Genomic DNA, 143,504 nt, shown 5'->3' on the forward strand with positions numbered 1-143,504 from the left:
TGTCGTCCCCTTCTCCTCCAGACTTCAATCTTTCCCAGCATCAGCATCTTTTCCAATGAGTCAGTTCTTCACATCAGGTGGCCAAAGCACTGGAGTTTCAGCTTCAGCATCAGTCCTTCCAATGAGTATTCAGGACTGATTTCCTTTAGGATTGACTGGTTGGATCTCCTCGCAGTCCAAGGGACTCTCGAGTCTTCTCCAGCACCACAGTTCAAAAGCATCAACTCTTCGGTGCTCAGCTTTCTTTACAGTCCAGCTCTCACATCCATACATGACTATTGGAAAAACCATAGCTTTGACTAGACAGACCTTTGTCGGCAAAGTAATGTCTCTGCTTTTTAATATGCTATCTAGGTTTATCATAGCTTTTATTCCAAGGAGCAAGCAGCGTCTTTTAATTTCATGGCTGCAGTTACCATCTGTAATGATTTTGGAGCCCAAGAAAATAAAGTCTGTCACTGCTTCCACTTTTTCCCCATCTACTTGCCTTGAAGTGATGGGACCAGATGCCATGATTTTAGTTTTTTGAAGGTTGAACTTTAAGCCAGTTTTTTCACTCTCCTCTTTCACATTCATCAAGAGGCTCTACAGTTCCTCTTCACTTTCTGCCATAAGGGTGGTGTCATCTGCCTATGTGAGGTTATTGATATTTCTCCCAGCAATCTTGACTCCAGCTTGTGCTTCATCCAGCCCAGCATTTCACATGATGTACTCTGAATATAAGTTAAATAAACAAGGTGACATTTACAGTCTGACGTACTCCTTTTCCGATCTGGAAACAGTCTGTTGTTCCGTGTCCGGTTCTAACTGTTGCTTCTTAACCTGCATACAGATTTCTCAGGAGGCAGGTAAGGCGGTCTGGTACTCCCATCTATTTAAGAATTTTCCAGTTTCCACGCAGTCAAAGGCTTTGGTATAGTCAATAAAGTAGTAGATTTTTTTCTTGAACTCCCTTGCTTTTTCTATAATACAATGGATGCTGGTAATTTGATCTCTGCCTTTTCTAAATCCAGCTTGAACATATGGAAGTTCTTGGTTCAGGTACTGTTGAAGCCTAGTTTGGAGAATTTTGAGCATTACTTTGTTGGCATGTGAAATGAGTGCAATTGTGCAGTAGTTTGAACATTCATTGGCCTTTCTTTGGGACTGGAATGAAAACTGACCTTTTCCAGTCCTGTGCCCACTGCTGAATTTTCCAAATTTGCTGGCATATTGAGTGAAGCACTTTAACAGCAGGACCTGAAATAACTCAACTGGAATTCTATCACCTCCACTAGCGTTGTTCATCGTTGATGCCTCCTAAGGCTCACTTGACTTCACATTCCAGGATGTCTGGCTCTAGGTGAGTGATCACCTGGACCAGTGATCTGGTCGTTTTTGTATAGTTCTTCTGTGTATTCTTGCCACCTCTTCTTAATATCTTCTGCTTCTGTTAGGTCCATACCATTTCTGTCCTTTATTGTGCCCATCTTTGCATGAAATGTTCCCTTGGTACCTCTAACTTTCTTGAAGAGATCTCTAATTTTTCCCATTCTATTGTTTTTCTCTATTTCTTTGGATTGATCACTGAGGAAGGCTTTCTTCTCTCTCTCTCCTTGTTCTTTGGAACTCTGCATTCAGATGGGTATATCTTTTGTTTTCTCCTTTGCCTTTTGCTTCTCTTATTTTCTCGTATTTGTAAAGCCTCCTCAGACAACCATGTTGCCTTTTTGCATTTCTTTTTCTTGGGGATGGTCTTGATCACTGCCTGCTGTACAATGTCATGAACCTCTGTCCACAGTTCTTCAGGCACTCTATCAGATCTAATCCCTTGAATCTATTTGTCACTTCCACTGTATAATTGTAAGGGATTTGATTTAGGTCATACCTGAATGGTCTAATGGTTTTCTCCACTTTCTTCAATTTAAATCTGAATTTTGCAATAAGGAGTTCATAATCTGAGCCACAATCAGATCCCTGTCTTATTTTTGCTGACTGTATAGAGCTTCTCCATCTTCAGCTGCAAAGCATATAATCAATCTGATCACAGTATTGACCATATGATGAAATCCATGTGGAGAGTCGTCTCTTGTGTTGTTGGAAGAGGGTGTTTGCTATGACAAGTGCATCCTCTTGCAAAACTCTTAGCCTTTGCTCTGCTTCATTTTGTACTCCAAGGCCAAATTAGCCTGTTACTCCAGGTATCTCTTCCTACTTTTGCATTCCAGTCCCCTATAATGAACATTTTTTTTTTGGTGTTGGCTCTAGAAGGTCTTGTAGCTTATCACAGAACCATTCAACTTCAGCTTCATTAGTGGTTGGGGCAGACTTGGATTGCTGTGATTTTGAATGGTTTGCCTTGGAAATGGTTTGCCTTCTGTCGTTTTTGAGATTGCCTCCAACTACTGCATTTCAGCCTCTTTTGTTGACTAGGAGGGCTACTCCATTTCTTAAGGGATTCCTGCCCACAGTAGTAGATATAATGTCCATCTGAATTAAATTCGCCCATTCCAGTCCATTTTAGTTCACTGATTCCTAAAATGTCCATGTTTACTCTTGCCATCTCCTGTTTGACCACTTCCAATTTGCTTTGATTCGTGGACCTAACATTCCAGGTTCCTATGCACTATTTCTCTTTAAAGCATCGGAGTTTACTTCCATCATGTCACGTCCACAACAAGGTGGTGTTTTCACTTCGGCTCTGTCTCTTCATTCTTTCTGGAGTGATTCCTCCACCGAACTCCAGTAGCATATTGGGCACTTACTGAGCTGGGGAGTTCGTCTTTCAGTGTCATATCTTTTTGCCTTTTCATACCGTTCCTACGTTATCTCATGGAAAACAGTGTGGTATAGGATATTTTGCCCCTCAACATGTAGGCACATGGAAGTTTGTTAAAAATGTGCAATGTGAAAGTCCACTTCAGACCCTAATCTGCACTTTAGCTGTGCATTTAGGTGCAAGAGCTCAGGTGTGCAACATTCAGAACGAGTGCCAACACATCAGGATCTCCCAAAAAACTATCTCATATTTTTCAGTTGTTATTAAGTGCTTGTTTAAGATTATGTCTCTCGGTAAATTTACCCTTTTATAATTATAAAAACGGCCCTCTTGTGCCTGGTAACATTCCTCATTATGATGCTTGCTTTGTCTGATACTGTATCTATGTCAGTTTCTTATGCTTAGTGTTTGCATGGAATATCTTTCCCCATCTTTTAAACTTATCTGTGTTTACACACACACATATATTTGTTTGTTTTGGCTACACTACATGGCTTGCAGGGTCTTAGCTTCTTGATCAGGGACTGAACTGGGCCTCCAGCAGTGGTAGTGCAGAGTCCTAACCATTGGACCACCAGGGAATTCCTGTTTTAAACTGGGTTGAACATGTAGTTTTGTCTTGCTTTACTGATCCAGTCTTTTAACTGAAACATTAAGACTATTTACATTTAATGTAATTAACAGTAGGATGGGGGTCTAAATCTACCATTTTGCTATTTGTTATGTTTGACCACCTGTTCTTTGTTCTGGGGGTCCTGGAACAGACTAGATATTCTATAACAAATGCCTGTGGGTGAGGGAATTACTGGGCAGGGGGAAAGCACTCAATATCTCTTTCCTTTTTCTCATTGGTTGAATGGTTTTGGTGAAAGTCACAAAATGTGCTGATTCGTTCTACTAAAAATATGTTAACCTCCCCACACCTCCCATAGCTGTTACAAACTTTTCCCGCCATCTTCAGTGCCCTTGTATCGACTCTTCCCTTTCCCCAAGATGATAACCAATTTTACCTATTTAATGGATTGAGATCGTCTAACAAACTCTCTGCACTTTCTATCTTTTTCTGAGTTTCTAACCATTCTACCAGCACAACTAAACATATATTTCAACTGGCACTGATCTTTCATCAATTATTTAATTACTATATATATAATCTTAGACTTTTCCTTTACTTATATACAGGAACAAATTGCCTTTTAAAGCGTCCTTCCAACTGATCATTACACATTGCCACCCTTTTTCTTTCAAGTTTCCAATGAACCTTGCCTTCTCTGCTTATATTTCACTATTTCCCTTACTCTTTACCTGCAAATTTGGCTTTTGTCTTCATATTAAAACCAGTGAAAAGGCTTTCTAAACTCCAAATCCTAAGACTTCTTACTAATATAATTCCTCACTTTACCTGCTTACTGAAAAATTCTCGACTTGGCTTCTGAGACATTATATTCTCTGGCTTTCTAATCTGGTCTACACAGAAGAGTGAATTTAATTCTCATGTTGCAAAGACTTGACAGGTTATGCTTTAAAAACCTTTAGACTATCCACAGCCTTTGAAATAAACTCTGTAGCTTCAAGTTCAAGGAACTCCAATACCAACCTTCCTGGCCTTTATGCCATATACCATCTCTCCAAAACTTACTGTACTCCAGCCACAATGGCTTACTTGTTGACTGCAGCCATGAAATTAAGATACTTGCTCCTTGGAAGAAAAGCTATGACAAACCTAGACAGCATATTAAAAAGCAGAGACATCACTTTGTCAACAAAGGTCTGTCTAGTCAAAGCTATGGTGTTTCCAGTAGTCATGTATGGATGTGAGAATTGGACCATTAAGAAGGCTGAGCACCGAACAACAGATGCTTTTGAACTGTGGTGTTGAAGACTCTTGAGAGTCCCTTGGACTGCAAGATCAAGCCTGAATATTCACTGGAAGGACTGATGCTAAAGCTCCAATACTTTGGCCACCTGACGTGAAGAGCTGACTCAGTGGAAAAGACCCTGATGCTGGGAAAGATTGAGGGCAGGAGGAGAAGGGGACGACAGAGGATGAGATGGTTGGATGGCATCACCAACTCAACACGAGTTTGAACAAGCTCCAGGAGTTGGTGATGGACAGGGAAGCCTGGAGTACTGTAGTCCATGGGGTCGCAAAGAACAGACACGACTTAGCGACTTTCTAGCTCTGTTCCTAAGGAAAAATAACGGTGGAATGTATTACTAGGCAAAACTGCTAAAGGTAAAAATGACCTCTAATTGGTAATTTATGCCTCCACTGGTGGTAAGACACGGGTTTGTTTTTCTAAATGCGGTGATTCTTGTAACAGAGACACATCTCTTACAGCGACCTACAAGCATTGTCTATGGACAGTGGCTCCTGCTGTATACAAGGCTTCTAAGCCAAGGTAGTCCTTGCACTTACCTGTCTTGTCTCTTGCACCTGACCTACCACACGTCTGTATGTGCAGAGGCTAATTCTTAGATGGCTGTGTGAACTGCCGGGAGGGCTACTGCCTCCCGTGGAAGAGGAACACTTGATGATGCTGAGTCAGCAGGCTGTTTTCTGTCCTGTGTTTTCAAGTAAACTGGTGATATATGGGACCTACTCAGGTCTTATGAATCCAAATATTTCTATCTTTAAAGTTCCTTTGATAGTCACCAGAGATTCATTATCTAGTTATTTTGGGAGGGCCTCATATTCCCTTCAAGATCTTTGAGGTTAAGACCATGTCTTTTTCTTTTCAATTAATGTAGGTTGTGCTGTGCAGCATGTGGGATGATTCCAGGACTAGGGATCAAACCTGGGCCTCCACAGGAAAAACATCAAATCCTAACTACTCGGGTCACCAGGGAACTCCCAAGACTGTATGTCTTTTTCACCTAGCAAAGTGATCTGAGTCAATGTGAACCTATTTTTTTTCACTATTAATAAAGGAATAATTATGTCTTATCTCAAAGGGTTGCTATGATGATTAAATAAGATATATATAAAAATGTTTCCCAAGCAGTAAATGCTATGCCTAAATGGTGATCATACTAACACATATATAGTCCCTATTCTAAAAGTATCCCTATTAATGTAGTAATGTTTATTAAACACTTCACGTACTAACTCTGATTTTCATTCCAATCTTAAAAAATTAATAAAAACAATTTGATAAAGAAGTGGTCATACTGATATAAAACTGATTTCACACTAAGAAATGCCCTGCCCTCTTTCCTCCAACCCAAAGACTGGTCTACTTCTTGGACAGAAAGAAACAGTCTGCTCACCCTTGTTGAAAGTAAACAGCTTACCATCATTCTCACCCCGAACAACAGGAGTAAGATATGCAACCTATCCAAACATGCCATATACATACACATACGTGCTAAAAATACCCAAGGCACTTTAGTGAGTTGCTGGAAATATTTTAAGCCAGAGAAATACAAGTTGAGTGAGACTGTTAAAATATCCCCTTTCTAATCCTGGGAGATGTTAGATCAAACATTAAAAAAATAGAAGCAAGCAGCACCATCAAGAACTATTTTAGAAATTTCCAGGTGTATAAAATAAGGTGGATTACAGAATATCAGGATCTTTGTTAATTTTTCTGGTATGTTTCACCTTTAGGCAGCAGTATAAAACATCACTCTATAAGCAGAAATCAAACCTGTTCGACTTGTAGTCAGAGAAAGGCCACATGGTCAGTACTCTTAACTCTGTAAGAACATGGAACAGTGGCTGTAGCTCAACCAAACCACTGAAAAGTTTCATCACAGATTCCACCTTAACAATACAAAAAGCCTACTTCTGTTCCTCTTCTGTGTAATAATGGAAATGGTTAAATGTAGATTCCCCCATGTTTATTCAAGTCCTATTCTTCCTTAAGCTTTATAAAGTATAATTCAAAATACTGCTCACCTTTTTCCTCTCATCACCCAACATCTAGGACCTAGATATTTTCTTTCACATTCCTTAGAAAATCTTACTTCCTCTGGAAGTCCAACACTAAGAAACATTTTATCAGACTCAAGGGATCCCATTCCCTCCAGATGTGTTCTAGAGTATTTTTCAAAAAAAAAGAAATGAAGCCAAGATCGTATCTGTTAGAGAAATAAAACTATACTAGATAGGCCAACTGAAAAGTAGGACAATCTGACTTACTTTTGGATCTATTTTTCTGTGAGAACATTTTTTAAAATTGGCTGATTCACAGTGAAATATTAACTACAGCTACATATATAACTTCATTCTGCATAAAACAAGCATATAATGCCAGTCATGACGCCTCCAAAAAAACTGCCCATCCCACAGTGTGTAAAGTTATTGCTAGCCATTGGTAAAGTGTGATACTAGCAGAATCAGGGAACGTCCACATACTTTGACTGGGGATACGATGGGAATGCAGTGTATGTTCAAGTCACAGTGTGACCATAATCTTTACATTAAAAGCAAGACCATCCTGTACTCGTCTGCGGTCTTTCCCTTACCCTTGTACAGAAGCGGTAATCAGCATTCCACTGCTGAAGGCTATTGAAGGCATAAGGACCTTCCAGAAAAAGGTCATCACCAAGGCTAGGGAATTAACCTGGTTGCTGCTGTAGATAAACTATGTCACCAGAAAGTGTTTCATCATGTTTGCATCAACAGGAGGTGTTAACCTTGGAGATACAATTGAGATTCACTTACAAGAGGGAAAAACTAGGGAAAATGAGGTAAAAACTCTAGCTTCCTATAGCCACAGGAAAACATATTCAGCTTTCTTCAACCTCATCGTGTAGCAGGCTATTGGTTTAGAAACTGATAATGCTTTACAAGAATACCCAATTCAGATCAGAGACACAAGAAAAGGGGGAAAAAATCACTCAGGGGGAAAAATATAACTAAAGAACATTTATTTGTTTTTCACCAAGACTTTATCTTGAGGACGTAACTAAACTGTGCCTCCACTCCCCACCCCAATTTGAAGGAGGATTAGTACAGTGGATGTTATAAAGCAGGTATGAACAGTTTGAGGGACTGGAACCAACAGTAACTGACAAAAACCAACTTTCATCTAAATCATCATAAAAATGTTTAAGTAAAAAAAAAGGGGAGGGGCAAAGGGGTTTTCAGATTGAACAAGATCATCACATTTTATCTAATACATTCAATTCTGGCTAGGGTATACCAAAATGGAAACAGGATAACTATAATACAAAACTTCCACTACAGCACACTGCACACACCGGTGTTCCAAGCCCACCCCCGTTCCCCTAATGCTTCCAAACTCAACTATTTCCCAGCCTGTTGGGCCTGTCGACGAAGGAGCACATAGATCTTCTCTTTAATCCAATCTTTGTTATAAGGCTGGTATGTCTGGGTATCAGCTCGGTAACTGAGGAACAGAAGAATAATAAGCAAAGTTACAATGGTCAAATACCGTCACGTTTTTAAAACTGGAAATTGTTAACTGTTCTAGAATGGCACAGATGTGCACATGCTCATACATGAATACAATGAAAACCTAACTGTTGAATTTTATGCAATATGAAGTTTAGATCATCTGGTACAATCAATCTCACAGCAGAAAAAGAAACTGAGGTCTAGAGATCTTAAGTTAAATGCTCAGTGTGTTACACATCTACTTCTTGACAAAGTATGCCCAGAAACCATGTGTTCTTTCTCCTACATAGTTAACTATTCTTAAGGTGCCTTCAGGGATTAAAAAACTAACAAAAACTTTAGATTTACTATATTTACTTTGAATTAACTTTAAAACAAAAAAGACGTTTAAAAATATGTTGCTGACACAAAGATTTCTTCCCTGGAAAGCATTAACAGAAGGAAAATTTTATATACATCCAGTATTTCAGGATTTGCTTTTTAAGGAACAATGCTGCTAAGTCACTTCAGTCGTGTTCAACTCTGTGCGACCCCCATAGACGGTAGCCCACCAGGCTCCCCCGTCCCTGGGATTCTCCAGGCAAGAACACTGGAGTGGGCTGCCATTTCCTTCTCCAATGCATGAAAGTGAAAAGTGAAAGTGAAGTTGCTCAGTCGTGTCTGACTCTTAGTGACCCCATGGACTGCAGCCTACCAGGCTCCTCCGCCCATGGGATTTCCCAGGCAGGAGTACTGGAGTGGGGTGCCATTGCCTTCTCTGGAACAATGCTAGAGGCTGAGTAGAGTCTGGAGTATAAGGAGTGACATCAGCAATGAAACTTTAACAGGATTCCAGGGTTTTTGGAGTACAATGCATCACTTAATAGACAACTCACTCAAAGTATGTTTAGAGGACAACAGATAGAAATATTCTACTGACCTACAATTGAACAACTACAACCAGCTAAATTGCTGGTTAAGCAATAAATTCAGTTTTTAGAGTAAAAAAAACCTAAAGCTATAGTATAAAAAAAGATAGTAAGCAAGCAGAGACAGCAGACACAAAGTACATCACAGTGTTACAAGGCCATGAGCACTATCTTTTAGGTTCTCAGCAAAAAAAATTATATACATATAACTACAAATGACGGTAAATACCTCTAACTGTTAGAAGCAGGAGTGTTAATCACTCAGTCGTGTCTGACTCTTTGCAACCCCATGGACTGTAGCCCACCAAGCTCCTCTGTGCACTAGAGTGGGCAGCCATTTCCTTCTTTAGGGGATCAAACCTGAATCTCCAGCACTGCAGGCGGATTCTTTACCACCTGAGCCACCAGAGAAGCCTATAAAGAAGTTGCCAACTGCTAGGTGTTGCTCTGGGCACTCATCTGAATAAACTCCATCCTATTTACAACTCTGTGAGTAGATACAATTATCATCCCTTTTTAATAAAGGAGGAAACCAAGGCTCAAAACAGCCTGTAACTTATTTTTTTTTGGCGGGGCAGGGGGTGGGGGCTGGGTGGGGTGGGTACAGTTTATCCCCTCCCTCTCACCCACTCCTCCAGGTCCTCACTGAGCTACAATCCAATCTTTGAAGAGAAACAAACTCCAAAGAAAGAATGCTTTACACCATTATTAAAGTCTTCCCCTGAATGGTAAGGTCAGGATGGGGTTTAGTAAAATGCACAAGCTCTCTACTTTTACAGAACATTTTGGCTTTTTACTAACGTCCTTTTGTTACAGTGAGAAATAATCTAAAAAGTAAACTCACTGTAACTCTTCAGATTAAGAGTGACAGGAAAATACAATTACTACATGACTATTTTAATTTTACAGTCACTATCAAGTACCTCTTAAATCACATTCCCTGATCCCTTCACCCTCCTAGATTTCTCACCTCTTTTCACAACCTCCAACACTTCCCCCCTCACCCTTAATTCCAAATGGTGTCCTCCTTTCTATTTTCCTGAAGTAACTAAAGCAATCAGAAAACCTCCCCAAGCTTCTACCACATCCGCCTGCCTTCCCTGCTTTACTATTAATGGATTGTCTAAGATCCTATCTAAAGCCATCAATTTCTCCCTCTACTACATCGCATTAGCCTGCCAACATACCATTATTTTTCTCACCTTAAAAACAAAATTAAAGGGGGAAAAAAGTGTTTTTTTTCTCTAGCTATAACCCCATTTCCCTCCTCTCCTCTTGAGCCAAATTCTACAAAAAAGCTGTCTGTGTTGGCAGCCTATAATCCCTCTCTTCTTACTAACTCACTGGACTATATAAAGATTTTACTACTGTCCCTCTAGGGCTTCCTAGGTGGCTCAGATAGCAAAGAATCTGCCTGTAATGACAGAGACCTGGGTTCAATCCCTGGGTCAGAAAGATCCTCCGGAGAAGGGAATGACAACCCACTCCAGTACTCTTGCCTGGAGAATTCTACGTAGCCTGATGGGCTACAGCTCATGGGGTTGCAAAGAGCTGGACACTACTGAACGACTAATACTTTCACACTTACAGTTCACTCTACCAAAACTGCTCTGGAAATCATCAAAGACTTCCACAGGGCTATATAAAATTTCAATTCTCAGTCCTCATTCATTTGATCTACCAACAATATGAAGTATCAATACTTTTGAATGGGTTGGTCCACCAAATTCATCTCCCTCTACTCTCCTCAGCCTCCACTTATTCTGCTGCAGCTTCAAAGGCTTCATTTTAGACGGATTTATTCACTGTGCAATCCTCAGTGCCTTGGAACACACGTGGTACATAACCGGCCCTCAGTAAATGTTACATGAACACATATGTGTCTCTCTCTGTGTGCCAGGCAATAAACAGATCAACTATAAACATTGCAAACCAACACAATATGATATATATACAGCTCTACTGGCCTCAATAGGTTTTTGAGTTTTTATATCAAAATAATCATAACAAAATTATCATACATTATAAACACATTTCATTAAAGACCAGAACTGGATCACTGAAATACTCTGAGTGAGCAAAGTAAAATGACTATAACTGAGACACAATAACGAGGTGAAGAAAACTGCACTCGAAAATTCCAAGGAAATGCTTATTTTCACCCGGATCTTTTGTGAGACAGCAAGCCCAGGCTTGGTTCCAGTGCTGAAACAGGAAGTGCCTCAGAGTAGGACCTACATGATTTTCACCACTGAAAAATATTTTTTTCTTATAGCATAGTATCTGACACATAATAAATATGCCTGGTGACTGAAGCTCTCATTATAAGGTACTTCCATTTTCCTCTGTAAAATCTGCTGTACTTAACACTCGGCCTCTCCAACAATGCTGAGAAGATGAAGTGTTATAGATTCACGGGCTCCTTGGTAACAGTGGTGACGGGTAATTACTGATATAAATTATAATAAGCATGTTAGGAAAAAAATTTAATTTGACAAAACTCGGAGAATAGAAAAGGTAAGTGTCAAAAAAACAAACTCATTCTAACATACCAAAATACACATGATCAATATTAGGAGGAATTAAAATTAAATTCTATTTCAGTCCTACATATATTTTAAAAAATCATGAAAACAGAATAATCTAAGTTTTAACTTAAAGCTAACTGCTTTAGGATAAAGACTATAATTGGGGAAAAATACATAAAAGATTATTTAGTTTAAGGAACAAAGTTCTCGGTTCAAGGCGGAGGCACACTAACTGCATCAATTAGCAAAATTCATAAGGTTTTCTTGTGCCTTCAGCTTTATGTTGACAATGTATGAGCCACGTGTAGCAGAAATATTAATCACTACATCACAGGCAAAACACAAAGATCTTTGTCATGCAGAGTGCGCTCCTAACAGCACACATCACCTCAAACAAACAAGATAAAAACACAATTTAAGAGATATGGTGGCTAATACTTACACAAGGCAGCTGAGGTCTGCCAGGTCATCAATAAAATCAAACAACTGACTGATATCATATGTGATAGAGGGGCTGTTGGGATTCATTCTCTTCAGATGTTCTTCATACATTTTACAAACACCTAAGAGAGGGGAAAACCAAGATCTTACAATTGTATCAACTTTAGATATGAGTAGTGCTACATGCTTGTATCACAATACTTTGTCCTACCCTGTACATATAGGTCTTTGTGTACCTCTAAACTGATTTCATTGATTTCCTAATAAAAAGTAACAGCCAACCACAGAGTTATCAAAAGCTATCTTAATAAAGCTTGGTTCACTACACTGTGATCAGAAATATCACTTAGGAGTTCCTGAATAGAAAGGGTGAATGGAAAGGAAATAAAACCCAGGAAAATTAACTAATTGTGGCACTAACCCACAGCTACCATCATACTTAGTGGCAAAAGACAATGCTTTCCCAGTCAGACTAGAACACCGGCTCTTGTCACTTGAGTCATGTTCAACATCGCACTGGAGGCTCTAGTAAGGGTGATTTGGCAAGGAAAAGAAGTAACTGGCATTCACACTGGAATGGAAGAAGTGTACCTATCTCTAGAAATGCATACAGAATACCTTAAGGAAACTACAAAACACAAACTATTACAACTAATAAATCAGGGTGGTAAGACTGATTTGCATGATGTAAAATCATTATACAAAAACCAATTATATTTCTATACCCCAACAATAAAAACACTGAAAATGAAATGAACAACATCAGAAAAGAACAGAATTCTTGCAAATAAATTCAATAAAAGAGACATAAGACACTCTGAAAACTGTAAAATGTCACTGACAGTAAAGATTTAAATAAACAGAATGCTATCTCAGGTTCATGGACTGGGCGACTTAGTATTAAATACTCCCCCAAATGATCTAGATTCAACAATCCATGTCAAAACCTGAGGTACTTCTGCAGAAACTGACAAGCTGACCCTAAACTTAACACAGAAATTACAGGGGTCCAGGACAGCCACAACAATCTTGGAAAAGAACAAAGCTGGAAGAAAGACACACATTTCCTCATTCCAGAACTCATCACAAAACTACAAAACTGTAATCAAGACAGTGTGGTACTGCTTATTCATGAAGACAGGCACACAGACTAATGGAACAGAGACAGGAGTCCACAGATAAACCCTCACATTCATGGCCAACTGCTTTCCCAAAAGGATACCAAGACAAAATCAATAGAGAAAGAGTATTTTATCAACAAAGGGTGCTAGGACAACTGTGCATTCATACGCAAAAGAAGAAACCTGGACCGCTCTCATGCCATGTATAAACAGTCACTCACAATGGCCCAGAGACTTAAATCTAAGTCAAAATTATAAAACTCTTGGAAGAAAATGGAGGCACAAATCTTTGTGACTTTGGATAAGCTTCTTAGATAGGCTGGACTTCATCAAAATTTAAGCCTTTTGTACTTCAGAGGACACTGTCAATGAAAGTGAAAACATAAGCCACAGACTAGAAGAAAATCTTTGCAAAACACGTATCTGATAAAACAGGGGTCCCCAACCTCTGGGATCAAATGCCTGATGATTTGAGATGGAGCTGATTTAACAATAATAATAGAAATAAAGTGCACAATAAATGCAATGCCCTCAAATCATCTCAAAACCACACACACAACCACCCCCCCCCAAACCCCGCCAATCCCCTACAGTCCATGGAAAAACTGTCTTCCACAAAACTGGTTCCTGGTACCAAAATGGCTGGGGACCACTGAGATGAAACTATTATCAAAAATATACAAACAATTCCTAACACTCAACAACGGGAAAACAAACAACTCAATTAAAAAACAGGCAAAAGATGTGAACAGACACCTCAACAGAGAAATATACACAAGGAAAATATGCATTATGAAAAGATGCTCAACATCATGACATGAGGAAACTGCAAACTGAAATGAGGCATCATTATACACCTATTAGGATGGCAAAAAATCCAAAACACTGACGACACCAAATGCCACCACAGGAACTCTCATTCATTACTGCAGGGAATGCAAAGTGATACAGCCACATGTGAAGACAGCTTGTCTGTTTCTTACAAAGCTAAATACAGTCTTACCATATGATCTGACAATCACTCCTCAGTACTTACCGAAAGGAGTTGAAAGCTTAGGTCCACACAAAAACCTACACAGGAATGTGCAGAGCAGCTTATTCACTGACAAAACCCGTAAGCAACCAAGATATCCTTCAACAGGTGATGGATAACCAAACTGTGTTATACCCGTACAATGGAGTATTATTCAACAACAAAATGAAATGAGCTACCAGGCCATGAAAGACATGGCGACATCTTAAAAGCATACAACAGAGGATGAGATGGTTGGATGGCATCACCAACATGATGGACATGAGTTTGGGTAGGCTCCGGGAGTTGGTGATGGACAGGGAGGCCTGGTATGCTGCAGTCCATGGGGTCACAGAGAGTCAAACACGACAGAGCGACTGAAGTGAAGTGAAAGAGCTGATCTGAAAAGGCTGCATACTATAATTTCAACCATACAATATTCTGAAAAGATGAAACTATAAAGACATTAAAAAGATCAGTGGTTGCTGTTTAGGGGAAAGATGGGTGAGCAGGTGGAGCACAGCAGATTTTCAGGGTACTAAATGTTAGACACATGTCGTTGCACATGTCAAAATCCACACAATGCTCAAAGCAAAGAGTGAACATTAATGCAAACTAGAGTTTAGTTAATAATGTGTCAGCACTGATTCTACAATTCGAACAAATGTACCACACTAACACAGGGTGTAAATAATTGGGAAAACTGGGAGTGGCAACCCAGGGGCTATGGCAGAACCGTACTTTCTGATCAACTTTCCTGTAAACCCAAAACTACTCTAAAAGACTAAGTCTATTAATTTTAAAAAAGGGATGAGGGGAGGGAAAGCTCTGTATCCCAGACGAATATTAACTACTATAACAAAAAATAAGCAAGTAAGATAATTACTATTTGGCAACCACCATGTGAGAACTGATTCCAGTATTTCCATTTTAACTTTTAAAATGGAAAATAAACCACCATTTCTAATTTAAAAAGAAAAAAAGAGCTAGAAAGCCACAAAAAGGCATGGAAGAAGCTTAAACACATTGCTAAATGAAAGAAGCTGATCTGAAAAGAGCTACGTCAATGATTCTAATCTATGACATTCTGGAAAAAGCAAAACAATGGAGGTAGCAAAGAGACCAGTGGTTGCCAGGGGGCAGGGAGTGAGGTGAAGAGGGATGACTAGGGGAACACGGAGGATTTTTAGCGCAGTGAGAATATTCTCAACATTACAGTAAGATACTGTAATGGTGAATACATGACATTACACATTTGGCAACATCCACAGCACTGCACAGCACAAAAAATGAATCCCCAAAGAAACTATGGACTGCATTCTGCTTCATCAACTGTAACAAATGCACCATACCTCATATTCTTTTTGGGGGGGCGGGGAGGGGTGTGTGTGACATACAGGACCTTAGTTCCCTGACCAGGGGAACCTGAGCCCTCTGCATTGGAAGCAGTCTGAACCACTGGACTACCAGGGAAGGTGTCATTAATAGGGGAAACTGGGGATAGGGAGAAGTACATGGGAACCCTCTGTACTTTCTGTTCAATTTTCCTTTAAGCCTAAAACTGCTCTAGAAATTAAGTGTATTAAATTTTTAAGTTCAGTTCAGTCGCTTAGTCGTGTCCGACTCTTTGCGACCCCATGAATCGCAGCACGCCAGGCCTCCCTGTCCATCACCAACTCCCGGAGTTCACTCCTTCCCTAAAATCAGCAAAGGTTAGTAAAGAGTACTGCAGAATCAAAGGCCAAACATGATAATACAGACAAAGCAACAATCTAGAGTGTGTGCACGAAGTCTACCTTAATGGCAAGTAAGGCCATCAGCAGAGGAAGGGACTTGAGAAAAGGAAAGAACACAAGCGTTGCTCGTCTTTAAAGATGAGAATAGAATCGGAGGAGCCATGTCTGATTATGAGTAGCTTTTTGTCCCCTGGAGGTCTACCCATCATTGGTTTTAGAAGAGATTTCTAAGCCTAATCCAATTAGCTTCAGATAATCAACAATTCCAGGGACATGCCAGCAGCAAATTTTATATTCCTGTAACATCTTTACAGGAACAGGTGAAGAATGTGCAATTTGCTAGCAAGGGTGCAGGGTGTACACAAGTGGTTTACTGGATGTAATGATTTAGTGATGTAATGAAAGGACACAGGGTGAATCTGATTTGTGATGATCCAATCTAGGTACTCTCATCTAATGGTTTATTGAGGGTTAATACCTCCCTTCAGGGTGGTGCCAGCTTATCAAACATATAATAAATTATACTGATTTGGTTCCATTTGCCTTTATTCACTGAGTTAATTTTTTATTTCTTAACATTCTGATGGACATCTCAGCTTTTAATGTTTGTTTAGTAATTAGACTATTAGGTTGTGTAGGCACTATTAGGTTTCTCAAGCCTGTTTTAATAACTATTGAGTTTAACTAGACTATATAAGGGATACCTATAAAATATTTACCCAGCACAGTAACAAATTACAAATAAAGAATATTTACAAAACAAGCAGAGGCCTGGGAAAGTCACGATATACATGAGCTTGATTCTAAAAAGTAAATAGTGAATGTCAGGGTAAACAAACTCAAGACACCTGAGAGTCTCAGCACTTATCACTCTCACCCTGGGAGCAAGCGTGGACCAGCTGGTGTGGATGCAGCTAGCGTGGGGGCCAGGAGCCTCTACAGCCCATCCCACGTCCAGCCCCCAACCCCTCACCACCCCCAAAACAAAATCAATGACTTATACCCCTTGATTAGTATTTAAACTTACCTTCCATACACTCATTCACAGATTCATAGTCAGCGTAAGTTCTGCCTTCTGGCCTCTTGGTAGGCTGTACCAGCAAGATGGTGTGAGACTGCACAGGGAAAAGTGATATCAATATAAGTTTCTAACTCAGTATTTGAGAAATTCATAGTATGGGATAAAATCCCCATTACCACACAATTTTCGTTGGTTATTAAAACACTATTAATCAGAGTGCTCTTTCTGCAATATCAATGCCTCTGCCCAAGCGCAGCGGCAGAAGCTTGAGTCACAGCTTTTCCGTAAGGTCTTAGTCTCCCAGTCCTTAACAACTGCTCTCTCAAACTCACTGCCTGTTAAATTCTCAGCATAAACTACCTTGTACTGTTTTTCCTCTTTTGCACCTTTCTTCCCAGCCAGATTATAAACCTGCTTAGGTGTTCTATATCCATTGGGCACTCTAATCCCATTAGATTCCTAATGAAAACAGATATGGGTTGATGAACAGAGAAGAAAAGGAAAACACTATAATGATTACAAGCACTTTATTAATCTGTTTTTTCTAACTTTAGCATTACAGTGAAATCACATCTTAGCCAGAGATTAGACTCAAACATTAAAGGTGTAAGATAAACTGGCAGTCTAAAATTAGTATATACAGTTAATGTTACCCTAGAAAATCCATTTAATTATTCACCCAGTAGGTGACTCACCATAAGAGGCTGTGTTATACTAAAATATTGTATTTTTAAGCACTAGAGTCACAGAATAGCTAGAGGATGATGACACAGGAAATGTGAAGATCCCTAAAGAGCAGCAGATCCTTTCGTCTTCCATCTCGCCCTCATTGGGGAGCAAGCTTTTGTTCATGGGTCTATTTCAGGGCTTCTCAACTCTGGCACTATTGCATCAGAGGCTGGAAGATTCCTTGTTGCAGAGGCTGTCCTGTGCATTGAAGGACCGTGGTATTCCTAGCCTATTCCCAGTAAAAACTCCCATGCCCTCCTCCCAATGTGTGACAACTAAAAATATCTCCAGAACATTGGTCTGTTGAAAGTATAACCCCTTCTGTTTTTTTTTGCCAAGTGTGTAAGGTTCACTAAATTCAAATATGATGTAACCTCACTGTAAACCCAATGCTAAATCAAACTATTTATAATCTTCAGGAGATGGTGAAGGGCAGGGAAGCCTGGAGTCGCAAAGAGTTGGACATGACTGAGTGACTGAACAACAAATTCTTCTCTTCTGCTGTACTAGTTTTTAATAAAAAGCAAACAAACCTCTTAAGGACAGGAACCAAACGTTCTGAAATGATCAGACTTTTTAATGACCAACAAACCGCAACTGAAATAGCTATGTAGAGTTTCTGAATAAGCACTGCAACCGCCCAAATAGAACTTTGAACACAATGTGAGGAAGGGATTTCTCATACTCCTCCCTCTCCACCAAGAAGCAGTCATTCTGATTAAAAGTCTGCGAGGATCTGAGATAGACCTTGATGACAAGAGATGGAAAGTAATGCTCACCTATAAAGACCTGGACACAGCTGAGGCCTTTCTTAAACAGTGATCAAAAGTCAGAGAACACAGAATGTTAGATTACTGGTTATTTAAAAACCACCAATAGTTCCAACGGCTCATATGTTGAGAAGAAAGTAACTTTATAGAAACTATACTGACATTCCTGCAAAAGGACCTGTCCCACATACTAGCCAGACCAGTTGCTACTACATTAATTTTCTTCTTATTCTAATAAGAAATAAGGACCAATTCACTTGAAAGTAAAGATATGAAAATGGCTATACAGTATGCTGCTTTTTATATTTACCCTTAAAGTGAAACTGAACTAAGTTTACTATTCTTAATACTTACTGCCCAAAGACAAGGCTTAAAAATTAGGAACAAGGAATGGCTAAATTTACAAAACTGTCAACAAAATTATCAGATCTTTCCTTCTTCTGAACAGATTTGGTCCGGCATTCCTTAGGTTACTCTTTCTTAGGGGAATGAGCAGTAATAAATAAATAAGCAATAAAAATATAAGTACATACAGGAATATATATATATCTATTGATATTTGCCACAATAGAAAAATAACATTGTGAAACCTAAAAAAAAAGTTATGCAGAATTACCTTAATGATATCCTATTCTGTTTGCCAAGCAGTTATGATTCACTCTAATGAAGAGTTAATCTGTTAATCTGGTTTTAAAGTCTCACAAACATGAACCCTAAGAATAGTCAGTCATTCTACTGTTACAGAAATACTACAATACAATGCATCTCTCAAACTACCAAAAAGAAAAGGAAGAATAAAAGAAAAGAAATTGAACCAATATTTAAGACTTTTGAACCAGTATTCACTTTAAATACAAATTCCAATTTTCAATTCTACATGAAATGATAAAAAATTATCACTGATAACTGCTCAATGATAATGGGGTGTTCATAATAACTGCTGTCATATCCCCAGATTTTAATCTAAGCATTTAAAAATAATACCAAATAAAGGCAGAGAAAGAAGGAAACTCGGAAGTGAAATGACTTGCTCAAGGTCACACTGCTAGTTAAGACAGGAACTGGAAATCCAATCTCCTAATTCCCAGTCCTCCTTGGGAGACTATGTTGGGTCAAACACTAACCTATCTCAATCCAGAAAACTACGACCTGAAAAAATTCCTTGTTAACAACAGCTGCATGATCTGTTAATCTGCAGCAACCAGAAAACGAAAATTAAAGTGTGGAAGCAACCACGATGACTTGGAATCCTCGTGAGCATCTCCTTTTTTGCAGATTACAAAACAGACACACAAGCCCCAAAAACAACCCTTCACCCATTCCACCCAGATTCTAAGGAAAGTGGACCCTGAGGTGAATCTATCTTTTCAGCTTCCAGACCCAAGAAGACTATAAAGATAAGCACAAGATGGATGGCTGGAGGGGGAGGGGAACACCAAATCGGCCCCTAAAGGTCTTAGAAAAGAGGGAAAATGTATTTTTTCAAAAAAGGCAGAGCCCAGAAAAACAAAAGGGAATGTGGTCGGGAAAGCACGCTACAAAGCAAAGATGTTCCCTCCCGGTCCACACGGGGGATGCAGTACATTCACTCTGTCAGCTTCGGGACGGAATTGTCAAACATCCTTCGGCCATTGTTCCTATAGTAGGCTGGGGCGTTTGAAGGGAAAGAGCAGCACCCCCACGCCTGCCTCTACCAAGCAGCAAACGGAAGAAAAAGCAACCTCCGCAACGCACGCCTCGCCCGAGCCAGCAGGCGGGCGCGCAACCGCGGGGCGGACCTGGGACCCAGGGCCTAGCGCCAGGCCCAGTGTCTCCGCGGCGGGAAGGAGAAGAGTCGACCCACAAGCTGGAGGGCCGAGCAGCAGCACGCTCGCGCCGGATGGGGTGGGGAGATATATGGGCGGGGGTCGCCCCGGCGGGGGTTAGGGGTTCGGGGAGCCGGTTAGGCCTCTCTCACCATCGCGCCAAAGTCTCCCGCTGCAGCCGATGCCGACTCCGCCGCCGCCGCCGCACACGAGCTTGCCCGCAACGCCGCTAACAGCCAATCCCCGCGAGAGGAGCCGCCGGAAGTCGTCAGAGGCGCACCGCGAAAGAACCTTTCGGACCATAGAGGCTCACAGATTTCCGGCAGCTAGAGCAGAGAGTGACCCTGTTTCAGCCATCTTGGATAAGGGAAAGGAAGCACACAGGGAACGTATCGGAACTTGAAAAAAAAGCACTTTTTTCTAGACACGATTTTGGGTACTCGCGTTATTAGATTCGCGGCTAAAGTGATCACCGGTATAGACAGTGACACAAGCCATCTTTCAGTGGCCCCACTCAAAAATGGCGGCTGTATAAGAACCCTGGGGCATAGGTCGGTTGTAACCCCGGAAGTACCCTTCTAAAGGAGGGGGCTGTAAGGCAATCCGGAAGTGGATGTAATGAAGAGGTGCCACTTGGCGGCCATGGCAGCTGTAGTATCGGTGGCTCCGGGTCAAGGCCCGTCGGAGTGGAGTAACACGGGCAGCACTGGGTATAGGGTAGAGACAGCTTTGTATCAGCTTCACTGCTGAACCCCACGACCCGCCATTACCGGCCTGCAGGACGCCTTTCCTCACTCTAGACTCGGAGGAGAGTTTCCCGTGGTTGGTGGGCTGGTCCCGGAGCTGGGGGGGCGATCACCTGCGGGGTGCCCCAGGGAGATAAGGGAGCAGGGAGAACGAACTAGTTCACTGGGGTTTTCGTCCTTTTCTTGCTGCCATCGGGCACATTGCTTGTGGAGGAAATAGGCCCATTGTGCTGCCCGTATTCTGACGATTGAACCAATAGCTCCTTCGTATAGTTTCCCATTGACTTCTCATCTCTGTTAACCCATGGGAATCCAGTGACTGGTATATGAAAACTTACGGGCTGGGACCTAAGATTGCTGGAAGTTGTCTCTAGTATCAGCAAAAAGGGGGCTCTTTACAGATACGTTCAAGAGAAAAGTGCCTCGTGAACGCATCTGCCGGTGGGGAGGACGAAAGAACTGGAAAGTCCACCTGTTCCCTTGGAACAGTCACACGTGTTTAAGGACCTGAGCTCCCGAAAAGTTATAGACTAGTGGTATTGGATGAATAAAGAAGGCAGAATGGATGATTTCATCTCCATTAGCCTGCTGTCTCTGGCTATGTTGGTGGGCTGTTACGTGGCTGGAATCATTCCTTTGGCTGTTAATTTCTCGGAGGTAAGCGCTCAATTTTCTATTTTCTATCAGCTGTCAGGATGGCAGCTAGGAAGTAGTGACAATTGAAAGGGAAGCTGCTTCCCCATTTAATAGCAGAGCTAAAGGTTTTCTTAAGGATGACTTTTTTCAGAAGATGCAAAACATTTAATAATAGAAACAAACCTCTTATTTAGCACGAATTCTTAACGGAGAGGGGTAGGGGCGGGGAGTGGTGGATCCACTGAAGATCCTTGGATACTCTGAACTTCCTGAAATTGCATACCAAAATTTGCGACTCTACATTTTCCGGGAAAGACACCGTAATGTTATTTTGATACCAAGAAGTTTCAAAGAGTCACGGTTCTGGATTGCTGTCAAAATATACATGAAGAATATTGTTTGTTCATATGAGCTGAAGTCAGTATAATTTCTTTTGGAGAAAATCAGGCATAGCTTTTTGGGAAAAGGTGGTTTTGTTTTGTTTTGTTTTGTTTTTGGGCGGGATACCTGTAATTAGAATGAAGTAAGGAAACTAAATTGTTCTTAACTCAAACTTCCTTTTAAAGAAGAACATTGGATAGGTTTTTGAAGTTGTTTTCAAATCTATTTGCTTAGTAATGAATTTTTTTGTTAGTATGGTTTGACATTTTGTTTTAATTTCTTTGGTTCTTTATTATCACTTGAACGAACATTAACAGGGAAGAAATATAGATGAAAGCATTGTTCAGTGAAAGTGCAGATGGATTCTTTGGGCTGTTGTAAGGAGTTCACAGCTTGCACAGTGCTCAAAGATTAGGGGAGAAAAACTACTGCACTCAGGATTTCTTAATTATACCTTGATGTTCAACAGTAAGATAGTTTCACTGTCAGTCCTGAAAGTGCTTTCAAAGAAAAGGGAAGTGGAGAATGGTCTGAAGTAAAGGAAGGGTATAGACGAGCTGTGAGGTAGGCCTTGAGTTAACCTGAGGGAGGAGAAGGCATTGGTGGTAAAGAAAATAGCCTGTGGGTGAGAAAAAAGTTGGAACTAGGTGTTAGGAGTTTGAGAAATAAACCCCACGGTCAGATAGAAGGGGGACTTAAATTGCTACTGCTCTTTATCTGTTTCCTTTTTGTTTTTGGTTTTTTTAGCATCTAATGATAACTTTGAGCTACAATTTTTTGAGCATATACATTACCTAATTTCATTAAAAAAAAAAGGTACAGATAAGGAGACTGAGACTTAAATTATGTAACTTGGACAAGTTTATGAAATGTGTTAGAATCAGAGCTGATGTAGATTATTCTGGCTCAGAACAGTTCTTAGCCACCCAGTAGTCCATGTACCAAATCTAGCCTGCAGACGTGTTTATTTATTTGGCTGCACCAGGTCTTAGTTGTGGCATGCAGGGTCTTTAGCTGCAGTGTGTGGGATTTTTTTTTCTTTTTTTCAGTTGTGTTATGTGGGATCTAGTTCCCTGACCAGGGATCGAACCCGGGTCCCCTGCATTGGAAGCATGAAGCTTCAACCACAGGGCCACCAGAAAAGTCCCTGGATTTACTTTAGATTAGCAGAGTGTCGATTTTATTGTTACTGTTTTTTTGTCTTTATTCCTCAAAGTAACAGTTGGCTAGAGCTGAGTAGTGGTAGATTGTCATGGCCTTCTTGGCTGTGAAGCCTACTTCACTCGTTTGAGCTACCTGCCTGCCCAGTACTTTGTGAGTGTGCTGTCTGTCCTCTGACTAAATCATGAAAAAAAAAGTAAGAGTTTCAGTTGCTCAGTCGTGTCTGGCTCTTGGCAACCCCATGGACTGTAGCCCGCCAGACTCCCCTGTCCATCTAATTCTCCAGGCAAGAATACTGGAGTGGGTTGCCATTTCCTTCTCCAGGGGGTCTTCCTGATCCAGGGATTGAACCTGGGTTTCCAGTACTGCAGGAGGATTCTTTAACACTGAGTCACCGGGGACTGAGTCTTCTAATTACATTAGAATTGAGTTGACATTATTAGGGCTGACATTTGTGAAGTTTAAATTGGTTTGTATATTTAAAGCCTCAGTAGAGATAACATTTATGAAAAATTATAATTAATTCAAATAAAAGATTGATAAAACTTTTTATTTCTATAAAATTCCTAGACCTTATCCAGTTTCAGTATTTTCACAAACTGTCTTCAGTGATTTTTGCAATATGCTGCTGCTGCTGCTGCTAAGTCGCTTCAATCGTGTCCGACTCTGTGCGACCCCATAGACGGCAGCCCACCAGGCTCCCCCTTCCCTGGGGTTCTCCAGGCAAGAACACTGGAGTAGGTTGCCATTTCCTTCTCCAATGCATGAAAGTGAAAAGTAAAAGTGAAGTCGCTCAGTCATGTCTGACTCCTAGCGACCCCATGGACTGCAGCCTACCAGGCTCCTCCGTCCATGGGATTTTCCAGGCAAGAGTACTGGAGTGGGGTGCCATTGCCTTCTCCGTTGCAATATGCAGGTATATGCTATCCTCTTTTCTCACTGAAGGAAATGTGTCCATGAGTGGTGTAATTAACTAGGCCATTAATAGAGATAATTAGTATGATATGTCATTTATGGCTTTCTTAATTGATGGTCAGGTGGTCTTTTTCCAGCTATAGTTCTTGAAATGCTGTAACTCACCATTCATATCTGTTCATTATTACACCAGGACCAATGCATTTTAAGCTGTTAGGATAAAAAAATTAAAGTTACATATAACTTAGTCAAAGACATTTTAGAATTCAGCTGGTGATTTTTGTCTCCTAGGAATTAGCATTTTTTCCCAGATATTATACTATTATTATAAATCAATGTATCATGAAACTAGTAGATAATAAATCTGTAAAAAATGAACTTCATTTATGGAGACCAAGAAACAGAGTTTCTATCCTTAGAGAATAGCTCCCCAAATTCCTACATTGACTAAACAATTTTTCTTTTTAAGGAAGTGTAGCTTTTCTTTGGGACTGGAGTTATTATAAATAAAAGGACCAATAAATCTAATTTATCTTGTAGTTAACTTTCATTTATATGAGAAGATATGGTTTTTATTCATATTCTTTAACTACTACTTTGTCTTTCAGCACTTTTTTCTTCAGAATTTCTCAGAGCAGGAACAAAAGATCAATAAAGCCATTAATGATGGCAGGGTTAGTATTTAGGAATGAGATAAAGTCAAGTGGTCTGATATTACTGTAGCAGTGGTATTGGTCTGCCATATCTGACCATCACGAGGTATGTGTGGCAGTGATTTCTTAGTCACTTTCTCCAACATGCCTTGTCCCCAAACCAACTTTCTTGACTCATGGTTTTGTAACTTCCTTATGCCTAAATGGGGCTTCACAGATGGCGCTAATGGTAAAGAACCCACCTGCCAGTGCAGGAGACATAAAGAGACTCAGGTTTGGTCCCTGGGTTGGGAAGATCCCCTGGAGGAGGGCATGGCAACCCACTCCAGTAATCTTGCCTGGAGAATTCACAGACAGAGGAGCCTGGCAGGCCACAGTCCATAGGGTCACAAAGAGTTGGACACTACTGAAGTGTCTCAGCACACATGTATGCCTAACTGATTTCTAAAATAAAGGAACAAAATCTCTGATTCTCAAATGCATTTATATGGGACTGATAAGCAGCCGTGAAGAGATACCCCCATGTCCAAGGTAAGAGAAACCCAAGTAAGATGGTAGGTGTTGCAAGAGGGCATCAGAGGGCAGACACACTGAAACCATACTCACAGAAAACTAGTCAATCTAACCACACTAGGACCACAGCCTTGTCTAACTCAATGAAACCAAGCCATGCCTGCGGGACAACCCAAGACAGGCGGGTCATGGTGGAGAGGTCTGACAGAACATGGTCTACTGGAGAAGGGAATGGCAAGCCACTTCAGTATTCTTGCCTTGAGAACCCCATGAACAATATGAAAAGGCAATATGATAGGATACCAAAAGAGGAACTCCCCAGGTCATTAGGTGCCCAATATGCTACTGGAGGTCAGAGGAGAAATAACTACAGAAAGAACGAAGGGATGGAGCCAAAGCAAAAACAATACCCAGCTGTGGATGTGACTGGTGATAGAAGCAAGATCCGATGCTGTAAAGAGCAATATTGCATAGGAACCTGGAATGTCAGGTCCATGAATCAAGGCAAATTGGAAGTGGTCAAACAAGAGATGGCAAGGATGAACGTCAACATTCTAGCAATCAGCAAACTAAAATGGACTGGAATGGGTGAATTTAACTCAGATAACCATTATATCTACTACTGCGGGCAGGAATCCCTAGAAGAAATGGAGTAGCCATCATGGTCAACAAAAGAGTCCAAAATGCAGTACTTGGATGCACTCTCAAAAATGACAGAATGATCTCTGTTCGTCTCCAAGGAAAACCATTCAATATCACAGTTATCCAAGTCTATGCCCCAACCAGTAACGCTGAAGAAGCTGAAGTTGAACGGTTTTATGAAGACCTACAAGACCTTTTAGAACTAACACCCAAAAAAGATGTCCTTTTCATTATAGGGGACTGGAATGCAAAAGTAGGAAGTCAAGAAACACCTGGAGTAACAGGCAAATTTGGCCTTGGAATGCGGAATGAAGCAGGGCAAAGACTAATCGAGTTTTGCCAAGAAAATGCACTGGTCATAGCAAACACCCTCTTCCAACAACACAAGAGAAGACTCTACACATGGACATCACCAGATGGTCAACACCGAAATCAGATTGATTATATTCTTTGCAGCCAAAGATGGAGAAGCTCTATACAGTCAACAAAAACAAGACTGGGAGCTGACTGTGGCTCAGATCATGAACTCCTTATTACCAAAATTCAGACTTAAACTGAAGAAAGTAGGGAAAACCACTAGACCATTCAGGTATGACCTAAATCAAATCCCTTATGATTATACAGTGGAAGTAAGAAATAGATTTAAGGGCCTAGATCTGATAGATAGAGTGCTTGATGAACTATGGACGGAGGTTTGTGACATTGTGCAGGAGACAGGGATCAAGACCATCCCCAAGGAAAAGAAATGCAAAAAAGCAAAATGGCTGTCTGGGGAAGCCTTACAAATGGCTGTGAAGAGAAGAGAGGTGAAAAGCAAAGGAGAAAAGGAAAGATACAGGCATCTAAATGCAGAGTTCCAAAGAATAGCAAGAAGAGATAAGAGAGCCTTCTTCAGCGATCAATGCAAAGAAATAGAGGAAAACAACGGAATGGGAAAGACTAGAGATCTCTTCAAGAAAATTAGAGCTACCAAGGGAACATTTCATGCAAAGATGGGCTCGATAAAGCACAGAAATGGTATGGACCCAACAGAAGCAGAAGATATTAAGAAGAGGTGGCAAGAATACACGGAAGAACTGTACAAAAAAGATCTTCACGGCCCAGATAGTCATGGTGATGTGATCACTAATCTAGAACCAGACATCTTGGAATGTGAAGTCAAGTGGGCCTTAGAAAGCATCACTACAAACAAAGCTAGTGGAGGTGATGGAATTCCAGTTGAGCTCTTTCAAATCCTAAAAGATGATGCTGTGAAAGTGCTGCACTCAATATGCCAGCAAATTTGGAAGACTCAGCAGTGGCCACAGGACTGGAAAAGGTCAGTTTTCATTCCCATCCCAAAGAAAGGCCATTGCAAAGAATGCTCAAACTACCACACAGTTGCACTCATCTCACATGCTAGTAAAGTAATGCTCAAAATTCTCCAAGCCAGGCTTCAGCGATACATGAACCGTGAACTCCCTGACATTCAAGCTGGTTTTAGAAAAGGCAGAGGAACCAGAGATCAAATTGCCAACATCCGCTGGATCATGGAAAAAGCAAGAGAGTTCCAGAAAAACATCTATTTCTGCTTTATTGACTATGCCAAAGCCTTTGACTGTGTGGATCACAATAAAGTGTGGAAAACTCTCAAAGAGATGGGAATACCAGACCACCTAACCTGCCTCCTGAGAAATCTGTATGCAGGTCAGGAAGCGACAGTTAGAACTGGACATGGAACAACAGACTGGTTCCAAATAGGAAAAGGAGTCCGTCAAGGCTGTATATTGTCACCCTGCTTATTTAACTTATATGCAGAGTACATCATGAGAAATGCTGGACTGGAAGAAACACAAGCTGGAATCAAGATTGCTGGGAGAAATATCAATAACCTCAGATATGCAGATGACACCACCCTTATGGCAGAAAGTGAAGAGGAGCTAAAAAGCCTCTTGATGAAAGTGAAAGAGGTGAGCGAAAAAGTTGGCCTAAAGCTCAACATTCAGAAAACGATGATCATGGCATCTGGTCCCATCACTTCATGGGAAATAGATGGAGAAACAGTGGAAACGGTGTCAGACTTTATTTTTTTGGGCTCCAGAATCACTGCAGATGGTGACTGCAGCCATGAAATTAAAAGACGCTTACTCCTTGGAAGAAAAGTTATGAGCAACCTAGATAGCATATTCAAAAGCAGAGACATTACTTTGCCGACTAAAGCCCGTCTAGTCAAGGCTATGGTTTTTCCAGTAGTCATGTATGGATGTGAGTGTTGGACTGTGAAGAAAGCTGAGCACCGAAGAATTGATGGTTTTAAACTGTGGTGTTGGAGAAGACTCTTGAGAGTCCCTTGGACTGCAAGGAGATCCAACCAGTCCATTCTGAAGGAGATGAGCCCTGGGATTTCTTTGGAAGGAATGATGCTAAAGCTGAAACTCCAGTACTTTGGCCACCTCATGTGAAGAGTTGACTCATTGGAAAAAACTCTGATGCTGGGAGGGATTGGGGGAGGAGGAGAAGGGGATGACCGAGGATGAGATAGCTGGATGGCCTCACGGACTCAATGGACGTGAGTCTGAGTGAACTCCAGGAGATGGTGATGAACAGGGAGGCTTGGCGTGCTGCGATTCATGGGGTCGCAAAGAGTTGGACACCATTGAGCGACTGAACTGAACTGAATCAAGTTATTTTCTTCTCCAGCATATGAGCAGGAGGAAAATGAAACTTGTAAAAGCAGCTGAAACATGCTTTATACAAATGAGGTTTTGTTGGATAAAGGAATTGGACACACTAGTTTAGCAACTACATTGTGTTTTTAAGATTCAGATGTTGAGCAGTTTTCTTTGGCTCTAAGTGAAAATGCTATATAAGTAGGTTGAGCACCTGTAACTTAACTATTTGTTGTTGTTTAGTCGCTAAGTCGTGTCTGACTCTTTTTTGACTCCATGGACAGGAGTGGGTTACCTTCTCCAGGGGACCTTCCTGAACCAGGGATCAAACCTGCACCCTCTGCATTGCAGGCACATTATTTACTGCTGAGCCACCTGTGAAACATTATCTAGGATGACCGCAGCTCATCAGGTGCTCTGATGAGTGAAGTTCAGATGGCTAGAGTGAGATTTTAGATCAGTGATCTGAGGATTATCATTTACCTGAGCATGTCTCCTCTTTGTAACAGAGCTGGTAACAGAAAGCAAAGCATTTGCCCAGAGCTCTAGGGCAGCACTCCTCAAACTCTGTTGCTTGACCAGTTTTATCTTTAACTTCCATTCCTTTGCAGAGCAGTATACTTGTGAAAATAAAATGGAAAAAAAGGCATACAAAATACAAGCCCAGATGCAGTATCGTGAGATTTAATAGACATATAACTACTCCTATAGTTGTAATGATCATATTGCTATAAAATATTTCAAAGACTTCTCTCATGTTGTACTTGGTGGTGGTGGTTTTAGTTGCTTAGCCATGTCTGACCCTTTGTGACCCCGTGGACTGTAGCCCACTAGGCTTCTCTGCCTGTGGGGTTTCCCAGGCAAGAATACTGAAGTGGTTGCCATTTCCTTCCCCAGAGGATCTTTCTGACCCAAGCATTGAACCCGCAGGTCCTGCATTTCAGGCTGCCTCCTGCATTGGCAGGCGGATTTTTTTTACTACAGCCTATACTTGTTGCAGACCATTTTGGGTTATAATGCCACATTTTTTCATGTGTTAAACTAGTATAGATCCATAGATATCCAGAAGAAAGTAGTGTTACTCCTATCTCAATAAAGTTTTTAAGGTAATTAGTAATGCTGCTGCTGCTAAGTTGCTGCTAAATCACTTCAGTCTTGTCCGACTCTGTGTGACTCCATAGACGGCAGCCTCTTATTTCAAAAGGAACTGAGACCGTGTAGTTCAAAATCAGTGTTGCGCAAACTGTTTAACATCCAATTCTCTTCTGTTAAATGGCCTTGTAGGATTGTTGTGAGGATGTAAGGAAATAACATAAGCACAGGGCTTAACAATGTATCTAGAACATAAGAACTTTAGAAAACATTGAGGATTATTCTCAGTATTGATTGTGAAAACTTTCTAAAGATTTTCATTTTTATAACTTTGTTCTACCCGGGGATTAAACCCAGATCTCCTGCATTGTAGGCAGACGCTTTACTGTCTGAGCCACCAGGGAAGTCTTCTAAATTATAATTTTAAAACCTTTTCTTTTGGAATAGACTTCTAATAATGGGTAAACTCCTCCCTTCCCTACCCCAAATCATGAAACTTCTCTGCAATTTGGAATCCGAAAGGTCTTGCTTCGGGGTTGTCTTTCCAGGTCACCATGAATGTTTTTTTTTGGAGAGGCCAGGGCTTTTCCACTGGTCTCCCTGCTGTATAGTATTTTTCTCGGTATTTAACTTTTTATTCCTCTTTTTGTTAAACTTTTATGGTTCAAATTACTTTATGTTTTTTCATTTCTTAATTGAACCCTAATACAGCTAAGGTAATGGGTCATAGGGACTTCCCAGGTGACTCAGTGGTAGAGAATCAGCCTGCCTATGCAGGAGACGGAAGTTTGATGCATGGGTCAGGAAGATCCCCTGGGGGAGGAAATGACAACCCACTCCAGTATTCTTGCCTAGGAAGTCCCATGGACAGAGGAGCCTGATGGGCTACAGTCCATAGAGTTGCAGACACAGCTCAGTTGTGGAGACAACTGAGCACGCACACACAATGGGTCATAAAATCATATAACTACTGAGACTGAACAGTAAATCAGCCCTGGAGTGAGATAAAATGGTCACAATATGTGGTAGCTGACCTCCAGGGTCAGTGCCTAGGGGTCTCAGGGAGTCATGAGAACTGTGGTCAGCCGTGGCACAGAAGAGCAGGTGTCATTTAATGACACCAGCCCTGGCATTGCCAAATGTTCCTGCTTTTCAGAAGTGGAAAATATTGAATCTTCTAAATTTTATACTTTGGTTGCTATTACATTGCTGTGTGGGTCAAAAACACCTATGTTTATGAGCTGCCAGTCTCAAACTTCCGGGCTGGACTGCTGATTCCTAAGCTCTCTGTGAAGTAAAGAGCAAACTAGCAATAGAAGGGGAGGGACAGCAAGTAGAGGAAACAAGTCTCAGCATGACATCAAGTGGGAGACTGAAAAAATTTCAAATTGCTACAAAACTTCAAAGCACTGTTGTTTAGAACGACTTTGAAAAGGGGAAAACGTCTCTATCTGCATATTAAGGGCACTGTGCTGTCTAATCCCACAGTATAATAACAATAGCTGCAGTATCAACTTATGTGTTAAGTTCTGCTATGATTTTAACAGTGACCTTGAAAGGGAAGAGCCTCAAGCTTTATTAAGTTCAAAGCTACTATTTTTATACCCTCTAAATAAAAAATTTTTAAGCCTAGCTGTATAATTGAGTCTCTTTGTGGAAAATTTGTAAAACATGATAACGTGTGAAAGGAAAATATTATCCCACTAGAGAATCACTAGTAACATTGGTTAGTAACTAGTTAGTAACTAGTAACATTGCTTCTTTGCGTTCATTTTTTTTGCATGTTTGCATTTTTAATATGGTTGATTATGTAGTGTGTATGTGCGTGTGTGTGTATATACATATATATATATATTTGCATTCCCCCTTCTTTTACCTGGTATTCTTTTCATTAAAAACATGTTCTAGGCACTTTTGGCCTCATTTGGCCACACCTTGTGGCTTGGGAAAAACAGATTTTGAACCGGAGCCCCTGGGCAGTTAAAGAATGGAATCCTAACCACTACACAGCCAGAGAATTCCCTATAGGCACCTTTTCATGTCTTCATTGCATTCAGTTATTTTATATACAGAAATTCTTATTATACATTTGTTTTCAAGTTTTTGCCATGATAACGTTGGGTTTTTTTAAAATGATAATAGTGTTGAATGGATATTTTTGTGCGTAATGCTAAGACCACACTTCAGATTGTTTCCTCAGGGGTAGAATGACAGGATTAAACAGCATAAATATCCTCAAGAAGAGTCTCAGTCTATATTACCAGGTTTTCTTAATGTATTTTTTCCAACAAATGCAAATGACACTGTATTCTCACAAACACTGAGTACCATCATTTTTAATTTTTAAAACTTTGCTAATTTGATTCAAAATCACTGCAGATGGTGATTGCAACCATGAAGTTAAAAGACACTCCTTGGAAGGAAAGTTATGACCAACCTAGATAGCATATTCAAAAGCAGAGACATTACTTTGCCAACAAAGGTCCATCTAGTCAAGGCTATGGTTTTTCCAGTGGTCATGTATGGATGTGAGAGTTGGACTGTGAAGAAGGCTGAGCGCCAAAGAATTGATGCTTTTGAACTGTGGTGTTGGAGAAGACTCTTGAGAGTCCCTTGGACTGCAAGGAGATCGGTCCTGGGTGTTCTTTGGAAGGAATGATGCTGAAGCTGAAACTCCAGTACTTTGGCCACCTCATGCAAAGAGTTGACTCATTGGAAAAGACTGATGCTGGGAGGGATTGGGGGCAGGAGGAGAAGGGGATGACAGAGGATGAGATGGCTGGATGGCATCACTAACTAGATGGACGTGAGTTTGAGTGAACTCCGGGAGTTGGTGATGGACAGGGAGGCCTGGCATGCTGCAATTCATGGGGTCACAAAGAGTTGGACATGACTGAGCGACTGAACTGAACTGAATTTGATAGAGAAAAATTATTTTTTTCTCAGTTCAATCAAACTTCTTGTGTATTAATAATATTCGTTGTCAGTGTTTTCCCAGGTCTTTCCCATGCATCCGTGTGTTTTTGTTTTTGTCGTCACATTGAGCAGTCTTATGAGATTTCGTTTTATTTTTAGAAAGGACTCATACAAAAAGAAAAGCAACTTGTTTTCCGAGATTGAAGGAAGTAGCATCAATGGAGTATTGCTTGTTATTACCCCTGTGCAAATAAATTTAGGAAAGGGAAACCTGTATGCCACTGGCATAATGGTAACGCCGTAGCATTGTTCACTGGAACTTCCATCCAAGTATCTGGGTTTTGTATTGTGATTCTTATGGAGGAGGGGCTTAGAAGCATTTACGGCATGCTCCCAGTGAGGTTGGAGGTAAGTGCTAGTGACAGCTACTCTGTATTAAGTGTGCTAACATCATATGCCTACATGATAGTAGTAGTAGTGGCAATGCTGTCTTCCAGAGAAGGATATTGAACTTGCTTAGTGTCACAGAGCCACGGCTTAGAGGCAGGAAGCTTTTAGACATCTTGTCTCAGTTGTCAGGACTTGAAGAATCAAGTTCATATTTGAGTTTTCTTGATTATTGTTACTATTACTGTCACTTAGCAGCAGATCATGTAGTAGGTAAACTGACATCAGGAAGTGTCTCCTTGAAGCAGGTTTATTTGTAAGAATATGGAGAAAGCCTTTATTGCTTCAACAAGAGTTACTTTGTGCCCCATGATATTTCATCCCTTCAGTGCTTACAGCTTTGAAGGGGTCAGTCTTATAATAAGGGATGCATCTTTCATTTTTTAGGAAACTGCAGTTGATGTTTTTCAGTACAACTTGAGCATGTATAAGGGAGATTGAAATAAACAATCTTCAGTATTAAAAGCTTTTAAAATTATTGGCATGTATTTAGTTGAACCAAGCAATTTATTGACTGTTTTTGTGCGCCAGGAAAGAAAAACCATTTAACTACCTTGGTATCTGCCAAGAAAACTAAATTGACTTCAAAGTTGCACTACGCTGATAGCTCAATGGCACTGAGTACAAACTGCTGTTTTAATTAATACTTCCGGTCAGTCCTTTGGCTTAGCTACAGACGTGAAGTTGTAAAATGAGATAACACCAGACAAATGGCATTGCACAGTTCATGCCTCTCTTGAGTAAATATTTCACTTGTTCAACAGATATTATTGCTTTGGGAACTCTTTTCATCTTGAACCACATGTGAAATTTGTACTTCTTCATTTAAATATAGCTTTTCAGTGATTTTCCATAAGCAAAGGAGAGAACTTGTCAGCATTTTGACTTTGACATGTATGCTGTTCTGAGATTAAATAACAAGTTGTGAAGTTGTGTGAAAGAATACAGCTGTACAAATAACATGGAGCCACCTCTCAAGTATTTGAAATAAATTGAGTCTAAAATGATTTAGGTAGTTTAAAAAAAATTTTAAAGAAAAATTGAAACTATAACCCATGGCAGTTATGCTTATTTTTTTGACTATTAGATTTTTTGTTTCCTTCAGAAGTGTTCCCTCTATAATTAGGTGGCTGTGAGAAAGTTACTACACGTTTATCAAGCTGATCAGTTACGTACAATAAATAATCTTCATATCACTTTGCTGGAGATTGAAGCAGTGACTAAATAGTGATTGAAACAGTGCTGAAGATTGAAACAGGTTTTGAACTCCTTGGAAAAAAGAGATGTCATTTAAGGTATTTGCATTAATGAGACAAATGACTGCGTTGCCTCACATTTACTGTGGTGGAATCCTATTATGTCCTTATTTTATGTACTTTAATACCCCTTGAACCAAAGGATAAATTCTGAAATCAAATAACCACTGAAAATTCTAGATATGGTTACACTTTTAAGGGACATGTTAGGCCTATTTCCCAACACAAGTATTCTAAAGAGGTTCCAGAGCATTTATATATTTGTTGATATTAAGGGCCAGTTGAATGGCAGGTACCAAGTCCCGAGTGTCTTGTATGAATCTGGATATTTAATTCATTCTCTTTGTATATGTTTAGGGAAGAATCTATTATGTGTCAAGATCAGTTCAGTTCAGTTCAGTCACTCAGTCATGTCCGACTCTCTGTGACCCCATGAATCGCAGCACGCCAGGCCTCCCTGTCCATCACCATCTCCCGGAGTTCACTCAGACTCACATCCATCGAGTCCATGATGCCATCCAGCCATCTCATCCTCTGTCGTCCCCTTCTCCTCCTGCCCCCAATCTCTCCCAGCATCAGGGTCTTTTCCGATGAGTCAACTCTTCGCATGAGGTGGCCAAAGTACTGGAGCTTCAGCTTTAGCATCATTCCTTCCAAAGAAATCCCAGGGTTGACCTTCAGAATGGACTGGTTGGATCTCCTTGCAGTCCAAGGGACTCTCAAGAGTCTTCTCCAACACCACAGTTCAAAAGCATCAATTCTTCGGCGCTCAGCCTTCTTCACAGTCCAACTCTCACATCCATACATGACCACAGGAAAAACCATAGCCTTGAGTAGACAGACCTTAGTCGGCAAAGTAATGTCTCTGCTTTTGAATATACTATCTAGGTTGGTCGTAACTTTTCAAGATGCTAGTCTATAAACTAAGTATTCAACAGTAAATTAAAAACAGAAGTTTCTGCCTTCACAGAACTTAAAGTTTTGGTGTAAGGAGTTCCAAGAACAAACATAGGTTTGTCTAACTTAGTTAAGCATAGGAGGTTTAACTTCATTTGGTAAATAAATGTATGTACTCTAATTTCAAAGTAGACTGAAAACATAATACAGTAATTTTAGCTCACACTGCCTTTCCTTTGAGGAAATATTACAAAGTGAGATGATTTACTCAAGTTTACCTCAGAAATCTCTGTTTCCAAATTCTCAAATTCTTTTTTTTCTGACTCCTTAAAATGATATTGTAATACAGGTCTTGGGCTTCCCTGATGGCTCAGTGGTAAAGAATCTACATGCATTGGCTGACCTGAGTTTGGTCCCCAAGTCAGGGAGATTCCCTAGAGAAGGAAATGGCAACCCACTCCAGTATTCTTGCTTGGGAAATCCCATGGACAGAGAAGCATGGTGGGCTATAATCCATGGGGTCACAAAAGAGTCAGACACGACTTTGCAAAATCTAAACAATATCAAACACAGATCCCATTAGCCATAATCTGAATCAGATGTCCAGCAATAGCAGAATGGATAAACTGTGGTATTCTTATAGCTAATATTGGTAAAGTGTCTATGAGCGTTTTTATGCAAGTTTTGGGGGAGACATGTGCTTTCATTTCTCCTGGTAAATACCCAAAAGTGGAATTGCTGGCTTAACTCTATAAGAGACTACCCGTTTTCTGAAGTGAGTGTGTCATTTCATGCTCTGCCCAACAGCATGTGGGAGTTCCAGTTGGTTTGTATCCTTGCCATCATCATTTAGTGTTGTTGGTCTCTTTAATCTTAGCCATTCTAGTGGGTGTGAAGAAGTATCTCATTATAGTATAAGTTTGCATTTTAATGATGACTAATGATGTTGAACATCTTTTATCTTTTCATGGGCTTACTGGCCATTCATATATCTTTTGTGAAGTATCTGTTCAGTGTTTTACCTATGTTTAATTTTTAACTTTAATTTTGTTTCTTACTGAGTTGTAATCATTCTTTATATTTCAAATGCAAGTGCTTCGTCAGTGGCTTAGGTTGGGTTCCCCAGAATACAGACTCTAAGAAGATTTGCAGAAAGGTTTACAGGAAGTTTATTGGGTGGTGGTCTTGGGATAACCAAGTGTTAGTTGCTCAGTCATATCTGATTCTTTGTACCTCCATGGACTGTAGCCCATCAGACTCCTCTGTTCATGGAATTCTCCAGGCAAGAATACTGGAGTGGGTAGTCATTCCCTTCTCCAGAGGATCTTCCTGACCCAGGGATCAAACCTGGGTCTCCTGCATTGCAGGCTGCCACGTGAGCCACCAGGGAATAAAACCTATGAAAGAATGAGCAGGATTAAGCAGATGAAGAAGTTGAGCTGTAATTTGGTTGCAGTGGAGGCCTCAGATCACTCCACAGAAGGCACTGAAGCTTTATGGCCCTTCTGAGATATTCTGACTTGAGGCTTTGTACCTGCATCTGCATAGCAGCAAGTTGGGCTAGTCACTGGATATGGACTGCTTGAGGGGAGGGAATATAACTTTTAGGTTAGTTAGTTCCCTTTGGCCCAGGGGCAGTATCTCAAAGGGACTTAGCTGAAAGCCATCAGTAGGCAACATTGCCAGCACTTGGGGGAACAGGTGTCTCCAACCTGAAGGGGCCTGAGTGCATATTGTTACCATAACACCCACCACAAATATATGTATTTCCAGTACAGGTATATGTACTTTCTTCCAGTATGTAGCTTGCCTATTCATTTCTTAATGGATCAGCAAACATTTAAAATTCTGATGTTGAATTTTTTTCTCTTAAAATTGTTTTTTGTGTCCTTTGAGAAATCTTTGCCAACTCCAAGATTGCCAAGATTTTCTATATTTTTTTCTAACAGCCCTTGAGTTTTAGGTTTTATATTTAGGTGTATAATCCATCAGGAATTAATTTTCATGTATATGATGTGAGCTACCACCCAAGTAATTCTTGAAGGCAATTAGCTCTTTCTCTTTTAGGTACATCCCTTTCCTCTCTTCTCATCTTTCCTTAATTTGCAAAGCTGAGGCATCTTTCATTTCCATTTCCCAGAGTAGAGCATAGTCAAACGCTGAAAGGACAGTCTTCTTTCCTAGTAATTTATTCATTAGTTTGAATTGTGGAGTTCTGAAACTAAGGCTCTCAAATGAAATGATAGTCCGGTGCAGTTTTACCCTTATTTTTGTCCTTTCTTTGCAGTAAAACTTGACATTCATGATTGTTTTAAGCAAAGGTGACTTTTATGAATTGTTTAGAGAGAATGATGAAAAGACTAATTACTTGCCATGTCAGAGCTGTGTTTCCATCTTGTGTTCTCCATACTCTGACAGTTGGTCTCAAATGAATGCTGTGATTAGCAGTGCTTTGGTGAGTTTAGTAACTTGGAAAAGACAAACTCTTAGAATAGCTCAATATTAAACATTAAAATAGGAACACTAGCTATTTGATGTCCTTTTCCCAAAATGCTTCAACCACATTCTCCTGTTGCCTCCTATATCTTCATAGGATGTGTGGAAATATTATTTTAAAGAAGAAAAGTTGAGGTGCTGACTTGTTAACTAATTTGAACATGGAGTTAGTTCTGCCTCCCAAGCCAATGCCCCAACCATTGGAGCATTTTTATACAAGTTTTATAGTTGTATACCATTAGAACGCAACCACTGGATGCGTTCAGAACTCTCTCAGTTTGTAAGTCATTAATAGCCATCCAGAATGTGTGAAGGGCTGACCTGGCCTAGATGCTTAGGGGATTCCCCTCTTGCTATAGGGCAAGTATTAGCTGGTGCTGACATTGTAGCTATAGTTCCCCCATTTTCAATAGAGACACAATAGATATGGGTCCTTTCTTTCTTCCCAAACAAGGAGCAGGTAATATTTCTACTAGCTTTTCAACTAAGAACCTCCCTTAGAGGCAGTACTTGTGTGTGTATACTCCCACAGCTTCACAGTTGCAGCTTCAGTAGTATTTCAGAACTAATACAGCCATTGTTATTTTTGCTAACCTCATAAAAGAAACTAAAACAGAATAGGAAAGGCGAATACGTGATATGCTGTTAAAATTATTAAAAGTTTTTCATAAGCAACATAAATGCCCTCTTGTAGTTTTAAAGATTATTTTTCATCCTGCCAAGACTCTAAGAAGGGTACATTGCTGCTTCAGGAAATTTTGAAACATAATCCTTTATATCCTTTATGTCAAGATACAGTCTCCTAAGGAAATCTGAGTAAAAAGTAAAAACTGGTATTAGTGGATTAAAGCCGTAGATCATTTATGGCATTGATTCTAATGATGGTTTCATAGATGTGTACTTCCAAATACGTAAAGTGGTATACGTTAAATCTCTACAGCTCTAGTATGTCAATCTTAATCGAGCATTTTTTTTAAACTAGAGGACATTTTAGTATTAAACTAAATATGTTTTTTCATTGTATGCGTACTACATGTTCATTGCAGATAAATGAATGTTTTATAAATTATATATTACATATTATGTTAATAAACTATAAAGACAAAATTGTTAATGTTTTACACTTGTTCTGCTTATGTGTATACTTTTTCAAAAGAACTATGAGATTATCAATACATATTGTTTGCCAGCAGTTTTTTCCTCGTAGCAATATATCATGCCTTTTTAAAAAATTAATTAACTTTATTTGTTTTGGGTTCTGCTGGATCTTCGTTGCTGCACGGGCTTTTTCTTGTAGTGAGTGGGGGCTGCTGTTTGTTGTGGTACACGGGCTTCTCATTGCGTTGGCCACTAAAGCGTCTGCCTCCAATGTGGGAGACCTGGGTTCGATCCCTGGGTCGGGAAGATCCCCTGGAGAAGGAAATGGCAACCCACTCCAGTATTCTTGCCTCGAGAATCCCATGGACGGAGGAGCCTGGTGGGCTACAGTCCACAGGGTCGCAAAGAGTCAGACACGACTGAGTGACTTCACCTCACCGCACCTCAAGCATGCACGTTGCAATAGCTGCAGCTCACAGGCTGTAGAGTGTGGGCTCTGTAGTTGTGCCACACGGGCTAAGTTGCCCCATGGCATATGGGATCTTACCGGATCAGTGATGAAACCCATGTCCTCTGCATTGGCAAGTGGATTCTTAGCCACTGGACCACCAGGGAAGTCGTGTCATTATCTTCTGTATCCATGAGTAGACCTCTGTCATAATTTTTAATTGCTGAGCTACTAACATTTTCACTTTTCACTTGGTGCTCTGGTGAAGTATTTAAGTTTATTAGCTAATCTCCTTTCTTGGACATTTAGATTATTTTCAGGTTTGCATTCTTAATATGTACAGTGGCCATCTTTTCATAGTTTTTTCTTTCTTAGGAAAATTTCTAGACATGAAATTGCTGGATCAGAGAATTCACATTTTTGAGGCTTTAAATCTAAATTACCAAATTGGGGTCCAGATAGGTTGCAGCAGCTCCCAGTTCCTCCAGTTTAAGATGAGTATGCTAACTTCTCCCTATTGTGGGTAGTAGACAAGTTTTCCGACATCACTGCCAATCTGGTAACTTAAAAATGATATTTCCTTGTTCTAATTGGCATTATTATTCATGAAGCTTGGGCTTCCCCGATGGCTCAGCAGATGAAGAATCCACCTGCAACCCAGGCGAAGCAAGAGACAAGAGTGTGATCCCTGGGTCAGAAGACCCCCTGGAGGAGGGCATGGCAGCCCACTCCAGTATTCTTGCCTGGAGAATCCCGTGGACAGAGGCGTCTGGTGGGCCACAGTCCATGGGGGTGCAAAGAGCCAGACACGACTGAAGGGACCGAGCACACTTTGATGAAGCCGACCCTTTTTCATGTTTACTGGCCATGGTAGAGTTTGGCCTCCCAAATAAGCAGCTCACCGTCTTCATTGCAGATACTACCGAAACTTTTCCCCTGTTTAGTCATCAATCTTTTCAACAGCTTATGTTTTCTTTCCAGGAGCGACTAAAGCTGGTGACTGTTTTGGGTGCCGGCCTCCTCTGTGGAACTGCACTGGCGGTCATCGTGCCTGAAGGAGTGCACGCACTTTATGAAGATATTCTTGAGGGTGAGAGAGAGATGGGCCTTCTTTGAGCTATGTTATTGATGTGGAGGGCTGAAAAGAGAAGCTTGGTGATATTTTTTTTCTGAAAACAGTTCACACGTTTGCCATAGAATATATGCCAAAGCATATCTTTTGATGTCTTTGACAATAAACATGTCAGTAGCAGTTTGTGAATTGAATGCCTCAGTCCACGGAGATTTATTTGCAATAACACATGAATTGCAGGCTTTCTAAGAATGACAATCATTCTTTTTAATGCCTATGCAAAACTTCCAAGTTCCTACATGACAATGATTGTATTTTTAGTGTTCTTTAATTTAAAAATATATATAGATAGATAGATAGATAAACACATTTGGATTCAAGGACTCCTTTAAAAAAGTTTTTTAACCATTTTGTTTTTAAATTTTGTGCGTTTATTTATGGCTGTGCTGGGTCTTCATTGCTGTATTGACTTTCTCTACTTGCTGTGCACAGGCTTCTTACTGCGGGGGCTTCTCATTGCAGAGCATGGAGTCTAAGGCATGCAGGCTTCGGTAGCTACAGCACATGGGCTCGGTAGCTGCAACTGCCAGACTCTGGAGCACAGACTCAGTAGTTGTGATACACAGGCTTAGTTGCTCCAGGGCATGTGGGATCTTCCTAGACCAGGGAGGGAACCCATGTTTCCTGCATTGGTAGGCGGATTTGTTACCACTGAGCCACCAGGGAAGCGCCTCAAGGACTCTTTATAATGAACCTTGTAGGTAATGAGGACTTCTGTAGTGAAGGATAACTAAGAAACAGTGTCAGACTTTATTTTTTAGGGCTCCAAAATCACTGCAGATGGTGACTGCAGCCATGAAATTAAAAGACGCTTACTCCTTGGAAGAAAAGTTATGACCAACCTAGATAGCATATTAAAAACCAGAGACATTACTTTGCCGACTAAGGTCTGTCTACTCAAGGCTATGGTTTTTCCTGTGGTCATGTATGGATGTGAGAGGTGGACTGTGAAGAAGGCTGAGTGCCAAAGAATTGATGCTTTTGAACTGTGGTGTTGGAGAAGACTCTTGAGAGTCCCTTGGACTGCAAGGAGATCCAACCAATCCATTCTGAAGGAGATCAACCCTGGGATTTCTTTGGAAAGAATGATGCTAAAGCTGAAACTTCAATACTTTGGCCACCTCATGAGAAGAGTTGACTCATTGGAAAAGACTTTGATGCTAGGAGGGATTGGGGGCAGGAGGAGAAGGGGACGACAGAGGATGAGATGGCTGGATGGCATCACTGACTCGATGGACATGAGTCTGAGTGAACTCCGGGAGTTGGTGATGGACAGGGAAGCCTGGCGTGCTGCGATTCATGGGGTCGCAAAGAGTAGGACACAACTGAGAGACTGAACTGAACTGAACTGAAGAAATTAAAGAGACCTCTCCTGACCCTAATAACAAGCAGAGAACAGTACAGCTACAGAAGAGTAAATGCTGGGCGGTCAGCTTCGTTTATTCATCTGCTAAATGATTTGGTCCTTTATGTCAGCTGGGAGGCATACTTGATTCAGATTGGTGATTCAGCAAAATCAGATTCCCACCTGTCAGGAAATGTCCCACTTGACTGAAACCACAAATGTTATATTGGTGAGCTGACTCTTCAGATGCCAAGAGTCTGCTAGACTTTAAGAATAGAATAAAGAAGTCAGCGCCTTCCAAATTTCATACTGCTGCTGCTGCTGCTAAGTCACTTCAGTCGTGTCTGACCCTGTGCGACCCGATAAGACAGCAGCCCACCAGGCTCCCCCGTCCCTGGGATTCTCCAGGCAAGAACACTGGAGTGGGTTGCCATTTTCTTCTCCAGTGCATGAAAGTGAAAAATGAAAGTGAAAAGTGAAAGTGAAGTCGCTCAGTCGTGTCCGACTCTTCGCAACCCCATGGACTGCAGCCTACCAGGTTCCTCCATCCATGGGATTTTCCAAGCAAGAGTACTAGAGTGGGGTTCCATTGCCTTCTCCAAAATTTCTTACTAGTCACAACATAATAAATATTTTTTCAGATGTTAGTACAGGAAAAAAACTGTGTCCTATATTCAGAGGGATGATGCTCATATGCCTTGGGTATGAATATGGTCATAGTGGTAAAGTGGGGATCATGGGGGTTAGGGCAGAGTAGGTCAGAGGCTGAGGATTGGTCAGCCTTAGGAGGAAAAAATAACAAATTAGGAGCCTTAGAGCAGTGGTTTCCACTCTTTTTTGATCATATATTCTATTGAGAAAAAAAGATAATACATGTGCTATTGCACTGATATACTCTACATTATAAAAAACACTCCTTAAATAGAAAATTTTGGAAAATGAGATTTAAAGTAACAGTATATAGATCAGTATTTCCTTTCATGTTCTAGTGGATCATCTTGAATTTTCCTGGGTGTGCTCATTCCACTGTGGAAATTACTCTGCTGGTGTGCTAGAAAACATTCAGACTATGATTAAAAGACACTTAAAATTTGTTTTGCTTGGCTTTGTGCTAAGAATTATGGGTGGTAGTTGTTTGCTAAACTTGTCTGATAATAAAAGTTTCTTGAGGGAGGGGTGCATTTTAAAAGTACAGTTTTCTGATCCCCAACCTAGAATATTTAATCAAAATCTCCAGGGAAGATATTTGGGTATATCTAATTTTAACAAGTTGTCAAATGATTCTTATTAGACAAGTTTGGGAAACACTAGAGTAGGGGGAAAAAGTGCTTCAGCTTTAGGTTTTTATTGTTTTTTTTTTTCTGATAGTTTTATGGGATAATAATGTGTATACCATATTTCAGGTATAGTTTTAAAGTTAAATGTAGCTACTATGTGTTGGGTTGCTTTCCTTTATTTTCAGTTTTCCTTGTTTTGGCCCAAAATAACTTTGTGGATTCATTTGAAAGTAGATACATGTGCTTTAAAAAAATAAAAAAATAAATAAAAGAAAATAGATACATGTGCTTTATAAACCTATTTTTTGAAAAATAAGCATTCTGATCTCTTTAACCTTTTCATCACAGATTATTCTCCTGCCCCAAGCCAATCATTTAAAAATCTTTTAAGGGACTTCCCTAGTGGTCCAGTGGCCAAGATTCTGTTCTTTTACTGCAGAAGTTGTGGGTTTGATCCCTGGTCAGGGAACGAAGATCCCACATGCTGGTTGGCCTTCATAAAAAAAAAAAGAAATACTTTACAACTATTTTCACTTACATATTTTATATTCAAAAGGCAAAAAGATATGACAGTGAAAGATGAAGCCCTCAGGTTAGTAGGTGCCCAATATGCTATAGGAGATGAGTGGAGAAATAGCTCCAGGAGGAATAAAGAGGCTGAGCCAAAGCAGAAACGATGCCCAGTTGTGGATGTGGCTGGTGGTGAAAGTCAAGTCCAATGCTGTAAAGAACAATACTGCATAAGAACCTGAAATATTAGGTCCATGAATCAAGGTAAATTGGAAGTGATTAAACAGAAGGTGGCAAGGGTGAACATCAACATTTAGTAATCAGTGAACTAAAATGGACAAGAATGGGCAAATTTAATTCAGATGACCATATCAACTACTGTAGGCAAGAAGCCCTTAGAAGAAATGGAATAGGCCTCATAGTCAACAAAAAGAGTCCGAAATGCAGTTCAGTTCAGTTTAGTCGCTCAATCGTGTCCAACTCTTTGTGACCCCATGAACTGCAGCACGCCAGGCCTCCCTGTCCATCACCAACTCCCGGAGTTCACCCAAACTCATGTCCATCGAGTCGATGATGCCATCCAGCCATCTCATCCTCTGTTGTCCCCTTCTCCTCCTGCCCCAATCCCTCCCAGCATCAGGGTCTTTTCCAATGAGTTAACTCTTCACATGAGGTGGCCAAAGTATTGGAATTTCAGCCTCAGCATCAGTCCTTACAATGAACCTGCAGGACTGGTCTCCTTTAGGATGGACTGGTTGGATCTCCTTGCAGTCCAAGGGACTTGCAAGAATCTTCTCCAACACCACATTTCAAAAGCATCAATTCTTTGGCACTCAGCTTTCTTCACAGTCCAGCTCTCACATCCATACATGACCACTGGAAAAACCATAGCCTTGACTAGACAGATCTTTGTTGGCAAAGTAATGTCTCTGGTTTTTAATATGCTATCTAGGTTGGTCATAACTTTCCTTCCAAGGAGTGCCATCTGCAGTGGTTTTGGAGCCCCAAAATGTAAAGTCTGTTTCCACTGTTTCCCCATCTATTTGCCATGAAGTGATGGGACCAGATGCCATGATCTTTGTTTTCTGAATGTTGAGCTTTAGGCCAACTTTTTCACTCTCCCTTTCACTTTCATCAAGAGGCTCTTTAGTTCCTCTTCACTTTCTGCCATAAGGGTGGTGTCATCTACATATCTGAGGTTATTGATGTTTCTCCCAGCAATCTTGATTCCAGCTTGTGCTGCTTCCAGCCCAGAGTTTCTCATGATGTACTCTGCATATAAGTTAAATAAGCAGGGTAACAGTATACAGCCTTGACGGACTCCTTTTCCTATCTGGAACCAGTCTGTTCTATGTCCGGTTCTAACTGTTACCTCTTGACTTGCATACAGGTTTTTCTCAAGAGGCAAGTCAGGTGGTCTGGTATTCCCATCTCTTTGAGAATTTTCCACAGTTGATTGTGATCCACACAGTCAAAGGCTTTGGCATAGTCTGCTTTATGCAGAAATAGATGTTTTTCTGGAACTCTCTTGCTTTTTCGATGATCCAGTGGATGTTGGCAATTTGATGCAGTAATTGAGTACAATCTCAAAAATGGTAGAATGATCTCAGTTCGTTTCCAAGGCAAACCATTCAGTATCACAGTAATCCAAATCTATGTCCCAACCACTAATGATAAAGAAGCTGAAGCTGACCAGTTCTATGAAGACCTACAAAACTTTCTAGAACTAACACTAAAAAGATGTCCTTTTCGTCACAGGGGACTGGAATACAAAAGTAGGAAGTCAAGAGATACCTGGAGTAATAGACAAGTTTGGCCTTGGAGTACAAAACGAAGCGGGGCAAAGGTTAACAGAGTTTTGCCAAGAGAATGCACTGGTCATAGCAAAACACCCTCTTCCAACAACACAGGAGACAACTCTACACGTGGACATCACCAGATGGTCAAAATCGAAATCAGATTGATTATATTCTTTGCAGCCAAAGATGGAGAAGCTCTATATAGTCAGCAGAAACAAGGCCTGGAGCTGACTATGGCTCAGATTGTTAGCTTCTTACTGCAAAATTCAGACTTAAATTGAAGAATGTAGGGAAAACCACTAGGCCATTCAGGAATGACCTAAATCAAATCCCTTACAATTATACAATGGAAATGACAAATAGATTCAAGGGATTAGATCTGTTAGAGTGCCTGAAGAACTATGGACAGAGGTTCGTGACATTGTACAGGAGGCAGTGATCAAAACCATCCTCAAGAAAAAGAAAGGCAAAATGGTTATCTGAGGAGGCCTTACAAATAGCTGAGAAAAGAAGAGACGCAAAAGGCAAAGGAGAAAAGGAAAGATAAACCCACCTGAATGCAGAATTCCAAAGAACAGCATGGGAAGATAAGAAAGCCTTCATAAGTGAACAATGTAAAGACATAGAAGAAAACAACGTAATGGAAAAGACTAGACATCTATTCAAGAAAATTAGAGATACCAAGGAAACATGTCAGGCAAAGATGGGCACAATAAAGGACAGAAACGGTATGGACCTAACAGAAGCAGAAGATATTAAGAAGAAGTGTCAAGAACACACAGAAGAACTTTACTAAAAAGGTCTTAATAATCTAGATAACCACAATGGTGTGATCACTCAACTAGAGCCAGACATCCTGGAGTGTGAAGTCAAGTGGGCCTCAGGAAGCATTACTGCAAACAAAGCTAGTGGAGGTGATGGAATTCCAGCTGAGCTATTTCAAGTCCTAAAAGATGATGCCGTTAAAGTGCAGCACTCAGTATGCCGGCAAATTTGAAAAACTCAGCAGTTTCCAAATTGCTGGAGTGGATTGGAAAAGGTCAGTTTTTATCCCAGTCCCAAAGAAAGGCAATGCCAAAGAATGTTCAAACTACGTCAAAATTGTGTTCATTTCATGTGCTCGCAGGGTTATGCTCAAAATCCTTCAAGCTAGGCTTCAGAAGTACTTGAATTGAGAACTTCCAGATGTACAAGTTAGATTTATAAAAGGCAGAGGAACCAAAGATCAAATTGCCAGCATCTGTTGGACCATAGAAAAAGCAAGGGAGTTCCAGAAAAACATCTGCTTCATTGACTACACTAAAGCCTTTGACTGTGTGGATCATAACAAACTGTGGAGAATTCTTAAAGAGATGGAAATACCAGACCACCTTACCTGCCTCCTGAGAAATCTGTATGCAGGTCAAGAAGTAACAGTTAGAACCAGACATGGAACAACAGACTGGTTCCAAATTGGGAAAGGAGTACGTCAAAACTGTCTATTGTCACCCTGCTTATTTAACTTTTATACAGAGTACATCATGAGAAACGCTGGGCTGGAAGAAGCACAAGCTGGAATCAAGATTCCCAGGGGAAATATCAATAACCTCAGATATGCAGATGACAGTACCCTAATGGTAGAAATCGAAGAGGAACAAAAGAGCTTCTTGATGCAGGTGAAAGAGGAGAGTGAAAAAACTGGCTTAAAACTCAACATTCAAAAGACAAAGATTATGGCATTTGATCCCATCACTTCGCGGCAAATAGATAGGGAAAAATTGGAAACAGTGACAGACTTTATCTTCTTGGGCTCCAAAATCACTGCGGATGGTGACTGCAGCCATGAAATTAGAAGACGCTTCTTGGGAGGAAAGCTATGACCAACCTAGACAGCATATTAAAAAGGAGAGACATCACTTAACTGACAAAGGTCCACATAGTCAGAGCTATGGTTTTTCCAGTAGTCATCTATGGTTGTGAGAGTTGGACCATAAAGAAAGCTGAGAGCCAAAAAATTGATGCTTTCAAACTGTGGTGCTGGAGAAGACTCTTGAGAGTCCCTTGGACAGCAAGGAGATCAAACAAGTCAATAAAGGAAATCAACCCTGAATATTCGTTGGAAGGACTGATGCTGAAGCTGAAGCTCCAATATTTTGGCCACCTGATGTGGGGAACTGACCCACTGGAAAAGACCCCGATGCTGGGAAAGATTGAAGGCAGGAGGAGAAGGTGGCAACAGAGGATGCGATAGTTGGATGGCATCACCGACTCAATGGACATGAGTTTGAGCAAACTCTGAGAGGTAGTAAAGGACAGGGAAGCCTGGTGTGCTGCAGTCTATGGGGTTGCAAACAGCTGGACACGACTGAGCAACTGAACAACAGCAGCATTCACTCTTTTTGGCATGAATGACTACGTTTTGTCAAATGCATTAAGTCAAAATACAGAACAGTTCCATCGCCCTCAGCTCCTTTTGTACTCAAACTTTTCCTCTGCTCCCAGTCTTGAGCAACCTCTGATCTCCTCTGTGTCTATCGTTTTGTCTTTTCTCAATGTCATATATATGCAGCCTTGTAGTCTTTGGATCTGGCTTCTTTTAGTTGGCTTAATGCAGTTGAGAAGTCATCCTGTTGTTTGGTGTATCAGTGGTTTATACCTGCTCCAATATTCTTGCCTGGAGAAGTCCCTGGACAAAGGAGCCTGGTGGGCTACAGTCCATGGGGTCACAGAGTCGGACACGACTGAGTGGCTAATACCCACACCCCGTAATGTGTGAGAGTTCCAGTTGACTCCCTTCCAAACATTTTTGTTGTCTCTTTTGTTTTAGTTTTTTATTTTAATCACCCAAATAGATGGGTAGTGGTGTCTCTATGTGTATGTCTGTGTGTTTTGATTGATTTGACTATGTTGAGTCTTAGGTGTAGCATGAGGGATTTCCCATCTTTGTTGCAGCGTGTGGGATCTTGTTCCATCAAACCTTGGCCCCCTGCATTGGGGGTGTAGAGTCTCAGCCATTGGACCACCAGGGAAGTCCTTTCTGCTCTTCAGTTATTGTAGTTCAAACCAACTTTTCTGCAAACTTTGAGAAAGGAATTTGTGTACATGTAACTACATCCTATGGTTTAGTTCTTCTGTGGACCTTATAATTATGATAATTACTAGCAGGTATTTTTTCAGAGCTCAGTATACCATGTTAACTAAGTACTCTGACACTTTAATAAGCAGTATTAAGTACAAATTAATGTGAAAAGGAACTTCTCACATACTCTTCTACAATTATAGCTCTAAAATCACTGGACTTAGATGATTATCTGTGTTCATGTGAGGAAACAGTCTTTCTGTAGAAACAGAAGTTTTGGGAACATAGTTTATTGAGTACTGCAGTACTTGTTTACTATGGAGCTAATGTTTGAAACCACCAAAATTCTTTTAAAGTAGAGGGTTAAATCTGCTATTATATTAACATTTATCCTATCATCCATTAATAAAAATGGAGCTCTTTAAGGCTCTTATATATTATATATTAATTATATAATATAATTATATAATATATTTATATATAATATATAATATACTATGATTGTATAATATATTACTTTTATATATATTATTTACTTTCAGGACTCTGAAGTTGTTTTATTGTTCAGTACTGTATCTGACCAGATATTCACTCCAGATGTTTCACATGTTCATGTACATCTCCTGAATTAATTCCATTTAATGTACAACTATGTTCCTGAACATTTCAGTCAGTTTCAGTTCAGTCGCTCAGTCGTCCCCTTCTCCTCCTGCCCCCAGTCCCTCCTGAACATTTAGTGAGCACTTAACCACAATACCAGGTATTGTGTGAATATATCGCCTAATCATTCACAACAACCCTCTAAGGTGGATATTGCTTTATGGATGAGACTTTTGAGCCCCTGAGAGGTTAAATAATTTGCCCAGGCAACTCAGCCAGTAGGTTTCAGGACCAGGATTTGAACACAGGCTGTCTCACTCTGTCTGAAGTCTACACTTTTAATGACACTCTGCTATGTGGTGAACATTGTAAGGAATTTCATATCACCAAAACATTGTTTATCTGCTAAAGAAATGTAAGTTTCCTACCCTATAATGAGATTTTTTTTCCTTTCAGAAATAGTAGTATTTTAATTAAAAAAAAAAAGATTCATTAACATCCCTTTAAAACATTAGTTTGACTATAGTCAGTTTTCTCTTTTACATGATAAACAGATAGTAAGTAAGAGCTGCTCTACCCTATTGGGCTTCCCTGGTGGCTGAGACCATAGAGAATCTGCCTGCAGTGTGGGAGACCCAGATTCAGTCCCTGGGTCGGAAGAGCCCCTGGAGAAGGAAATGGCTACCCTCTCCAGTAGTCTTGCCTGAAGAATTCCATGGACAGAAGAACCTGGCAGGCTACAATTCTATGGGCTCACAAAGAGCCAGATGCCACTGAGCGACTAACACTTTGACTATTACTGAAAACACATCAAGTGTAAAGAACTGTCTGTCTTTGCCCAGGAAAAAAAAAAAGGAAGGTGTATAATAAAAATCTGTAAAGGTTATAAGATATAAGTAGAAGGTAGGAAATTTAAAACAATCAATAAAGGCCAAAAATATAAACATCAAAGCTGGGGTCACCCTTCCCCACAAAGAAACAGATTACCTGAAGGTTTGATTCTTAGAATGCTTTGTCCTTTGTAAATATTAATCTGAAGGAGTTCTAGTGAATGTCTTCAAAGGGTAAATTGATTCTATTATATTTATCAATAATTTAACATATGTGTCCATAACATAAGAAGGCTATATACCATACTGGTGGAGCTTATTGGAAGAGTTCCTGTATGAGTGTCTAGGGAGAGAATTAAGCCCATAATGATTTGCTGAACACTGTGTTAGTGGCATGAGAAATATATGACTGATGAGCAATATCCAATGATAATACTGGGTTTATATACTTTGCAGTGGGAAATGTGACATGGAACATGTATTCATTACCAACCAGTGCCCTGTGTGAAATAGACACAACAGTAAGAACCTGAAAGTTCTTTCAAGAATGAGTAACATATGTACACAAATTTTAATTAAATATCTGGGTGTTAAAATTTTGTATTTTATTTTCGTATAGTTGATTTACAATGGGTGTTCATTTCTACTGTATAGCAAAGTGACTCAGTTATACATATGTATATTATTTTTCATATTCTTTTCCATTATGGTTTATCACAGGATATCGACTATATAGTTCCGTGTGCTATGCAGTAGGCCCTTGTTGTTTCTCCATTCTATCATAGTTTGCATCTAATCATCCCAAACTCCCAATCCATCCCTCCCCAACCCCTCTGCCCCTTGGCAGTGAGAAGTCTTCTCTATGTGTGTGAGTCTGTTTCTGTTTCATAGATAAGTTCACTTGTGTCATATTTTAAATTCCACATGGAAGTGATGTCATGTGGCATTTGTCTTTCTCTTTCTGATTCACTTCACTTAGCATAGTCTCTGCCCCTAAGTTGCTTCAGTCGTGTCTGACTCTGTGCAACCCCATAGACGGCAGCCCACCAGGCTCCCCCGTCCCTGGGATTCTCCAGGCAAGAACACTGTAGTGGGCTGCCATTTCCTTCTCCTAGTATAGTCTCCAGGTCCATCCATCTTGCTGCAAATGGCATTATTTCACTCTCTTGTATGGCTGAGTAGTGTTCCGTTATATATATACACCACATCTTGTTTATCCAGTCATCTGTCAGTGGCCATTTATGTTGTTTCCATATCTTGGCTAGTGTAAATAGTAAATAGCTGGTTTTTGAGATCTCAGGTTTTGCTGGGTTGAGTTTCATGTCCTTCAGTATAAGAGGAAGGGTGGATGTGTTAATACTGAATATCCAGATCTCATTACTAAACTGTTAATGTGCTAACAAGTCATGGGATTATCACTTACTTTAAAAAGCTTTTTTGTTTTGTTTTGGCTAATGCTTGCAAATAAAACCAATAATGGCTACCATTTATTGTATATAATCCAGTAAATATTTTATGTTTTTATATATAAAATTAAATTCCACTTAATTATAAGTATTCAGATCTTGTATGGAAACCTTCAATCAACAGCACACTTACTTCAAGTTTTATATAAATATTATATATATATATATATATATATAAAATAATGTTCCTGACATTTATTTGCCATATATATATATAAAATAATGTTCCTGACATTTATTTGCCATATATATATATAAAATAATGTTCCTGACATTTATTTGCCACAGTTTTATTTATACATAAAATTAAATGTTAATTCTTTTAAAGTGCTAATATCAGGAAATTATATACTTATATTAGTGAATGCTCAAAAAATGTTAGAACTCTCTCTTTAATTTACCTCCAGAGTACGAGATGAAAATCATCAGTGGCAGGAGAGTTTTCCTTAAAAGCAGTTTAGGTTTGCAGAAATATAGTTTATTCAACGCGAATCTGTTTAATAACATAGCTGACCCATTTATTCAGTATTATTTTAGATCAGAAGCTGGTATATTAGGAAGTAGTTTTATTGTGACTCATAAACTTGACTCCGAAGGCTATGCCAAGAGTTCCAAAATGATTTAGATAAAGAAAGCATTGTTAGGATAAGATATAGGTTCTTATACTCACCTAAATTGAAAAATTCTGTACCTTATTATTAAGGGATGTGAACATTGGACCATAAAAAATGCTGAGTGCCGAAGAATTGATGCTTTTGAATTGTGGTACTGGAGAAGACTCTTGAGAGTCCCTTGGACTGCAAGGAGATCAAACCAGTCAGGCCTAAAGGAAATCAACCCTGAATATTCATTGGAAAGATTGATAACTAAAGCTGAAGCTCCAGTACTTTGGCCACCTGATGCGAAGAACTGACTTATTGGAAGAGACCCTGAGGATGGGAAAGACTGAAGACAAAAGAAGAGGGCGGCGGAAGATGAGGTAGTTAGATGGCATCACTGACTCAATGCACATGAACTTTAACAAACTCCAGGAGATAGTGAGGACAGGAAAGCCTGGCATGTTGCAGTCCAAGGGTTGCAAAGAGTCACACATGACTTAGCGCCTAAACAACAGTGAAGGGAAATAATGTTGGTCATCCTTTGAAAGTTGTGATTAGGCTTGACATTTAATTTCAGAGCTATGGATACCCCCAAAGTAATTGCCTTTGAAAATTATTATACAACTGTTCACAAATAATAGTATGACTAACACCCTCTCTGTTCAGTTCAGTTCAGTCGCTCAGTCGTGTCCGACTCTTTGTGACCCCACAAATTGCAGCACGCCAGGCCTCCCTGTCCATCACCAACTCCTGGAGTTCACTCACCCCGCATCCATCAAGTTGGTGATGCCATCCAGCCATCTCATCTTCTGTCTTCCCCTTCTCCTTCTGCCCCCAATCCCTCCCAGCATCAGAGTCTTTTCCAATGAGTCAACTCTTTGCATGAGGTGGCCAAAGTACTGGAGTTTCAGCTTCAGCATCATTCCTTCCAAAGAAATCCCAGGGTTGATCTCCTTCAGAATGGACTGGTTGGATCTCCTTGCAGTCCCAGGGACTCTCAGGAGTCTTCTCCAACACCACAGTTCAAAAGCATCAGTTCTTCGGCGCTCAGCTTTCTTCACAGTCCAACTCTCACATCCATACATGACTACTGGAAAAACCATAGCCTTGACTAGATGGACCTTTGTTGGCAAAGTAATGTCTCTGCTTTTGAATATGCTATCTAGGTTGGTCATAACTTTCCTTCTAAGGAGTAAGCGTCTTTTTAATTTCATGGCTGCAATCATCATCTGCAGTGATTTTGGAGCCCAAAAAAATAAAGCCTGACACTGTTTCTCCATCTATTTCCCATGAAATGATGGGACAGGATGCCATGATCTTAGTTTTCTGAATGTTGAGCTTTAAGCCAACTTTTCGCTCTCCTCTTTCACTTTCATCAAGAGGCTTTTAGCTCCTCTTCACTTGCTGCCCTAAGGGTGGTGTCATCTGCATATCTGAGGTTATTGATATTTCTCCCGGGAATCTTGATTCCAGCTTGTCCTTCTTCCAGCCCAGTGTTTCCCATGATGTACTCTACATATAAGTTAAATAAGCAGGGTGACAGTATACAGCCTTGACGTACTCCTTTCCCAATTTGGAACCAGTCTGTTGTCCCATGTCCAGTTCTAACTGTTGCTTCCTGACCTGCATACAGATTTCTCAAGAGGCAGGTCAGATGGTCTGGTATTCCCATCTCTTTCAGAATTTTCCACCCTTTAATGAGGTGTTAACCCACCTCTGTACTCAGCTCACTTTAGCATAACCTTTCACCTAATTTAACACATACATCTATTACCTATTAAGTCTGGATTTATAAAGAATCATGTACATAATTATCTTGAAAGTGGAAGTTTTTCAATCACGTCCAATTCTTTGCGACACCATGGACTGTATGTCACCCACCAGGCTTCTCTGTCCATGGAATTTTCTAGGCAAGAATACTGGAGTGGGTAGCCATTTCTTTCTTCAGAGGCAACCCAGGGATCACACCTGTGTCTCCTGCATTGCGGGCAGATTCTTTACCATCTGAGCCACCAGGGAAGCCATTCTAAAATATAAGACTAAAAGATTGTGTTTTATTTCAATTTTAAAAAATCTTTTTGCATTGGAAGGAATTAATTGCCTAACTTTCGAAATGAAATGTCAACTTAAAAAATTACAGGAGTGTAAGGCTATTTTTTTTTTGCCTTCAAAATCTATTTGTTGAGTATATACTCAATTTATGGCCTTATATTGATTGTTAGAGTTCATAGATCTACAATATAGCTTCTGCCTTCAAGAATTCACAGCCGATGGAAAATGAATAAATTAACAGTCAGTGACAGCAAGGGCTGGCAAACTTTTTCTAAAAGGGCCAAATAGTAAACATTTCAGGCTTTGTGGGCCATATGGTTTCTGTTGCAGTTACTCAGCTCTGCTGTCATAGCATGAAAGCAGCGATAGACAGTCTGTGAACAAATGAGCATGGCTGCATTCCAGTGCAAATTTTATTTACAAAACTAGGCATGAACCCTTGTCCTATAGCTTGCTGCTGTCTGAATTGTAGTATAGTGATACAAAACTTATGGTTGACACGCACCAGTCTGCTGGATATGCATGAGGAGAAGAGGACATGGAAAATGTCAAGGAGGAAGGAGCTTACAAGCTGAGTCTTGAGAGACAGGCTTTTACCCAGGAGAAGCAGCATGGAAGGCCCATGGATTCATGAACTGCAGACTAAACAAAGGCAGAGATGAGAGCTCATTTTGTTAAATATTTAGTGGGGAGCTTTTAAAAAGGTAATCATTCAAATCCTTTCCAATAGCATCTTTCTAAGTAGTATTGAAAATTGTAGGTACCAAAATTCTATGACTGACTTCACATGTGTAGTTTCTTTACATTTATAAATATGAAGAATTGGTTTTGTATATTAAAATGGAAGCATACCAAAAATTGCCTTGTCTTTAGAGAAAGTCAAGTGTTTTACTTCATTTATTTTTCATTCTCAAGGCCATGCTAATTATTTGACAGTGTATAGTTCATTGATTTTTCACAAACCAAACACCCTTATGTTACGATGAGGCCACAGTTTAATTGTCCAACACTACCAATCAAAATTCTTAAGACTGCTTCTCTCATAAACTTAATGATTTTTCATCTCTGAGCTTTCAGTCAGTTCTCTGGCTTAAAATCCTTATTGCTAACAATAATTTTGCTTGCGTGAAGAACAGCGTGGGCATACTCTGTGTGCCCACCTTTTCCTCCTAGACCGGTCTAGAGTTTGGTTCTCTTTAATTGATCACTGCAGTGTAGGCTTCTAATTGCCAGGAAATGCCTCTTATTCCAAAATCATCTATTTCTTCATCTGAAAGTCTCTCTTTACCTCCATCAGTGCTTCCAAACTGAATGTAGCAACTCAGTGGATCTTGGGGTAAATTTAGTAAGTTGGGCTTGTGACTTGGCATTTAAGAGGAGCATAAGGGAGGGACAAAGAGAAGGAAATTTTTTTGCGTTGTAACCATTGTAAAGTTGCAAAGAGTCATACAACAACAACATCAGATAAAATGCATAACACTGGGAACAAAACAAGGCTGTTTCCTCTCAACCACTGGTACTTAACATTGTACTTGAAGTCCTAGCCAGATGCTAGTTTGCAATAAGGCCAGAAACAAAAAGATAAGGCATAAAGATTGGCAAGAAGTAAGACTATCTATCTGCAGATGACATGATCACCTATGTAAAAATGGTTAAAAATTTTAAACCTCATAGTATCAAATGTTGACAATGGTATGGAGCAACTAGTACTTTCAGACATTGCTATTGGATATGTAAACTGGTACAACCACTTTGGAAAACAATTTGAGAGTTTTATGTTTTGTTATGTTTAGTCACTTCAGTCGTGTCCAACTCTTTGTAACTCTATGGACTGTAGCCCGCCAGGTTCCTTTGTCCGTGGAATTTTCAGGAAAGAATACTGGAATGGGCTGCCATTTCCTCCTCCAGGGGATCTTCCCGACTCAGGGATCAAACCCGTGTCTTTTATGTCTCCTGCATTGGCAGGCAGGCTCCTTACCACTAGCACCACCTGGGAAGCCCGTTTTCTTTTATAAATATACATATACCCAAAAGTTCTGATCCTAGGTATTTACTCAAGGGAAAGGAAAACTTGCATCCACAGAAAGATTTCTACCTGGACTTCTCTGGTGGTCCATTGGTTAAGCATCTACCTGCCAATGCAAGGGACATGGGTTTGATCCCTGGTCTGGGAAGATGCCACATGCCACAGGGCAACTAAGCCCGTATGCCATAGCTACCGAGCCCATGCCCTGGAGCCCATGCACCATAACTACTGAAGCCCAGGTACCTCGAGGCACAACAAGAGAAGCCCCTGCACCACAACCAGAGTAACTCCTGCTTGCTGCTGCTAGAGAAAGCCCACTTGCAGCAGTGAAGACCCAGCGCAGCCTAAAAATAATACAAATAATTTTTTTTAAAAAGAGAAAGACTTGTACCTGAATGCTCGTAGCGACTTTATAATGGACCAGTGTTGGAAATTACCTAAATGTCCATCAGTAGCTGAACGGGTAAATAAGTTGTGATATGTCCATACAATGGGACGTTATTCAGCAAAAACGAGGACCAAGTGACAGATACATGCAAAGCTTAGATAAATCTCAAAATATTCTGCTAATCAAAAGAATCCTTATGCAAAAGAATACATATTGCATGACTCCATTTATAGGAAATCCTAGAACAGGGAAAACTCAGAGGACAAGAAGCGCATTCAGCACTTGCTTGGGACCAGGACTAACATTGACTCCAAGGGAGCACAGGAGAACCGTTCTGGTATTTTTGAGTACTGTTCCAAAACTTGAACTTGGTCGTAGTTTAACTAGAGTTTTTACATTTGTGAATTATACCTCAATGAAGTGTGCTTTAAAAAAAAAAGATTGAGACATTTAAAAGCAAATAAATGAAAAAATAACGCAAACAATGAAATCACTATTTGGAAAAAAGTCTTAAGGCTAAAAAATTACTTTGGGAAGATGAAAAAGTTCTGGACATGGATAATGGTTGTAGAACAATGTGTGTACTTAAAGCCACAGAATCATATGATTAAAAATGTTTAAAATGATAAGTAAATTTTATGTAATGTATATTTTACATTTTTAAAAAGTTAAAAAAAGGAAAAAGCTATGTAAACAAAAAATCTTTAAAGAATTAGAAAAATGTATTTTTGTTATCTTAAGATGGTTTGTGCTTCTCAATAATTAAGGCAGGGTCTAAATTATTACAGCAGGCTTCTGTGATTTCTTTAGTCAAAGGTTAAATGCTTAATCTAATTATAAATGGTAAATATGTTTAGTATTTTGGCCTGTATTTATAAAACCAGCAAAGATAAGAATTCTTGAAGTATTCATGCTTTGAGTGTCAGATATTTGAGTATAAACTAGTAGTATTAATATTGCCTAGCCAGGTGTCATTTCCTGTAATTCAGAGTACTCCAACAACTGTATTTCTAGAACTGAATTTAGACTGAAGGAAATGTCTCATTTAAACTGCCCTGCCCTTTTGGTTTCTAATTGGTGATTGTCCCCTGATGTGTTTTAAAGCTAAAGCGTTTTATACTCAGTTTGCTCTTTATTTGCAATTTTTGTATCAACCTAAGTATAAAACTAGATGAATTATTTTCATTATTATTATTATTCATTTGCCTATTTTCATCAGAATAAATCTTTCTGTGGTTTCTGGTGAGACTGGTGTGAATCTCTAGACAGAAGGGGGGATTGGAAGATGATATCCCTTGGGAAAATGACTGCTTTCTTGCCTGGTGATTTGCTTCCACTTCCTAGGTTTTGAAAATAATAGGCAGTTAAAAACTCTGCCTGCCAAACGCAGAAGAGCTTTGGGAATTTTTTCATCATGAACTTTAAGGGAGTTTATGACTTGCTAGATTTCAATATAGGAAGTGAATGTCTTTGCAGAAAAATCTGTAGAGCTCAAAGTACAAAAGAACGGAAGCCTCTACATAAGATGCTTTAAGGGAGTAAACATGTTATCTCTTTATGGTTCATTCTGCTCTAGGGAAGCACCACCAAGCGAGTCAAACACAGAACGTGATTGCATCAGACAAAGCAGCAGTAGTACCAGTTGCCCATGAACATGAGCACAGCCATGACCACACGCAGCTGCATGCCTACATCGGTGTGTCCCTCGTACTGGGCTTTGTCTTCATGTTGTTGGTGGACCAGATTGGCAGCTCCCATGTGCATTCTACTGACGGTAAGTGGCCCCAAGGTTTTCTGAGCAGTGCAAAAACTTTGCATTTTAGGTGATCACAATTGATTGAATGATTCAGTATGTATCAGTGGCCATACTTAGTATTAAAACTCTTGTCTTAGGTTCTGGTGAATATGTTATTCATTTGAGGAAGCTAGTGGGTTGTGACATGTGGCACAAGAGAGTGTTTGTTGGGTTACTACCCTGGTTATCTTAAAGCTGTTTCATTTGGTGGAGGTCTAGGGCAGAAGTTCTTAACCCTTTTTGTGCCATGGAGCCTTTAAGCAGTCTAAAGCCTGTGGACCATTCATTGGGATAAATAGTTTTTAAATACATAAAGCATAGTACATAGGACTACAGAGAAAATAAATTTTATTGAAATATAGTTACTAAAACATTAAAAACAAGGTTGTGATATAGGATGTCTCTTTATCAATGTATTAAATAATGATATAATATCTTTAAATTATAAGCAAGTTAGAGTTAAATTGTTTAGGACATTAGTATAACAGCTATTGTTGAGTAGCTTGACTAAGAACATTAAATTCTGAGATGAGCTTTAAGAGGCAACAGATTGTCAAGTTGAACATTGTTGTCAAGTTGATTTGGGTTTTTGTTTTGATGGTTATCAGTGTAGAAAAGCCTGATTCACAAAGATACTTTATTACAGATACACTTAAACACATTTGTAGCTTGCTTTCCAGGGAAAGATAAACTTCTTTCAAGGACAACTAGAATTCTCTAAGACTTTTAAAATCAATTCCAGTCATAGTAACTTTTTTGTCTTGAGATCAATGAATTCATCTTTGGTTAAATCAACATCTTTGATATATGGTTTATATTAAATAAAAAAGGATTCTGAGCCATGATACACCTTTGATACCATTGTGATACAAATAAATTTGAAAGGGTTATAATAGACATGAGAATTTATAAATATTTCTTTTCAAATATATTGACAGAATTTTACAGATACAAACTACTAGAAAACATAAATATCTTGGTCCTCAGTGAGAGAGATCCCATGACTTCTGCTGTTTGATGGCTAAATGACTGTTAGGTACGGAGTTGCCTCAGTTACCCAGCTCCATCGCGTGAGCATTTATAGACAGGAAGACTGAATCAAGCAGTGTGGCAGTACTTCGCAGTCCGTGTCCACCTCTTTTGTGACCCCATGGACTGCAGCACACCAGGCTTCCCTGTCCATCCCCAACTCCTGGAGCTTGCTCAAACTATGTCCACTGATCAGTGATGCCATCCAAACATCTTATTCTCTGTCATCTCCTGCTCCTGCCTTCAATCTTTCCCAGCTTCTGGGACTTTTCCAGTGAGTCAGTTCTTCGCATCAGGTGGCCAAAGTATTGGAGCTTCAGCTTCAGCATCAGTCCTTCCAATGAATATTCAGGACTGATCTCTTTTAAAATTGACTGGTTTGAGCTCCTTGCAGTCCAAGGGACTCTCAAGAGTCTTCTCCAACACCACAGTTCAAAAGCATTAATTCTTCCACGCTCAGCCTTCTCTATAGTCCAACTCTCACATCCATACATTACTATGGGAAAAATTATAGCTTTGACTAGACAGACCTTTGTTGGCAAAGTAACGTCTCTGCTTTTTAATATGCTATTTAGGTTTGCCATAGAAGGATTCTGAGCCATGATACACCTTTTCTTCTAAGGAGCAAGCATCTTTTAATTTCACGGCTGCAGTCACCATCTGCAGTGATTTTGGAGCCCAAAAATAAAGTCTGTCATGGTTTCCACTGTTTCCCCATCTATTTGCCGTGAAGTGATGGGACCAGATGCCATGATCTTAGTTTTTTGAGTATTGAGTTTTAAGCCAGCTTTTTCACTCTCCTCTTTGACTTTCATCAAGAGACTTTTAGTTCCTCTTCACTTTCTGCCATAAGGGTCGTGTCATCTGCATTCTGTAAGCAGTACTTCTATAAGCCCTTAATTTAAAGTAGTGATGAGAGAAAGTGATAATAAGAAAGTATCTTAGGACGACTGTAAAATAATATAAAATTATCTGATTTCTGTTGGTAAAGGTAGTGCTAATATTACTTGTGGATTATTGTCTATATTTATGACAAAAGGAAATGCTAAGTTTCAGTTAAAGGTTAGTAAAAATAAAAATGAATTTTTTTTTCAATTTAAGGTCACAAACACCCCCTGCATTCTCCCTGTGTGGAAAAGCTGGCAAAAGACATGAACAAATAGTTTATGAAAAGATGTAAAAATAGTTTTTAAATACATGAAAGATGTCCCCTGCATTTAAAATAAGAAGAATGCAAATCGAAGTTCCACTGAGATGCCATTGCTCACCTGTCAGATAGTCACAAATTCAAAACCTTGACAACATATATTCTATTGGCAAAGCTGTGATGATATAGGCACTCTCATCTGTTGCTGTGGATGTTCGTAGTGGTACAGTCCCTGTGGAGGGGAGTTTACCCTTCAAGCCAGAAATCCCACTGCTAGGAGTCTGCTCTGATGATTCAGCTCCAGTGTGAAGACGCATAAGCACAATAGTTGATGCAGCCTTGCTTGCCATTGTAAAACCGCTTCAGTGTCCATCACGCAGACTGACGGAGTGAAGTGCTGCGTGTCTACGTAATTGAGTTCTCCGTAGCAATGAAATAAAATAAGGAATCCAATCTCTGTCAACCAAGAGGGAGAAATTTCCTGGAGATATTGTTAAGTGAGGGGGAAAAAAAATAAACTACCATCTGTCATATATTTGTGTAAGAAAGAAGGAGAAACAAGGAAACATGTATATATTTGCTTATCTTTACAAAAAAGAAACATAAGGATCAACTAGAAACCAAAGTTGATTACTTGTAGGAGTGAGGGCAGTTGTGGGATAGGGTAGAAGGGTTTTAAGAGAGGGCATGACACTTCCCTGGGCATGCCTTTTCAATACAGTTTAACTTTTGGAAATATGTTAATGTTTTCCATATTCAAAATATAAAATGAAGTCAACAAGGGTCAGAGAGCTAACTGAAACAGATGAACTATACATCAAATGAATAACACAATCACTGAAAGGGATTTAAAAGAAAGAAATTCAAGTAGCTCATGAATGTAGTTATTTGGCGCTATACCTTTAGTAGTGGGTAGAGTTGGGCAGGAAGTATAAACAATACTGAACTCTTTGTAGTAAGCTTTGTCTTTTCTAATGGTGTGGGAAAAAGTGTTCTGAAACTATTTCAGATATGTTACAGGGTTAAGGAAATGAGTAGATGTGCTGCTGTTGGTGAAACCAGAGTCCTCACTGAGGAAGAAGGGATATGCAAACAGGGAATGAGGGAAGGCAAGAAAGAACCCCTGCAGGGGTAGATTGGAACTGGAGCTATTGGAATCATGATTTTGGAAACGTGTGTGTGTATGTGTACATATATACATGTGTGTTTACATATACGTGGGTGTATGTCATAGCTGTGTGTGTAGAGAGGGCCTAGAAGTACAGACACCCCACTGGCAATGAGCATATCAGGGCTCTTCAAAGAAAGGACTGATTTTAGGATGAGGCAGGGTAAGTATAAAGTGAGCTTGAAATATCTAGTGCTCAAAATATATATGAATAAAAAAGATGGGATCGTCACAGGATATAGGAACCAGCTTGAAGGGGTTTCCATTGGCCGGATCTCGGACAGTTTGTCCACTGAGATGATGAAGAACAGCAATAAAGCATAAACCATTAAAAAAAAAGGAGGGGGGGGGAGTTAGTGCGCACATCCACACGAGAGAAAGATGAAAGAGGGGAGGGGCATTTGCTTCCAGCAGAACGCTAAAAATGGGAAACATGAAAGCAGTTGGACTTGGACATTTTTGCAACCTTTCTAGTAAAAATTGGCTCAGGCCAGAATCATCAATGAATGTTAGATCTAGGGGATATGTTTTGATTTGCTTATTAGTTGCAAAGGGGGAAAAAAGTAACTAAATGAAGAAATCAGACAATACCTTGATCAGATGATCAAGATTAATGTCACTGGTATTCTGCTTCAGTGTGTACAGAAAGTTCCTTTTAGATCAGCCTCCCTGCAGGTAACTATAAATTTTAGACAGAGTTTTGAAAACCTACTGTCTGAAGACACTAGAGAGTCACCTAAAGGAGGCAAATTCTGGAAGGGAGTCTACACTGGGAACTGATTTTTACAGCGTTTAGTTCCTGTTTCTGCTTTTAGCAGTCAGTGCCTGTGGGGTAGCCAACTGATAGAAGAGTCTTTCTGGCCTAAAGAGGACAGAGTTCAAGGTAACTACAGTCACTGCAAAGTGAGAGGAGAATCTTAGAAAGGAGACAGACAGAGAAAGTCAGCCCTAAATTCTGTGTATAAACTAGCCAAGTCTCTGGCTAAGCCCTGAACCATGCTTTCTTGGGCAGACTCCAGGCAGGTCTGCTAAAGATGAAAGAACTAAGCTGAGACTTAGGCAGCTGCCCAGAGACAGAATTTGCAGTTTGAGCCAAATCAAGTTACTTTAAAGCAAAGCAAAAAAGAAATCAACATTCTTTGGGGGAATGTAATAGAATCCATGGTATCCACAAGATAACGTTTACAGTGTCCAAGATGTAGTCCAGAATTCACACCACCAGTGAGCAGCAGGTGTACATCCTGTGCATCTGGATGTGATCGGCTGAGAAGCGGCACCTATGTAGTATTCCATCCAAGAATGCTTTTCTAAGGACACATCAGACAGATCCAAAAGTAAGGACCACTCTGTTAAAGAACAAGAAAGGTGCAGGGAGGGGAATGTACTCTTCAGATATACCAACGTCACAGAAGTCAAAGGCGGAGAAAATGTTTCAGATTAAAGGAGACTAAAGAGATAGTCATAGCTAAGTGTAACATGCAGTCTTAGACTGGATTCTTCCTGGAAAAGGAAATATGCTCTGAAAGTTATTCTTGGGCAATTGACAAAAGTAAAATATGCAAGAGAGTAGAAAAAAATCTCAATGGTATTTACTGAATTTGATAACTTTACTGTGATTATGTAAGAAGATATCCTTTCCCATCAGAAATACACACTGAAGGATCTAAGGATAGTTAACGAGTAGTATAAAGTGTAGTATACTCTTAAATGGTATATTCCAGGAAAGGAAATGTATGTGTGTAGTGTGGAGAGAGAACAAGAGAGCCTAAGTATAGATGATAAGGCAAGTATGGCAAATGTTGGACAGGGTGTTAAAGAAACTGGTTTAACTGGACTGGACAGTGAGAAATACGATGTATCAGTTGATGTAGAGCTCAAGAACCTCCTTAATAGAGCAGTTTGGATTGAATTTGAAAAGTAGCAGATTCTTAATGTGTTAGCTGACCCATCAAAAGAGTGATGAGTTAGGAAGATGATTCTGACAAGGACGTGTAAGATGAATTTGGTTCGGGAGAAATGGGAGTAAGAGGAGACATCCAGATCTACTGCTAGTTTAGGGGTTGGAGAAGGGGTTGTTTGGGTAGATGGAAATTTAGGTTAGGATGGTGGCAGTAAATGGACATAGGCAAATGTAACAGACGTTTTGATGTTGGAATAAAGATAAAGTTGCAGGAGGCTGAGGAGTGGGCAGGCGGAGGCAATGGCAATGAGACTGGTCTAGAGAGCAGTGGCCAGAGGCTGCAGAGCAGGCTCCTTGGAGAGGTGGAGCGGCAAGGGGTGTGAGGCAGCTAGGGTGACATCTTGCCCATCCAGGGAAGGCTGAGTCAAATGAAGAGTTCTCATCTGCCCGTCTCTTCAGGACAGGAGAAATTTCTAAGTGTTTGAAGCAAAAGGAAAAAGACAATAGTAAGGAAAGTAATAATAGTCTTCTTAAAACAGCTTTCAAAGAATTCTTCCACCTCCAGGTGAATGTTCTACTAGTTTCTGTTCCCGTTGCTCCATGGCTGACTTGCCTATTTTTTACTTCAGATCCGGAAACAGCAAGGCCCAGCAATTCCAAAATCACCACCACGCTGGGTCTGGTCGTCCATGCTGCAGGTAGGTTCAGATTGCAGTGGGACCCCTTTCTTTTCTGTCACACAGGTACCATCCACAGGAACCTTCTGGAGAAGGGGCTGTTTAAGGAAGTCCTCCGACAGAAGCATGAACCCCAGTGTACTCAGTGTCAGGGGGTTGTAAGCTAAGAATGGTTTTTATGTTTCTAATCAGATGAAAAAATAATTCATGGCACATGAAAATTACATGATGTTCAAATCTCCGTGTCCATGAGTGAAGCTGTATTGGAATACAGCCATGGCCACCTGTTTACGTATAATCTGTGGCTACTTTCACACAACAGTGGTAGAGCTGAGTAGTTGCAAGAGACCAAATGGCTCACAAAGGCTAAACTATTTCCTGTCTGGCCCTTTAAGAGAAGTTTGGTGACCTTTTCCCTAGGACCTCATCTTGAACACTTCTGTACTGAATAGCCTTGCTGCCTGTTATCTACCCAGAATGCCAGTTGAGGCAGGGGTGGGCTGTAGGGCGTCAGAAGTCTCAGCAGTGCTGACTGGGAGCACCTTTGAATCATAACCACAACCAGTCCCAGTTGTAGGGGTCTGTAAGTGACAAAAGCACGTGAAAGGTGACACCCTGTTATCTGGACTTAATGCATGCTTTTCTAACAAAAAATTCATCCATTCAGCCAGTGTTCACTCATTACGTATAAATCATCTATGCTGTCGTGGTATCGCTGCTTTTTCACCTGCAAGATGCAGAGATGCCTCCTTTGAAATTTCTTGCTTTTTCTATTATTGCAGTTTAACTGATTAGTCAGTAGATTTTTGAATGTCATACTTTTTCAACAGTAGCAACAATAACTGGCATATTAAATATCAGATAGCACCTGTGCTAAGCTCCTCACATGTTACCTCATGAAAACCTTAGAAATATGTACTTTATTGAACCCATTTTAGAAATGAGAAAGCTAAGGTTCAGAAAGCTTAAGTAACCTTCTCAGAGCCTGGTCCAGTTCTATCTAACTCTGAAGCCCACACACCCACCACACTATTATAGTTGTTATTTATAGTGTTTTATGTTTCATTTTTTCCAAATTTAGCTGACGGTGTTGCTTTGGGAGCAGCAGCTTCTACTTCACAAACTAGTGTCCAGTTAATTGTGTTTGTGGCAATAATGCTACATAAGGTAAGCAGAACTTTGGTGTAGATTTGTTGTGGGCTGAACCTGTAATTAAAACTTCTCTTTGGTCTTTGTGTTTTTCTGGAATGCAAAGGTTTTTGTAGTTAGTTTCTTAACTGCTGTTCACCTTAGAGAATTTAATAAATCTGTTTAAAACTGGATTTTTTGCTACCATTTTATTAAACTTGTAAGTTGAAGGGATTTTATTTTTTATGGTGTATACACAAACTGTTAAGTCCTCTACAGATTTCTGTATTTCATGGTAATTTTTGTTCATAAATATTTTTCCTTTCTTGTACTTAACTATTTCACATAGACTCACACACACACAAATGGGACGTTTTCTAGCTTAGAACATTAATTCCTAAAAGGCAGAGCTCAGACTTAGTGTTTGTTATACTTGGTTTTCTTGTATGATAATAATTTAGTCAAATGACAGGTACTTCATCATGTAGAAGCAATCCAAATTTCTAGACTAATAAGGGATAGTTTTTCTTTTCCAGGCACCAGCTGCTTTTGGGTTGGTTTCCTTCTTAATGCATGCGGGCCTCGAGCGGAATCGAATCAGAAAGCACTTACTCGTCTTTGCACTGGCAGCACCAGTTATGTCCATGGTGACATACTTAGGACTGAGTAAGGTAAGTCTGACTCAAGCTTATCTGGACAAGTACCTAACTCCTTGTGACCCACCAAAACGTATGGTCTCTTATGTTGAAGTTTTCAATTAAATTACTGCCTCAAGCTAAAAAGAAAATTCAACTCAAAAGCCTGTGCTGTACAAAGTGTACATCTTAATTCCAAGTCAATCCTCTTCATAAATTTAGAACATTTTCTTATCCATTTAATTAAAAAAACTTCTTTCCCATCAGTTCCAAAAATATTTGCACAAATACATGATCTTTAAAATAATCCAATTTAAAGCTCATCAGACATGCTAGTTATATTTAACTGGTACATAATAAGTCACAACAGTATGGATTTAATGTTTCAGTGAGCATAGGAAGTGTGGGTAACGAGTTTGCAGCAGCTTTAAGAGCAGTAGGGAATGAGCAGAGATCTCTATATTCAGCTAAGACTCAGGTTCTTCCACTCCCGGCTCTCTTATCACTGCATATTAAGTACCCAGGTCTTTGTCATCACACTGGTCGTGCCTCCAGTCCTGAAGTGCATGTGTCATTCGCCACATGAGACCCCAGGCGTTCTGCTCTGTTGCTCCAGTTAGGCCTTCCTGCGCCTTATTATTCTGTCCACAGGGCTGCAGTTCTTAACAACAACCCTTCCCGTTTTTCTTAAATATCAGTTGGCAGGCGACAGAGGAAAATCTTAGAACCAAACCAACTTAGGGCTTTACCCCACACTCTCTGAAGATCACTGATTCTTCTGAGTGTTATTCAGTTCGTATTGATATAGAAAAGCTTGCAGTGAAAGGAACATGAGAAATGAAATGGTTAAAGAGTGGTTAAGTTCCTGTCAGTCAAGGCTGATCTGGATCGCTAACACCTCATTGTTCACCTGAAGAGCTTTATCTTCTTTTAGTCAGTGAGTAATAATGCATAGTTCCCTTTTAAATATTATCCTGTTTATCACTTCACTGATCAATGTAAGTTTCTAGAAGTTTTGACAAAAAAATGTGATAATTTTGGAGGCACGGAGTTACAGGTTACATTTATGGCACGTTCTTAAATTTTCAGTTACTTGTCTTAGTCTGTAGGGCCACATTTTTAATTTAAAAAAAAAGATGGAAATTAGTTGTGTAAAGATTAGCTTTTGAGATGTTTCTAGGCTCTGTGCGGGCAGGTACTGCATCTCAGTTATCACTGTATCTCAGGCCCTGGCCTAGAGCCTGGTGCATATGGGAGGTCTGTTCATATTAGTAGAACAAATGAATGTATCAAATTTGATATCTGCGTTAATGCTGTTGATTCCATCTTAATAATCTTGAAGTTTGTTTGTAAAAGTAATCCCAAGTGGCTCAGTACGTTAAGAATCCGCCTGATATCAAGGTTCCCCACTTCCCAAATCACACCAGTTATGAATATCGGGTGCTTTCTTTATTATTTTTCTTCCTGACTCTGCATGTTACTTGACTTAATTTTCTTCTCTCTCTCTCTTACTTCACAGAGCAGTAAAGAAGCCCTTTCAGAGGTCAATGCCACTGGGGTGGCCATGCTTTTCTCTGCCGGGACCTTTCTTTACGTTGCCACAGTACATGTCCTCCCTGAGGTGGGCGGAATGGGGCACAGCCACAAACCCGACCCCACTGGAGGGAGAGGCCTTAGCCGCCTGGAGGTGGCAGCCCTGGTTCTGGGTTGCCTCATCCCCCTCGTTCTGTCAATAGGACATCAGCATTAACTGGTGAGGGTCCAGCCTCGGTCCACGGCCGTTCGCCATTCAGTGAGAACAGCCGGCACGTGACAGACACTCACTTCCTCAGTCTCTCGTCTCGCCTCGCCCATCTCCACCTGTATTGCTAAAGAGTCCAGAGGGAGGTGAGATGAAAACCTGGAGTGACGGAAAGCTTTTCAAGTAGAAACAACACACCTCGAAGGATACAGACATTCCGTTGTGTTGTCTTTTCAAGGGCCCTTGGCATTTTGAGTTTCGATGTTTCCCTTAACCCTATTCTCAGGGAAGATGGAATTTAGTTTTAAGGAAAAGTGGAGAACTTCCTACTCATAATGAAATAATTATGAAAGTACAGTATTCTGTAATTAAGCTAAATCTCTTAGTTTAGAGGCTCTGCCACTTTATCCATTGATTTTTTAACATGGTTCTCACCGTGTAAGACTGGTGCTTTAGCATCTATGCCACTTGCCTTGAATGAAGGTCATGATGCCCACTGTGTTAGATGCTAAAGATAAGTAGTTCATCTGGGGCTAGAGTCAAGAAAATGATGGCAAGACACATTGAAAACTGACTTTACACTTGAGAGATCTGGAGAAGCGGGGACATCTGGGGAGACTGAAACACCCCCTTCAGCACGTGCCTCTCCCCAGAGAGCCTGCCTTCCATCAGATGGGGGAGCAGAGGTGGAATAGCTTTTAAAGAGGTGACGTGTTTTATAAACCATTTTTTTTTTCAAGTCCTCCTGTTTGTAGTAGAGGAGCCAAGTTCTAATAGGTTCAGACCAACCTAGGCTTCCCTTCTGACTGTTCTAAGAACAGTCAGATCCCAAAGTATCTTTGGAAATTAAGGGGTGTTAAATTTTAAGTGAATTTGGACAGTTACCGACATCTTTGTAGTAACCTTTTTAGAAGAAAGATCACCAAAACCTACTTGTCCTTTTTTTGTCTCTTAAATATTTATCTTGGTAGACCAGCAGTCCCTGTGGCAAAATACTCAGTGCCCTTTTGGGACTGCCAGGTCAGTATCACGTAAGCACCTGTAGCAGGGAAGAAAGTCAAGATGTATCACAAATGGGAGGTGTTTGCCTGTTGATTTAAAGCTTATTAAAATCATGTCTTTTGTCTCTTCATCTTTTCCGTATTTTATTCCTAACTTTTCCTTCCAGCCCTTCCTCCCTACAATTTGCTGCTTACTGCTGGTGGTGATGCCAATATTTGTGTGAGTTAAGTTCTCATCAGGACAGCCTCTCCTTGGAACTGTGATGATAAAGATAATATTGTCTCTGTCCTCTGTTCTTTTCAATGAAGTTACCTTTGTGTCAATTGCAGCTTTGTTAAGCCCTTTAAATGTCAACTTCCTCGTATGTGAGATGATACAATCACTGATACTCTGGTAATTTAAACAATTGAGATATTAAAAATAGTAAGCAGACTAGGATAATTTGTCCATATTTGCCAAAAATCCCTGTAAACCTTGTGTTATCAAATAAGTGTATAATATTATATTGTTAATTTATTTTGATTTTCTGTACCATTTCAAAACACATTTCATAAAGTGGGAACCAAGACTATTTTTGTCAGGGCATTGGATTTAGGAGTTTGTGAAACATTTTATATAATGCATAAACCAGCATGCCCAGGATTTCTGTATTTCCTTCTTAGATTTGTCACTGGGTCAGAAGCTGTGGAAAGAGAACTTGTGAGCCCTCTGCTGGCTAGACCAAAGTAGCATAAACAGGATCTGGTTTTGGATAGTGGCTGGGAACCCTTGTGAACAGCATAAAAACCAACAGAAGGTGCAGCAGGAAAGTCTAGGTGACTTTCCTGCTAACAGCTGGGACTTCAGAGAGTCATGGGGTTTCACCTAGTCCTTCAAAAAGACATGGTTGCCTTGATTCTCCCTGGAAATGTACTTCATTAAATAAATAGCTCATTTTAGTGTCTGGTCTGGTTTTGAATAGTGGCACTTTTCTATCATATTGTTGTGCAATGATCAGAAATTTGTTCTGCTGGCCAAAGCCTCTTTCTGCAGTGCCTTGCCATGACACTTAAAAGTTGGGCTAGAATATCTTGACGGGTAGGGCCTTGAACTCTGGCAAGGGCAGAACCATCTAACCTCCAAATTGGCCTTCCCCTCTGGACTCCACATTAATAAGCAAACCTTTCAAGGCCTATCAGCTCTCAAGAGCTATGGGCTGTCCAAGATTTTAAAACTGCTACCCCAGGAACCACTCATTTCCCTCCTGGTCAGCAGGCAGAAATAGCCATACTAATCTTACAGGGCTCAAACGCATCTCTAGGCAGCAGGGTACTGAGCGGCGTGGCAGGGCCTCCTTCTTGGGGGGGGGGGGGGGGTGGGGGGCGTGGAGAGAACCTAACTGATGTGGGCAGTGTCCCAGGAGAGGCCACACTGATGGTCACTTACTGGCACATTTCAGCTCCATTTTCCTCTTGTTTAAAACTGCCTCCTTAGATGTGGATGCCTTAATGCTCTCACACGTTTGGAAACCTTGGCAATACTTCAGTCGCTGCTGTGATTACAGATGGAAATATTGGCTACCGAAGAGATGCAATTGATGATGAAAAGCATTTTCCTTCCTTCCTCATAACCAAAGTTAATCTTAATTACAATTTGACTCCCTTTCCTCGATACAGATAGACTTTCTTCAGATGTCGAGGACTCTCTTAAATGGCAAATTAAGGTGAAAATTATACTCATCCATTCCCTTCATTTGTTCGCCAGTGAATTGCTTTTGTCAGTTGCCATAGCCCCAAAGCAGCCATCTTCCAGGTCTGATGGCTTTCCTGTGCGAGCTATTGCCAGATTTCAGTTCTTCAGGCGAATTCTGCCCTGGAGTGCAGAGTGTCGAAACACCACCACAGAGGCTCTGTGTTCTCCCTTTCCCTCTTCACCTTTTTATTTCCTTGTTCAAAACAGCCAAGTCTGTTCCTATATTTTGAATCATTGGAAAAATGGGAGAGGTGGCTGTTTTGAGTGGTGAGTTCTTTGTAGAAAAAAGAAAATGTAATGGTGTTTTTTACTGCTTTTACGTGTCACTGCCTGGTTTTCCCTCTTTTTCAAGGATTAGAACTAGGAGGACATGCCAGCCCCTCAGATACATGGTAGCCAGGTACTGAACAGGGGAACTGTGAGTGTGTCAGTAGCACAAGCCCCCAAAGCATGCTCCTGCCTTTGGGGCCCCGGAGCCCCGTGGGAGGCTGAGAATGACCAGATTCAGCCAGAACTGCTGTAGGGCAAGGCGAGGACCCTCTAATAGTGTTCCACAGGGGTACCCTCCTTGTGTTACAGAATCGTTTGCTCAACACAGAATGGTCCACATTACCTTTCAAAGAGCACTGTTTGAGATGCTATGAAATTAAAACCAGTCATGTAGCTCCTTTGTACCTGAGACATCTAGATTCACCTGAGAAGACCTGAGGGAAATGTAAAGACTTGCATGAAAGGGCTAGACAACCATTAGGAATTTTCTAGATATGCTCAGCCTAACACAAGGAGGTTGACTTTGATCTGTTTTCTCATAGCGTCTTCTACTAAGTGGGAAATCCCATGGGACAACACTTCAGTTCCCCTGGTTTGGTAGCCTAAACAGTGATTTTCAATGTCCCCTTTTTCTGGATCCTTTGTAAACATGAAATCATTCCACAGATGGCTGCCTTATAATTTTTGTCTCTTTCCACTTTAATTGTGAATGGTTAAAAAAAAAATGTTTTTGCTGTTTTCTGATTTGTTTTATGATATTAAATTTTTATTAGTGCATACCATATGTGAGTGGTTCATTATTGATCCTCTCAACAGTTTTTCCATTGGATGACCAGACTGGACCCACATTCGAACATCAGAAAAGGTAATGAAATGGCTTGAGGGGCAGTGGAAAGATGTATCTGTATGAACCTCCTTTAGGGAAGGAGAGAAAGAAAGGCGGAAGGGAGATAAAGGACTCAGTATACCATCTGCCCCAGAGATTCACTGACAATTTTTTTCCCTTTGCCTTTGCTGTCACCAAATATTATTTATGAAGGTACCTATCTAATCCCAGAAAAGAGATGCAGGCCAGTAGATCCCAATCACATGGATGCATTTCAAAGGGCACAGTTACTAATCTGAGTATGTAGACACTATGAACAGTGGACCCTGGAAACAGATTTAAATGGAAGTGAAAATTATAAATTTGATAAATACTTTCTCCCTCTGTAGTACTGAAGCTCAGGTTTTAACATATACTGATAAGAGCCATATATAGCCATATGTCAGTTGAATGTATCACTTGTCTGCTTATTCATTAGATTTCATTATTACTAATCCACTGTGTGCTGACTTTCTATGTGTATCACAGATGCTACAACTGGTTACAAAGGTTGTACCCAGAGTGTTAGCATGTTTCCAGAAAACCTCTCCTCATGAATAAGAAAATAGGCCACAAGGACGTAATGCTCATGATTCCTGCCATCTCTCACGAAGTCATCCCTCCTTTGCCTTAAGCAGTGGGTTGTGAAATCTTCAAAAGCCAGCTTCAAAAGCCCTTTTATCCTGTCATCCTGAGATCAAAATGTATGTATCTATGTACCTGTATATGAATACAGATTATATATACACAGGTTTAGTCAAAATAGCCAACAGTCATTATTCTGTTTAATTTCTAATTCTTAACCAGCTAACGCGGTGTCATGCAGTCTAGTTTGTTGGATGTAGGAAATAAACCAGCTTTGTGTCCCCGTTTGCCCCGCGTCAATGCCCCTCCTCCAGATCTTGTTCTAGCGTCGTCTTTAGTTAGGCCAGGGCTTCCCTGATAGCTCAGTTGGTAAAGAATCCACCTGCAATGCAGGAGTCCCCGATTCAATTCCTGGGTCGGGAAAATGCACTGGAGAAGGGAAAGATTACCCACTCCAGTATTCTGATCTGGAGAATTCCATGGATGTGACCACTGTATTTAAAGTTGTAATCTGCTCATCAGTGATAAGAACCACTGGGGTAAGAAGCTGATCACCTTTTAATCTGCTTTGTAATATATGTCCCCTTTACTTTGTCCCTCTTCTCTGCTAAAATATAAGCTCCAGGAGGCTAGGTTCTCAAAAAAAACATGTTGTTAAATGAATCAGCCTGTTCTGAGGGGCCACTGCCTTCCTTGTCTGTGCTCTCCCCTCCTTTCCTCCACTAGCTGCTGCCCTGACTCCCGGCAGGACCTGCTGCCGGCCTTGCTATTGCTCTGCCTTTGTCTCACACTGAGGTGAGGGCTGTCAGGGCAGGAGACTGAGCAGACAGGTGCGAAACTGACCCAGTTCAGGTTATGAATCCAGTGCTAACATTAGTAAGGTGCTGTGTGACTAATTTAGGAATGGGAAAACCTGGATCCCATTTCTGGCTTAGCTACTGATTGCTATTGCAGTGATAGCTACCGCCCAGTTTCTATAAATTTTGGATGAGTGAAACCATTTGTCCCAGTCTGGTTGCCTTACTTATAAAGGGATCCTGACAAATTCTGGAGCTGTCAGAGGAGAGAGCACAGGGAAGGGATGCGAAGCCGGGGCCCTGGAGACAGGGTGGAAGGCACTGGAATGCTCTTGAGGGCGGAATTTGACAGCCATCACCAGATACCTTCAGGGGCTGTCAAGTGCGGGAGGGTATAGTTACCATACTGTCCCTAGGGTGGAACCAGAAGTGGAGCCCTGCCTCTCCACCAACCCACTCTTCACCCAGCAGGGTTAACAGCCCTTCCTACGGACCAGGCAATTCCCAGAGCTGTACAGAAGGGAATAAGGGTCTGTTCCAGTCCTTAGTGAGCTTGTTGTTCAGTGCGGGGTTCAAATAAAACAACTGGCAATGAAGCTAATTATTATTATTGGGAGCCAGGAAGGCATAGAGAACACGTGGGGGCAAGAAACCCCGGGTGGGCTTCGGGGAGAGCGTCAGAGGGAGATGACGGCTGCCCTGAGCCAAAAGGCTGGGCAGGACGACCTCGAAAAGGTGGGATAGGGAAGACCCACGTGGGCAGAGGCCCCGGGGCACAGGAAGAGGGACCCTGCCTCAGAGGTGCCACGGCTGGAGGGAGGAGGGGGGAGGCGAGAGCTGGTGTGCTGGCTCCCTACGTGGCTCCAAAGCTTCCAGATTGAAAATCCTACAGATAACCGAGCCCAGCCAAGGTCCTTGTAATTCCTGCCTCCGCTGCCGCCAGGGCCCCTCCCAGGTGCAGTCCTGGCTGCCCTTGCTCTGAGCCCCTGTCACATGATGCCTCGAGCAGGTGGGGGTCCGCAGTGTCCCGATCTCTATGCTCTAGTGGCTCCCCTGGCACCTCAAGGTGGGGCTTGGTGACTCCTTGCCTCCCCCATTCCTGGCTAGGGCCCAAGCACTCCCCTCATTAAACCTCTGAACATGGGTGTCAGTTTTATTCAGAGGACCTGACCCACCTGGGAGGGGTGCCCAATCTTCCTTCCACCCCCCAGCTCTCCCTCCCCAACTCTCGTTTACCTAAGAGACCTGGCCTGGAAGTGCCCCACCCACCATCTTCCTCTGCTACCACCATCTCCCCAAAGCCTCCACCCTCCACCTCTTTCCTCCATGCCTCCAGCCCCGCGTGAATTGGGTCTTCCCTGGGGCTGAGGGTGCGGTGGTGGTGGAAATGTGAGAATTCATAGAACCCGCCTTACATTCTCCTCTTCTCTCTCTGCCTTCACCTTTGTTCTTACTTTGAGAAACCAGAAAAGAATATGTTACTGGATCTAAAAGAAATAGTCCAAGGATAACGTGATGCTGAATTGGAAGGGCTCCTTTCTATATATAAAGCCACGAGCTTTGCAAAGTAACTTTCCCAAGATCTTTTCATGGAGTAAGGACAGAGCCACTACTGGTACCCAAGCCTCTAAGCACCTGGTCCCATGGATTGTTAACCCTGTTCCAGAGGAGAAAGCAGCACCCTAGCTCTCCCTCGGACTTTCTGGGAGAGCGTGTGAGACTGTGACAGTGAATGGCTGTGGGCTTATCGGCCAGACTGAGTCCATCTCTCATCCCCTAGTGAAGTATTGTCTTTGCTCTTAGAAGCTAAATGTGTACATTTGAACCCACACATCACACACAGGGGAAGTCCTTTTTACCTCTGGTGTTTTTCTGAGCAGTTGTGCTGTCCACGGTGATGCCCTTGGATGCTGAGAACCTGTGTCAGTGCTGTGACAAGGCTGGCAGGTTAGGAGGTCCTTGGCCACCCCCAAAATACATCACACTGACAACCTCAGGTGTGAGCAGTTGTTGGGTAGAGATGGCAGAAGCCTACTTGACCAGAGGGTGACCTTGCTAATGAGAACTGAACTATAATGCAAGGGACTTCCTGTCTCAAGACATCTAGAATGGGGGCTTGCCTGGGGACGGGGCAGTGGGTCTGTGCCCACACGTGCTCTCCCCACCCCCTTCGTCTTTCAGCTGTAGGCGTTGATCTTACACTTGGTTTTCCGGGATCAGGAAATGTCTCACCATCTTCCTCTGCTACCACCGCCTCCCGAAAGCCTCCAGCCTCCACTTCTTGTCTCCTCCGCCCCTCCAGCCCCTCCCTCTTGGGTTCCCCTGCGGGCAGTCAAGCCCTGCCACTAGGATAAGAGTCTGAGGCCTATGCTGGTCATGAGAAATTAGTCAAAATGGAATACAGTTCTATAAAAAGAAGTACTTTTATCCCCAGAAGGGATGCCATCAGAAACAACTTCACAAAAGAAGAGTCATTTGAGCTGAATCTTGAAGTAGAATTTGCAGAAGATACAAAAAGTGTTCCAGACTAAGAGAATTCCAGGCAAGTAAAAAGAAGGTATGAAAGAGCGTGGTAGCTCCTTGAAATATTAGAATCAGTGCAACCAAAGCAGAGAAGGTGTGATAAGGTGACGGGGTTAAGCCTTGACAATAAGTCAGGACCAGACTGAGGAGCGTGTTAAGTCAAAGGTTAGAAATGGGGAACTGGGGCTGAAGGAATGGAGATCCAGTCAAGGATTTTAAACACAAAGCTCACATGAAACTTTGAGTCTTGAGAAGATCCCATGAGTGATGGTGGCGAGCCAGGATTCCTTGGGGGACCCTGCTGTAGGTGGGGAGTCATTTGAAAAGGCTACTACATAGTCCAAGTGGAAGATGACTGACTACACAGTGCAAGTTGAGAAGCCCAGAGAAGTCCAGGGCTTGTCCTTGGTTCACACACCTAATGGCAGAACCTGGAATTAACCCTTCCTAACGCCAAAAGCCATTGACAAGTCTGCCATCCATCTAAAGACTGCTTTCACGCCTCCCCACAGATTCTGTTTTATAGATGAGGGACAGCGGAGGGCCTGAGAAGTCAGTCTCCTTTCAGTTGGCAAATTGAAACAAGAATCTGAAGCACCAGAACAGGGGCCAAGTAAAGAAGAATCTGTTCAGCAAGCATTTGCTGAGCACCTACTGCATGCCCTGGACCCTGCTTCCAGGAGCTCACAGTCTGGAAGGGAAAAGAAAAACTCCCAACAAGGCAGACAGACAGGTGCTAGGATGGAAGGATGGGCAAACGTTCACTGCAACCAAGAGGAGAGTGCAATTTCAGCTGATTAGTGCCGTACCCTGTGGAAACCAGGACAGGAGCCTGAATGATGGAATTAGGACTGGAGGAGGAAAAGACGTCTATGGAAGAGATTCAGTACTACAGCAGGGACTGGCCTGGAGCCCAGATCTTCCTGTTTCTTCTGGTTCCTGGCCCTCTAAGGACACTTGTGCTGGGCCCAGGCATCAGACTGACACGGGAGTCGGGAGAGCTCAGGGAACCTGAGGAGGAGTGTCCCTGGGTCCTTCGCTCAGCACCAGCCTGGCCGCCTGCCTGAGGGTGGGGCCAGGGCCTGGGAGGGCTAGGGGCTGCGGAGATGGCACTATGGGAAGAGCCACTTTTGCCCAGGTTGCTGGGAGCTTTGGAGGCCCAATCAGGCTGTGACAGTCCAGGGAGACCCTCGTCACTGTTTCCTGCCTGAGAAGGTCTTCCTGCCCAAGAAGGTCTTCCTGCCCATCTCTGGCCAGAGTGGGTTAAGAAAGCCTCTGTGTCCGACTCACTCTGGCTGAAGCATAAGATCAGAGAGCCGGATCCCTGCTGGCACTCACACATTTAACTACCGTGGGCTGGGCATATACAACAGGCATGCTAATACCTGCTTCATGGAAGAATGGTGACTACCACGTGAACCTGCAGACTATAGGTAAAAGCAACATCATGAAAATGTCTGTTCGTTTTCAGTAAAGGAATCCACAAAATGAAAATAATCTATGGAATGGGAGAAAATATTCACCAACCATTTATCTGATAAGAGGTTACCATCCAAAATATGTAAGTAACTCAACCAACTTAAGAGCAAAGGAGCAACCTGATGAAAAAATGGGCAAGGGACCTGAGTAGACATATTTCCAAGGAACAAATACAAATGGCCAACAGGTACATGAAAAGGTGTTCAGCATTACTAATCAGCAGGGAAATGCAAATCAAAACCACAATGAGATAGCATCTCACACCTATGAGGATAGCTATTCTCATTAAGACAAGAGATAAATACTGGTGAGGTTGTGGAGAAAAGGGAACCCTTGTGCACTGTTGGTGGAAATGTAAATCGCTACAGCTACTATGGAAACACTATGAGGGTTCCTCAAACAATTAAAAATAGAACTACCATATGATCCAGAAACCCCACGTCTGGTATCTATATCCAAAGAGAATGAAATCAGTGTGTTAAAGGGCTATCTGCATTCTCATGTTCTTTGCAGCATTATCCACAATAGCCAACCGTGGAAACAACTGAAAGGGTCCGCTGATGGTTGAATGGAAAAAGAACATTTCATATGCACACACACACACACATTGGAATATTATTTCACCAGAAAATCTGTCATTGCAACAAATGTGGGTCAACCTGGAGGACATTATACTAAGTGAAATAAACCAGACACAGAAAGAGAAATGCTGTATGTTTCATTTATCTGTGGAGTTGAAAACATCTATTTCTGCTTCTTTACGCTAAAGCCTTTGACTGTGTAGAGCACAACAAACTATGGAAACTTCTTGAAGAGATGGGAATACCAGAGCACCTAACCTGCCTCCTGAGGAACCTGTATGCAGGTCAAGAAGCAACAGTTAGAACCAGACATGGAACAATAGACTGGTTCAAAATTGGGAAAGGAGTACGTCAAGGCTGTATATCATCACCCTGCTTATTTAACTTATATGCAGAGTCAGTTCAGTTCAGTCACTCAGTCGTGTCCAACTCTTTGGGACCCGATGAACCTCAGCATGCCAGGCCTCTCTGTCCATCACCAACTCCCAGACTCCACCCAAATCCATGTGCATCGAGTCGGTGATGCCGATGAGATCCAACCATCTCATCCTCTGTTGTACCCTTCTCCTTCTGCCCTCAATCTTTCCCAGCATCAGGGTCTTTTCCAGTGAGTCAGCTCTTCACACCAGGTGGTCAAAGTATTGGAGTTTCAGCTTCAGCATCAGTCCCTCCAATGAACACCCAGGACTGATCTCCTTTAGGATGGACTGATTGGAACTCCTTACAGTCCAAGGGACGCTCAAGAGTCTTCTCCAACACCACAGTTCAAAAGCATCAATTCTTTGGTGCTCAGCCTTCTTCGCAGTCCAACTCTCACATCCATACATGACCACTGGAAAACCATAGCCTTGACTAGATGGACCTTTGTTGGCAAAGTAATCTCTCTGGTTTTTAATATGCTGTATAGGTTGGTCATAACTTTCCTTCCAAGGAGTAAGCGTCTTTTAATTTCATGGCTGCAGTCACCATCTGCAGTGATTTTGGAGCCCCAAAAAATAAAGTCTGACACTGTTTCCACTGTTCTCCCATCTATTTCCCATGAAGTGATGGGACCAGATGCCATGATCTTAGTTTTCTGAATGTTGAGCTTTACCAACTTTTTCCCTCTCCTCTTTCACTTTCATCAAGAGGCTCTTTAGCTTCTTCACTTTTTGCCATAAGGGTGGTGTCATTTGCATATCTGAGGTTATTGATATTTCTCCTGGCAATCTTGATTCCAGCTTGTGTTGCATCCAGCCCAGCATTTCTAATGATGTACTCTGCATAGAAGTTAAATAAGCAGGGTGACAATATACAGCCTTGACGTACCCCTTTTCCTATTTGGAACCAGTCTTTTGTTCCATGTCCAGTTCTAACTGTTGCTTCCTGACCTGCATACAGATTTCTCAAGAGGCAGGTCAGGTGGTCTGGGATTCCCATCTCTTTCAGAATTTTCCACAGTTGATTGTGATCCACACAGTCAAAGGCTTTGGCATAGTCAATAAAGCAGAAATAGATGTTTTTCTGGAACTCTCTTGCTTTTTCCATGATCCAGCGGATATTGGCAATTTGATCTCTGGTTCCTCTGCCTTTTCTAAAACCAGCTTGAACATCAGGAAGTTCATGGTTCACGTATTGCTGAAGCCTGGCTTGGAGAATTTTGAGCATTACTTTACCAGCGTGTGAGATGAGTGCAATTGTGCAGTAGTTTGAGCATTCTTTTGCATTTCCTTTCTTTGGGATTAGAATGAAAACTGACCTTTTTCCAGTCCTGTGGCCACTGCTGAGTTTTCCAAATTTGCTGGCATATTGAGTGCAGCACTTTCACAGCATCATCTTTCAGGATTTGAAACAGCTCAACTGGAATTCCATCACCTCCGCTAGCTTTGTTCGTTGTGATGCTTCCTAAGGTCCACTTGACTTCACATTCCGGGATATCTGGCTCTAGGTGAATGATCACACCATCGTGATTATCCGGGTCGTGAAGATCTTTTTTGTACAGTTCTTCTGTGTATTCTTGCCACCTCTTCTTAATATCTTTTGCTTCTGTTAGGTCCATACTATTTCTGTCCTTTATTGAGCCCATCTTTGCATGAAATGTTCCCTTGGTATCTCTAATTTTCTTGAAGAGATCTCTAGTCTTTCCCATTCTATTGTTTTCCTTTATTTCTTTGCATTGATCACTGAGGAAGGCTTTCTTATCTCTCCTTGCTATTCTTTGGAATTCTGCATTCAAATGGGTGTATCTTTCCTTTTCTCCTTTGCTTTTTCCTTCCCTTCTTTTCTCAGCTATTTGTAAGGCCTCCTCAGACAGCCATTTTGCTTTTTTGCATCTCTTTTTCTTGGGGATGGTCTTGATTCCTGTCTCCTGTACAATGTTACGAACCTCCATCCATAGTTCATCAGGCACTCTGTCTATCAGATCTAGTCTCTTAAATCTATTTCTCACTTCCACTATAGTCATAAGGGATTTGATTTAGGTCATACCTGAATGGTCTAGTGGTTTTCTCCATTTTCTTCAATTTCAGTCTGAATTTGGTAATAAGGAGTTTATGATCTGAGCCACAGTCAGCTCCCAGTCTTGTTTTTGCTGACTGTATAGAGCTTCTCCATCTTTGGCTGCAAAGAATATAATCAGTCTGATTTCGGTGTCAACCTTCTGGTGATGTCCATGTGTAGAGTCGTCTCTTGTGTTGTTGGATGAGGGTGTTTGCTATGACCAGTTCATTCTCTTGGCAGAACCCTATCAGCCTTTGCCATGCTTCATTCTGTAATCCAAGGCCAAAATTGCCTGTTACTCCAGGTGTTTCTTGACTTCCTACTTTTGCGTTCCAGTCCCCTATAATGAAAAGGACATCTTTTTTGGATGTTAGTTCTAGAAGGTCTTGTAGGTCTTCATAGAACTGTTCAACTTCAGCTTCTTCAGTGTTACTGGTTGGGCATAGACTTAGATTACCGTGATACTGAATGGTTTGCCTTGGAAATGAACAGAGATCATTCTGTCATTTTTGAGATTGCATCCAAATACTGTATTTCGGACTCTTTTGTTGACTATGATGGCTACTCCATTTCTTTTAAGGGATTCCTGCCCACTGTAGTAGGTATAATTGTCATCTGAGTTAAATTCACCCATTCCAGTCCATCTTAGTTCACTGATTCTTAGAATGTTGACGTTCACTCTTGTCATCTCCTGTTTGACCACTTCCAGTTTGCCTTGATTCATGGACCTAACATTCCAGGTTCCTATGCAATATTGCTTTTTACAGCATTAAACCCTGCTTCCACCACCAGTCACATCCACAACTGGGTATTGTTTTTGCTCTGGCTCCATCCCTTCATTCTTTCTGGAGTTATTTCTCCACTGATCTGCAGTAGCATATTGGGCACCTACTGACCTGGGGAGTTCATCTTTCAGTGTCCTATCTTTTTGCCTTTTCATACTGTTCATGGAGTTCTCAAGGCAAGAATACTGAAGTGGTTTGCCATTCCCTTCTCCAGTGGACCACATTCTGTCAGACCTCTCCACTGTGACCCAGCCATCTTGGGTGGCCCCACATGGCATGGCTTAGTTTCATTGAGTTAGACAAGGCCGTGGTCCGTGTGATCAGACTGGCTAGTTGTCTGTGTGTAGTTTCACTCTGTCTGCCCTCTGATCCCCTCTCTCAGTGCCTACCATCTTACTTGGGTTTCTCTTACCTTGGACGTTGGGTCTCTCTTCACAGCTTCTCCAGCAAAGCGCAGCCACTGCTCCTTACCTTGGAAGTGGGGGTAGCTCCCCTCGGCCACCACCCCTGCCCTCAGGCATGGGGTAGCTCCGCTCATGCACAGAGTATATCATGCAAAATGCTGGGCTGGATGAAGCACAGGTGGAATCAAGATTTCCAGAAATATCAATAATCTCAGATATGCAGATGACACCACCCTAATGTCAGAAAGCGAAGAGGAACTAAAGGGCCTTTTGATGAAGGTGAAAGAGGAGAGTGAAAAAACTGACTTAAAACAACATGAAAAAACTAAGATCATGGCATCTGGTCCCATCACTTAATGCAAATAGATAGGGAAACAATGGAAACAGTGACAGACTTTATTTTCTTGGGCTCCAAAATTACTGTAAATGGTGACTGCAGCCATGAAATTAAAAGACACTTGCCCCTTGAAAGAAAAGCTATGAAAAACCTAGATAGTGTATTAAAAACCAGAGATATTACTTTGCCGACAAAGACCTGTCTAGTCAAAGCTATAGTTTTTCCAGTAGTCATGTATGGATGTGAGAGCTGGACCATAAACAAGAAGGCTGAGTTCCAAAGAAACGACGCTTTCAAACTGTGGTGCCGGAGAAGACTCTTGAGAGTCCCTTGGACTGCGAGGAGATCCAACCAGTCCATCCTAAAGGAGATCAAGCCTGAATATTCACTGGAATGACTGATGCTAAAGCTGAAGCTCCAATAATTTGGTCACCTAATGTGAAGAGCCAACTCATTGGAAAAAACCCTGATGCCGAGAAAGACTGAGGGTAGGGGGAAAAGGGGGCAACAGAAGATGAGAAGGTTGGATGTCATCACTGACTCAATGGACATGAGTTTGAGCAAACTGGGAGGTAGTGAAGAACAGGGAAACCTGGTGTGCTGTAGTCCATAGGGTTGCGAAGAGTCAGACACAACTGAAGCGACTTAGAACACACGTATTAAAGGTATACAATTTTCATTTGTAAATCATATCTCAGGAAAGCTGGCAAAAAATAAAAACAACAGGAAAAAGAAAATGTGTGTTCATTATTAGGAATCTATTCCTGAACACAGCTGAAAGGCTGGAATTTTATAGTGCAAGTGGAGTCTTACCTTCAGTACTGTAGGAGCCTGGCACTGTAAATGAGCTGCAACTGAGAGAAGCTACTGGGAAAAAAGGGGAAAGACTGAAAGAAAGGTCCAGATTTCTCCAGATGGCACCTTACGCAGCAGTGTGCTGCAGTGTGAGAAGTATGGACTTAGGATTCAAACCAAATCCTGCCACTTTCCTTTATTCAGCACATATGTGAGTGCCTACCGTGTTCCAGGAAATGAATTGCTTGGTGATCTTAGGTAGACAACTGTTTTGAACTTCATTTTTCTCATCTGGAAAACTAAAAGTAACACACCTCATTGGGGATGTTTGCAACATGAAATGAAATAAATATGACGTAAATCATATATTCAGAACATCAGCTCTGTGTTTGAGTCTGCAGTGCACCAGGACCCTGAGTTTCCACCCTGACTTACTTTCTGATAAGACTGGACAGCCCTGGCCCACACTCGGGCTGGGGCAGTGGACTGGCACTCTGCTTGGTGTGTCTTCTGCTAAACTATCCGCCAGACATCCTGCACTCCCACCAGCTGGAGCAGAGAACACGATGGAAGTAGAAACAGCTTCTAACAAGCCTGGCTTGTCTTAATCTGGACTGGTTAGTTGAGGGAAGCAGGAGCCATTTAGTACCTAGTGGACCATCACACTCACGCTGCTTGCCTCGTGGCAGTCTTTCCACCTCTCCCTGACTATCATTAGCTAAGGTCTATTAGGACGTCTATACAGATCTCTATAGACATCTCTGGCTATAGAGCAGGGGTCTATGTCAATAGACCTCTGGCTAAGGTCTATACAGACGTCCTGTATGCAGAGAGAAGAGACAAAGATTGGTTTCTCTTTGCCACTGAAGAAACCTGTGCTCAATTTCTTCCACTGAAGAAATGGAACAAGATGGTGCTTTCCCAGGAGACATCTGGGCTCACCCAGCCCTTCTTCTTGGGAAGGACTTCCTCAAAGATGATTCCAGGCATCCTGCCTTTCTCCCACAACTGCAGAAGCAGCCGGATGGGCAGGCTGTTGATGCTGCCATGTGGGTGCTGCCAGGAGCCCACCCGCCTGTGACTGCCCCTGCAGCCAGTCAAATGCTGCTAGGAGCTATAGCCGGGAACACAACCCTGCAGCCCCAGCTATTGCCCAAAGCCAGACAGATGCCTCTGGTATTCGCTCTTGGAAAACTGATGGCTGTGCATGCTCTCTCCTCATGTTTGTCACCTGCCACTCAGAGTTCCGCCCTGATCCCCTGACCAGTGAACTCCACACCACAAGCTTCCAACACAAGCGTTCAGGCTCCCATCTGGAAAAAACAGAACTCCTAAAGTAGGAAATTTTCCAAGCATTAAAGCATGTGCCCCAAATAACCCCCCAATGCGTGAAATGTCTATTTTGTATCCCCTCTGAGGGCTCTCATCATCTTCCTAGTCCTGTCTCTTTCCTTCTGATGGACTCGGGCCCTGGACCCTGTGTTATAGCTGAGCCTAAGATGTTCTGCAGGGCAACATGAGCCAAGAGGGGAATTCAAATCGGCCCCTTTGGACAGGGAGAAACAAGGGGATGTTGCCTGGGCTTAGGACCCCAGGACTTGGTTAGGGGAAAGGTGCCAGGCTGGAGAAGGCCTTTGTTAAGCTCCTTCTTAACTAGGTGGCTCAGATGGTAAAGTGTCCGCCCACAGTGCAGGAGACCCGGGTTCAATCCCTGGGTTGGGAAGATCGCCTGGAGAAGGAAATGGCAACCCACTCCAGTACTCTTGCCTGGAAAATCCCATGGATGGAGGAACCTGGTAGGCTATAGTCCATGGGGTCGCAAAGAGTCAGACATGACTGAGTGACTTCACTTTCACTTTTCTTAACTAGACTCATACTATGTAGACCTGGGAAGGCCTTGGAGGAGCACTGAGTGAAGATCATAAATTCAAATGCCTACAGGGAGAACTCAAGCAGGTTAACAGTGAGAGAAGCGGGCAGGTTGAAAGACAATGGTATAGTTGCTCTGTAGAGAATGCCATTTTAGGCATTACAGTATAAACTTTTACAAAGGCTTGTAAAGGTTGATGAGTCAGAAAGTGGCTTGCCTGGGAGGGAGTGAGGAGGGGACGTTGAGTAAGCATGAGTATGAGGGAAACTTCTGGGGTGATGGAAACGTACTGCATCTTGCTTTGGGTAGTGGTGACTGTGTATCAGTTCAGTTCAGTTCAGTCACTGACTCTCTGTTTACATTCATTAAATAAACTTCATCAAACAAATACTTCAGATTGGTACGTTTTGTCATACTTTAATTAATACCTCAATTTTTTACTTTTTACTTTGGCAAATTAATAAAGTTTATCTATAAAGTGATTTGACACTCAGGCTACCTATCTGCAGTGCTGGAGAAGACTCTTGAGAGTCTCTTGGACACCAAGGAGATCAAACCAGTCAATCCTAAAGGAAATCAATCCTGAATACTCATTGGAAAGACTGATGCTGAAGATGAAGCTCCAATACTTTGGCCACCAGATTCGAAGAGCTGACTCACTGGAAAAGACCCTGATGCTGGGAAAGGCTGAGGGCAAGAGGAGAAGGGGAAGACAGAGGATGAGATGGTTGGGTGGCATCTCCAACTGGATGGACTGAGTTTGAGCAAACTCCAGGAGATGCTGATGGACAGGGAAGCCTGGCCTGCGGCAGTCCATGGGGTCTCAAAGTCTGACACACGACTTAGTGACTGAACAACTACCTATTTGCAAACCTCTGTTCCAGTCGGACTTATTTATCTTACGAGAGGCATCTAGAAACCCTGAGAAGGAGGGTTTTCCCAAGCGCTCAGAAGAAACCTGCCTGCCCAGAAATGGCTGCGGCGCCCCGGCCAGGGGTAGGGAGACTGCAGCCTGGTTCTGTCGGCTGCGTCTCCCCGCGCAGATTCGCTTCCCTGCGTTTGGAGCGGTGCCCACAGGCGGCGGTGCTAACAGAATCTCTCCGCAGGCGGTCCCCAGGGTTTGGACAGGCGTCTGCCCTCTCCTGAAAGTGAGACGATCAACTAGAGCCGCCGAGAGGAGCGGAAGTGGATGGAGCGCCAGGCCCCAGGGAGCACGGGCCAGGCGCGCAGATAAATCACGGACACCAGCGGCACGGACCGTTCGGGACTGGCACTGAGTGCCAAATTCCGACGCCGGCAGCCAAGTTCTGGGAAGGGAAATCTGATCCGGATGGGGGCAGCGGTGGTGCAAAGTGAGACCCACCTGAGTCGGGCGGGGAGGGGCTACCAGCCGCGATGGAGTCTCCTCTCCCGGCGGGTGCTCGGGCACCGGCCGAAGTCTCACCTGCTCCCTGCCCTGCCCGAGGAGGTAAGGGGTCTCCGCCCTAAAGGAGAGAAAACTAAGGTTCACTGCCTCTTCCCCGAACCTCGTAAGGACTGAGGTGGGACTCCAAGCCCAATCGTCTGCTCTCTCGCATCCAAAACGAGTTTAAGGATCTGGAGGAGTGACTCCAAGCCCGTCACAAAGCAGACGTGTCCCCGGTTTCGATGTAGGCGCCCCATGCGAGAAGGAGCCCGGGGAGAAATGGGCCCGCGGGGCGGGGGTGGCGAGCTGGGGCTGCGTCCCGGGGCCAGGCTACCCGCCGGGACCTTCCGGACGCACGGAGCCCGGCCCTCCCGCCGGCGCCCGCACTGATTGGCGCTCGCGGCCGGCCTCCAGCCAGCTCACCTGCCCCTCCCAGCCAATCGGGGCCACCAGAATTGGGGCTGTCGCAGGGAGAGGGGGGTGATGCTGTTACTGGAGGCTGAGCCTCCCTCCCCGCCGGGCCCGCCGCAGCCCGGAGCCCGAGCCGCAGGCTGCGCGCCCCCTCGCCCCTAGCCGCCGCGCTCCGGGACCCGCGCACTTGAATGCCGCAGCTCCCGGGCCGCGCCGCTCCGCGTCTCCGCCGGCTGGGACGCGCCCAGACGGCGCCCGCCGACGTCGCCTCCCCGCAGCCTCGCGCCGAGCCCGCCCTCGCCCAGAGCCCCGCGTCCCTGCCGGCCCCGGGGAGCGGGTGGGCCCGGCCGCGGGCAGCCCCGCCGAGGCAGGATGTTCACGTCCAAGTCCAACTCGGTGTCGCCCTCGCCGTCTCTGGAGCAGGCTGACTCGGACGCGCTAGACATCAGCACCAAGGTGCAGCTCTACGGTGTGCTGTGGAAGCGGTCCTTCGGGAGGCCGTCGGCCAAGTGGTCCCGGCGGTGAGTGCCCCTCCCGCGCCAAGTGAGGACCACCTGGGGAGGGAATCAGGGCCTAAGGGCCCCCTACCGAACCCCTCACTGCCGTCCTGCGCCTGCCTTCCTTGTGACCTTGGCCTCGCCCCGTTTCGCTCTTCGCTGGCTTCTCCTGGAAGATGAGGATCCCAACCTCGGACCGGGTCACCCCTGCCCGAGGCTGGTCGAGCTAGGGTGGGGCCGCTGAGTTCTCTGCGGAATGGATCTAAATCGGGGTGGGGAGAGTGGGCGCGGGCGGAAGAGATCGTGGCCGTGGTTGGAGCCCAGTTGGGTCAGATTGGGCCGTACTCTGCCGCGGAGAAAGAAACCCTGTCTTCAGCCAGCCTCCCTGGGACCCCGCCCCCAATTCCATCATATTCACATCCCTCTGCCCCAGGCTTCTAGAAGTGGGCTTAGAGGGGAGGCATGAGTGTCCTACCGTCCACCGCTCACTTCCACCTACTCCAACAACCGGGTACATGCAGGGAGGGAGCTTCCGAAAGGCACTGGCTAGGGGAGAGAGGAAGGGCCTGGGAGAGTCTGTGCTCACCCCTGGAGGAGTCTTACTGGGAACTGGGGCTTCCCAGGTGGAAGCTGGGGCTTCTTTAGTTGTAAAGAACCTGCCTGCCAATCCAGGAGATGTAAGAGACTGAGTTTGATCCCTGGGTTGGGAAGATCTCCTGGAGGAGGGCATGGCAACCCACTCTAGTTTTCTTGGCTGGGAAATCCCATGGGTAGAGGAGCCTGGTAGGCTACAGTCCTTGAGGCCACAAAGAGCTGGAAACGACTGAAGCGGCTTAGCATGAGCATGCGCTCATGCGTGTCTTTAAACTGGGCCTACAGAAGGGAGACTCCAGCGCTTCCGGCGGAGAAGCTGGAACAGAAAGGAGGGACTCTTGGGGGTTGGGGGAAGGGAGATGGGGCAGGACTGAGGATGGATGGGTCCTGCCAGAAGGGCTGATCCTGTGGAAGGGGTGGCGGGTAAGGCCAAAGCAGCCTGGGTCTTCAGCATCAGCTTCCAGGTCCCAGCTCCAAGGCCACTCCCTAGAGGCCGGTAGCCACTCATAACTGAGCCTGGAAGGTATTGGAGGAAGGGGGAGTTCACAGCCCTGAACTTGCAGGGATCTCCCAGTGCTGGTTTCAGGAGCAATGGGCCATCTTCTGAAAAGTTCTCACCTTCAGGGCAATCTCAGCTCTGAGATTTGCTGTGTGATGGCTCCTGCCTGGAGGCATGACCCTGCCAGGAAACTGGGAGGGGGTCTAGATGCCCCTTCCATCCCACCCTGTGCGTCTGCCCCTGAGCAGGGGGGCTTCCTATGTGCGCAGGAACACAGTCCAGAGGGACATGGTAATAGTGGTTTTGATGTTCTGCTTTGATGAATTATTTAATATGTCTGCAGAACAAACGGAGCTGTGGATGCTGTTTCACATTTTACACACCTGGCTTCTGCTAGACTTCTGTTTGGGGTTTAACGGGATGGCGGCTCCTTGAGTTCCTCCAAAGTTAAGCTTATCTCTGATCCCCTGAGTGGAGGCCTGGGGCAGCAGAGAAGCCATGCTGTGAGGGGTTTCCAGGGCTGAGCGGCAGCTCTCAAGCACCAGGAGCAGGCTTGTCTCTACCAAGGGCATCAAGTGGGTGTGGGGAGGCTGCTTATAAATTCAAGAACCATTAGCAGAATGCACCCCACCACCCTCTTCTACCTCAGTTGCTCCAGGCAGACAACACTCCTCTGTTGGGTCTAGCTGCTGTCCTTGGTATTATTACCTTTGGGCCTTGTCCTCCAAGTCATCCCTTTCCATGCATTTTCACCTGTTGGCATTCCTAGTAAGTGCTGGGGATCTGCAACCCCCAGGTCTGTCCCCTAGCGCCCCTCACCCACAGGTGTGGGGACTTGGCCCCTGCATCTGCAGTTGATTCCAGGGCTGGGAGGCATTGTGGAAGTTCCCCAGCTAAAAGCACAGTGATGGAGCCCAGGGCCTTGGAGAGCTGTAGCACCCCTGCCCCAAGAATCTCCACCAGTAGCTCCCACAGCCACTCAAAAAATCATCCAGCCCAAGTCAGAACAGTGTACATGCTCTGCAAAGTCAAGTCCTCCAGCCCCCTTCCAAGGAGATTTTCACACTCTTGTTCCTTCATGGGAATTCTGGAGTTGCCCCTGTGCAAAGATTCCTCCTTCCCTGGGACTCAGGAAAGAGCTAACATTCCCCTGACCTCTCTAGGCTTCTGTCCATGCTCACAGATAAACACACACACGCACACACACACACACACACATGTGATTTAGCCTTGGATCAGCAACAGCCAGCCAGAGAGGGTCTGGAATGGGGCGGGGGGAGGCCTGATGCTAAGCTTAGCCCCTTCACTTCCCAGAAGGGCCCCTTGGGCCCCAGTTACTATCTGTGGCCTCTTTGGACTCCAGCTAATTAGCAGCCACAGGAAGGCCTGGGGAGGGGGCACTCAGGCCTGCCGCCGCAGAGCCCTGCCATTAGAGCGATCGATGCCATGGTTGAGGGGGGAAGCAGCTAAGAGGAGGGGGCCTGGAAAGGCTCCTGAGCCGCATAAATAACTCATGGGCAGGATGGGAGCGGCTGCGGCCGGCTGGGTTCTGTAAAACCTCTTCCGCTCAGGGCCTGTCTCAGGGCCTGTACCACCAGCTCCTAGTGCCTGAGCAGCCCTTCCCATCCCGGGGTGGGAAGATGCCCTCGAGCTGAAGGGCCTGCTTTTTTCCCCCATGAACAACAAAAAGAGAAAGGAATTCACAACGTTTTTTTAGCAGTTGGATCAGAGGATCTGGGAGAGGTGTCTAGAGGGTGACTCCTCCCCCTCACCTGTGAGCAGTGGAGACGCAGGTGCTCAGAGACAAGTAGGACAGGAGTGAAGCCTCTCTGCCTGGGCCATTGTCAGCCGCGCAGTAGCACTGGTCCAGCAGACAGGCCCGCTCTCTCCCAGGGCTTCATTCTTTTCCCAGCGTTCCAGTTGTTGTTCAGTCATGAAGTCACGTTCGATTCTACTACCCCATGGACTACAGCATGCCAGGCTTCCCTGTCCTTCACTGTCTCCCGAAGTTTGCTCAAACCTGTGTCCACTGAGTGGATGATGCCATCCCACCATCTCATCCTCTGTTGCCCACTTCTCCCGTTGCCCTCAGTCTTTCCAAGCATCGGGGTCTTTTCCAATGAGTCGGCTCTTCCCATGATGTGGCCAAAATATTGGAGCTTCAGCTTCAGCATCAGTCCTTCCAATGAATATTCAGGGTTGATTTCCTTTAGGATTGACTGGTTTGATCTCCTTTCAGTCCAATCCAGTCCCTAATCCCTCTCCACATCTCCCAAGGCCGGAGCCTCTGATAAGGAGGGCCCAGCTGACTCCTTCCTGCATCTGGGACGTCTACACTCGTGTCCCTCCTCCTCCCCCAGGTATAAGGTGACCGGTGGGCCCTGAGCATCAGCTCACTCTTGTGGAGCATCGGCGGGCCCTGCCTCAGGGAGCTGAGACTCACGGTGTCTGCTAAGTGCCAGGGGAACCCTGGAGACAAGGGGGCCTCATTTCCCAAATCTCAGGCCACAACCTGCGACGATGTGGAAAGATGCTCTGTGCAGCTACTGTTCATCCTGCCAAAAAGACTTGAGACTTTATTCCCACAGAGATTTGGGTCCGGGAGTTTCAGCCTTGGCTCTGAGCACCGCTTCCTAAAGGCGACACTGTGACACTGTCCCAAAGGGCTGCGGGGGGAGAGCTTGCCCGTCACCTCCACTCAGGCTCAGCTTCACTCCAGTGACCCTGAAACTTGGTCTCGCTTCCTGGCGCACATAGCATTTCTCACAGCTGACTGGGAGGTGTCCCCCCAGCACGGCTACAGCATTTCTGCCTGTTCTATCCCAGTCTGCAGGCCTCTCTATTTTTTTTATAATCAACTTGTGCTCTCCCAACTTCTTTCAGAATGACAGTGTTTGGTGGTGGGCAGTGGCTGGGTGGCAGCTCAGGGTTCTCCCCAGATCCGTCTAAGATGGTGGCATCAAGGTTGTTTTGAGTCCTTAGTTTAAGTATGATCTGGGTACACTCTCCAGATCATAGTGTAGCTGTAAGATGAAATGGCACCCATTCTGTCAGGCTTCACTGGGGTCACGTGACGATTTGCCTGGCCTGAAGTTAAATGAGTTGCTTATGCAAATAAGACATACTTCTCCCTCCCCAGCCCCAGGAGCTGTCATTAGAGGGTATTGATGGGCTGCTTGAAAACAGGGGCCAGAACTCAAGCGGAACCCTTTCAGGCAATTCAACTGCCTTACGTCCGAGACTTGGAAATATAAAGCAGTTTCTTTTGAGAGCAGTCGTGGCCCTGGTGGCAAGTGAACCCAGGCTCAGAGGCAGGTGCCCTGAGTTCCAGTCCCAGCTCTGCGGGTGACCAGCTGTGTAACCCAGGCCAAGGCATAGCTGCCTCACATCTCACTGGCTGGCAGCGTCTCATCCGTCAAATGGAAATGGATCAAATTGTGGCGTTTAAACTCTGTTCCCTGGTGATTGTAAAGGTGCCTTAACTCCACCACAGGGAGGTGGGGGGCAGAAGGTGGGTTCCAAGGTCCCCTCCTACTTCACCCAGTGCCTCTGCATTATTGCCTGCTTGGCATAGTAAACTTGTCTTTCCTATGCTGTTCAAAGAATTCTGCTAAGTTGTTCTTTATTTTTTAAAATTGGAGTATAATTCCCAGGTGGCTCAAGTGGTAAAGAACCTACCTGCCAAAGCAGGAGACACAAGAGATGTGGTTTGATCCCTGGGTTGGGAAGATCCCTGGGAGGAGGAAATGACAACCCACTCCAGTATTCTTGCCTGAAAAATCCCATGGACAGAGGAGCCTGGTGGGCTACAGTCCATGGGGTTGCAAAGTCAGACATGATTGAGTGAGCATGCACACAATTGCTTATGATGTTGTGTTAGTTTCTGCTGTACAACAATGTGAGTCAGCTATAGCTATACATATATCCCCTCTGCTAACATTGTTTGGAGCCCCTTGTACTTGGTGATCTTTGCATAAACCCTCACTTGCCATCACCCATGTACTTCACAGGCAGGATTTCTGCTGTCCTGACATCTCAGACCTAGAGCCAGACAAGTAGCAGAGGCCAGGGTGGGCATTCCCTGAGTGTGCCAGGCTGCCTGGAAAGAACAAAAAGGGATATGCACTGGGAGCTGTGTCATTTCTGCCACTTCTGAAAGGGACGCTTCTGATAAGCCGTTCTTCCCTGGCTCCCTTGACTCCACACCCCACCCCCCTTTCTCAGTGCCCGAGGAGCTCAGGGCTGAGGAAGCCTGGGTGCTGCTCCTGTTCTGGATGTTGGTGTCCCCAGGAAGAAGAGGCCGGCAGGCTGGGTGTCCTGCCTTCCTGGAGCGGGTAACCCATGGCCTTTCATGCTTCCACAGGCCAGGGTTTCCGCTGATCCCCAGGGGCTCCAAGTTCTTGTTTCCTTATCTGTGGATGGACGGGCTGCCCAGTGTAGATACTCCTTGTTGCATTAGCAGATATGGACCCTGGCTCCTTCCTCAGTCTCGCCCCACATCCCCACCGCCACACTGATGCACCAGCCTCCACACAAGCTTTCTGGGGCCTTGTAGACTGTTTGAAGGGAAAGTAAATGTTCAACTCTTTGCGACCCCATGGACTGTAGCCCACCGGGCTCCTCTGTCCATGGGATTCTCTAGACAAGTATACTGGAGTGGGTTACCATTTCCTGCTTCAGCATGAAAAGAAGGTTTGTCAAAGAGCAGGGTGGAGAGGTATTCAAATCCCAGAGGTACAAGCACCTAGTTGGGTCAGTTCCCTGGTTTCCTGAGCCTTCCAGATACTGCATCTCACTACCACCAGGGCTGGGATTGTTCTCTGCTGTCTCTTGACCCTGTAGGGCCCAGGCTCTTGGATCTTCCCTGCATCCTCTCTCCTCTGCCCTCTCCCCTCCCCCCACCTCCCTTCTGCTCTCCAGGATTCCCCTCCACTCCAAGTTTCTCTCGCTCTGTGATGCAACGCCCTTCCCAGCCCCTACACTCACACTTGGCTTTGCACTTCCAAACCTTCAGGAGCAGTGTAGATGGGCCTTGCTTTGCCAGGACCCATTCAGTTTAGAAGGTACTTGTGGGTCTAAGTAGCCTTTTCTGCTTGCTTCCAGCTGGATCTACTGTGAGGCCCATGTTGACCATCAAGCTCTGCTTGAGCCCTTGTTGCCTTCAGGGCACTGAGGAGGGGAGTAAAGGTGGAAGCAAAGCTGAGGAAAACCTTCCTGGGCTCCCGGGTTCAGCTCGGATGGCACCTTGCCCACCTGGCACCTCAGTTAGTGTCCTGGCCCTCGTGTCATCCCAGATTCTACTCTCCCTCCTTTGTCTGTTCAGCAAGCTCTGCTGACTTATCAGCAACAACCAAGAACTCTAATCTGCCCCTCTGCCCAACTCTGGAGCCCTCCGAGACACCTTCTCCACGTCTAAAACTGCAAGGTGACCCCACAAGGGTCTGAAGCTCCTGTCGTCTGCCACAAGGGGCCCCACCTTCTCACAGGGACCACAAGCCCCAGCCGTGTCTGGTCCCCACTGCTGTCTTTGACTTGAACTCACCTCTCACTCCCTTCCCCCACACCACTGCTCACCCCTTGGGCACTTAGCTGCCAGCGATACCAGGCGTGTTCTGATAGCCTTGAAACACAATGTTCGTTGCATCTGCTGTGCCTTCTGTCTGAGATGCTTCTCCACTTCCCTCGTCCCCTCAGTTTCCTAGACACTCCTATTCATCCTTCCAAACCCTGCTCAGTTATCACCCCCTCTCGGAGAACATTCCGGGCTAGACACCCAAACCATTCATTCCTCACCCATCTGTCCTCTTCCTGTTTCTCATATAAATTTACAAAGCGGCAGGGTACCCTGGTGCTTTACAATGTTCCCAGCTCCCCACTTGCCAGCTGTGTAACCTGGGGCATGCTACTTAACCTCTCTGTTCTCCGCTCATTTCATCTGGCTCATGTGAGGAGTGAATGGTTAACAATCATTCTGATGTTATTAAAACAGTGCCTGCTACAAAGGAGGAGCTGTGTAAGCATTGGCTGGGTTTTAAATTATTGATTTGTACAATCAGTGTTTGCCTATAAGCTCCCTGAGGACAGGAAATCATCAAGCCCAGACTGTACCAGGAGGTTCGCTCATGCTCTCTGACCTGAGCTGGCCAGGGGCTTGCAGTCACCTTGCAGAGAGAGGCTCTAAGAAGACAAATCACGATGCCAGGTCTGAAGCAGTAAGGAGAGCCAAGAGTAGTGGTGAGAGGGGCTGGGCATCAGAGAGCAGAGCGGCTGAGAACCTGAACTTTGTCAGCGTGTTACCCAGCCAACTTGGCTTGCCTGACACACAGCAAGCCAGATGCTGAGCCACCCAGCTTCGCAGCAGAGAAAAGGTCAAATCTGCCTCCCCAGAGGCAAGCAGTTTGGGGTATTTATGGTCTAAACAAGAAGGGAGTCTGAGGCAGGCGGGGAGGTGACTGGAGGAAGGCAATGAAGGAGCCTGTGTTCTGCACAGGCGCATCTGAGTTACATGCTTCTTTATGGAAGGCATGTGCTAATTCCAGGGAAGTCTGAAATGCAGGGAACCTGGGACTGTGACGTCAAAACGTTACCTGTGGGGCAAGCAGGTCTGTTCTATGCAGACTCTGATCAGATGTCTTGGGTCCTCCTGGTTTCAGCCAGTTTGTTGTGTTACAAGCAGAGGGCTTTTAAACAAGCTGTTCCCTTATCTGCTGGTCTGTTAAGACAAGCTCAAGAATTTGCGTTAGTCACCAGTTTCTGTTATGGATTTTTCAGCCCATGGGGCATGCTTTCAGTCCTCCCCTATCTCTTGATTCAGTTCCTCGGCTTTGACAGAAGAGGACTACCTTCTGCTGATAAGGGTGGAAGGCCTATGGAGAATTAGAGGAATGGAATTGTTTTGCATTTGGTTGCAAACATGGGACCATGTTTTGGATCTGGGTTTTTTTCTCTTTTGAAGGCAGGTGCTTAGTCTTTATGTTGAATAATCATCATATGAACTAGAGTTTGGGGCTTAAGGATACGTGGCATAGAGCAAGTACAGAGTTTTAACAAGAAGGAATATAAATCCTAGCCAGCTCACAAAAGAATGACAGTTTAGGGGACTTCCCTAGTCATCCAGTGTGTAGGACTTTGCCTGCCACTGTAGGGGGTGCAGGTTCGAACCCCGGGTGGGGAGTTAGGTCCCACAAACCTTGGGGCCAAAACACCAAAACATGAGAAAAACAGAAGCAATATTGTAGCAAATAAAAGACTTTAAAAATGGTTCCATATAAAGAAAGAAAATCTAAAAAAAGAAAAAAAGAGACAGTTTAAGTAATCCCTCAGATATAGACCCATTTCCTGATGGGATCCACGAGAAGATATTTCCTAAGAATCCAGGTTCTTGGGGTGACACTTGTTGGAGCCAAGTTGCATAATTTTTTCTCAGTAGGTTTTAACTTCCAACATGGTGTTAGTATATACATAACATGAGCTACTGGCTGCCACACACATGCTCCTTCTCTGCTGCAAACCTCAGCGTCTCAGCATTTGGCTTGCTGCACGTCGGGCAGACGAACCTGGTCTGGTAACAAGCTGGCAAACTGAGTTCCCGGTCTGCCCCTTACTAGCTGCTGAATCTCTCTGTTCCTCAGTTCCCTCACCAGTGAAATGGAAATACAGCCCCAACTCTCAGAGTTGTCATGAGAGATAAAATCAGATAATGTCAATAAAACACTTAGAAAAGTGAGTGTGTTGGTACCTGGTAAATTTTCCTTCATCTAGAGGTGAAATTCTTTAAGACCAGAGAGAAGAGGCAGCCAGGGCAAACAAAGACCCTTTACTCATGCACACACTCTGGGCTTCACTGAAGCTTAGGACTAGACAGGGAGACCCCAGGGGCTAGGACTGGAGACGAAGCTTTGCCCAGGACCGAAGTTGGCCTGGGTAGAAGGGTGGGCTTTGGACAGGAGGGAGGGGCAGGTGCAGGAAAGGGCTGTGTATTTGGAGGACAGCGAGTTGGCCAGCTGGGCTGAAGCCAAGAGCTCTTGCCAGGAGGAGTTTTTTGAGCACAAATGGGAAAGGAGGTCAGGGGAGGCAGCGGCAGACACTGAACCTAATAATAATAAATATTATTAGTAGTAATAAAAGTAGATGTTTAAGGAATATTTACCATGTGTCACACAATGTTCAAAGACTTTATGTGAACAACTCTTTTCATTATCCCAACAACCCTAAGAGATATATGTACTGTTAGTGTTTTCAAGTTCCCCTAGGGGACCAGAACCCTAGAGAGATCAGAGGACTTGCCCTGGTCACACTGCTGGTAAGCGGCCGAGTTCTGACGCTTGTCTACCCCAGCCTTGACACCTACTGCCTTTGGCCCATCTGTTTCCTGCCCAGGTGATGGCCCAAAGGCCAAAGCAGCTTCTGAGGCAGTGTGGTATGGAAGTAGGAATAGAGGCTGTTGTCTGTGTTTCCAGTCCCAGCTCCACCTCTACCCTGGCTATTTGACCTTGCATGTGTAGCTTCATCTCTTAGCCTTAGTTTCCTGATCTATAAAATGGGAACAAAAAGCCCTACCTTCCAGGATTATTACATGGATCAAATACTGATACCTAGGGCTTCCCTGGTGGCTCAGACAGTAAAGAATCTGCCCGCAATGCCGGAGAACAGGTTTGATATCTGGGCCAGGAATATCCCCTGGAGAAGGTAATGGTAACCCACTCCAGTATTCTTGCCTGGAGAATTCCATGGACAGTGGAGCCTGGTGGGCTACAGTCTACGGGGTCGCAAAGAGTCGGACACGACTGAGCAACTAACACTTTCACTTTTTCTTTCACACTTTGCATGGAAAGCAGCACATGAGAACAGCTAAGCAACCAGTGACTATCTCCAGCCCTTATTCAGTGAGCCCAACTCTGCAGGACTCAGAAGGAGGCAGCCCCTGGCTTGTGGTCAGAACGGAACCCTGGGAGTAAGGGGATGTTGGAGGAAGGGGCAGGAAGAGGAAGCATCCTTCTCTGCAGGGGCACTCTAACCTTGGTCCCCCATCTGCTGCAGAGAAGCTGAGAGTCATCGGCTGGAGCAGTGGGCAGGCACTGAGACAGGGTTCCAAGCAAAGCCATCCCTTTGGGTCCTTGAAGTGAGCTTGCCAGATGTACCCTTTGTTGGGTGATCCTCCTCCTTGCCAGCCAGGGAGTCACCCTCCTCCTCCAGGTCCATGCCAGTTTCCTTCCCTTGATTCCCATCCCCACCCAAAGCAAACAGAGCAGCTGCAGCCAGACCAGGCTTGGCATGCGTGGCACGTGACCCTTCATGACCCCTGTAGCCATGGGAGCCCCTAGCTCGGCCGAAGTCTGGAATAAAGCATGCCCTGGACATCCGTCTTCCCCTGCCTCTCAGCGCACAGAGAGGAGGGCTGTGACATCCTACGTGACAGACGAGTGTGGAGGACTTTTCATGCCTTCATCCGCTGGGTCCTTTCCTGTCCCTCCTGTGGCCCCAGCCCCAAAGGGATCGCATGCCTGACCCCCTAGCCCTCCAGCAATGGTCTGTCCTCAGCCCGGCGGCTGGCCTGAGCCTTCTGCTGCACGAATCGGATTGGGTCACTCCCCTCAGAACCCTCCAGTGCCTGTCCCTCCTACTCAGAGGAAAAATCAGCCTCTATCAACTAGCAGTCTGACTTTCAGCAGGTCATGTCACCTTTCTGCTTCATTTCTGCCCGTAGAAAATGCAGACACCTGCCTCACAGGATAATGAAAGTGTTAGTTGCTCAGTCAACAACTCTTTGCAACCCTGTGGACTGTAGCCTGCCAGGCTCCTCTGTCCACAGAACTCTCCAGGCAAAAATGCTGGAGTGGGTTGCCATTTCCTTCTCCAGGGGATCTTCTCCACCCAAGGACTGAACCCAGGTCTCCCGCATTTCTGGCAGATTCCTTACCATCTGAGCCACCAGGGAAGCCCTTATCGGATAATAGTGAGTGTAACTATTTGCAATAATGTATTGCTTGGGGTAAGTGCTAAATAAACATTAACTTTATCATTAATGCTATTATAGTAGCCAACAGGGCCTTACACAATCTGCTTTCTACCTGGTTCCCTTTGCTGCAGCCACATTGCAGTTCCTTCCAGAACCAGGTACACTTCCCATTCCAGGGCCTTTGCACCTATGGCTCCTCTGCCTAGAACACTTACCTTTCCACAGATGATGCCTTCAGGCTCTCCTTGACCACTTTGTTTAGTATCAGAACCTCCCCCAGCCACCCCTCACCCCATTGATCCCCCTGCTTTATTTTCCTCTACAGCATTTATCAACATCTGGTACTTTCTCTTATTTACTGTCTGCCTCCCCACTACACACACTCAAGTATAAGCTCTATGGGAACAGGGATCTGTGTCTCTCTTGTCCACATCTCTGTCCCCGACACTCAGAACATTGCCTGGCACAGGTGGGAGTGCAGCGATTATTTGCTGAATCAATGAACATTTCTTCGTAGCAGCCCCAAGAGACAGATACTCACGGCCTCATTTTGTAGGGGAGCTTTGAAGGGAAGACTCTGCAAGGCTGGGAGCTGGCTGGAGGCTGTGGCTTGAGGGATAGGGATTGTTTGCCTCCAGAGACCCATTCTGTCCCTGCCCATGTGTCCAGTGACCATCTGTCTGCCACCCTCACCGAATCCCTGGCACAGGGCTTTGCTCTGAGTGAGGAGGGGTCTCTAGAAGTGTCACAAAGGCAAGAAAGTATTTATCTTGGTCAGCTCAGGCAAATACCATAGCTTGAGTAAACAATCTGTTACACTGTTAAACCCTTCTGCTCAACAACAGAAATTTATTTTTCTAGGAGGCTGAAAGTCTGAGATCAGGTGCTGACGTAAGCAGGTTCTTTCTGGGAAGGACTCTCTTCCTGGTTTGCCAATGGCTGCCTTCTCACTATCGACGGCCACCTTCTCACTATGTTCTCAAGGGGCCAAGTGGGAGAGCAAATGCTTCATCTTAATAGGATTGGATTGTGGACCCACTTCTTGACCTCATGTAACCTTAACTACTATCTAAAGACCCTATTTCCAGGGACTGCCTTGGTAGTCCTGAGTTAAGAGTCCACCTTCCAGTGCAGGGGCTGCAGGTTTGATCCCTGGTTGCGACTGGAGAGCTAGGATTTCACATGCCTTGGGACCAAGAAACCAAAACATAAAACAGAAGCAAAATTGTAACAAATTCTATAGAAACTTCAAAAATGGTCCACATCGAAGAAAAATCTTAAAAGAAATATAAGACCCCATCTCCAGATACAGTCACATTGGAGGTTAGGGCTTCAGTTTATAAATCTGCGGGAATACAGTTCATTCCATAGCAGTATTTGGTAACCACTGAAAGGGGAGGAGAAGGGTAGTGGCGGTCCTGTGTGCCCTGGCTCCCATTTTTCTGTGGGAGACAGGACTGTGGAAATGTGCCACAGTCTAGTCCTGGCTCTTCTTCAAATTGGCAGAGTGATGAGCACAGTCTCAAACGATCCTCGCAATAACCGGATGAGGTCCATGTTATCACTCCCATTCTACAGGTGAATAAACTGAGGCTCAGAGAGGCAAGCTTACTTGGTCTAGCCCCTCCCCCTCCCCCCACCCCAGGCTGAGAAATGACAGGTCTGTGTTCTTATCTACTCTATGAATTTCCTTTGAAACTGTCAGGGGACATCTCTCTTGTCCCATAGGGCTGAAGGACCATGACAGGCCCTCCAGACAAGAGTGAGCAGCCAGGGTGTGGCAGTGGTGCTAAGTGCCAAGTGCATGGCCGGTCAGCACGTACAGGAGCTGGTCTGGTCACCAACGGTGACCAGATGAAGAGAGAGAGGGTGGGCATTCCTGGGAAAACTGTGCGGTCTCTTTTGCAGGATCATGTAAGACAGAGTGAGCCGCGAGGCAGTGAGCTTAGTGTTCATGGGGCCAAGGGGCTGAAGGGCGGAAGTGGCAGGAAGGCTGAGAAGGTGGGCAGGGGTCAGGTGCTGGGGGGCCCAGAACGTGTCCGCTGTTCTGCAGATGGTGGTATTCGTGTGTTCTTCCTCCACTGGAGGGCGGGGGGTGGCAGCGGGGTGAATCAGCTTTAGCAGGAAGTCACCTCTGAGGTCCACAGCTGTCCTCAGTGTCTGGCTGGGCTGAGAGGGTCCATGCAAATAAAGAACATGGTTGGGGCGGGGTGCACAGCAAAGGACAGAGCTGAGCTTTCCTGGGGGATGTGAGATGGCAGCTGTCGGCAATCACAGTGACCCTCCCACTGTAGCTGTGGCCTCGGGAGGGTCCCATGGCTGGTGGCACCTTCAGAGATTCACCAGCCACTTTTCGAGTCCCTCCCAAGAGGGTGTGTCCAACCCAGGCTGTGCCGGTGAATGTTTAACCACTTGCTTTCTTGGGGGTGAGGTGGGGTGGAGCCCTTGATGTTTTGTAGCATTTGATGATTTCCATGGTGTAAATATTCCCACTCTGACTGATATCAGCTACCGGTATGATGTCACTGGACTCGGAGCAGGGGAGAGTTGTGCTGTTGGCCCTCATGAGCCCATCTGAGCGGTGTTTCCAGCTCCCCTAGTCCCGTGGCTCCAACAGTGCCATTAGCAGCTGCCCCAGGAGGATGGAGCTACCACTCTGGGCTCTCAGGTCCAACTGGATCTTCTGGTGTCTTATCTAGTCATCAGTCCTGTGAGAGTCCCCTGGGTGGATGCAAGAGCTCCGCCTGTGGGCATCAAAGTCAGAAAGCACCAAGGGCCTAGAGATCCCAAAGTGAAAGTGTTAGTTGCTCAGTCGTGTCTGACTCTTTGCAACCTCATGGACTGTAGCCCGCCAGGCTCCTCCATCCATGGGATTCTCCAGGCGAAAATACTGGAGTGGGTAGCCATTCCATTCCCCAGGAGATTTTCCCGACCCAGGGATCGAACCCACATCTCCTGCATTGGAGGTGGATTCCTTACTGTCTGTGTCACCAGGGAAGCCCTAAGTTAGCCCCAGGGCCCAGAAAGGAGGGCTTGGAACATCTAAGACCAAAGGCAATGCAGGTGTCACATGTAGGCTGCAGGCCTGGCCTCACCAGCCTGGTACCCACGTGCCATTTGATTGCCAGTCTTCAAGATCACTTGTCAAAAGACCCACTTTGGAACTGTGTGTCCTCCAGCCCTTCTTCTGCCCCTCCTGGGGTAGACTCACAGCGCTGAAGGTACCTGAGGGGAAGGACCACAGATAACCCCCTGTGCCAAAGGTGGCGGCTCGGCGGCTGAAGGGGCCAGCTGTGGAGGCTGCCTGTGGGCCTCCCACTTCTGCTTGTCCACTGGTATGAGGGTGGGCTGCCTGTTGGAGGGGGGCTGGCCAGCTGAGGACTTTGCCTGGATGTGGCAGGTGAGTTGGCAAGGATGAGTCTGCGTAGTGTCCTCATGGGCTCCCCACATGAGCACAGATACCCCAAGGGTGCTCTTGTTGTCCCGAGAAACCTCACCCCTTCTCTCCTGTTTGCCCCTCCTCCCCACCACCCACCATAGGTTTTTCATCATCAAAGAGAGCTTCCTTCTTTACTACTCTGAGAGCGAAAAAAAGAGCTTTGAAACCAATAAATACTTCAATATCCATCCCAAGGTGAGGGGCCTCTCCCCAGGGCACAGTGCGGGAGGGCCCAGTGGGAGCAACAGGGGACGGTATCCTCTGAGGGGAGGGTGCTCTCCGTTGTCTTGCCCTGGTCCCACAGCAAGTCTTTGTGGGGGTTGCACAAACCACCCTGGCCCCCTCCCAGGCTGTGTCCCTCTGGGAGAGTTCTGGTCTGGCTTCTAGCCTCAAGCCTTTAGCAACACCTGGATATTGGCTGAAGGTTCCCAGAGGCCTTCGGTGACCTGGGCTGGGTGGGGGGTGGGGGCCATTGTCCTGGTTCTTTCTCAGGGTGTCATCCCTCTGGGCGGCTGCCTGGTGGAGGCCAAGGAAGAGCCCAGCATGCCCTATGCCATGAAAATCTCCCACCAGGATTTCCACGTGAGTAAGGCTCTCTGCTTGGCCTGGGCTCCGCAGGGACAGAGCAGATTTCCTGGGACCCCAGGCTCCCCAGGGGCATCCCCTCCAGTGGGTTGGCCTGGGAAGAGTGTCAATAACTCGGGGACATGGGTGAGAACGCAGAGCAGGCCTACAGAGGCTGAGTGGTGGCGCCCGGGGTGGCTCCTCTCAGACACACCTGTGTCTTTTCTTCCTGGCAGGGGACCATCTTGCTGGCCGCTGAGTCGGAGTTTGAGCAGACCCAGTGGCTGGAGATGCTGCAGGAGTCTGGGAAGGTGTAAGTGCACCTGGGCAGGGAGGGGGGCAGTCTGAGGGTCTGGAAGGGGAAAGTGTGGGCTGAGCCAACCCTGACCTCCCTGCCTCTCGATTGGGATCCTGGTGGGCACAGAGACACCCTGGGAGAGGGCAGGGTGGGGAGCACAGGGCTGCGGGGAGCTGGTTTGTGTGGGGAGTGGAGACAGATCAGATTTAGAGCATCTTTGGGGAGTCTTCTAAGTGAGATTTGAGCAAAGTGAGCTTTGCTTGTTTAGAGTTACAGGGAGCAGATGTGGACACCATTTGTCTCCCACTCTCGGGAGCAAATCCAGTGTCACTAGGAGAAGTTGGCAGCCTCCTGACACCCATCCCATCTCCCCAGGCCCTAAGTTAATTGTAGCACAGACCAGTGGTTTGCAGATGAGAGCCCAGGTGCAGAAACCTCCAGCCCGGCACAGCCCATTTGCACACAGACCCCGTCTCGGCCTCTGCCTATTCGTGGTGGGCTGTGCTTTCAGTTCCACAGATAATTCTGAGTGGTGCCCTGGGCCAGGCCTTGTGGCAGTGGTGGGCGTTCAGTGGTCTAGAAAGCAGCCCAGGAAGCAATCTCTTTCCTGCTTCCAAAGTGCTATTGGCCCAGCCTCCGGTGGCCCACTTTGCAGCCTGGGCCAGCCTCCGGGGACTGCAATGGATCGATGCTGGTGGCATGCCCAGAGTCACGGGGACCAGGGTGGGTGCGGCTGGGATTCTGGGTAGAAAGGATGATGAGGATGTGCTATGCATATTCTCTTTCTCCTCCGGCCTTCTGTTTTACCAGTTGTGTGTGTCTTCCTCTTCTCTCCTGTTCCATCTGCCCTTCCTCCCCAGGACTTGGAAGAATGCCCAGCTGGGAGAAGCCATGATCAAAAGCCTGGAGGCCCAGGGGCTGCAGTTGGCCAAGGAGAAGCAGGAGTATTTAGGTTGGCTGAGGGATGGGCTGCAAACAGGCTCTCTGGTGATAGCATTTCAGGGCCAGGGGCTGCAGCCCAAGATTTGGTGCAGGACTGAGGGAGCATGTCTTGGGTAGGGGTTTAGCAGGCTCCGAGGAGCTGGAGACCCCCCCCCCCAGAGCCCGGGGGGCTGTATGGCATAATACGAGTCCTCTGGGTCGGCATGACAGGAGGCAGGAGAGCCTAGTGGTTAGGATCCTGGGCTCTGGACGCAGCTTTGTCATTTATCCATCAGCTGTGTGGATCTTTAGGGAGCTCATCTTAAGCCTCAGTTTCCTCACCCTTAAACTGGAGAGAAAACTAGCCCCCAACTTTTAGAGGCGATAGAAATGCCTAGAAACACTTATGTCAGGTGTGCAGCAAGGGCCCCACAAATGGAGAGGATGTTGCCCCCAGACCCCAGTTCTCACCCTCAACCCTCTTTAAGGCTCTAGGCCTATGTGCCCCTGATTGGCTAGTGGCTGTTGTTGTTCAGTTGTTAAGTTGGGTCTGACACTTTGAGGCCTCATGGACAGCAGCATGCCATGGACTGCAGCGCGCCAGTCTTCCCTGTACTTGACTGTCTCACGGAGTTTGCTCAAACTCTTGTCCATTGAGTAGGTGATGCCATGCAACCATCTCATCCTCTGTTGCCCCCTTCTCTTCCTACCCTCAATTCTTCCCGGCATCAGGGTCTTTTCCAATGAGGTTAGCTGGTAGGCATGCTCTGTTTGAGAAAGAAGACAGTAAGTCTGGGAGGTTGGTCCTTTGCCTGGGACCCTCTCCCTTACTGCCTCCTTAAACATGTGGGGACCAGAGCATTGACTCCCCTTTGCCTGCTCTAGACACCCTCTTCCCCCAGGACCTGCCTTGCCTCACTAGCCAGACATCAGTGCAAAGGTTAACAGCACGCCGGGGTGCAGAGACCCACTTGAGCTTCCAAAATGAGCTGTCATTGTTTTGTGAACGTACAATGCGAGGTCATTGCCAGGAGAGGAGGGCAGCAGATCAGGCCAGCACAGAGTTTGCAGCCCCAGGAGCTGGCCCCTCCTGGCCCCTCAGTGGCTCCCCTGGCTGGCCCTGGGGCCAACAGTACCAACCTCATCCTTGGAAGGAGCTGGGGGCAATGGAGGCGTGACCCCTGAGGCAGTGACCCCTCAGGACTGGATCTGCAGTGAGCATCTCGTGAGAGTGTGTATGCTTGCTTTGGCAGACAAACTGATGGAAGAGACCGAAGAACTCTGCCTTCAGAGGGAGCAGAGAGAGGTAGGGGCACATTGGGGCCAGTCCCCACCGCCTCCCGCTCTGTGGGCCTTTTCAGAGCCGCTGTGCACTGACCCATGTTCCTAGCATTAGGGAAGGGTGTAGGGGAGACGAGTTCCCAGACAACCTGCTGGGAAATCAGACAGGCAGAGCAGGGAAGCCACTGGGATGACAGTGCTTGGGACTTGCTGTCGCTTTTTGGCAAGAAGTGTGTTTCTCGTTACCAATCCCCGGGGAGGAAAATAATAAAGAGCCATTCAGAAATTTTATAAGCTGTGTCAGGAGGCAACTAGCTTCTTGTCACTACTGATATTCACAGGAGGATGAGGTGGCCTTTTTCATCCAGAGGGACTTCTGGCCCCATAAAGGTGACTGGGTTAGAAGATATCAGAGGTTCCTTCATCCTCTAAATGTTAACAGACAAGTTTTAAGGAGGCCAAGCATTGGCCAGAGGCAGCCTGTGGGGTGAAGGAGACCCTTGCCTCATATGAAGGCCAGGGCTGCTGAAGTCCACGCTATTTGGGATCTCCATGAAGCCCTGGGCCTTGCCTGTTCTGAGTCAGGAAGGGCAGGGTAGGGTAGTGGTTATCAGTGCTGACTTGAAGCCAGGCTGCCTGTGTCTGGATTGGACCTTCACTGCTTCTGACTGTGTGACCTTGGGCAAGTTACCCCGTCTCTCTGAACATTAATAGCCCTATGTGAAAAATGGGGATAATAATAGAACCCACCTTATCAGGTATGTTTTGAGGATTAAGTGAGATGTGATATGTAAAGTGCTTAGCACAGAGTACATGCTTAATGAACATATGTGTTTGTTAGTATTACAATCGTTACCTGTGAGTCTGTCCTACAACTGAACTGCCTGAGCTCCAAGCCGCAGAGTGGCATGCCCCGGCACACCCACAGAGGGAGGGCCTGATTTAGTCCATTTCTCTTTGCCTGGTTCCTGTTGCTTATCTCTCCCAGGCAAGTTCAGGGCTGGGCTCAGTGCCTGCTTCTCTGCCTTGATTCTCACAAACCTCTCACCCTTCCCAACCACCCTCCCTGGGCTTGGGAACAGACCTGACAGGCAAGAAGCATATCACTGGGGAAAAAAAGAAGCAGCCCCACGGCACTGTTGCACCCTGAATACTGCTGGGGCCTTTCAGAGTACCTGGCCTAGGATGGGCGCTCGATAATGCTGTGGAATGACTTAATATTTTTAATTCTTATAATTTTACATTGCATCTTGATTTTTAACCAGTAGGATGGTACCCCCATTTTTCTTCTTCCAAAATGTTATCAGATATTCTCACCCATTTTTTCTTCCAGCTGGACTTCAGTGTCATTTTGTCAATTACAAAAACCCAACCAACCAAACAAACAGAGAAGGCAATCTGCTGAGGATTTTTGTGAGGATCGCACGGATTTGAGGATTGGCATGGTGACGGCATTGAGCCTTCTCCCCCCAGCCACATGTGGGCCCCCAGGATCAGGCTCTCAAATGGGTCCCTCCTGTATTAGAGTGTGGGCATTTTCTTTTGACCGTTCTGTACATTTTGAGAAGTGAGACGGGGTAGATTGTCAGCAACTTAAAGGCAGGTAATTTAGGAAGCCAGGGGATGGGATGGAGTGACAGATACAGCCACTGGCAGGGGGAGACAGACTTATCCATCAGAGAGGCTAAATCTGGGGCAGCAGTCAGCCCGAGGAAAATTTAGACACTCTATCTAGGTCTTTAGCCAGGAAATGAGGCCAGCAGAGACCCACTGCTCACAGGCCTCGCTTAAAGCCCTAGCACGCTGAAGGAGGGAGGCCCGCCAGCTGTGAATTTCCTGGGGTTTAGGTACAAAATGTGAGTGAGACTCACTTGAGTCCAGGTGGTGCCCCGGTGAAGGCTGCCCTGGGCTGGCAGGAGGGAGAGGAGTGTGTTCACGTTCACGTTTCCGGGGCAGCTGTGTGCTCTAGATGGAGACTATAGCTCACTGAGTCATGCTGTCCAGGGTTTCCTTTCTTTGCCTTGTTCATCTATATTATGGATCCACCTGCCCCCTTCTCCTTCCCCATCTGCATCTAGGTCACAGAGATGCTCTGGGAGTGCCTTGCTTGGGCCACTTAGAAAGGCATGTGGTACCCTGGCCCAGTGATAAGTTGAAGATTCTCTGATCTTTAAGAGGTAGTTTGGTTTAAAAGGAGACGCAGGGTCTGGTACCAATCTATCACTGACTGTGACCGTGGGCACATTTGCCTCTGTGTTGCTCTGGTAAGAGTGATGACTGTGCCTGGGTGGCTCCCAGGTTGCTGTGGGGCTCACTGAAACAGAGGGCAGGGGGTACTTTGTGGACCGGTAAGGCCCGGGCCAACTGGCGCTGTGTGATAGTGCAGCTCTGACATCCTCCGCATGGTGGAAAGGGCCAGGAACTCAAGGGGCGTGAGCTGAGAGTTCAGAGGGCACCGTCCTGGGCTTTTCTGCCCTGAGATCAGAAGATAATGCCTCTAGGACTTCCCCAGTGGTCCAGTAGTTAATGTTCTGTGCTTTCATTGCAAAGGGCGTGGGTTCAATCCCTGGTCCGTGAAGTTCTGCCTGCCGCGTGGTGCAGACAAAATCAAAAGAAAACAATGTTCTGCGTTTCTCCGGAAGACAATGCCCTTCCTTGGACACAGGTCCCTCAGGTGTCCCTGGCTCTGTTGGGCATGGTCCCATCACTCTCATCCCCTGGGGGAGGGCAGCTGGCCTGCCTTCCCTCTTCTGATTGAACTGTGAGAGCTCAATCTTGCACGTGGGCAGGCACACGGGAAATCAGAAATGCCCAGGACCCTTCAGGCAGGGTTCTTACCTGTGGAGTGCGCCCAGTCAGAACTCAGACTCTTGGAGCTGGAAAGGACCTCTCCCTTTCAGGTGACCTCCCTGATGGGTGTTGATTGTGATTCTGCCACGGGCAGCTTTAGAGGTGAGCTTTGCATTACTGTTCCATTATTTGAAAGCTCTTCTTTCCATGAAACTGCTTTCTACCGACTTCTTTCCAACCTCATACTTTGGCAACTTAAATAAGTCCAACAGTCACTGACAGGCGCATGATGTGGTGGACGAAGACTTCAGCTGCTGTGGGTCTCAGCTGACCGCAGCCTGTGGCAGGGGGTGCTCACTCGTGCCATCTTGGGCTGCATGAACAGGAGCTTCTAGCTGCTCCAGGTTTCTAGACTGTGTACCACTCCAGTCAGCACTCAGGCTACACTGGGACATTGTTTAAGAATCATCTGGATGAAATGGAAGGTGGGAAAGAAGTGAGCATCCAGGAAGAAGATTCTCTTTCTTTTTGCTCTTTAATATAGACCTTTCCCCCATAATGGTAGAAATCATGCTCTTTGTAGAAAACGTGAAGAAGAAAACAAGTTTTACCTTTAACCCTACAACTCCACAGACAGTTACTGTCAATTCAGCATTTTTCCTTTGTCTTTATTCCTGTAGATTATTCTTATATATATTTTAAACCTAATAGGGTCATGTTAGATACTCAGTTTTATGGGCTTTTTCATGATATCTTTCATTTTACCTTCATTAACACTATACCTTCGGCAATTTTCCAAATCATTCAACATTTTTTGAAAACATCACTTTTAATGACCAAGCACTGATTCATCATATGTGATGTTCATTAATCTTCTACTTTGGACATCTAGGCTGGTTTCACTATTATAAATTATGCCACAGTGAACATCTTTGTATATAAATCTTGGTCTACTTTTCTAATTATTTCCCTAGGATAGATTCCTATAGGTGGAATTACTGACTCAAAGGGCAAGAACTTTTAGACCTTCTGATGCATATGGCCAACTGCTTTTTAAAAATATGTACCTACTGGCACACCCACAAGCAGTATATGGACATTTCCATGGGGTTTTAATAATTTACTTTCTCTCATTTTCAATTGTAAAAAGATATCACAGAGTAATAGTAAGTAAAGGGAAATATTTGCAAGTTGGGGTATTGGAAAAATGGGGCTCTCCAGGCCAAGAGGCTGAGACCGTGGGAGGGTGTCCTCCAGTCAGGTCCTATCTGATCTGTTCTGAAGCAGCAAAAGCCAGGTGCCCATCAGAGCCAAGTGCCCTTGTGACTTCTCAGGTCTAAGCCCAGGGATGCGTCCAGCCTGTAACAGCCCTGCCGCAGCAGGTAGAGTCCACCAGAGAGAGAGAGGAAATATGAATCTGAAGCCACATCAAAGTTTATCGTCATTCACAATACCAGCTACTGAGAATGTATGGAAATAGAGGCTTTCAAACTTTTTGAAGCTCTGAACTCTTCTTGGATTAAAAAGAGGGAGGTCTACAAGAATAAAATTTTAAATAAATTTATATTATGTCTGCATGTGGCTGTGTCTACTGCCATCACACACAACCCCAAAATATTAGTGGTATTGAACGGCAAAGGCCTATTTCTCACTCAGCGGCTTGGCTCAGCGGGGGGCTCTGCTCCACGCCTCCTCGCTTGGAGAAGCCCAGGCTCCTGGAAGCTCCACTGTTGGCGGCAGCACTGGCTGACGTGGCAGGGAAGGGAACACAGCGTGTCACGCCCTGTCTGTAAAAGGCGTCTGCCTGGAGGGACACACTTCTGTTCACGTTCCACTGGCCTCGGCCAGGCCCATGGGGTCCCCCAACTTTCACAGGTGGACTGTGGCCATGCAGTGTTCCACGAGGACATCAGAGCCCTGTGAGCAGCCCCAGGGATGACCACTTATGGGCCACACCCAAAATGCCAGTAATAATTAGAAGGGGAAAAAATAGCAACGTTTTGGGTAAGAAGCTGAGGGGTGAAGGACATAGGGTTTGGAAGCGGACTCTTCCCTTTCCTTGGATTTTATTCCTTCTCTGATTCTCCTCAAAGCCAAGGGCAATTTCCCCCTATAGGCAGCGCCCCCACCCCCACCAACCTGCCTGTTGGGGTTTGCATTATCCTTGAGAACAAAACCTCTGTCTGGGTGAAAAATGAGGGCGTAATTCAGAACTAGAAGATAAGAGAGTATGTGCATCTAGAAATAATATCCTCCCACAGCATAAAATGTGGAGGAACGAAGCAATTGTCACAAAATGCTTCCAACCACCCTTGGCTTGATGTGTACCCACCAATACTACCTGTTACTGAACCCTGGGAATACAGGTCCCCTGGGGGAGCACCTGCTTGCTGGGAAAATACTTGTGCTTGCCAGCAGACTTGAAGGAACTGGTCCGGTTCCCTGGGTCAGCTAGCCCTGGGCTTTCTGGCTCACCTGTTCCCTTGGGGGTGAGTCCAGGGGAAGCTGCCACCAAAGCTCATTGTTTCCTGGATGCCTTGAGAAAAAGTCTTTATTCTGTGACTTCGGGTTGAGAATGGCTTTTCTTAGTCACTTCTAACAAATGCCACTCCAGAGATCTTGAATGGATATGTACACCCACACATTTCACTCTAGGGCTTGGGGGCCAGCCAACACACCTTAGGGTGTGAGTGACTGGAGCTGCCCAGCAGAGCACACATCTAAAATTATCACAGTATGTTGCAGAATGCTCAGATGCTTACTTGTGTCCAACTCTTTGCAACCCCATGGACTGTAGCCCACAAAGCTCCTCTGTCCATGGGATTTTCCAGGCAAGAATACTGGAATGGGTTGCCATTTTCTTCTCCAGGGGAGCTTCCCAACCCATGGATTGAACCCATGTCTCTTATATCTCCTGCATTAGCAGATTCTTTACCAAACATTCAGTCATAAGAGGCCTTCCCAGATGGCGCTGGTGGTAAAGAACCCACCTGCCAATACAGGAGGCTAAGAGACACTAGTTCAATCCCTGGGTGGGGAAGATTCCCTGGAGGAGGGTATGGCAACCCACTCCAGTACTCTTGCCTGGAGAATCCCAGGAACAGAGGAGCCTGGCAGGTTACAGAGTGGTCTGACATAGGGTCACAGAGAGTCTGACATGACTGAAGCAACCTAGGATGCACGCACTCCAGTCATAAGAACTAATGTTGGGATAATTTCTAAACCCTGCCCTCAGCATGCTAAGTGTGTTTTTGTCTCGTTTTGCTTGTTTATTGTTAAAGTTTTTTTTATTGAAGCATAGTTGATTTACAATGTTGTTTTAGTGTTGGGCGTACAACAAAAGTGATTCAATTATATGTCTGTATATATATTCTTTTGTCAAGGGTGTTGTAAATGAGCCCAGCGCATCACAGATCTTGGTTTCACTGAGACTGTGTGTCACTGAGTGGGATCAGGACTCCTCAGGGCTCAATTCTAAGTCTGGTACAGATTGTGCTGAATCCCAGGGTGTCCTCTGGGTTAGAGCGGGGGTTCCTGACCCCATGGCCGCTTTGCTGTCGCTGACTTTTCTTCCTCTCTGATTCTCTCCAGGCTCTTGAGCGCCTGAACCAGGTGCTGGAGGCCGAGAAGCAGCAATTTGAGGAGGTGGTGCAGGAGCTGAGGATGGAGCAGGAACAGATCAAGAGGTGGCTGTGGTGCCCTGGTGGGGCAGGGGTAGGGAGAGGAGGGTGCGCCCAGGCTAGGACGTGTAGGACCCGTGTGTCCCGCCAGGCTGGTGAGGCCTCCCCCAGGAGATCCTGACTGGTCAGTGACTTAGTTTGGACCCGTCCTCCCAAAGCTCCAGGACCTGGAGGGCCTAAAAAAGCCATAGAACCCACACCAAGGGGTCACTTCTGCCCGGGGGAGTATGAGACATGGGCAGGTTGCAACCAGACATCCCCACCAGCAGCGAGCCCTTCCTGCTGGGTCACATCTCCCTTACCCCAGGGCGGACAGGACAGGCTGGTCTGGAGGTACCCCTGGCCAAGACCCGCCCCAACATTCCCTGTCTTTTCTGCACAGTCTCTTTACATTCTGGCTAATGATGCCTGTCCCTTGGGCTTTTTTTTGTGTGTGTGTCTGTGTATGGTTTGCAAACCCAATTGCACATTGTAATCATCTAAGAGGATTATTAGGGCTTCCCCCATGGCTCGGCAGGTAAAGAATCTGCCTGCAATGCAGGAGACATAGGAGACACAGGTTCGATCCCTGGGTTGGGAAGATCCCCTGGAGGAGGACATGGCAACCCACTCCAGTATCCTTGCCTGAAAAATTCCCAAGGGCAGAGGAGCCTTGTGGACTAAGTCCATGGGGTCGCAAGGAGTCAGACACAGCTGAGCAACTAAACAGCACACACAAGAGGATTAATAGAATCTGCTGAAGGTAGAACCCAGAATTCTATACTTTAAAAACTTTTCCGGGTCATTCTGATGCAGTCGACCCGTGAACTTGGAGATAACTTCTCTGGGTACTGTAGGTGGTTTTGGTTGTAGTCACCATCATAACCACTACTGATTATCGGTCATAACCCAGAAGGATATTTTTCTTGTAACACCCTTATAAAAGAAAGTCACTGGACATGTATTTTGGGGCAGAAGAAGCTCAGAGAAACTCATCAGCTAATAGCCAGCTAATTCTGGAAGTAATACTTCCATAATTCTGCCAGATCCTGGAATGGAAGATAAGTCTCCTCCCTTGAGGATCTGGTTGGGAAAACCAGACTCACACTGAAATATCAATAATACTTCCCATAATGTACAAACAGGTGCTCAGAGGCATAGCACAGACTCCCTGTTTTATAGGAATTAAGATATATGTGTGATCCCTGTGGGCTTCAACAGGTTAGATTGAGCTGGGCCTTAAGGGGTGGTAGAGTTTGAAAACCGGGCAGAAAGGAAAAACATCTCAAGCAAGGAGAAGGGGACCCAGGCTTATTAAAATAGCAGCAAGGAGTTTGTCACCCCAGAGAAGGGCCTCAGCCATGTCCCATGTCAAGGTGAGTAGGTTCTAGCAAGAGTTGTCCTGGGAAGACAGGGAGTGAGGCTTTTGTTTCTCCAGCTGTCCTCTCTGCCCTTGGAGTGGCCTTGGATTTACTCTGACAGGTTCCTGTGTATCTGGAGCAGGTGACTTCAGCCTCACTTGGCCAGGATCCCCTTCATTCAGCCCAGGGCCCCTACAGCTGCTGGCAGGACCCAGCCATGTGAGGAGCTGGCCTTCAGAGAGCCCTCTGAGCCATACAGAGAGGTGTGGTGGAAGCTGCAACGGAGCTAGGAGGGGTGGGCACTGCCATACCCTGCCTTCTGTCCCCACAGGGAGCTTGAGCTGACTGCAAGATGCCTCAAGGGCGTGGAGCAAGAGAAAAAGGAGCTGCGACACTTCACAGAGTCCTTACAGAAGACGCTGGAGGTGAGGGGCCCCTGGCAGGCTGGTTGCCTGGAAGGAGGAGGGCTGGTTGGTTGGGCCACACGATGCAGTTTTTTTCCAACAGTGTTTCTCTAGAGGGTTATCTGCAAGGAAAACAGCCTGAAGGGGCGCTGATCTAAAGGGTCTCATCTCTGTGGACCATTGGGAACTCCAGCCAACACATGAGGCCCAAAGCAGGACCCAGAAGGGCAAATCCAAGTTTGCCTTTACGGTGACTATGGCCTTAAGAAATCCACCATCTTCAGTGCTTATATTTTTACACCAGATGGAGGACTGATTAGGGAGGGGGGCAGGGTGACCCACCGCTTCCTTCCTGTGACTCATTCACTTAGCTGCTCCAGGGTGACATTGAGCAGGAGGGAAAATCCATTTGATTCCCCAGAAATTGTGAGGGAGGAGGAGTTGGCATGTGCCAAGGAAAGAGTGCAAACACTTTAGCACGGCCAAGTGCCTGCTCCGGCCCCAGCCTCTGCTCCCCTCCTGTCCCCTCTCCCCTGCTGCCCCTCCCAGCACCATGATATCCCAACCCGAGCTTCAGACCACTGAGCACACGTGCCCCCAGGAAGCCATGCCTTTCATCCTCCCCATCCTTGCCCACACTGTTCCTTCTGCCCAGACTGAGCTCCGCGCTCTTCTCTGCCTGGAGGTTGCTCTCGTCCTTCTAAGACTCAGTCCGAGTATCACCTTAGTCAAGCCTCCCTGACTGTTCTAGGGGAGGGATTTGCTCTGAGCTCTGGGCCCACAGCACTTAGTGCATCTCTGAATGCACCTAACAGGTGAGGTTGTGTTTTCCAAAGGTGGGCATCACTAGATTGCATCTTAAGGTCCCTCCAAGTCCAGTGCCTCGAGTGAGCCTGGGATGTTGTGGGGGATCGTGATGGTTACAAAATTTGAGACTTGTAGACTGCAAGGTTTCTATTTTCCCTTGACTGATGGGGCTTCGTCAGTGGCATCTTTCATTTATCTGTCCCTGTCCCACATCACAGGAGGTGGTTCTTATGGGTAGTTTCAACTCCAGAATTTCTGAGCAGTACAAGATCCCAGTCTGATAAGTGGGAAGAATGTCTAAGTCTGCTTTGGGCTGGTTCCTGGTAGGTGTTTTTCACATGAGCCCAACACACTCCCTCACTTGTCCCTGGAGGAACAAGCACCCAGAACCTCGTGGCGCCCTTGGGCCTTGGGTCCCCATTGTAGTAGGTGTCGCTTCCCCTGGAAGCCATGCTGGGCTTTCCCCTGACTCCCTCGATGGAGGAGTAGCCTTGCCTCAGTGGGAGGAGGGAGATCCTAGTTGACCTTTTACCTCAAGGGATGAATAGACATTTTAAGTGTCCCTCAGAGGATTAAGTAAGGAGGGCCTCACTGGCCAGAACTGAAAGGCAGGTGAAGGCAGAGAATCTGACTTAGGCTGCCTCACTTCTTTTCCTCCCTCATGCCAGGAGCTCTCCATAGAGAAGAAGAAAACCCTGGAGATGCTGGAGGAGAATGAGAACCAGCTGCAGACGCTGACCAATCAGAGCGAGCAGCCGCCTCCCAGCGGGGGTCTCCATAGCAACCTGAGGCAGATCGAGGAGAAGATGCAACAGCTCTTGGAGGAGAAGCTCCTGGCGGAGAAGCGGTGAGGGAGCCCAGAAGCCCTGGGCTCATGGGCAGCTTTCCTTGAACAGGACACGTGGGCCCTTGGGTTCCGGTTGGCCTTGATCTGATGGATCACTCACTTCCTTTTGCCTAGGTCTCAGGTTCCCCACCAGGCAAGTGGGAAGCAATCCTTCACTATCCTAAGCTAACTTGAAATGATGTGAGTCATTAGGGCTGTCTAATAGACAGGCTGGACAGGTCCTCCCAGCTGCTTTTTACTGATGAGTCTGAGGCTTGGAGGACCTTCCTGAGCTCACAGAACTAGCAAGACCTGGACCCAGGACTCCTTGCACTGACCACATCACTCCCATTACCATCGGGGTGGGGGGACAGGACCCAGCCCAGCTCTGGGGCTCACCAAGCAGGGTCTCTGGGTTTCTCTAGCCAGCTCCCTGCACAGGAGCCACCCTCTTACCGGATGCCCCATTGGCAAGTGGGGCCCTGAGTGAGCGCCTCTCCCCGGGGGGGCAGGATGAAGGAGAATGAGGAGCGCTCCAGGGCCCTGGAGGAGGAGCGGGAGTTCTACTCCAGCCAGTCCCAGGCTCTGCAAAACTCGCTGCAGGAGCTGACGGTGGAGAAGCAGCAGGCTGAGCGCGAGCTCAAGGTGCTGGGTCACTGGGAGCGTTTGGTGCTCGGGGTGGGGGGGCCCTCCTCACATCCCTGCCCTCATCAGGCAACTTCCTGAATTATCCCTGCCAATCTGACCAGCTAGGCGTGGGCAGTGCAGCCGCCCTGAGACGAAGCCTGCCTGCGTTGTGCGGCATCATTACAGACACCTGCCCAGTGCAGGGGCTGAGTCCAGGCCATCGGGTGGAGGGCATAAGACACCAAGCAGAACGCGATAGCTGCCATTCAAGTCTGGAGGCAAGAAAGCCCACTTGAGCCAGGGGTGATCAGAGAAGGTTCCCAGAGGACTGGCAGCTGCCCTCCCCCCCACACCAGGACCCACTTCCCTCTCCTCGCCTCTGCCCTTAGGCTGAGGTGAAGGTCCGCATGGACCTGGAGAGGCGTCTGCGGGAGGCAGAAGGGGCCTTGCGAAGCCTGGAGCAAGGGCTCAACTCCAAGGTGCGGAACAAGGAGAAGGAGGAGAGGATGCGGGCTGACGTGAGCCACCTGAAGAGTAAGCCCTGCCCTCGGTACCAGCCCAGCCCCAGAGCTCTGCACGGCCGTCCAGGCCAGTGTGGATGGAGTTTCTGCTCCAGATGCCCTGCCTTCGGGCATGCTCTCGGCGTGGCTGCCTTTGGCTCTTGGATCTGGGGCGGGGGTAGCAAAGCCTGTGTTTCTTCCCCCTTCAGCAGGTGACTCTGATCTTCCAAAGGATGGGGTTGGGGTATTTCCCTCTGGAGCCCACCAGGATCCTGGGAAGGGGAGGGCAGCCGGGAGGGGAGGTTGCAGTGGAAATGTGGCCGCAGGGTTCTTTGAAGAGTGTATCCGGAATGCAGAACTGGAGGCCAAGATGCCGGTCATCATGAAGAACTCGGTGTACATCCACAAGGCGGCCACTCGCCGCATCAAGAGCTGCCGCTTCCACCGGCGCCGGTCCAGCACCTCCTGGAATGACGGTGGGTGTGGCAACCCCTGGGCACCAGTGGGCGGGATGCTCATGGGCTGTCAGTGACGATGGGCAAGAAGAAGGCAGGGTGGGGAGGCTGACCCAGCCCTGAAGTCAGCCAGTGTGCCTGAGCCCTTGTGGCCCCAGCCTTGGGCTTCCCCCAGGGTCACAGGAGCCCATGGACCAGCATGGGGACGATGGGGAGCAGGGGGTGGGGCGGGGCGGGGCTGGGGGTTGGGGACAGGGCTGTGTCCCAGTGGCAGGAAGGCTGTTCACGGCCAGGCCCCTGGGGCCACCATCTCCCCAGTGAAGCCGTCCCAGTCCTTCATGACCTCCCAGCTGGAAGCCGACAACATGGAGGAGCTGAAGGAGGTGGCCAAGCGGCTCAGCAGGGACCAGCGCTTCCGAGAGTCCATCTACCACATCATGGCCACGCAGTCTGGAGCCCCCTCCGCGCTTCCCCGGGGTGGAAAGTGATGGGCACCCCTCCCCTGGCGCCCCAAGGCCTTCCTCACTGGGGGCAGAGGGGTGGCAGGGGGAGGCCTAACTCCCCCCACTTCCTCTCTGCCAGAGCTCCACCTGGGGGGGCCAGCCTCACCCTCAGAGGACAGGGGTGCCACCCCGTCCCCCCACCCCAGATCCTACCCTTGTGTCCAGGCCAGGCCTGTGCAGGCTCAAGCTGGGTGCCACCTGGTAAAGTGATGGAGGGGCTGATGGTGTGGAGAGACTTTTCTGACTAGGGGAGTGGGGTGGGCAGGGCCCATGGCCCCCTGTAAAGCACCCTCTCCCCTTCTCTGACTCTGCCACCCTCCTTGACCCTGGCTTTCCCAGGGTTTCCAGCCCTCCTTTGGCTTCTGACACCCTCTGTCAAGGCCCCTTCTGTCGACCACACTGTGGGGGAGAGAAGAAAGAGGCCCGGCGCCCTTCTGGGCTGGTAGCCCGCCAGTCTCCACGGGCCCCTTTCCTGGGGGCCCTGGCTGTGGGGCTGCTCACTCACTCCCTCCTCAGGTGTGCTCCCCCACCTGCAGCCTCAGCACCCTCGAGGAAGACTTGACTCCCCCCGACCCCCACATCCCTCGCATATGTGTCCTGAGGGCCCTGGGCCGGAGCTGCAGCAACAGCCGTGCTGAAGTCTACCCCAGAGGACAGGTAGCAAGTCAGGGAGCAGAGGCAGGTGGCCAGGATCCTGCAACATCCACTCCCGGTCAGGCGGGCAGGCGGCTCCCTTGGCCAGCCGCCGAGGCCCAGCTGGTCAGCGGGGTCCCGGAGCTCTCCCTCTCAGCTGCCCCCGCTCGGATCACCTTGCCTCCTTCTCCCTGCAGAAGCTTTACCCCATGCAACTGCCACCGCGAGCCCTGGAAGATGGGGCTTGGGCCTGTAAGAAGGCTTGCAGCTGTTGATTGGCCCAGTGTCATCAGGGGTGAAGCTGGAATATCCGTCTGCAGCTTTTGTGGGAGACACTGCCCTCCAGGGGGCACTGAGGACTGTGTGTCCCTCATTCATGGACAGACCGTCTGCCTGGCATCCTCTCCGACAGGGCCTTCTGTCCCAAACTGCCTGAGTCTGTTAGCCTCTCCCCAGAAGGAGTCCCCATGGGGTCAGGGTGCCCAGGGATGCTGGTGGCATTGAAGGTGCTGATCCGCCGCTGCTCAGAAAAGGGAGCCGAGTCGGAGAGGTGGACAAATGGCTGCAGGGCAGGGGCCTGCAGCCTGCTCTGTGGGGAAAGGAACGGTACTGACTCAAAACACGGGCATGTCTACTGCTAGCCCAGTCCAGGCCAGGAGTGCTGCCCTGCTGCGCTGTCAAGGCTGCCGGAGAAACAAACCTTAATGGTCCCTTCTCCGTGGTAGGCGGGCTTCAACCAGTCTCTTCCAAGCCTAGGTGGAAGCAGAGGAGCGAGAGTTTCAGAGTCAATGCATCTGAAAGGCGTGAGTCTCCATGTAAAAGCTTTAAACATGTAGGAACCTGCACAAACCTGGAACCCATTGATCTATCATGTGTGCGAGACGGACTTTGAAATGAGGACGGTTTATCAACCGAGATGACTATTTTATTCTTTGTTTTTAAAGAATCAAGTTAATAATGCTTTGCTCTTGGAGAGAGATTTTTCAAATGCACTTCCCCGCCTGGGCAAACCATTAACCAGAGAGGAAAGTGCTCTTTCATGCATATTCAGCAACCTCTAATTTTTTTCCTCCTAGCTCACCCTGTACTTTCCATGCCTCAGGCAAGTTTGGGTTATCTTCAAACAACTGATCAATCCACACGTATTCATTTGTTAAAAACTTACTCTGTACCTAGCACTGTAAATAGAAAGAGAATAACACCTCTATGTGAAAATATGTAGGGGTAAAAATTACTGGAAATATATTGATCTGATTTTTTTTTACAAAAACGAAACCCTATTTCGTTGGTCGATTAAAAGCGTTTCCTGCAGTGTCACTCGCATTGTGGTAATTGCTAAAGAGATGTTGCCCCCTGCAGGCTGAATGTGGAATTACGGAACTGCCTGCTTGTGGTCATTTAAACGCACGTGTCCGACATGGCACCCCACTCCAGTACTCTTGCCTGGAAAATCCCATGGACGGAGGAGCCTGGTAGGCTGCAGTCCATGGGGTCGCTACAAGTCGCGGACACAACTGAGCGACTTCACTTTCACTTTTCACTTTCATGCATTGGAGGAAGAAATGGCAACCCACTCCAGTGTTCTTGCCTGGAGAATCCCAGGGACGTCAGAGCCTGGTGGGCTGCCGTCCATGGGGTCGCACAGAGAAGGGCACGACTGAAGCGACTTAGCAGTAGCAGCAGCAGTCCTACTTAGGAGGAAGGTTGCACCTCCAGGGAGTGGCTTCTTAATAAATAACAAAAATCTTTGTTCCCTTCATGAGGTTCTGGTCGCCGCTATGTAACAAGGACTGTCAGCCGGATTTTCTTTTCTTTTTTTTCTTAATTTTTATTTTTTGTAACACCAAAAACATTTTGTATTGGGGTATAGCTGATTAACAGGCTTCCCTGGTAGTTACCCACTCCGGTATTCATGGGCTTCCCTGATGGCTCAGAAGATAAAGAATCTACCTGCAAGGTGGGAGACCTGGGTTCGATCCCTGGGTTAGGAAGATTCCCCTGGAGGAGGGCATAGCAACCCACTCCAGTAGTCTTGCCTGGAGAGAGTCCCCATGGACAGAACTTGGCGGGCTGCAGTCTGTGGGGTCTCAGAGAGTCGGGCACAACTGAGTGACTAAGCACAGCCCAGAGCTGATTAGCAATGTGGTGGCAGTTTCAGGTGGACAGCGAAGGACTCAGCCATACGTATACATGTGTCCAAAACCCCGCTCCCATCCAGGCTGTCAACCAGGTTTTCTTCTGACTTGAGCACGGACAGAAGGGACAGAGATGACTGCTCCCGTGGGAACAGCCTCAGGCAGGTGAAGGGTAACTCATGTTGGTGTCCCTACTGGAAACAGACCCTTTTACCTGCTCTGATGGGGAGAGATTTATGGTTTTGTTTTGCATCATGTAAGGGAGGGCGAGAAATGGTGATAACTGGATTCTCCTCCTATTTGATTTATTCCCTCACTAGGGATGGATGAGCTATCATCATACCCCTTTTTGAAATGTAATTTTACTTATTTGTGTCGTTTTGGCTGTGCTGGGTCTTCGTTGCTGCGAGCACTTTCTCTAGCTGCTGAGAGCACTTTCTCTAGTTGCTGAGAGCAAGGGTTCCTAGTTGCGGTGCACAGATTTCTCATTTCAGTGGCTTCTCTTGTTGTGGAGCGTGGGTTCTAGGGTGCATGGGCTTCAGTTATCGCAGCATGTGGGCTCAATAGTTGTGATTCTTGGGCTCTAGATCACAGACCCAATAGTAGTGGCACATGGGCCTGTTCTGTGCTATGTGGGATCCTCCCGAATCAGGGATCAAACCCATGTCTCCTGCATTGGCAAGCAGACTCCCCCCACTGAGCTGCCAGGGAAGCCCCATCGTAGCCCTTTATGTGCTGTTTCCCAGCGTATTTATTAAGGACCCCCTTTTTGCTGTTGTGGGCTTCCCTGACAGCTCAGTTAGTAAAGAATCCGCCTGCAGTGCAGGAGACCCCAGTTCAATTCCTGGGTCAGGAAGATTTGCTGGAGAAGGCATAGGCTACCTACTCTAGTATTCTTGGACTTCCTTTGTGGCTTAGCTGGTAAAGAATCCGCCTGCAAAATGGGAGACCTGGGTTCGATCCCTGGGTTGGGAAGATCCCCTGGAGAAGGGAAAGGCTACCCACTCCAATATTCTGGCCTGGAGAGTTCCATGGACTGTATAGTCCAAGGGGTCACAAACAGTCGGACACGACTGAGCGACTTTCACTTTCACTTTTGCTGTTACACGTGTTCCAGTTTGGACAGTAATGCCATGGTCATCCTAGACCTTAGTGCTTTTCCCTAGGAAGATGTTAGTAGGTGAGGCAAGAGATCTCTAAAACACCTGGGCTCTGACCCAGCCTCTGGGAAGTACCCCCTGCCTGAATCACTGACAGCTCCTGGAGCCCCCGTGGTCCAGCCCTGGCTTTTGGGCAGCCCTGACTCACTGCAGCTTCCCTGCTTGATCATCAAGTGTCACCCAGAGATAAAACCATAGGACACACAGAATGCTGGACTGCACCGAAATGTGGGTGGCAGTTGTAGGTAGAATTCACCACAAGGGGAGGGAGTTTATTAAGACCTCCTACCCCCAGGATTTGGGGGCCTGGAGTGCTTCCTGAACTTCGTCTGAACTTCTTTCACCCAGCAGGATGGAGAGGGAAGTTCCTTTCTGGGTCAGAGCAGTTGGTAGTGATGAGTGGAAGCCCAGGTCTAGGGAAGGGAAGGGGAGATGAGATATGCAGAGAGTCAGGACAGCCAAACCTGCAGTGTTATACCACACCCATCCACACCCAGATGGACGTTTGAAGAACCAATTTCTCCTAGTTGGCTTTAGATGTCTGGGAGTGGGCCTGTTTCCAAGTGGTAAGAATGAACAGATGCCACTGTCTTTGAATGGATGTCATTCTTGGGCCCATACATCCTATCTTGCCCAACCCAGCATGATCTGGGCAGCCTGTGGGTGTTCAGGTACCATCCAAGTGAGCCCACAGTGAATTGTGATGGTGAAACAGAAACTTGCTCAGGCCCAGGGTGTGTCAGATTTGGTCTAATTGGAAGGTAGTTAAGAAAATGTGCCAGCAAATTTGGAAAACTCAGCAGTGGCCACAGGACTGGAAAAGGTCAGTTTTCATTCCCATCCCAAAGAAAGGCAATGCCAAAGAATGCTCAAACTACCGCACAATTGCACTCATCTCACATGCTAGTACAGTAATGCTCAAAATTCTCCAAGCCAGGCTTCAGCAATACGTGAACCATGAACTCCCTGATGTTCAAGCTGGTTTTAGAAAAGGCAGAGGAACCAGAGATCAAATTGCCAACATCTGCTGGATCATGGAAAAAGCAAGAGAGTTCCAGAAAAACATATATTTCTGCTTTATTGACTATGCCAAAGCCTTTGACTGTGTGGATCACAATCAACTGTGGAAAATTCTGAAAGAGAAGGGAATACCAGACCACCTGACCTGCCTCTTGAGAAATCTGTATGCAGGTCAGGAAGCAACAGTTAGAACTGGACATGGAACAACAGACTGGTTCCAAATAGGAAAAGGAGTATGTCAAGGCTGTATATTGTCACCCTGCTTATTTAACTTCTATGCAGAGTACATCATGAGAAACGCTGGACTGGAAGAAACACAAGTTGGAATCAAGATTGCAGGGAGAAATATCAATAACCTCAGATATGGAGATGACACCACCCTTATGGCAGAAAGTGAAGAGGAACTAAAAAGCCTCTTGATGAAAGTGAAAGAGGAGAGGGAAAAAGTTGGCTTAAAGCTCAACAATCAGAAAACTAAGATCATGGCATCTGGTCCCATCACTTTATGGGAAATAGATGGGAAACAGTGGAAACAGTGTCAGACTTTATTTTTGGGGGCTCCAGAATCACTGCAGATGGTGACTGCAGCCATGAAATTAAAAGACGCTTACTCCTTGGAAGAAAAGTTATGACCAACCTAGATAGCATATTCAAAAGCAGAGACATTACTTTGCTGACTAAGGTCCATCTAGTCAAGGCTATGGTTTTTCCAGTAGTCATGTACGGATGTGAGAGTTGGACTGTGAAGAAGGCTGAGCGCCAAAGAATTGATGCTTTTGAACTGTGGTGTTGGAGAAGACTCTTGAGAGTCCCTTGGACTGCAAGGAGATCCAGCCAGTCCATTCTGAAGGAGATCAACCCTGGGATTTCTTTGGAAGGAATGATGCTCAAGCTGAAGCTCCAGTACTTTGGCCACCTCATGAGAAGAGTTGACTCATTGGAAAAGACTCTGATGCTGGGAGGGATTGGGGGCAGGAGGAGAAGAGGACGACTGAGGATGAGATGGCTGGATGGCATCACTGACTCGATGGACGTGAGTCTGAGTGAACTCCGGGAGATGGTGATGAACAGGGAGGCCTGGCGTGCTGCGATTCATGGGGTTGCAGAGAGTTGGACACGACTGAGCGACTGAACTGAACTGAACTGATGTATACATATAGTTCCTTTGGAGAAGGGAATGGCTGCCTACTCCAGTATTCTTGCCTGGAAAATCCCCTGGACAGACGAGCCTGGTGGGCTACAGTCCATGGGGGTCACAAAGAATCAGACGCAACCGAGAAACTAACACTTCATTTCACAGCTGATTCACTTTGCTGTACAGCAGAAGCTAACACAACATTGTAAAGCAACTGTACTCCAATCAAAACAAAAATTTAATACCACTAAACAAAGGAGCTCTCAGCAGTCCCTGGAGACCCTTGTGCTTCTGCATTAAGCCAGGACAAAGCTTCTCAGACCCCTGGGACGCAGCAAAGGCTCTCCAAGCTCAGAAATCCTATGGCTTTAACTTTGGGGGGAAAGATGCTGAATTCTCCCACCCTACCCCCGGGAACAGAGGTGAAGCGTGTCCTTTGCAAGGTTTTGGGAGAGGATATAGTGGTATCCTTTTGTTCTTGCCACTTGGAAACAGGTCCACTCCCAGACATCCAAAGCAACTAGGAGAAATTGGTTCTTCAAACATCCACCTGGGTGTGGATGGGTGTGGTATAACACTGCAGGTTTGGCTGTCCTGACTCTCTGCATATCTCATCTCCCCTTCCCTTCCCTAGACCTGGGCTTCCTTCCACTCATCACTACCAACTGCTCTGACCCAGAAAGGAACTTCCCTCTCCATCCTGCTGGGTGAAAGAAGTTCAGGCGAAGTTCAGAAAGCACTCCAGGCCCCCAAATCCTGGAGGTAGGAGGTCTTAATAAACTCCATCCCCTTGTGGTGAATTCTACCTACAACTGCCACCCACATTTTGGTGCAGTCCAGCATTCTGACACTTGATGATCAGGCAGGGAAGTTGCAGTGAATCAGGGCTGCCCAAAGGCCAGGGCTGGACCACGGGGGCTCCAGGAGCTGTCCGGCAGTTGCAGAGCCAGCTCCGTCCATTTGGGGCTCACACTCTCTGCCTTGCTTGCCTTGGAGGATCTGATACCTGCCTCTGGACCGAGAGTCCTATTATAAACAGACAACCTGCTCTGTTAGCCTGGCAATAATTAGGACCGATGGGCCTTGGTGTTACACACAAGGAGAACCTTTCCTCTCACAGAGCACAGCCCTCGTCACAAGCTCTGGGGAAGGAAATTGTCCAGCACTCTGCCTGCTGCTATGCAGGGCGTAGGAGCAGAGTAGGGGTGGGGGATGTTGTCTTACTGCTTACTGGCTCTGGAGCTTTTGATGTCACTATTTAAAATGTTTTTTGCATTTATGTATCTTTATTAGATAGGAGATAAAACTCAAATCTCATGAGGCTGCTCAGAGCCCTTGGAGTTTTTTTCTGTGTTAAAAGTAGGTACTAAAACAACAACAACAACAAAACTAAGATCATGGCTTCCAGTCCCATCGTTTCATACCAAACAGAAGGGGAAAAAGTGGAAGCAGTGACAGACTTTATTTTCTTGGGCTCCAAAATCACTGCAGAGGGAGGCTGCAGCCATGAAATTAAAGGACACTTGCTCCTTGGAAGAAAAGCTATGACCAACCCAGACAGCATATTGAAAAACAGAGACATCACTTTGCCAACAAATGTCCATATGATCAAAGCTATGGTTTTCCCAAAAGTCATGTACAGACGTGAGAGCTGGACCATTAAGAAAGCTGAGCACCAAAGAATAGATACTTTTAAATTGTGCTGGAGATGACTCTTGAGTCCCTTGGACTGTAAGGAGATCAAACTAGCCAATCCTAAAGGAAATCAGTTCTGAATATTGATTGGAAGGGACTGATGCTAAAGCTGGAGCTCCAATACTTTGGCCTCCTGATGTGAGGAACTGACTCATTGGAAAAGACCCTGATGCTGGGAAAGATTGAAGGCAGCAGGAGAAGGGGGTGGCAGAGGATGAGATGGTTAGATAGCATTACCTACTCAACGGACATGAATTTGAGCAAACTCTGGGAGATAGTGGAGTACGGAAGAGCCTGGCATGCTGCAGTCCAGGGGGTTGCCAGGAGTCAGACATGACTTAGTGACTGAACAACAATGTTAAAAACATTTCTTTGGCCTAGGCCAGGTCTCAGCTGTGGCATGCGGGACGTCTTCGGTCTTTGTTGCGGTGTGTAGGGTGTTTAATTGCAGCATGTGGCCTCTTAGTCGAGGCATGTGGCATCTGGCTCCCTGACCAGGGGTCAGACCCAGGCCCCCTGCATTGGGAGCTCAGATTCTTACCCACTGGACCACCAGGCAGTCCCTTGCTGTTTGAAAGCCTATGATCTGAGAACTTGCAGCCTTGACATCAACGGAGACGTGGCTGCCACCGAAGGCCTGACCGAGGAGATACAGTCCTCAGGGAGAACATTTCAGCTCAGGATGAACTTGGAACCACACTAGTGTCAGAAGGGATGAGAAGAGGAAGGATAACTGATTGATAAATCACCCCAAAGGAGAAGGTCGCCATGGCCAACTGCAGTCCCTTGGAAGGCTGTCCTGGGACGGGAGAGATGTCAGTCCTCATGTTCACCCTGCAGTCTGAGACCATCTATCAGCATCTTCCCATCTTCATTCAACAAATATTTATTGTGATTCTAGTGCATAAAGCCAAGCACCTACCATGCGCTTATTATCCCTATCACTCACTGTTTTTTTTATTGTGGTGAAATATACAGAACATAATAGTTACCATTTTAACCATTTCTAAGTGTATAGGTCAATAATATACAGTGTATTGTTCAACAGTGTATATTCACATTGTTGTACAACCTGTCTTCAGAACTCTTCATCTTGGAGAACTGAAACTCCACATCCCTCCTGTTTTGTGGGGGCCACGAGACATGCAGGATCTTAATCCCCCGACCAGGGCTTCAAACCATGCCCCCAGCCATGGCGGTGTGATACCTCAATCACTGGACACCAGGGAAGTCCTTTATACCCACTAAACAACTCTCCATTTCCCCTCCCCACCAGCTTCTGGCAACCACCATTCTATCAACACTTTCTGACTCTATGAATTTGATGACTATAGTTACCTCATGTAACTTGAATCATACAATATTTGTCTTTTTTGTGATGGCTTATTCCAATTAGTATAATATCCTCAAGATCCATCCATGCTGTAGCATGTGTAGGAATTTTCTTCCTCCTTAAGGGCTTCCCTGATATTTCAGTTGGTAAAGAATCTGCCTGCAATGCAGGTGACCCTGGTTCAATTCCTGGATCGGGAAAATCCCCTGGAGAGAGGGATGGCTACCCACTCCAATATTCTGGCCTGGAGAATTCCGTGGACTTTACAGTCTTTGGAGTTGCAAAGTGTCAAACACGACTGAGCGACTTTCACTTTCACTTAAGGCTGAATAATATCTTATCCTACTTTTAAAAAGAAAAACTAAACGGAGAGGTGTCTTATTTTTTCTGATAGATTGCTGGCCGGTGGTAAGGGCCCTGCCTGTCTTGAAGGATGAGAGTCATATCTAAGAGGAAATTGTATGCCTGCTGCTGCTGCTAAGTCGCTTCAGTCGTGTCCGACTCTGTGGAACCCAGGAGACAGCAGCCCATGCTTCCCTTTCTCCAGGTTTCTCCTCCCGGCGGCCTTATGTTGAGGGATGCCTTGGTGTTCGCTTCCTCTGTATCCCCAGCAGGTGGCAGCATGCTCTGAGCTGGGCTGCAAAACCAGTGTGAGAGTGAACCAAGGCTCTCTGAGAAAAGGGAGGGCTTTGTATTGCTGAGATTCTGCATTATTGCTGAGTCTCCCAGTGGCTCTCCCCTTTAAGATATGAAACAAAAGTCTCTGCTTCAGCCATCATCTTTCAGCTCTGTTTTGTACCATCCACCTACGCACTGATTTCTTGCTTGTTCTCACAACATCCCTCTCCTTGATTACAGAACATTGAACCTCAGGGTCACACAGCTTCTTTTTTTCTTTTTGTTAAGATTTGGAAAAAAAAAAAAAAAGGTTTGTTCGTTTATTTATTTATTTTTGGCTGTGCTGGGTCTTTGTTGCTGTGCGTGGGTTTTCTCTAGTTGTGGTGAGCAGGGGCTATCTCATAGTTGCGGTTCTAGGGCTTCTCATTGTGGGGGCTTCTTTTCTTGCAGAGGACAGGCTCCAGGCGCATGGGCTTCAGTAGCTGAGGCTCTCGGGCTTAGTTGCTTCGAAGCATGTGGGATCTTCTGGGAGCAGGGATTGAACCTGTGTCCCCTGAATTGGCAGGCAGATACTTAACCATTGGACCACCAGGAGTCCCACAAAGCTTCTAAGTGGAGTTTCAGGTAGTGGAATTCATGGCTAATGTCGTTTCTAGCATATATAAATATTAGTATGTAGTTTTAGTATGAAAAATATTGTATAAATATGCAAATTGTTACATGTAAATTATTTTTAGTGAGTTTCCTCCCTCCTTTCTTTCCTTGAACAAGTATGCGGAGCTCTTCTATGTTCCGTTTGCATTCCAATTGAATGCAGAGTTCCAAAGAATAGCAAGGAGAGATAAGAATCCTCAGCGATCAATGCAAAGAAATAGAGGAAAACAATAGAATGAGAAAGACTAAAAATCTCTTCCAGAAAATTAGAGATACCAAGGGAACATTTCATGCAAAGATGGGCATAAAATAAGGACAGAAATGGTATGGACCTAACAGAAGCAGAAGATATTAAGAAGAGGTAGCAAGAATACACAGAACTATAAAAAAAGATCTTCATGACCCAGATAATCACAATGGTGTGATCACTCACCTAGAGCCAGACATCCTGGAATGCGAAGTCAAGTGGGCCTTAGGAAGTATCACTATGAACAAAGCTAGTGGAGGTGATGGAATTCCAGTTGAGCTATTTCAAATCCTAAAAGATGATGCTGTGAAAGTGCTGCACTCAATATGCCAGCAAATTTGGAAAACTCAGCAATGGCCACAGGACTGGAAAAGGTCAGTTTTCATTCCAATCCCTAAGAAAGGCAATGCCAAACAATGCTCAAACTACCGCACTATTGCACTCATCTCACAAGCTAGCAAAGTAATGCTCAAAATTCTCCAAGCCAGGCTTCAACAGTACATGAAGCGTGAACTTCCAGATGTTCAAGCTGGTTTTAGAAAAGGCAGAGGAACCAGAAATCAAATTGCCAACATCCGCTGGATCATTGAAAAAGCAAGAGAGTTCTAGAAAAACATTTACTGACCTGCCTCCTGAGAAATCTGTATGCAGGTCAAGACGCAGCAGTTAAAAATGGACATGGAAAAACAGACTGGTTCTAAATAGGAAAAGGAGTACGGCAAGGCTATGTATTGTCACCCTGCTTATTTAACTTATATGCAGAGTACATCATGAAAAATGCTGGACTGGATGAAGCACAAGCTGGAATCAAGATTGCCAAGAGAAATATCAATAACCTCAGATATGGAGATGACACCACCCTTATGGTAGAAAGTGAAGAGGAACTAAAAGCCTCTTGATGAAAGTGAAAGAGGAGAGGGGAAAAGTTGGCTTAAAGCTCAACATTCAGAAAATTAAGATCATGGTACCTGGTCCCATCACTTCATGGCAAATAGATGGGGAAACAGTGGAAACAGTGTCAGACTTTATTTTGGGGGGCTCCAAAATCACTGCAGATGGTGACTGCAGCCATGAAATTAAAAGACGCTTGCTCCTTGGAAGAAAAGTTATGACCAACCTAGATAGCATATTGAAAAGCAGAGACATTGCTTTGCCAACAAAGGTCTGTCTAGTCAAGGCTATGGTTTTTCCAGTGGTCATGTATGGATGTGAGAGTTGGACTGTGAAGAAAGCTGAGTGCCAAAGAATTGATGCTTTTTTTTTTCTTTTTAATTTTTTTTTTTACTTTAGACCTTTTAGAACACCCAAAAAAGATGCCCTTTTCATTATAGGGGACTGGAATGCAAAAGTAGGAAGTCAAGAAACACCTGGAGTAACAGGCAAATTTGGCCTTGGAATGCGGAATGAAGCAGGGCAAAGACTAATAGAGTTTTGCCAAGAAAATGCACTGGTCATAGCAAACACCCTCTTCCAACAACATAAGAGAAGACTCTACACATGGACATCACCAGATGGTCAACACTGAAATCAGATTGATTATATTCTTTGCAGCCGAAGATGGAGAAGCTCTATACAGTCAACAAAAACAAGACCAGGAGCTGACTGTGACTCACATCATGAACTCCTTGTTACCAAATTCCGTCTTAAATTGAAGAAAGTAGGAAAACCGCTAGACCATTCAGGTATGACCTAAATCAAATCCCTTATGATTATACAGTGGAAGTGAGAAATAGATTTAAGGGCCTAGATCTGATAGATAGAGTGCCTGATGAACTATGGAATGAGGTTCGTGACATTGTTCAGGAGACAGGGGTCAAGACCAACCCATGGAAAAGAAATGCAAAAAAGCAAAATGGCTGTCTGGGGAGGCCTTACAAATAGCTGTGAAAAGAAGAGAAGTGAAAAGCAAAGGAGAAAAGGAAAGATATAAGCATCTGAATGCAGAGTTCCAAAGAATAGCAAGGAGAGATAAGAAAGCCTTCTTCAGCGATCAATGCAAAGAAAAAGAAGAAAACAACAGAATGGGAAAGACTAGAGATCTCTTTAAGAAAATTAGAGATACCAAGGGAACATTTCATGCAAAGATGGGCTCAATAAAGGACAGAAATAGTATGGACATAACAGAAGCAGAAGATATTAAGAAGAGGTGGCAAGAATACACAGAAGAACTGTACAAAAAAGATCTTCACGACCCGGATAATCACGATGGTGTGATCACTCATCTAGAGCCAGACATCTTGGAATATGAAGTCAAATGGGCCTTAGAAAGCATCTCTACGAACAAAGCTAGTGGAGGTGATGGAATTCCAGTTGAGCTACTTCAAATCCTGAAAGATGATGCTGTGAAAGTGCTGCACTCAATATGCCAGCAAATTTGGAAAACTCAGCAGTGGCCACAGGACTGGAAAAGGTCAGTTTTCATTCTAATCCCTAAGAAAGGCAATGCCAAAGAATGCTCAAATTACCACACAATTGCACTCATCTCACATGCTAGTAAAGTAATGCTCAAAATTCTCCAAGCCAGGCTTCAGCAATACGTGAACCGTGAACTCCCTGATGTTCAAGCTGGTTTTAGAAAAGACAGAGGAACCAGAGATCAAATTGCCAACATCCTCTGGATCATGGAAAAAGCAAGAGAGTTCCAGAAAAACATCTATTTCTGCGTTATTGACTATGCCAAAGCCTTTGACTATGTGGATCACAATAAAGTCTGGAAAATTCTGAAAGAGATGGGAATACAGACCACCTGACCTGCCTCTTAAGAAATCCGTATGCAGGTCAGGAAGCGACAGTTAGAACTGGACATGGAACAACAGACTGGTTCCAAATAGGAAAAGGCGTACGTCAAGGCTGTATATTGTTACCCTGCTTATTTAACTTCTATGCAGAGTACATCATGAGAAATGCTGGGCTGGATGAAACACAAGTTGGAATCAAGATTGCCGGGAGAAATATCAATAACCTCAGATATGCAGACGACACCACCCTTATGGCAGAAAGTGAAGAGGAGCTAAAAAGCCTCTTGATGAAAGTGAAAGAGGAGAGTGAAAAAGTTGGCTTAAAGCTCAACATTCAGAAAACTAAGATCATGGCATCTGGTCCCATCACTTCATGGGAAATAGATGGGGAAACAGTGGAAACAGTGTCAGACTTTATTTTGGGGGGCTCCAGAATCACTGCAGATGGTGACTGCAGCCATGAAATTAAAAGACGCTTACTCCTTGGAAGAAAAGTTATGACCAACCTAGATAGTATATTGAAAAGCAGAGACATTACTTTGCTGACTAAGGTCCGTCTAGTCAAGGCTATGGTTTTTCCTGTGGTCATGTATGGATGTGAGAGTTGGACTGTGAAGAAGGCTGAGTGCTGAAGAATTGATGCTTTTGAACTGTGGTGTTGGAGAAGACTCTTGAGAGTCCCTTGGACTGCAAAGAGATCCAACCAGTCCATTCTGAAGGAGATCAGCCCTGGGATTTCTTTGGAAGGAATGATGCTCAAGCTGAAGCTCCAGTACTTTGGCCACCTCATGAGAAGAGTTGACTCATTGGAAAAGACTCTGTTGCTGGGAGAGATTGGGGGCAGGAGGAGAAGGGGATGACCGCGGATGAGATGGCTGGATGGCATCACGGACTTGATGGACGTGAGTCTGAGTGAACTCAAGGAGTTGGTGATGGACAGGGAGGCCTGGTGTGCTGTGATTCATGGGGTTGCAAAGAGTTGGACACAACTGAGCGACTGAACTGAACTGAACTTGCTTTACAATACTGCATTGGCTTTGCCATACATTGACGTGAATCCGCCACGGGTGTACACGAGATCCCAATCCTGAACCCCCGTCCCACCTCCCACCCCATATCATCTCTCTGGATCATCCCTGTGCACCAGCCCCAAGCCTCCTGTATCCTGTATCGAACCTAGACTGGCGATTTGTTTCTTATATGATATTATACATGTTACAATGCCACTCTCCCAAATCATCCCATCTCCCCAAATCAACCCTCTCCTTCTCCCACAGAGTCCAAAAGTCCGTTCTATACATCTGTGTCTCTTTTGCTGTCTCACATACAGGGTTATCATTACCATCTTTCTAAATTCCATATATATGTGTTAGTATACCCTATTGGTGTTTTTCTTTCTGGCTTACTTCACTCTGTATAATAGGCTCCAGTTTCATCCACCTCATTAGAACTGATTCAAATGTATCCTTTTTAATGGCTAAGTAATACTCCATTGGGTATATGTACCACAGCTTTCTTATCCATTCATCTGCTGATGGACATCTAGGTTGTTTCCATGTCCTGGCTATTATAAACAGTGCTGCGATGAACATTGGGGTACACGTGTCTCTTTCAATTCTGGTTTCCTCGGTGTGTATGCCCAGCAGTGGGATTGCTGGGTCATAAGGCAGTTCTATTTGCAATTTTTTGAGGAATCTCCACACTGTTCTCCATAGTGGCTGTACTAGATTGCATTCCCACCAACAGTGTAAGAGGGTTCCCTTTTCTCCATACCCTCTCCAGCATTTATTGCTTGTAGACTTTTGGATCGCAGCCATTCTGACTGGTGTGAAATGGTACCTCATTGTGGTTTTGATTTGCATTTCTCTGATAATGAGTGATGTTGAGCATCTTTTCATGTGTTTGTTAGCCATCCATATGTCTTCTTTGGAGAAATGTCTATTTAGTTCTTTGGCCCATTTTTTGATTGGGTTGTTTATTTTTCTGGAATTGAGCTGCATAAGTTGCTTGTATATTTTTGAGGTTAGTTGTTTGTCAGTTGCTTCATTTGCTATTATTTTCTCCCATTCAGAAGTCTGTCTTTTCACCTTGCTTATAGTTTCCTTTGTTGTGTAGAAGCTTTTAATTTTAATTAGATCTCATTTGTTTATTTTTACTTTTATTTCCAGTAATCTGGGAGGTGGATCATAGAGGATCCTGCTGTGATTTATGTTGGAGTGTTTTGCCTATGTTCTCCTCTAGGAGTTTTATAGTTTCTGGTCTTATGCTTAGATCTTTAATCCATTTTGAGTTTATTTTTGTGTACGGTGTTAGAAAGTGATCTAGTTTCATTCTTTTACAAGCGGTTGACCAGTTTTCCCAGCACCACTTGTTAAAGAGATTGTCTTTAATCCATTGTATATTCTTGCCTCCTTTGTCGAACAAAATAGAAAGCCCAGAGATAAATCCACACACCTATGGACACCTTATCTTCGACAAAGGAGGCAAGAATATACAATGGATTAAAGAATTGATGCTTTTGAACTGTGGTGTTGGAGAAGACTCTTGAGAGTCCCTTGGACTGCAAGGAGATCCAACCAGTCCATTCTGAAGGAGATCAGCCCTGGGATTTCTTTGGAAGGAATGATGCTAAAGCTGAAACTCCAGTACTTTGGCCCCCTGATATGAAGAACTGTCATTGGAAAAGACCCCGATGCTGGGAAAGATTGACGGCAGGAGGAGAAAGGGACGACAGAGGACAAGATGGTTGGATGGCATCACCGATTCAATGGAAATGAGTTTGAGTATGCTCCGGGAGTTGGTGGTGGACAGGGAGGCCTGGTGTGCTGCAGTCCATGGTGTCTTAAAGAGTCAGACATGACTGAGCAACTGAATTGAACTTCTGTGTTCAGGGCCTCAAGAGTCTCCACGAAGATATTTGCTATCATAGGTTCTTGAGTGATTGACTCAGCTGCTTGGTAACTGACAGTCTCCCTAGAATCCTTCCTTTCTTAAAATCTGGCTTGTCCAGGGTAGCAGGCCCTGAGGGTCAGAGCTTTTCATCCTGAGGGCTTGGCAAAGCAATCATGCCTTTTCTTGCTGCCTCCAACCATTTCCAGTCTGGCAGTCTCCTGACCTTCACCTTCCTTTACCCTCCCTTCCCCGCCCCTGCTCACCCCCAGCTCAGTGTCCTCTGCAACAGAAGTATGCTCTCCGGAAGGAGGCTGCTAATGGGAAGGTCCTGGGCTGAATCTAGAGGCCTGGGTGTTCCTGTAAAGCCAGTGATTAACACTGAGAGAGGGGCAAGCCAGCCGACCTCCCCTTGATTAAATGAGGGTGTGGAATTTGTTGTTGTTCAGTTGCTCAGTCGTGTTCGACTCTTTTCAACATCATGGACTGCAGCCCACAAGGCTTCCCTGTCCTTCACAACCTCCCAGAGTTTGCTCAAACTCATGTCCTTGAGCGGATGATGCCATCCAACCATCTCATCCTCTGTCGTCCTCTTCTCCTCCTGCCTTCAATCTTTCCCAGCATCAGGGTCTTTTCTAGTGAGTCAGCTCTCCACATCAGGTGGCCAAAGCATTGGCGCTTCAGCTTCAGCATCAGTCCTTCCAGTGAATATTCAGGGTGATTTCCTTTAGGATTGACTGGTTTGATCTCAGTTGTAGGCCTATGCAAATTAAGACACAGAGAGGGAGGGGATGTCTTCAGATGAGACAAGTAGAGGTGGATGGGTGGTGACTGGGAAGAATTCAGTTGAAAAGAGGGAGGGGCCATCCGGACACTTCTGGTTGCTGGGACAGAACACACTGGCTTCAGAGGCTGGGAAGGACTCTGAGTCAGAGGATGAGTCACAGGATCCAGGGCTTAGGGCCTAGAGCTGAGGACTCTTGTCACTCTCTTGAGAGGGATGTTCGCTCTCTTCTCTGCTTATGTATTTGCTTCTATTGGTGTGTTGACCTCGCTCTCTCACTGCAAACATCTGGGAGAAGGCCTGGCCACTCCCAGCCCCAGCCTGGCACCCTAGAGGAAGGAGGGTTCCTTTCTTGACGTGCCCTGTATTCATCCCAAGGAATGAATCAGTCCCACAGCTTAGGTCATATGCCCACCCCCTGGTTCAATCACTGCTGTGCGCGGGGAGAATTGGATCTGCAATTGGTCAGGCAATGCTGCTGCTGCTGTTAAGTTGCTTCAGTCGTGTCCGACCCCAGAGACGGCAGCCCACCAGGCTCCCCTGTCCCTGGGATTCTCCAGGCAAGAACACTGGAGTGGGTTGCCATTTCCTTCTCCAATGCATGAAAGTGAAAAGTGAAAGTGAAGTGGTTCAGTCGTCTGACTCTTCGTGACCCCATGGACTGCAGCCTACCAGGCTCCTCCGCCCATTGGATTTTCCAGGCAAGAGTACTGGAGAGGGGTGCCATTGCCTTCTCTGGTCAGGAAATGCAATATGTTATTTATTATATGATATATGTGATATAATCATATTATATATTTGTATATATTCATATTATATATTCTATGTTATATATATTATGTATTATATTATATATTATATTAAATATAACATAATTTAGGAGGCGAGTGGAAACAATAAGTTCAGGGGACAGCGGCAGAGGAGTGTGTGCGGAGTGGGTTGTGGGTTTGTGTGTGTGTGTTGGGGAGCATGTGGGTATGTGTGTGAACTACAGCCAGCTGGGACTGTTGCACCATGGGACAAGCATTGTTGACAAGTTGATGAGCAGCGGTAACAGCAGGACCACGTCTCTCTGGCTCCCGAAGCCCGGGGTCAGCAGTGGTTGTCATGGCAACAGCCTGATGGGAATGTCTTAAGGAAAAGACTAAGGCTGGAATGTTTTGAATGGTATTTGCCTATAGATGAGCACCCCTCTTGCTAAGAGCCAAAGAAAGACTGATCCCAGCTATTTGGGTTGTCTCACTCTGAGTGGGGGAGGGTGGGATGGGGTTTGGGTTCCCCTCCGAGGCTGCAGGGGACAGGTGGCCCTAGTTCTGCCTGTTACAGGCTAACAAAGATGTGTGTTCTGCACTCTGAGAGTTCACAAGATGCAAATCTGCTGTGATGAGGTGCCTGCGGCTGGAGAGATGTCCTCCCGTGTGGACTCCCTGCTTCCAGCCGTCCTCCTCCAGCTGCTGCCCACGTAGTCTTTCTAGCAAGCAAATCCCAGCAGGCTGCTTCTCTGCTTAAGTCCTGTGGTGGCTGCTGATTCTTGATAGAATAAAGCTCGAGTTCCTGAACTTGGCGTTCCTTGTCCTCGTGATCTTGCCTTCTCCGGACTCTCTGCTTCACTGGCCCTCTCCTCCATTCACACTCCATGCAAATCTGGCTTCCTGGATGGCTTCATGCCTCAGCACCTTTGCACGTGCTGTGTGCTTGGACTATCTTCCTGCTTCCACTGGAGAACATTAGCACCTTCTTTAAGCAAGCTGGGTAACGGCTCCTCCCAGCTGCACGACTCTCACACTAGGAGAGCACCAGCCAAGCGGCTGAGCTTGAGCTTTTTTGAGCCACACTTGTCCCTCTGGGTGCACGAGGCCGTGGCCAGGCCTGCCCAGCCCATCTGGCAACCCCTGGCCAGGTGGGACAGCTTCCCCTTTAGAGACAAGCAGACTCAAGATAAAGGAAAAAACTCTCTGCTTAGGTTTCTTGCACCTTCAGAAAGGGGGCTCATCCCTTCACCTGACAAAGACTTGATGAACATCCCTTATGTACTAGACACTGTTCTAGACACTTGGATACACTGGTAAACAAAACAGACAAAAACCCCTGCCCTCAAGGAGCTTGTGTTCTAGCAGGGAAGACAGACAGTAAACAATAAATATAAGAAAAAAGATACATAATTTATTAAAAGGCACTGAGGGCTATGGTGAATAGGACAAGTTGAGCAAGGTAAGGGAGTCTGGGTGTCCCAGGAAGGGAGGGTGGGAAGGTTGGAATAGTAATAAAGACACAGGATCAGTCTGCTGCTGCTGCTAAGTTGCTTTAGTCGTGTCCAACTCTGTGCGACCCCATAGATGGCAGCCCAGGCTCCCCCGTCCCTGGGATTCTCCAGGCAAGAACACTGGAGTGAGTTGCCATTTCCTTCTCCAATGCATGAAAGTGAAAAGTGAAAGTGAAGTCATTCAGTCGTGTCTGACTCTTTGCGACCCCATGTACTGCAGCCTACAAGGCTCCACGGCCCATTGGATTTTCCAGGCAAGAGTACTGGAGTGGGGTGCCATTGCCTTCTCCGGATCAGTCTGCTAAGGCTGCCATAACAAAATGCCCCAGACCTGGCATCTTCAACCACAGAAATCTACTTCCCACTGCTCTGGAGCCTGGGAAGTCCAAGATGAAGTTGCAGTCAAAGTAGGTTTCATTCTGAGGTCCCTTCTCTCTCCTTGTTGGTGGCTGCCATCTCCCCATGTGCTCACATGACCTCTTCTTTGTGTGTATGAGGAAAGAGAGCTCCAGAATCTCTTCCTATTTTTATTTTTTTGGACATTGTTGTTCATGTTTAATTTTTATTTTTTCTATTTATTATCTGCCATGGGGCATGTGGGCTCTTAGTTCCCTGATGGGAGATTGAACCCATGTCCCTTGCATGGGAAGCATGGAGTCTTAACCACTGGACCAACAGGCAAGTCCCTCTTCCTCTTTTTAAAAGGATACCAGCTCTATTGGAGTAAGGTCCCACCCTCATCATATCACTTAATCTTTATTACCTCCTTATAAGATACTGAAGCTGAAGCTCCAATACTTTGGCCACCTGAGGCAAAGAGCCAACTCATTGGAAAAGGCCCTGAGGCTAGGAAAGATTGAAAGCAAAAGAAGAAGGCAGCAGAGGATGAGATGGTTGGATAGCACCACTGACTCAATGGACGTGAATTTGAGCAAACTCCAGGAGATAGTGTAGGACAGGGAAGCCTGGTGTGCTGCAGTTCATGGGGTCAAAAAGAGCTGGGCATAACTTAGCAATGAACAGCAACAAAGCTTCATTTCCAAATACTGTCACATTGAGTGTTCAGGCTTCAACATATGAACTCAGAGGGAGGGTGGGGAACACGATTCAGTCCAAAATGAGCCTTGCTGAGAAAGCAAAATTTGAGGATGGGATTGTAGGAGGTGAGGGAATTGGAATATCTGGGGGGAGGGAGGCCATTCCAGGCAATAGAATGGCTGCAGCAGAGAGCCTGGGGTGGGGATGTGCCCACAGGTTAGAAGAGCTGAAAGGAGGCCAGGGTGGCTGGGGTGGGTAAGCAGGGCACAGTAGTAGGAGATGAGGTTAAAGGTGTGATGGGACCAGATCATGCAGGATCTTGCGGACCATGTGAGGCTTTTCCTAGGCGAGAGATGGGAGCTGATTCTGAGAGGGTCCTGTGAAGCTCCTAAACACAAAGACTTTCTGTAGCCCCATTTCTTTAAGTACAGGAAATAGCCTTCATTCAGCCTCCATGACCTTTCCTGAGTTCCAATGGGCAGATTCAAGAAGTTGTTAATTGGTAAAGAGAGACCAGGGAGAAACAAACTTGTCAAGAGTAGCCTTGGGGCAAGGTTCTGGTTTACCATTAATGGATACATACAACAATAACTTTGAGATATTTTGCAGATGCTGAAACCCCCTCCAGGTGGAAGAAGTAAATGATTAATGATGGTACACTGCCCACAAGCATGTAGACCCCAGACCAACTGGACCTGAAGGTGATGATGCTGACTGCTACTTAACTCACCAGCAACCCATCAGAAAACATGTCCACAAGCTGATCACACCCTCTTTGAACAATCACTATCAAATTTCTCATTACCTTTTCCAAACTGGGACACATGGGTTTAAGTACACTAGCCCCCCTGTGGCCCCCTTTGCCTGACAAAGCAATAAAGCCATCCTTTTCTACTTCACCCAAACTGTCTCTGGGATTTGATTCAGCTCCGGTATACAGAGAAGCTGAGTTTTTGGCATTAGAACCACCTGAGACGTTGAGCTGAGGGACGGCAAGATCAGACTTTAAGGGACCACCTGGTACTATATTGGGATTAGGCCATGTAGTAACAGGAGCGCCTGTTGGGAAGTGCTTACAGAAATCCAGATAAGGAATGACAGTGACTTGGACCAGGGTGATGAGAAGGGAGGCAGTGAGAAGTGGTCAGATTCCGTACCTGTTTGGGAGGGAAAATCCACAGGATTCCCTAACAAATTGGATATGGAGTGGGAGAGGAAAAGGAGTCAAGATGACTCCCAGATTTTGGATTGGGCGGTGAGAAGAATGCAGGCGCCATTAGTTAAGATGGGGAAGGCTGCAGGTGGAGGAGGTTTAGGGGAAAGGATTAGGTGTTTCGGTGTTGGATACCTTGAGTGTGAGGTGTCAGGTATCTGAGTGGATGTATCAGGAAGGTAATTGGATCTATAAGACTGGTATTGGGAGCGAGTTTGAGATGTAGACATAAATTCAGGAGTTATCCCATCCTGATGGTATTTAAAACCATGAAACTAGGGGAAGATCATCAAGAAGCGAGTGAAGATCAGGACAAAGCTCAGAGCCTGGAGCACCCCAACAAGAGGAGGAGCCTGCCAGAAAGACTAAGAGCATATGCTCTCAGTGATATGCTCAGAACCAGCATTGCAGGGAGGATGAAGGAGAGACAGAGAACTGGAGACCACTTCCCGTAGGTCCCCTGGGACAGGTTTCTGATACCACCATGGTTAACCTCCGTACGAGGTTCCACCCCAGCTTATTTGCTAAGGTTGTTATGCCACGGCCAAGAGTATTTCAGTGCTTCCAAATCTCTGACCTTTAAATTGAAAAGTATAAAAGTCTGAGATGAGAGCCCAGAGTTTGTATTCTGATCTGGTTTTCCAGTCTCCAGGAGCAGAGGTTCCCCCACCACCGTGCCCCGTTTTGTTCCACTCCAGGAGAGGCGATGCCTGCCGCTCCCCGTCCCTGTGAGTCCCCTTGGCAGCCTCCCGCACCCCCATTCCCCGGCTTCCCTCCAGGTGACCCTTCTCACCTGCTCAGGCCAGAGGAGCGGCAGTCAGCCTTCCCAGCTGAGGGCAGTGCACACCGGCCCAGGAGAGTGGCTCCACCCAGTTCCCCAGGAAAACAGCCCTCGGGAGAACAGTCTCACTCTTCCCCATGACTCAGCGCTGGGGATGCTCACGACTCATTTTTCTCACACGCAGCAGAGACAAAGCCTTGGAGGCGTCACATGATAATTAATAGTGAGAAACCTCCCAGAGATGCCCCACTTGCCCTCTCAGCAGCTCGGGAAAGAGACCATTAGGTCCTCTGATGCTGATTAGTCACTCAGTTGTGTCCGACTCTTTGTGACCTCAAGGACTGTAGCCCACTGGACTCCTCAGTCCATGGAATGAAACTGGAAAAAAGTTGCTCTCTGCATAGACTGTAGAGGTAGAACCCAGGAGAGGCCGGAATGAGTCACCTTTTTGAAGGCTGGAAAGGAACCAAAAGAGAGGGATTTTTCTTTATCTTGGGTCATCCTCCCCAACCCTTTCCTCTCCCTTCGCAGCACCGTGTGGTCCAGCCAGGGGCACGGGACACCCTCCTCCAGTTTCTCTCGGCTCCCTGCAGAGGGTCCTTATCTTTCCTTCTACAGCTGAATGGATCTTTCTGCATTCAGTGAGATGCTATGTGTCACCTTCAGATCCACTCTGAGAATTCAAACACAGGAAAAAAAAAAAAATCACTCTTCCACTCTTTGAATTTTGTGCTAATTATTTCTGAAATTCTGCCTCTCCCCACCCCCCAGAGTCCACCCACGAACAGGCTGGCGATATCAGCACAGAGCCTGGCACTCCCAATGCTTGTGAAATTGATTTCACTGCCAAGTGAGAAGGTCCACTTGAAGAGGTGACCTGCAAACAGTGATTCACAACAGCGTGGGAGTGGAGGGGAACCTGCTTCTGGGAGGGTAGGGTGTCAGCAAGTGGACTGGGTGTCGCAGAGCTTGAAAATACATCCAGTATTCTAATATAATTTAAAATAATGATCACCATCCAGCATTTCTGGCCTTCAGACCACGGATAGTAGTAAAGTGTGCTGGAGTCTTTTTGGACGATGAGTTTAAAAATGTCAAGAATCAGAGCCTAAGAGATTGTTTGCTGGAAACTTCCTTGGCAGTGGGGATGAAGTCTCCCCTGAAGGACAGAGTCTGTCCTTGGGACAGTGACCGCAGTGCGACCAATCGCGGAAGGAACTGCTGCTCCCTGGGGCTGGCAGCCTGGACATGTGGGGCAGTTCTTAGGGGTTTGGCTCACTGTGAGTCTTATTAGGGAAGCCCATGTCCAATGTGTGCACAACACCAGATAAATTGCATCTAATTTATTTTCTTAGTAGAAAAACATGGAGGACAGAAAAAGGAGAGGCAATAGACTGTCAGGAGAGTGAGGGTTCCCAAGATGCTCAGAGAGAAAGAGACTGTGGATAAGAAGGGTCCAAGATGCAGTGGCCAAGCAAGCGTGATAGAGTAATAGGTGATGGCCTGTGAGGCTGACCAATACCCACTGGCTTCACTGTTCTTACGAGGAAATCCTCTGGCCTCTCCCTAGGTCCCTTGAGTGGATGTGGGCTCTGTGCAAATGAGGGGGTTGCTTTTCCATTGTAAAGAATGCATGCTCCTCTGGACCAGGGGGCTGGCTGATGTGAACCTCTTTCCCATGGTGGATTAACTTCTGAAAGAGTTTTGGAACTGCTGAGTCAAGGACCAGACTGGGAGTCCTGACGACTCCACCACGGGGTGGAGGATGCCAGGAGTCTGACTGGAGAGAGGCCGTGGGACTCAGATTCTAGAACAAGCACGCTAACTGCAGACAACCATCTATCCGCAGCAAAGAACCAGCACCAGGCAGTCTACCATCTCAGGGTGGTTCCTCACGGTATTGCCGGAGTACGTTCTGTCCCTGACGAGCATTTAGGCAACCTCCAGGCTGGGACTGTATTTCACACACAATGCGCCCTTCCAGGGAAGCTGCGGCAGCCAGAATGGGCTTGTTGTCCATCTGCACTCCAGGGAGAGCTTCCTGAAGGGGGGACTGGTGGCTCCACAATGATGGCCAGTATTGTGAGGCTCCTTGCTGTTGACAGCACACCTTCACCTCCACTGCCTCGGCCCCTGAAGAAACAGGGTGGTACTTTTCCAGCTTCGGTTTTAAAGTTGAAGAAACAGAGATGAGAGAGTGCCAGCTTCAAGAGAAGCTTGAAATCCCACTCTGCCCAGCCCTGCCCATCCTCCCCTCCAGTCCCCAGGAATAGGATGTTACCAGGGGTGATCAAGGGCCTGGGGAAGGAGGCAGCACTCTGGGCCTGCAAGATGGGGAGGGTGCCTCCTCGCGCTCTTCTCCACACCTGGGACTCTTCTCCCTGAGTGAGCCTGAGGAATGTGGGTCGGACATGCTCTGTCTAGGTCTTGGACAGAAATTCTTGCACACTTTTCCTTGAATGCTTTTCCTGGGACTCACCTTTCCTTACTATGTGACTGTTAAGTAGTTTCAGGATTCAGAAGGAAAAAATAAGCTCCTTCAGTGAGCCCTCAGCCTACAATAGAGAGTCTCTTACATAGGGCAGCCTGGTCCACTTGGACAAACGAGTTTCAGTACTCAAGAGTCTGCATTTGTTTGCCGTGGGATAGGATAGGATTTAAAAAACAAAAAAATTCTATACACCTCATTTATTTAGAGTGAGAGGTGAACAGTAAAAAGTACATTTACTTAAAAAGCAAAAGAATGCCAAGATAGTAAGCTGAGATCCCACCCATGGTGGAAGTGGTAGGGTCTCTGGCCAGATACTGTCATCCTTATCCGGATAAAGTCACCCTGCTCAAACCACACATCAGTGACCCGCCCAAGGTCCCACTGCCATGATAAGTAGAACCGGGGCTGAAACTCAGCCAGGTCTCCATCTCTTTCCTTCTATCTCTTCTAGTCTTGAGACAAAGCCAAGACAAAATGGGAGGATGGGGGATGGCCCCGTAGCCTTGGGCATTCCGGGAGGAGCTCTGCATGCTTGGGGTCAAGGTTGGTTCCACGGTGGACAAGCTCCACACTCAGTTGTTACTCTCCTGCAGCTGCCCTGGGAGGCGTGTTGGCTTGGCACCACATCCTGACCACTACTCTTCCCTCAGTGCCTGTTCCCTAGCGTGAGCTGAAGCCCTTGGGATCTTCTGAGACTGCTTGAAGGAGGAAATGTGTTCTATGTCTAACTTTCCTCCCGCCTTGTTTCCCCGCTCCGCGTCCTCCTTCCTTTTATCTTCCCACTCTCCCTCCTTCCTCCCATGCATTCACTCAAATCCAAGCAGATGCATGCCTGCAGCATCCTAGCTGCTGTCTCCTGTAGGTTCAGAAGCTTCAGAAATGGAATACTTCCCCTGAGTTGAGAGCCATGCTGAATTATTCATAGGTCAAATCTGTTGCAAATTTCAAAGTGCTCTTTTTTTCAAGGTTGTGGTTATGAGGCTGTGGGTGAAAGGATTAATGAATATGCCTAACATTCAAGGAGGTCAGACACACCCTCAGAAATCAGGTTGTGCAGCCTCTCTGTCTCATAAGGCCCCTGGACAAGCATACTGAAGAGAATGCCCTGTGTGGTGATTCGTAAAACCGTGGCCTTGGGTAGATAGAACTCTGGACTCCCTGAACTCTTCAATCGGTGGACTGATGGATTAAACACACCAGAAGATAGCTGGGACTCACCCAACCTCTACATCTGTCTAGAATCCATCTCCCTCAGCTGGGACCATTCAGGAGGGGATCAGGGTACCCAGAGTTTTCTGACAGAGGCACTGGCTGCAGGCAGTGAGCCCCGCAGCCCTGAAAGTGTTTGAGCTGGCAATGATGAACAACCATCAGGCATGCTGTGAGAGGGGTTCCTGCTTTGGGTAGTGTTGGACTAACTGCCTGTGGATGATTATTCAGAATTATCCTGTTGATCGGTTTGGGGGAAAAGATCATCCTTGTAACTGAGTGTCTTGAGATTCTAGAATGCAGTTACGAGGAATAATTTGATCTCAAAGCAGACTCTGATCATTGATTCTCAGACTCAGAAATGGTGGGCTTTATCTGATGTTCTTTCTTGGATTTACCCGCCAACTGTTGCCAATACCCTCTCTGCCTCCTATTCTTCATTCTTTCCTTGCAGTGCCTCCACCATTGGGCGGGCACCATTCTGCCAGAGACTCCCGGAATCTCCTATAGCCTCCCTGACCTTCTAGGTGGCTTTACGTAGAGGAACTGTAGCCTCATGGAGAGGCAAACAGGTCTGCAGCTGGGTGGACCTAGATCAATATCTTGGCTTAACCTTTATAGCTGTGTGACTTTGGGGAAATTACCTAACCTCTCTGACCTTCACTTTATGCTTCTGTAAAATTAGAATGGTGACACTTTTTATTTATATATGGAACTGTGAGGTTTAAATGAAATAATGCAGTTAATGTATTTAGTCTAGTGTATGGTATGTTCTTTCCCAAATCCGTTGTGCCCTTTTGCCTCCTGCCCTCGACTATGGTACATGCATAGACCATACTGTCCCCACTGTGACAGAGACTTCTAATTGTTCACTAGTGTCCATTCCCCGCTTCTTCCCTCTTAGTTTTAGCTTGAGACATGGCAGCTTAGCCAGAATCTATATTCTCCAGCCTCTCTTGCAGCCCAGAGTGACCATATGACTAAGTTATGGCCTGTGAGATGGAAGCAAAAGTAAGGTAAGCAGCTCCTACAAGAGGAAATTGTCTTTTGTGTTCTCTCTTTTCTGAAATGTGAAAACCGTGCTGGTGAGTTGGCTTTGATTATACACGTGAGGGAAATGCCCTAGAAGATGGCAGAGTAAGCTAGAAGGAAGCTGGGTCCTGGAGCGTCTACCCAGCCTGGACCATCTGCCTGCCTATGGAATATCATGCAAGAGAAAAACAAGCCTCCCCTCAGCCTTCTGCTCATCCCTCAGGCGTCAGCTTAGATCTCAGTTCTCTAGGAAGCTGTTTCTGCTGCTCCCAGGACCAGCTTTCACCCGTGTCCTCACTGAAGCACACATCACAGAGTCTTACAAAGATCAACTCGCTTATTTGAAACCCTCACCACCCTGGCAGTGCTTTAAGGCAGGGGCGGCAATCTCACCCTCTCTCTGTTCTCAGGATCTGAAATACAGGAGGCACTTAGTGAGCGTTGATTAGATCAGTGGTAGGGCCACATACTTGCAGACTGCCTTAGTTCTTTCCTGAAGGGATCGTAAACACTCCCACTGCTTAATCCCAAACAAAAGCTGAACCAATCCCCATTCCCCTCTTCCTCCAAACATACTCAGGGCTTTCTTCCACAGTCCAGTAGGCCAGTCCAGGCTCAGGAGAGTAGCACTGTCCCAGGCGTTTGTTGACTATGGCCAGAGGCAATCCAGTACTGGACCCAGTCCATGGGAGTA

General features: G+C 45.1%; 3 protein-coding genes across 6 annotated transcripts; 2 read left to right on the plus strand and 1 right to left on the minus strand.

Moving 5' to 3' along the window:
• Positions 1-7,618: 7,618 nt before the first annotated feature.
• ERH (ERH mRNA splicing and mitosis factor) lies at positions 7,619-20,454 on the minus strand. The gene is made up of 4 exons (XM_004010751.4): positions 20,347-20,454; positions 16,897-16,984; positions 12,002-12,122; positions 7,619-8,115 (listed from the first exon to the last, which is right to left on the minus strand). Exons 1-4 carry the CDS (start codon positions 20,347-20,349, stop codon positions 8,013-8,015), a joined length of 315 nt encoding a protein of 104 aa, XP_004010800.1. The 5' UTR covers positions 20,350-20,454; the 3' UTR covers positions 7,619-8,012.
• Positions 20,455-20,814: 360 nt separating this feature from the next.
• On the plus strand, positions 20,815-71,226 carry SLC39A9 (solute carrier family 39 member 9). Its single transcript, XM_004010748.5, has 7 exons — positions 20,815-21,597; positions 40,121-40,229; positions 57,798-57,995; positions 63,890-63,958; positions 65,019-65,104; positions 65,602-65,736; positions 67,220-71,226. Exons 1-7 carry the CDS (start codon positions 21,484-21,486, stop codon positions 67,448-67,450), a joined length of 942 nt encoding a protein of 313 aa, XP_004010797.1. The 5' UTR covers positions 20,815-21,483; the 3' UTR covers positions 67,451-71,226.
• A 13,872-nt stretch (positions 71,227-85,098) lies between these two features.
• PLEKHD1 (pleckstrin homology and coiled-coil domain containing D1) lies at positions 85,099-117,692 on the plus strand. Of its 4 annotated transcripts, none has more exons than XR_006060440.2 (14): positions 85,099-85,411; positions 86,183-86,280; positions 100,848-100,941; positions 101,239-101,328; positions 101,547-101,623; positions 102,469-102,560; positions 103,783-103,835; positions 110,192-110,286; positions 111,952-112,045; positions 113,500-113,678; positions 114,170-114,302; positions 114,674-114,763; positions 115,111-115,260; positions 115,558-115,671. XR_006060440.2 is itself a non-coding variant. In XM_042252676.2 (14 exons), the coding sequence occupies exons 1-14, from the start codon at positions 85,274-85,276 to the stop codon at positions 115,725-115,727; spliced, it is 1,608 nt and encodes a 535-aa protein (XP_042108610.1). In that variant the 5' UTR covers positions 85,099-85,273; the 3' UTR covers positions 115,728-117,692. The 4 variants fall into 4 exon arrangements, 3 of the variants coding, with proteins under 3 accessions (XP_042108610.1, XP_042108611.1, XP_012037296.2); XM_042252676.2 differs by having other exon boundaries at positions 114,674-114,818; positions 115,558-117,692; XM_042252677.2 differs by lacking the exon at positions 115,558-115,671 and having other exon boundaries at positions 115,111-115,294.
• The last annotated feature ends 25,812 nt before the right edge of the window (positions 117,693-143,504 follow it).

The sequence above is a fragment of the Ovis aries genome, chromosome 7, assembly GCF_016772045.2.
Source record: "Ovis aries strain OAR_USU_Benz2616 breed Rambouillet chromosome 7, ARS-UI_Ramb_v3.0, whole genome shotgun sequence".
Classification (NCBI taxonomy): Eukaryota; Metazoa; Chordata; class Mammalia; order Artiodactyla; family Bovidae; genus Ovis; species Ovis aries.

What these genes read in the sequence shown, in the direction of transcription:
- PLEKHD1 (XM_042252676.2), top strand. Translation starts at nt 85,274, where the DNA reads ATGGGGGCAGCGGTGGTGCAAAGTGAGACCCACCTGAGTCGGGCGGGG. An exon ending in AAGCTCCTGGCGGAGAAGCG is followed by an intron (nt 113,679 to 114,169) that starts GTGAGGGAGCCC and finishes CCGGGGGGGCAG; the next exon opens with GATGAAGGAGAATGAGGAGC. An exon ending in AGGCTGAGCGCGAGCTCAAG is followed by an intron (nt 114,303 to 114,673) that starts GTGCTGGGTCAC and finishes CTCTGCCCTTAG; the next exon opens with GCTGAGGTGAAGGTCCGCAT.
- ERH (XM_004010751.4), bottom strand. An exon ending in TGTGAATGAGTGTATGGAAG is followed by an intron (nt 12,123 to 16,896) that starts GTAAGTTTAAAT and finishes CCCCTCTCTTAG; the next exon opens with GTGTTTGTAAAATGTATGAA. An exon ending in GCAGACCTCAGCTGCCTTGT is followed by an intron (nt 8,116 to 12,001) that starts GTAAGTATTAGC and finishes TCTGTTCCTCAG; the next exon opens with TTACCGAGCTGATACCCAGA.
- SLC39A9 (XM_004010748.5), top strand. Translation starts at nt 21,484, where the DNA reads ATGAATAAAGAAGGCAGAATGGATGATTTCATCTCCATTAGCCTGCTG. An exon ending in CCATGTGCATTCTACTGACG is followed by an intron (nt 57,996 to 63,889) that starts GTAAGTGGCCCC and finishes TTTTTACTTCAG; the next exon opens with ATCCGGAAACAGCAAGGCCC. An exon ending in TGGCAATAATGCTACATAAG is followed by an intron (nt 65,105 to 65,601) that starts GTAAGCAGAACT and finishes TTTCTTTTCCAG; the next exon opens with GCACCAGCTGCTTTTGGGTT.